The 144179-nt window shown below is 46.2% G+C and overlaps 1 protein-coding gene across 1 annotated transcript; it reads right to left on the reverse strand.

Annotated features, from left to right (window-relative positions):
- Positions 1 to 17516: 17516 nt before the first annotated feature.
- ATP2A3 (ATPase sarcoplasmic/endoplasmic reticulum Ca2+ transporting 3) lies at positions 17517 to 91901 on the reverse strand. Its single transcript, XM_056865641.1, has 19 exons — positions 91823 to 91901; positions 76614 to 76718; positions 74335 to 74473; positions 68481 to 68561; positions 67373 to 67458; positions 65750 to 66214; positions 49528 to 49616; positions 44590 to 44692; positions 43987 to 44118; positions 42207 to 42332; positions 35590 to 35808; positions 33961 to 34296; positions 32876 to 33096; positions 29401 to 29603; positions 28420 to 28505; positions 26861 to 26994; positions 26155 to 26272; positions 23618 to 23735; positions 17517 to 17838 (listed from the first exon to the last, which is right to left on the reverse strand). The coding sequence occupies exons 2-19, from the start codon at positions 76650 to 76652 to the stop codon at positions 17819 to 17821; spliced, it is 2715 nt and encodes a 904-aa protein (XP_056721619.1). The 5' UTR covers positions 76653 to 76718; positions 91823 to 91901; the 3' UTR covers positions 17517 to 17818.
- Between the last annotated feature and the right edge of the window lie 52278 nt (positions 91902 to 144179).

Consider the following 144179-nt stretch of genomic DNA (forward strand, 5'->3'; position numbering starts at 1 on the left):
AAAGTTCATGCTTGCAAGCGCTTTGGGATGATTGCTGAAGGCAACAAGGAGAGAGCTAGGTGGGTGACTGACAGCTGCTGGAGGAGAAAACTATATAAACTACATAAACTACCCATTAAAATTATTGACACACCCGTGTTCTCAGCAGTGTCTGACGGATTCTACAGGCCACTACACAAAACTTAGCCGTTCCTACTGTAACCTGTGGATTTTCGTCTATAAGCAACATTTTAGCATGCTCCTGACCTGAATGGCTGGGATGCCGACTAAGCCAGGGGGAGATAAACTTAGAACGAACCTCTTGAAATAATGGACAGGGCAGTAGAACGTGCTCTGTTGTTTCAACCCAAATTCAACAGGCTTTCAGAGGAACACATTTACCTGCCTGGGGTTATCGCTACAACCTCTGGCAGTGAATTCCACATTTTAATTACTCACTGAGTATAGAGGTTTTTCCAGTATGTCCATCCTGAATCTACTGCCCATCAGCTTCATTGGATGCCATCACGTTCTAGTATTTTGTGTCTGGGTTGCGCAGGAGAAGAAAACCCTGCTGCAAAACACTGCAACCAGTTCTCGCGACCTAACAAGGATCCATGTGTTTGCATAGACAAAATGATGCCCAGCGATCGCAATTTACTTTTCAGAGCGCACAATTTAAAAGGCTTTCATCTAAAAATATAAAGTGGGAATGAGCCCCTAGAGAGATGAAATGATTAATTTGCCTAGATGCCAAGAAGCAGAAGGCTCCCACACTTCCAACGGAAGAACGATTCCCTTTTTTCACTCTTCTTAGGTGTCATTTACATTTGATCGCCTTATGAATAGGGTTGCCAGGTCCCTCTTCACTACCGATGGGAGGTTTTTGGGGCGGAGCCTGAGGAGGGCAGGGTTTGGGGAGGGGAGGGACTTCAATGCCCTAGAGTCCAATTGCCAAAGCTGCCATTTTCTCCAGGGGAACTGATCTCTTATTGGCTGGAGATCAGTTGTAATCGCGAGAGATCTCCAGCTAGGAGCTGGAGGTTGGCAACCCTACTTATGAAGAAATGATAACAAGAGCTCAATCTACTGAGCATGTGCAGAAGGGACTTTCTAGCAGAGACAAGGTGTGTTCACTCTCTCATACACGTAGTGTTCTGCAACATGGAAATAATGCGCTCCATCAGTGACTTTATTCAGATAGGCAGGCATCTGATTCGGTGAGAGATGTTGGATTCAAAGGTGTGGGGGGGAGGGTGCTGAACTTATGAGATTGCTTCATACTGGGTCAGACGATCGGTTCCTCTAAGTCAGTATTTTTTATCTGTTCTAGCTGACAACGGATCTTCAGCAGAGAGTGGTCTCTTACAACTGCTCCGACAGGAGATGCCAGGAATTGAACCTGAGGCCTTTTATATGCAAAGCAGATGCTCTCCCGCTGAGCCACGGGCCCCTTCCCCAAAAACAGAACTGCGGCTGCTTGTTAAGCACTCAGCAGCACATTCAAACAATCCTAACCTGTCCAGCCAGAAGGGGACGGGAACATTGCGGTTTTTTCACCCTGGTTGGCAAGCGGTACCTTGCAAAATCCCTCTTCTCTGCAACTGGTAAAGGTGGTGGGAATCGGCCCCTTGCTCTCTATCTGGTCATCCAAGGCTCCAGATCCAAGACTGAAAGCTGCTTGATTGAGGTTTTACCTGAAGGTTCAGGGGTAAGGCAAAAGGTGTAACCCTGAGAGTGGGAGACCATACTGTTTTCAAGAGCTTGTTAGGGCATCCAGCACAAAGAAGAGTGGAGAGGTAGCCAATAAGGACATAGGAGGAGCCCTGTTGGATCAGACCCAAGGTCCATCTATTCCGGCATGCTATTTCCCAACCAGATGCCCCAGAAGAAGCAGGAGCACAGAGATCAAATCCTCCCCCTCTTGTTGCCCCCCCAGCCATTGGTATTGAGACCTCTGAACATGGACGTTCCCTTTGGCCATCATGGCTCATATCCACTGATGGACCATGAATGTGGATAATCCTCTTTTAAAGTCAATGGCCATCTCGTCTCGTGGCCATGAGTTCCACAAGTAAAATATGTCTTGCCTGAAAACGTACGCTCTCTTAGAAGAGAGCACCCCCTCCTGCCTAAGAGATACTTCCCATATTACATTTTTAACAGGGCTCCATTCCGTTACAGAAATCTTGGTTGATGGATCCAATGTTTTATTCGATGGCTTAAATGTGCACACGACCCAAACCAAAAGTAAAGACCATATTTTCTTTCTTCTTCGATGATGCAGGAGGTTTTGTCTTAGAAGAGGAATCCTCCCTCCTTTTCGTAGAATCATTCTACGGAAAGGAGGGAGGATTCCTCTTCTAAGACAAAACCCCCCTGCATCATCGAAGAAGAAAGAAAATATGGTCTTTGCTTTTGGTTTGGGTCGTATGCAAATTTAAGCCATCGAATAAAATGTTGGATCCATCAACCAAGATTTTTGTAAGAGTGGAGCCCTGTTAAATATGGAATATGGGGAGTATCTCTGACTGAGTCACTGAACAGCAATCTTGACTATGAAACTCTTTTGTACTCTACAGCGGTTCCTCCCCAGCTGTATCCTGTGAAAAAATAAATTAAAACAGTAACGGCCTTGTTTTTGTACCCTCTCTGGAAACAGGAAAAGGTTGGTTGCTCGGAAACCAATGTATAGCTCATCACTTTTTTCTTGACAGGATCATCCTAGGAGAGCTGGTGGTTGAGAACCAGTCGAGTGATAGCTAATTTCTGATTATTATTTTTAATGCAGCATCTCAGTGGAAAAAACAAATTGCAAAAACTGCACATGCCAGACACTGGTAAGTTATCATCCAGATGATGATGAAGAGTTGGTTTTTATACCTCACTTTTCTCTACCTTTTAGGAGTTTCAAAGCAGCTTACAATCGCCTTCCCTTCCCCTCCCCACAACAGGCCCCTTGTGAAGCATGTGGGGCTGAGAGAACTGTGACTGGCCCAAGGCCACCCAACAGGCTTCAGGTGGAGGAGTGGGGAATCAGAGCCGGTTCTCCAGATTGGAGTCTGCCGCTGTTAACTACTACACCACGCTGCCTCTCAGATCAGAGAGTGAGTGTGTGGAAAACCTGGCGTGCTGCGGAAATGGAGAAACCGACACACATCAGGGATGCCGGCGCAAAGGAAAAGCCACACGAGTTCACAAGACTTACAGAAAACCTAGTGAGACTTGGAAGTAGTTTGAATGGTGCTTATAGCTGAGCCCAAAGGTCTTTAGCCAATGGCTCTAGAGCCAAATATGGCTCTTTCAAAAAGAAAATGAAATCTTTGAGTCAACGTATGTTGGAGGGGCAGGTGGGATGCTAGAATAACCAGTATGTGAAGGCAGGCAGAGTTGTATAGGACTTCTTAGAGATGCTTTGCAGAATGGGGAAATAAGAAAGGTGAACAGTTGCTGGTAATCCATGTTCAGATTTATGCAGATGAAGAAGAAGAAGAGATGGTTTTTATTTGCCAACTTTCTCTACCACTTAAGGAAGAATCAAACCGGCTTACAATCACCTTCCCCTCCCCACAACAGACACCCTGTGAGGTAGGTGGGGCTGAGAGAGCTCCAAGAGAGCTGTGACTAGTCCAAGGTCACCCAGCTGGCTTCATGTGGAGGAGTGGGGAAACCAACCCAGTTCACCAGGCTGGAGTCTGCCGCTCATGTGGAGGAGTGGGGAACCAACCCCGGTTCTTCAGATTAGAGTCCACAGCTCCAAACCACTGCTCTTAACCACTACACCACATTGGCTCTCTGTAATTGTGTACCACACAGCATTCAAAACAAGCATGTTTCCGGATTAATGTCGTGTTTTCTGTTGCGAAACTTTACAAACTTTGCACACAACTTGATCTTCAGGCAATGCCAGGGCTGATCTAAGCTGCATCCACAGGGAAGATTTTCCATACATGGAAAGCAGGAAACCTCTGCATTAAAGAGGAGCATGCACATGACGTTGTGTACATTCCAAGCACGATATATGGCATTCCTGGGACTTTCCCCTTTAAGCAGAGAGGGGAAAAATACACCCATTTTAATCTGTCTCAAAGTGGCCGCAGGGAGCATTGTTTGGGCTTTACATAATACATAAAACTATCCCATGTAGTTCACAGCTCCCTGATCTGTAAAAGGTGATTAAAGAAAAGGTCCCCTGTGCAAGCACCGGGTCATTCTTGACCCATGGGGTGATGTCCCATCCCGACATTTTCTAGGCAGACTTTGTTTGCGGGGTGGTTTGCCAGTGCCTTCCCCAGTCATCTTCCCTTTACCCCAGCAAGCTGGGTACTCATTTGACCGACCTCGGAAGGATGGAAGGCTGAGTCGACCTTGAGCTGGCTACCTGAAACCAACTTCCGTCGGGATCGAACTCAGGTCGTGAGCAAAGCTTTAGGACTGCAGTACTGCAGCTTACCACTCTGCACCAACTCCTAAAAAGGGCTCCTAAAAAGGTGATTAGACAGGTTAATTAAGGAGATGGTGGTCGAATAGAACTTCCATGTTCAGGAGCAGTGTACCTCTGAATTCCACTTGTTAGGGAGGGTAACAGTTGGGGGAAGCTGTTACATTCAGGCATTGATCATGGGCTTGCTGGAGACATCTGATTGGCCACTCGGGAAACAGGATTGGGACTTTTCGTGTTCTTGTTAGTCATGATTATTATAAATACAGCCTCCATGTACAGAGATACTGGGGAAAGCAAATACCAACTGGGGAAGGCCTTTGTACCCTGCTGGCGAACTTCTTGGAAGCTTTCAGTCACTGCAGGAAAGAGGACGCTGGATCAGATGGCCCTTTGGCCTGATCCAACAAGGCCCTTGCTATATGTTAACTACGTTACCCCATCTGCTCAGCCAGTGGGTCAAAATAGGGTTGCCAGGTCTCTCTCACCAGCAAGAGGTTTTTGGGGCGGAGCCTGAGGGAGACGGGGTTTGGGGAGGGACTTCAGTGCCATAGAGCCCAATTACCAAAGCAGCCATTTTCGCCAGGTGAACTGATCTCTGTCGGCTGGAGATCAGTTGTAATAGAAGGAGATCTCCAGCGAGTACCTGGAAGTTGGCAACCCTAGGTCGAACAGCATTGCACACACCCCAATTCTCCCCCCTCTCAGCAAACACACATGAGAACAGTTTGAATTCGGCCATAGGTTCTACGTGACAGGCTGCATTTTTTACAAGCCACTTTGCTGTTAAATTTAGACGTCTTGGCTTCCTTCTTGTCACCGCATCTGTGCAGTAGGGAGCTCTGGCTTCCCTACAAGGCTTCCTTTCATAGCGGCTGTTACGAACCATTTCCTCTGGCCAAATCAGCTGGCTTTATAAGGCCTGCCTGCCGCAATCCAGATCCAGATCATAAAAATATTACCATCGGATTCTGAAGTCTGCATTGGGACGTCGGATCCGATGGTTATCGGCCGTCCCTTCAGTCACTCCGTTATCATCCCATTCTCTGCCTCTCCACTTTGCTCCAGAGGTTTGAAGCAAAGGTTCAGAGCCAATCGTTTCCAACAGTAACTCTCTCTCCTCCCCCATTTCCCCGACTTATCCCATAGTGGCGGTGGGTGAAAAAACCATATTCTAATCGATTCGTTCAGGCCTTTCACTCGGTTGTCATGTCCCTCGCGGGCTGAGCCCAGATGTAGGGCTGTTAACCATGCAAACAGCAGAAAAACAACTAGGTAAGGGCATCAGAAGAAGCCAGCTAGAGCAGACCAAACGTTCTGACCGGTCCAGCATCCTGTGTCCATAGTAACTAACCATTTGCCCCAGAAAACTTACAAGTGAGGACAGAGGCCCACCCCACAACCCAGTTGGTTCCTCCAAGCAACTGGAATTCAGAGATATACAGCCTCTGGTCTTGGAGGTTCTATTTGGCCAGGTTGGAGATAAACCCCTTCTTTACATAGGGTTGCCAGCCTCAAGATGGGGCCTGGAGAGCTCCCAGAATTACAACTGATCTCCAGACCACAGAGATCCATTCTCCTGAAGAAAATGGCTGCATTGGAGGATGGGTTTATGACATTATATTCTGCTGAGGTCCCTCCCTTCCCCAAACTTTGTACCCCCCCGACTCCCCCCCCCCAAATCTCCAGGAATTCCCCAATCCAAAGTTGGAACCCTATCTTCGAACAACACAGAGGCCTTTTATGCAGGGACATTTCCCCGCAGTCACTCCCGCCAACTGCTTCGGGGCTTCCTTTTGATTTCCACCGGTCAGAGGTCACCTCGCTCTACCCAAGCATTTTGCCCAAGTTTTCCAGATTCTGGCTAAAACAGCATATGGAAAACACAGGCAAAACGTGCGGGGAGAGCGAGGCGACCTCTGACGGGTGGGAAAGGCATGCATAATCCAAAGGACGCCCCGAAGCAGTCGGTGGGGTGACCGTGGGGAAACGTCCCTGCATGAAAGGCCAGAATTAATTTGCCTAAATCTCACTTCCACAGGATGCAGTGATGGCCTGTTTGTGTGTGTGTTTTTAATAGCTTATTTTGTTTTTTATATTGATGATAACTTATGATGATTTTAGGCTGGATGTTGGTTTTACTTGTAAGCTGACTCAAGCAGGAGTCTAGAGAGGCAGTATAAACATTTCCTAAATCAATCGACCTGTCTATTAGGGCCATGCCCTTAGATGGCCTGAAAAGGTGATTTGATAAATTCGTGGATGATAGGTCTACTAGTTTGGCTAACAAATTCATGGAGGAATACAGATGCCTGAATACCTGCTAGTTCGGCTCCTTTTTCGTTCACCAGGCAGCTGATTTTTCAAGGGTCAGTTTGGCGGACTGTGACCAGTTCAGTCCTGTTTGGCAGGTTGGGAGGAAGGTTTCAACACAACCAAAAAAGTTCACGCAAACGTTGAACAGCGCCCAGCCCTGACAGCAGCAACAAAATAACCGCAAGCAAGTAAGCTCAATTGCACAATTTAAGCCTGAATATATGCAAGAGCTGGCATTGAAAACGGATTTGGTTCTTCCTCTGAAATGCGTTCCCCCACCCCGGACAATTTCTCTACTTTTCTGAGCCTACAGAATCCTTTTGTTTCACCGCTACCTTCATTTAGTTTCCCCATGTTTGGCTGAATTATTGTTGTTAAATTACCTGGCCTCACTTAAGAGACAGAAGGGGTGTACAAGCAGGAACATCTGGCTACTCCGGATCACGGTTTGCCTGGAATACCCCATCCCTCCTCCTCCCAGTTCTGGGGACTGCTGCAGACGGCTTCTCCTTTCTACTCAGCAGCATTGTCGACAACTATCAGCCGGATAAGATTTTGGTTGCCCTGGTGACAAAACCCCACAACGCTGTTATAAATAAAGATCGATATAATCTAATACAAACAGCTGTTACATAAGTGCTTGGGTTTCGACAGCAGGTTGGCTAAATGAAAATAGTCAGCTAATTGCGAAGGTTGGTTTGTTAGCCACCTGGAATTAATCACAGCACATCCACAGGTGGGATCCAAGTTCAAATCCCCCTTCGCCATGAAGCTCACTGGGCCAGCCATTATCTCTCAATGTAATCTTGTTAGGGTTCTTGTGAATTTAATTAGGGTGGCAGAGGGAAGGAATAAGTATTCATTTACTTCATTTATACCCTGCCTTTCTCCCCAATGGGGAGACAAATTGGCTTCCATCATCCCCCCTCCATTTTATCCGCACAACAACCCTGTGAAGTAGGTTAAGCTGAAAGAGTGTGTCTGGCCCAAGGCCAACCAGCAAGCTTCTACAGCACAGTGATGATTCGAACCTAGGCCCCCCAGATCTTAGTCCAACACTAACCACTACACCACACTAGCAGAGATTTGAACCTGTGTGTCCCAGACCCTAGTCCAACACTCTAACCACAACACCATGGGCCCGCAGCAAACTTGATGGACTGTGCTAACTATCAGCATTAGGGTTGGGAAATACCTGGAGTTGGGACCAGGGTTGGGACCAGCTCCAGGTTGGGAAATACCTGGAGATTTTGGAAGCGGAGCCTGAGGAGGGTGGGTTTTGGGGATAGGAAGGACCTCATTGCCATAGAATCCAATTGCCAAAGTGGCCCTTTTCTCCAGGTGAACTGATCTCTATCGGCTGGAGATCAGTTGTAATAGCGGGAGATCTCCAGCCACCACCTGGAGGTTGGCAACCTTAATCAGCAATAGTAGTGATACAAGACTCCCACAGCTATGGCAGGGTTTTCTGCGTGCTCCAGGGATTCCCCCGACATGCAAAAAAAATGTGTTTCTAAATTAAAGAGAAGGCAGACCCCACCCCACCCAATCCAAAAACAACAACACCCCAGCTCCTATGAGAACTGAGCATACTGACAATGTTGAAGGTGGCAGAGCACCAATTTGGGCAATTTTGCTACAGCACTAGAGACTTTTGAGAGTTGGGCAAGCAAACAGCGATGCAGTCTCGCTCCAGACACTGGGACCAGAGAGATCCAGGTTCAAATCCCTGTCAAGCTGTGAAGCCCCCTAAAGGACCTTTGTGAAGATAAAAAAAGAGGGGAGATCTTCCTCCTATTAAATCATCAGACCCTGCCCTATCTCCCCCCCCCCCAATTCTCACACCCCTTCTCAATAGCGTATCTGGCTGCAGGTCTGTCGTACAAATCCACCTGTACAATCCAGACCATCATAGCATAAGAAAAGCCATGCTGGATCAGACCGAGACCCATCAAGTCCAGCAGTCTGTTCACACAGTGGCCAACCGGGTGCCTCCAGGAAGCCCACAAACAAGACGCCTGCAGCAGCATTGTCCTGCCTGTGTTCCACAGCACCTAATATAATAGGCATGCTCCTCTGATACCATAAATAGGTATGCATCATGACTGGTATTCATTTTGACTAGTAGCCATGGATAGCCCTATCCTCTATGAACATGGTCACTCCCATCTTGAAACCTTCCAAGTTGGCAGCCATCACCACATCCTGGGGCAGGGAGCTCCACTTTGTGTTGTGTGAAGAAATACTTCCTCCTGTCTGTTTTGAATCTCTCAGAACAGTGCGATGTGAGCAAAAGAAAGAGAAGGCGTTTCCCAAGCAAACAGGCTCTGTTGCAAATAATGTAAGCAATGCAATAAATCCGCAATACTCCCCACCACTCCCTAGTTACTAGCCAATCTGAGCTGCTGGGGAAAAAATTTCCCAACCCAAAGTGATTGCCATGGATTAATGTCAAGATACCTCATCAGAAGCTCTTGTTTGAAGCAAATAATCCATATCCAAAAGCATATTTACATTCCAAGAGGGTAAATGACAGGTGATTGTGCACAGAAGCAGCACCGAGAAGCTTGCGGCGAAAGCTGGCACGATGAAAATATTCAAGCTCTTGAGGGAAAGGAGCGAACGCCACAAACGGTACTAGGCATGCCTACGGTTTATCCAGTCTGCATGCCTGGGCAATCCAAGTGCAACTTGAGAAAACTGAGAGCAAGTCAGGATAAAATACATTAAAGATTCCCGTGAGCCTAGGGAATTTGTCCACAGAAGGGACTGCCTGTTCTACCTCTGTGTGAGTCACTGCTCCAGCCATACCTTGTCCCAATCAGTCGCTACTGGGAACAGGTAGCTGTGCTTTGTCACCGTGTGGCATGTTCAGATCATTCAATCATGCCCAGAACAGACACTCTAAAGAGGAGGCTGCCTGTTGCGTCTCTGGATGTCTGCTCTAGGCTAGTCCTGATCTAGTGAGTTAGGAGGGATTCACTGATCAATGAATCATGCAAGAACAGAGGGGTGATTCATTCTTCCACATACACACCTTTTTGGCTGTATGAATAAAATGCAACTCTGATTTTAATTCCTAGAAATGGGGGGGGGTACTCTTTTAAGTATCAGGGGTGACTCAATTTCTTGCAGGCAGGCATTACTTGGGAACCACCTGTTTCAGTTTCTAAAGCACCGATCAGTTGCCATCTCCCTCGCTTCTCAACTTTCAACGTAGTTTTCAGTCTTATCCCAGGCTTATGTTCTGTCACAAATGAGGCATTCATATATTTATACAAAAGGCATTCAAAAATAAAGCTTACCTTTCTCTCAGGGCTTGTTTCCTCGCAAGGGTGTCATCTCAGGTCATCCCACAACTGTCCATCATTAGTTTCAGCCTTCGTCATGGCAGCTGGCCAGGTAGCCACTGTTGGAGCCTGCTCATAATTTGCCGAGTTGCTTGGATTATATGCCCCAAGGGGTCATAGGGATTGGCTGTGCATCATTTAAAGTCAAGACGTTCTAAGGATAACCGCTGCATTTGTACCTGTGCCGTCAGCTGCCTTTATTCGTCAATGGTATTCACCATATTGATGCACACTCAGAATTTATGCGATGGAACTACAGTTCCCAGGGGGCAATGCAGCAAGTATTTGTGATCCAGTTGAGAATGCTCAAACATGAACACACCTGGCTTTGGGAGTAAGGAAGGCACAATGGCCAAGGTTGGAATACCAGAAGTATGAGCCACAGAATTTCTCTCCCCCACCCCCAAACCCAAAGGCTCAAGACAACTGAGGAAACCATACCTTCTGTATATTGACATCATTTTCTGTTGGACAGGTTGACAATAGAACAGGGGAATCAGGGACATCAACATGAAAACAGTGCAAAAATGCACAGGTGGAAAGCATTTGCAATACAATTGAGAACTATTTCAAGCAGTCAAAAAAAGCCAACCATGTTTTTAGTGTCCAAGATGCTGCTAATGATTTGCAATCAAACTCTGATTCAGAGGAGGATTTGCTGCATTGCTATTTGGTATTGATTGTGGTGTGCCCATCTTGCTCCATTTCATGAGAGAGGCAACAACTTTCTAGCAAATTGCTTTGCTGCAAAAAACATGAATTCGTCCACCGGGATCTAATTTTAAGGCATGATCCAGGGAATGTTAGCTGTGCTCACAGAGCATCAAAACACACTGGAACAAGTTGACTGAACGCTTAAAGGGGTGTGGAAGGAAACGGTGGAAGGGGAAGATCAGTTTGGACACCGCAAGAACTAGATGACCATTGCTGCCCAGCTGGGGCCAAGTTGGTCACCCCTTAACAAAAAGAGTTGGTTTTTATATGCCAATTTTCTCTACCTTTTAAGGAGAATCAAACCAGCTTACAATCTCCTTCCCTTCCCCTCCCCACAACACTTTGTAAGATAGGTGGGGCAGAGAGATTTTGGAGTGAAGTGTGACTAGCCCAAGGTCAGCCAGCTGGCTTCATGTGGAGCAGGGAAACAAATCCGATCCGCCACTCATGTGGAGGAGTGGGGAATCAAACCCGCAAGAACTAAATGACCATTGCTGCCCAGCTGGGAATAGGTTGGTCACCCCTTACTGGTCTTCTTCCCAGGAGGAAAGGGAACACACAACCTCCCAAACGGTTTGTGGAGCTCTGGCTGCAAGCACGGGTCACTGTGTCTTTCCCCACATAGCTGCGGTTCCTGGGCAACGAGAGCAAAGTTCTTAAGTGATGCTGACTTTGGGGTCTTTGGCAACTGGCCAGGCTTCTCCCCATTACCCAAGGGGTGAATTATATTAATGATCCATGTCTGATAACACTGAAGCCCCCCCGCCCAAAAAAGCCATATGGTTTCTTATAGACTTCTTTCAGGGGATTGTTCAGTTCCTTGCTTTTCCCACCTTCTCACAGAAGTAAGAATACCGATTGAGGCTCGTGCACTTTGAAAGATTTTCAACGGCTGTTTATGTTATTTATTTTTATTTATTTCTTTTTGTTAATGTAGGTGGTTTTCAGCTTGTTTGTTCAAGGTTGTGTGACAAAGGGGTGGGCCAAGGAACATGGATAAACGTCTTCATACTTACGGGTAAGTGCGAACCTCCGAGTGAAATTTTTGGCCTAATTTTTCATCTTGTGATGAGGACTCTTCCACACTCCTCTTAGACCAAATGGGGTATAAATAGTGTTTTAAGAAAAAGTATTTTCCCATACTTCCTGTAGAGTGGCCAGAAACAATAAACCACATAAGGGGAGGGATGGATCATGACACTGTGGGGTTGTTGTAGGGTTGCCAGCTCTGGATTGGGAAATACCTGGAGATTTGGGGGAGAGTGGGATTTGCGAGGGGAGGAACTTCAGTGGAGTATAATGCCATATAATCCCCCTTTCAAAGTGGCCATTCTCTCCAGGCGAACTGATCTCTCAGTTGTAATAGTAGGGGATGTTCAGCCATCACCGTGAGGTTGGCAACCTTAGGTTGTGGGCATGCAGTGACCATAACAATCCTCTAGTAGCTCTAAGTAAGAATGAAATATTGAAGATGTTAATTTGCAGGTGTAATCCCAGCACTCCGAAATTTAGGAAATGTTGATTTTGCTCACACATCTGAATGCTGCATTTCCAGTAATATGGATGTATAGGTTTTTTCACCCCTATTAAAGTTGCCAACCTCCCGGTGGTGGCTGGAGATCTCCAGGCATTAGAAATGATCAGTTCTCCCTCCAGTTGGAGAACTTCCAACTTAATCAGCTCTCCACAACAAAACAACACACAACACATGCCGAAAATGAAGAATAAGTTTTCTTTCTTTGTTTCTTAAAACAAATTCCCTGTAACCACACAGAATCTAGAAAGGTGTCCCCCCCTCCCCAAAAGCTCCATATTAAAACCCCTTGACTACATTTATATATTAAATACAGTAACAACATTTCATGCAAAGTATTCTGTACAGCTTAACCCAACTCAGTAGTATAATTCAAGTCTACACATTCCCAGACACCTGGAGATGCTCTCAAACCATTTTTTCCTTCTTTTTATACAATGCTGGTGATCAAGATAAAAAGGGTGGATTCATTGATTTTTTTTTATTTTTTTTTGGCACACAGTTTCTACAGAATGATTGTCTTAATGATATCTTTGAAGAAGTCCCAAGGCCAGTGTTTGTGATTTTTTTTTAAAGTAAAATAATTACACGCTTCTCTGGCAGATGAAATGCTGTCTTCCTAAAATCAGAGCGTAGCTGTCTCAACTTCTAGAGAGGTTGTGGCTTACTCAAGTTAAACCCAAGGGCGTGTTAGTGAAAATTAGAGGCTAAATATCAAATTCAAAGCATACTAGATCAACTTTCATGGCCTCCCACGAAGAATTCTAGTTTATTTTTGGAGGCGTGGCTCCAGACAGGGAGAGAAGAGGTTGCTACACCCCTCATGCTTCTCCTCCCTTTCTTTGTTTGCTGGTCAGGAGAACCTCAAAGTTCATCTCCAGCCACAGAGCTCTACATACCCCACTGCTTGCTAAGCACTCATCCTGCACCATGTTATTCCTCCAGGGGAGTTCCCAGGTTTGCATCTATGAGGACTCTGCTGCCAAAGTTATGGGGGGCGTCATCTTTGGTGGGGTTGCTGCTTCTTCCTTAAGCGGTAGAGAAAGTCGGCATATAAAAACCAACTCTTACTCCGCGGGGGCAGCAAAGAGCCCCTGCTGCTTGCCTTTGCTCCACCCACATCAACATTGCTATGGAAACATGCCAGGTGAGCAGAAATCTGGGGGCCACCCAGGCCAGACCCTGAACAGAAGGGTAGAAACTGGTGATTTAATATTTTATAATTTTTTACTTCATACTTCCCTCCCCCCAATTCATCTTCCGTCACATGCAGGAATTTTCTTCCCCGAGTGCTGTTTCTTTCTGCAGCTGATCCCTCCACATCCACAATGAGTGATCACACAGTAGAGAATAAAAGATCAAGTCACACAGCCAGTCAAATTTGACTACATGAATGTGACAGCCAGAACACATGCAAGTGAGGGCAACGGAAATCAATAAGCAAACATTTCCTCGAGGGCTGCTGGAAAGGCACCCTAAAGGAGAGCAATTTTTCAGGACTTCCATACACAAACAGTGGTTTCACATCACCTCTACCAAAAGAGCCGTTGCCCTATAACCCAGAGTTATTCCTGGAATTCTTTGGCTGGAAGCCATGATAGATTAAGTGAGGTTGAAAAACTAATGTTTAGATTGCATATAGCGAACTCTCAGAATGAGTTGAGATATACTTGAAGATAAGCTAGCTGAAACTAGGGGCGAAATCGCATGGTCGCTTTAGCCTCCTTTAGTCCCTGTTTCAGCCAGGATTCAGCCAGGATCGAACGCGTGCGTTTTCGCTGAATGTGCGTTTGATCCTAGCTGAATCCTGGCTGAAACAGGGAATAAAGGAGGCTAAAGCGACCGTGCGTTTTTGCCCTAGGAGTGAACAAAAGGATGGACACGCATACTGGGCTGCCATCTGTTTTTCTGGCAGGCCTCCTGCGCCTTTAATGGCTATATGACTGACAGGAATGGGGAGAGGGCCATGGTTCCATGGTAGAGCATCTGCTTTGCATGCAGAAGGCCCCTGGTTCAAGCCCAGGCATTTCCAATTGAAGAAAAGGATCGGGAAGTAGGTGATGAAAAAGATAATGGAAAAAGTAGGTGATGAAAAAGACCTTTGCTTGAGAGCCTGCAGCTGCCAGTCAGAGGAGACAAGTTAGTTACTGACCTTGATCTGGCCTAGTAGCAGGGAGCCTCATGTGTTCAAAACCTATGGACCATTTTTGCATGGTCAATTTTGATGCTCGCTCAAAGCTCTTTTTTTAAAGTGCAACTTTAAAATGCCTTTTCACGGTCCCGACGCAAAAGGAGAAGTTCCACTCCCCCCACTCGCCTGCTCCTTTGTTCCTGTTTGCATAGCTTTTAGCATATGCATAGCTAACGGGCCTCTGTTGTTTTGCACTGTTCCTTGACAGGGATTCTTCGAGGCAAACACCAAAGATCGCGTTAAATGGGCTCTTTAGTAATGCGAAGCAGGTCTGCGCCGGCTTCGCAGTCACTTCTGGAATGACGGTTCTGCGTGCAAAATTTAAAAAGATACGCAGGGCAATTCGGCCTGGAACGCGCTGCTAATTACCATGCAAAAATGGCCATGGTGTTTCTCCACATGATGGATTGATGGGAAAGCTGAATCTGCAAAGTCTTTTTTGCTGAATTCGTAGCTCAGCTGTTGTTCAAATCCCTCAGTTCCCCCCAGCAAATTCCATTTCCACAACCGCCACCATCCCATAAAGTCCTTGTTTACTTAACATTGCCAGTTCAAAAAAGAGGCAGCTCTTGGGGGATTCTGAAATGTGCCTCAATGGTCCTGGCAAAGGTTTAAGCTTTCTTAAGATTCTTTTAAGATTCTTTCCCTACCAATCCCCCTCCCCCAAATCTGGCAAAGCGATTAACCAAAAACCGCCCTTCTTGCATCAAATTCCACATGTGTATACATCTGCAGCAAACATCTGTGCCAGAAGAGCAGGGTACCCCCAAAGAATTGAGCAATGCCATATTTGCACACGGCAGAGAGCACTCACATTTACACTAGTGCAAGACCACTGATAATCACAACCCCCAAACTCTAATGTAACCAGACTAATGATAATTTTTCTCCATTTAAAGGAAGGGTGACTTAGGAAATTATAGTTGAATTTTATTTTCACAGATGGCAGAGCTGAGAGCAGATATCAGAAACTTCATCTGGCCTTCAATGCCACGTATATCCCTGCAAAAGTCTCATCTAGACATCAGTAGGACTGAATGTTTAACTAGCACAGGGTTCATAAAATTGGGTGAATAAGTATTGGGTGCATAAGTATAGAAAAGTTCTCATGGACACCGGATGTAGATGACAGGACAGGGACTCACCTCCCCACCCAATCTCCCATTCCCCTGTTCTCAGCTGGCTAACCTTGTTTTTCATTCCTATTGCAACTCACTGTTCTCTCTAGGGTTTTTGGACAAGGTTCCTGAGTATTATAAAAGAGGCCCCCAAAAAGTGACAGAAGCAGCTTTTCAGTAGTTAGGGTTAGGAATGTTCACACATGCAGATAGGGAGGGAGGGCAGAGGAAGATGACTGGCTCATTGGCTCCTGCTGCCACGGTCCTTTGCCCTGAGAAAGCTTTTCTTTTATGGATTTTTTTTTTGGGGGGGGGGAGAACATAAGAAAAGCCATGCTGGATCAGACCAAGGTCCATCAAGTCCAGCACTCTGTTCACACAGCGGTCAACCAGGTGCCTCTAGGAAGCCCACAAACAAGACTGACTGCAGCAGCATTCTCCTGCCTATGTTCTACAGCACCTAATATAACAGGCATGCTCCTCTGATCCTGGAGAGAATAGGTATGCCTCGTGACTAGTATCCATTTTTTACAAGTAGCCGTGAATAACCCTCTCCTTCATGAACACGTCCACTCCCCTCTTAAAGCCTTCCAGGTTGGCGGCCCCCACCACATCCTGGGGCAAGGAGTTCCACAAGGTGATGCAATTGGGAGGGGGCTCAACTTACCAGTGTAAAAGGTTAACCATTGGGCTTTTGTTCTCATTCCTCTCAGCTTTCCGGGGGCACTGCAGCTGCCTGAGCCAGCAATGCTTGGACACCCCTTCTTGCCCTGAAAATATCCTTCCTGTCATTGTATGTATGCTGGGCTCGATGACCCAGAGCACTCCTCTTTCTGAATGCCCTGGTCAGAGGAAACTTTAGGAGCCCTTCACTTGACTTCTAGGCATCACCTTGCCATTGCACATCTCTTACTCTTTCATATTGATCAATAAGAGCATCAATAATTTGCCTTACTCATTTGCTAAAACGTAGAGCACAAAATAAGGGCCAGACGAGAAATTAAGAAGAAGAAGAGTTGGTTTTTATATGCCGACTTTCTCTACCACTTAAGGGAGACTCAAACTGGCTTACAATCACCTTCCCCTCCCCACAACAGACACCCTGTGAGGTAGGTGGAGCTGAGAGAGTGTGACTAGCCCAAGGTCACCCAGCTGGCTTCGTGTGTAGGACTGGGGAAACAAATCCAGCTCACCAGATTAGCCTCCGCCGTTCATGTGGCGGAGTGGGGAATCAAACCCGGTTCTCCAGATCAGACTCTACCGCTCCAAACCACCGCTCATAACTACTACACCACACTAGCTCCCCACCACACAAGCATTTAACAGTGGTTAATAACAAGCAACCAGAACTATGCCTTCTTTTTCTTCCCTGGAACAATTTCTTCTGCAAGGCAGGCGCTGCATCAATCTCAGGAAAACCCAGAGCCATCAGGGCTCAAACCACTAGGAAGTCTTGAGCCTGGGACCCAAGAGAAACCAAGCCAGGGTTTACGCTGTGCTTCTCTGCTAAAGATCTGGCCAAAACAGGCCAGCCCAAAGGCCTCCTGAATAGCGACAGGCCACAGCAACTCATGTGGTTCTATCCTGAACACTATAAAAAGCCCTACACTTGCTGAGCAACCTGAGCCAAGCAGAGACTCTGGTGCCGCTGTTCTAGACAACAGTCAATGACTCTTCCTCGCCCTGAATCTTGTTTCCATCTCAATCCCTTCGTAGCAGGAGCTACATCTGAAAAGAGCTCAACTATCCCTCTCACTTCGAAACCATCACAAACTCTCAGCTTCTAGAAAAATGCAGTTAGGGCATTTAGGGAGGAACGAAGACAACCCCCCCCCCCAGAAAAAAAGGAATTAAATTTTCAGAAACTTATCCGTAAGGACCTCAGATACCCTGCCTCCATAACAGAGCAAATTCTACCCCTGACCCCATAATTTATCTGTCCAGTATTTGCACCATTATGTACAGAAAAAAAGCTACGTAACAAAAGTGAAAAACAACCCCCCCCCCAAAAATCAGTTTTTTGTTTCTTTCGATGATTCACCCGCATTAAGTTTGAGACTCAAAACACATGCATGTTGCTTGCTGGCTTCTGGCGATGTTCTAGCATGCAAAATTCTTCTTCAGTCCCAGTTGAGAGTGGAAGGATCCTTTGTTGAGAAACTGAGTTCACAGCGTTCATTTCTCAATCTCTTTGCCTGCCCGACAAAAAAAAGGGGGGGGGGAGGGAACAGATAGGAAATGTATCAAAAGGTACCATTTCAGAGACTGGATAGCAGATAAATAACAACCTAAAAACAACTTTAAAAGAGCTGGATCCTGTTTCATCCACCAAAAATGGGGCACGAAGGCAACAGAATCTGGCAGTCAGAGATACACAGCCGCTGAAGATGGAGGTTCCACGTCATCACTGTGGTCTTGTTAAGCCTCCTTCTCAGCCACTAATTCGTCTAATCCTGCCCCTCTTTTAAGCCGTCTAACACAGAGGCCATCAGTGCATCCTGTGTCAGTGAGTTGCACAGGTTAAGTATGTGCTGTCTAAAGGAGTGTTCACTTTGGTCTGTGTTCTGACTCTACCACCCATCACTTTCACTGTGTGTGTGTCTTAAGTGCCGTCAAGTCGCTTCCGACTCATGGCGACCCTATGAATCAATGTCCTCCAAAATGTCCTATCTTTGACAGCCTTGCTCAGATCTTGCAAATTGAGGGCTGTGGCTTCCTTTACTGAGTCAATCCATCTCTTGATGGGTCTTCCTCTTTTCCTGCCGCCCTCAACTTTTCCTAGCATGGCTGTCTTTTCCAGTGACTCTTGTCTTCTCATAATGTGACCAAAATATGACAGCCTCAGTTTAGTCATTTTAGCTTCTAGGGTCAGTTCAGGCCTGATTTGATCTATAACCCACTGATTTGTTTTTTTGGCAGTCCACGGTATCCGTAACCCTCTCCTCCAACACCACATTTCAAAGGAATCTACTTTCTTCCTAGCAGCTTTCTTCAATGTCCAGCTTTCACACCCATAAATAGTAATAGGGAATATGATAGCATGATCACTTTCACTACATATCCTGAATTAGTCACATAGCAGGGAGGGAAACAAACAAACAAAAAACACAAAAAAAACCCTCCCTACTTTTTTGACACTGCATAATTGTCTACACCTCCATCACGTCTGCCCTCTACACAGACAGTTGTTTTTCTGTGCAACTAGGAGATTCTTCTGCCTGCTTGTACAGGATTGAACAGGGAGGCATCAAGGGCTCAGAAAGACACAAGGCTCAGCATCGTGTAGTGGTTAAGAGTGGTGGAGTCTAATCTGGAGAACCGGGTTCGATCCCCCGCTCCTCCACATGCAGCCTGCTGGGTGACCTTGGGCTAGTCACAGTTCTCTCTGAATTCTCTCAGCCCCACCCACCTCACAAGGTGTCTGTTGTGGGGAGGGGAAGGGAAGGTGATTGTAAGCCGCTTTGAGACTCCTTAAGGTAGACCAAAGCGAGGTTTAAAAACCAACACTTCTTCTTCATCCCCAGGGCTGCCTTTCTACAAAACTCTCCAAGTGCATGAACGCTTCCCTGCTTTTGGGCTCCTTCGTTTTAAAATTGTAACACGCTGAAGATTTCTGGTCAGCTTGAAAGCTTGCAGAACATTTTGTGTTGTTTTGGTCGACCCTAATAAAGGGTAAGGCGTGGATTTTATTTCGCGTTCTGGTTCCTTTGAGGAGGGTCAAGTAGCAAACCATTTTCCCTCTGATATGAATTCCTTAAACCAAACAATGGGTTTGTGGCACCCTCGGAGAGCGGTTTCCCCCCACTTCCCACATGAGAATTTAGCTGTAAAGTAACAACAGAGGAAGAAAGGATTACCCTACAAGGGCACATTATGACAAGAGAACCGAGACGGGATTTTGCTTTGCCTTCCAAAGCTCAAGGCAGAATCCACAGCTGCTTTGGGCCCGTTGTTTACGAGCCACAATGGAGATGCCCTTATGCAGAGAATGGGCCTTCTATGGTCTCTAGCCAAACAGGACGCTCCCTTGTTTTCCCACACTTATGAAACTGTTGATATGGCCAATTTGGCCCTGAACCAATATCACACTGAGATAAAAATAAAGAAAAAGGAAAAGATCTAAATAGCCCATAAGAAAATTAGTATTTTTTAATCTTGATCGACTGGGGAAATTTTTTGACAATTGCCAATGTAGTATTCAAAACCACCCCTGCTAAAACTACCTCTTTCACTAACAATCGAAGGAAATTTTGGTGTCCTACCACTGGATCATAAGGTCCCCCCTCTTTCAAGAGGGAAATTTACCAGCTTGCTGGTCTACCCATTTGGAAGCTAGAGTTGCCGTTCTTCTAGAAACCCCCGATGCCTGGTACTAGTTAATGAACTGGAAAACAGGCAGAGTATAGAAAGGACCCCGGTAGCTCTGGCCAAACTATTAGAACTTTTAACACCGGCCTTTACCTGCACAGCATGAAGAACCAAGGATTTCTATAGCCCATGGCTCAATAAGGCTTGTTTTTCCTAAATGTCGCAATTGATTTAAGAGGATTTGTAGATTTCCTCCTGCACCTTGGAATCATATCATTAGATGGGTCCAAAGGGCTCCAATTCTGAATTTGTTAATTTACTTCAAGTATCTCAGAACACCTTTCACCTCAATCCATTTTCAAACCATGCCAACGGCTTTGCTAGATGGATATAACTCCCAAATACTGTGGGCCTCTATGCATCTCTGGAGCCACAGTTCCAGAGGACCTAATGCATTATACCTTATTTTGTCCTCTTTATACAGAGCCCAGATCTAAATTTCTAAATGACCTAAATCTCTTGACCGGGCGTTATTGCCGAATTCCAAAAGACCAGCGTTTTTGCATCTGTGGAACATCTGCTCCGGAGGACTTATTCCACTATTTATTTGAATGCCCCTCTATATGTGGAACCCAGGGCTAAATTTCTTGCCAGGTTGGTTTCTGGCCTAAACACTTGTCCTAGTGCTGAGAAACTAGTATTTTTGTTAAAAGACACAGATGGGTTTGTTTCTTATAGGACTTCCCTGTATGCTCTGGCGGCAAAGAAAATAAGGTCCAGTATGGTTGCTAAGGGAGCTGATCCTTCAAGTTGATTTTAATGCTTGCTAGGCCCCATTGGCCAATTGGAACACCACCACAATTTAGTTATTATTTGTTGTTGTATGCATCGATTTAGCATAGTTTTATTATGTATATTTATTATTAATCCAGAATTTTATTAATTCTGGATTTCCTTTTATTATGTATCTGTGGTATCCTTGACATGTTTGTAATGGCCTATGGCTAAATGCAAATAAAACCATTCAGTATACCTAAATCTCTTTTCAGATTCTGAGGTGTGCTCTTTCTCGTCTCAGACGCCGATCCAGTTGTCTCCTATAGAGCCTCACTCTTTGCCTTAGCAGCCAAGAAAATTCAAGCTAAAGCTGCATTTAATCAGCTTTTAATGCATTTAATGCATTTAATGACTAGCATTTTTTGGTCAGGCAGTTTTATTATTATTTATGACTAGGTTTTATATGTCAGTTTGTAATGGCCTTCAGCAGCAAACACTAAACTTTATCGTACCCTATCGTAATTTATTTCAAGCATTCATAACCGGCGCTCTTGGCCAGCTTTGTTCTCAAGGCAGCAGGGAAGAAGGAAGAAAAATACACAACAAACAGGAAAGATGCCAAAATAAAACCAACAAAACCTTAAAATTGTTACCATAAACAGGTTCAGGCCCTGGTGCTGTTGAACCAATAAACCACACCAAGGGAGTGAAAGGCGGGGGGAGTTTATTTCTGTGATCACACAAATAAGGTGGCCCCTCCAGCTCAAAGGCTGTGAAAAAGAGAAGCACCCTGTCACTCATAATCATATACAATATAAAGCCAGTGTGGTGTAGTGGTTAAGAGCGGTGGCTTGGAGTGGTGGAGTCTGATCTGGAGAACCGGGTTTGATTCCCCGCTCCTCCACATGAGTGGCGGAGGCTAATCTGGTGAACTGGATTTGTTTCCCCGCTCCTACACACGAAGCCAGCTGGGTGACCTTGGGCAAGTTACAGCTCTGTTAAGAGCTCTCTCAGCCCCACCTACCTCACAGGGGGTCTGTTGTGGGGAGGGGAAGGTGATTGTAAGCCAGTTTGAGTCTCCCTTAAGTGGTAGAGAAAGTCGGCATATAAAAACCAACTCTTCTCCTTCTCTCCTCAAGTATCAAAATCATTAAACCAACAGATCTAAAACCATCATCATCCGCCAGCAGGAAGCAAAAAACATTTTAAAACCAGTGAATCAAGTAGTATAGCAGATTCGATACTACACACCAAATAAAGCCCTTTCAATTTCAATGTACTTTGCGACTGGATCTCACTGTGTGAAATTGCAAAATCCGTTTGCAAAGGATCGCTCAAGTGCGTTGAAAGTGTATTATTCAGCGCGTGGGAAATAGCGTTCAGGAGAGCATTAACAAGAAAGGGAACTAGGTTCTTGTTTTAATGGTAGAAAATTTTAGGCAGTTTCGCTGCTTTGTTGATTGTATTTGTTGCATTGCTCATATTACGTATTATACTGTGGTACTGGTTGGTTTGTTTTTAATCATAATCCATCTTGAGTTCAAGTGAGAAAAGTGGACGATAAATGAAGGAAACATACAAATACAATACAGACATGAGACAGCAGATAGCAGAATGTACATACCAACAGAACAGACCGCATCACTTTGATAAAGTATTTGAGGAGGAGATACACAGTAGGAATGTCTCAGAATATTTTTTACTTCCCTTCGGTTTCAAACCATACCAACGGCTTGGACAGCTGGACGTTACTCCCGAACACCAGGGGCCTCTCGCCTATGTATCTGTGGGGCGGCTCCAGAGGACCTAACTCATTACACCTTATTCTGTCCTCTTTACACAGAGCCCAGATCTAAATTTCTCGGAGCATTCCTAAAGGGCCTAAATCATTTTCCAGATCCAAAGAAGCTGCTCTTTCTCCTATCAGGCACCAATCCTGATGTTTCCTACCAAGTGTCACTCTTTGCTTTAGCAGCTAAGAAAATCCAAGCTAAAGCTGTTTTTAATCAGGGAACTTAAACTTAATTACTAGCTTCTTGGGGGCCAGACTGTTTTAAAGTTATTTCAGTGTTATTTCAATGCTATTTTAATGATTTGTATGATAGATTGTGATGGCCTTTGGCCGCAAACAATAAACTTTATCACATCAGTAGGAATGTACCTCATTTTTCCGTCTATAAGTCGCCCCCATGTATAAGACGACCCCTATTTTTTTTAACCCAAAATTAAGAACAAAATAGGGGTTGTCTTCCGTGTATAAGATGACCCCCAATTTGGGGGCAATATTTTAAAGAAAAAAATGTAGTCTTATACATGGAAAAATACAGTATGTTGCGGGGGGGTGGAATCAATAAGCATTAATTACCTCTGACCATCATGTGTATTCCAATATTGGCAGCCACATGATAAAAAGGTAAGCACCAGATTTCCTAGGCAGACTATGTTTACGGGGTGGTTTGCCACTGCCTTCCCCAGTCGTCTACACTTGACCCCCAGCAAGCTGGGTACTCATTCGAAGGATGGAAGGCGGAGACAACCTGAACCTCCATCAGGGTTGAACTCAGGTCATGAGTTTACCACTCTGAGTCATGGGGCACTATGACAGCCGCTGGTGAACTTGCTCCATGGCCCCTATATTGGCACTGGGTGGACCAAGGCACATAAAAGACTACCCTTGTGCATATAAACCTGCCCAAGACTTGAGATCCACGGGGAGGATGCCCTGCTCCATGAGTTCAGGGCACACAGAGTGAGCCCAGCGGATACCCGAGATGGGCTTTTTCAGCCAGGGCCCCCAGGCTATTGACCTTTTTGCCCCCATGAAGCTTGCCTCAACTCATACAGTGAAGTGTCCCAAGGATGGTCAAGGAGATTGCAAGGTGTACTCACCCTCTAAATGGTTGCGGGAGAGGTACTTCAGGCCTTCATCCAGCAAGATAACCGGCAACGAGATTTTCATCACAACCACCCACTGCGGCCAGCTGAGAGGCGTTACCTGAAATATCAGCTGCACGACAAGGAAAGGATAGTTTTACATCAAATATTTTATATCTCTTGTTGTGGGGAGAGGAAGGGAAGGCGATTGTAAGCCGGCTTGAGACTCCTTAAAGGCTGAGAAAATCAGGGTAAAAAAACCAACTCTTCTTCCTCTAGTGCAATTTTTTAGACCCTGCTTTTTAGGCAGCCTGAATTGCCCAAACTAGTCCATATTTATCAGAGCTTGGAAGCTAAGCAGGGTCACCCATGGTTAGTACTTGGATGGGAGACCACCAAGGAAGATTATGCAGAGGCAGGCTATGGCAAACAACCTCTTGCCTTGAAAACCCCATGAGGGTTCGCCATAAGTTGACTTTAGGGGAGGGGCTGTGGCTCAGTGGTCGAGCATCTGCTTGGCATGCAGAAGGTCCCAGGTTCAAACCCCAGCATCTCCAGTTAAAGGTGTTCCTTAAACATCCCTGGTGTTCCTTGGAGGTCTCCCATCCAAATATTTGCCAGGGTAATTCAAAGCACTTACCGTGTTCATCTCTCAGATTTCCCATCCACCCAAAGGGCAAAATAAAGCAGTTAGTAGTGGCAGTAGAACCCACCTCCAGATCAGGGACTATGCTTCTTCTTATGCTGGGCCTGTGCATAACATTTTCACCCCCAGTTCTGGGTGGTGGAGGAACTGAACCTGGGACCTTATGCATGCAAAGCAAGTGCTTCACCACTGAGTTACAGACTCAACCCCTTTCCCCATTATCCAGTCCCCTCTCTTCCCCATTCCACAGGTAGCAGAATATTTGGGGGGGGCATCAAGTCACAGCTGACTTATGGCAACCCCATAGGGTTTTCAAGGCAAGAGACATTCAGAGGTGGTTTGCCATTGCCTGCCTCCACATCACGCCCCTGGTATTCCTTGGAGGTCTCCCTTCGAAAGACTAGCCAGGGACTAGCTGGATATTCTTTCAATGTACACAAGCACTGGGGCATAAGGATGTAACTAACTTCTCCCAAAGATTGGTTAATCTCTTTATTCCTTACCTGGCTTTATTTTTGCGACTGGGGTGAATAGAGATTATTCCCCCGCTTATCCTTTCCTGTCCTCCATTAAGGCAAAAATTTAGACTGTAAGCTCCTTGGGGCAGGGTCCTGTGGTTGAGCAACTTTGCAAAGCACTCCACACGTTGATTCTGCTACATGGATCCTACTTATCACCAGCTCTTTCTTCGAGAAGCTTGGAGAGGGTGACGTGGATAAGTTCTAATGGTTTCTCGTCCACACAGTGGTCAGGCATGCTCCTGCTTAGTCTCTGTCCCTTTCCAATGCCCGCAGGGGCACCGTGGCTGGTCACAGCAAAAATCTCAAGTTGCCAGCTGGGCATTGAGAGCCAGTGTTGTGTAATGGCTGGAGTGTCTGTCTAGGAGATCCAAGTTTAAACCGACCCCCCTTGGCCTCGACATTCACTGGATGACCTTTGCCCAGTCATCCTCACTTCGCCTAACCTTTCTCCCCGAAGGTGTATGTTACCCTAGAGCTCTCGGGAGAAAGGGAGACATATAAACGCAACAGATTTGGGATCAGAGTTATCCGTTGTCTTGGGAAAGAGGAGTCTATGGTAGGCAATTGGCTTTCAGGACCTTGGAGAGCTCACTGTGGGGTGGGGTGGTGAGCTGCAAGTGTTATTCCAGCAAGGGCCTGGATCCAAATGGGATCTGCAGGGAGGCGTTCCTCTCAAGCCCTACTTCACTGGGTGGGAAAACTGTCCCGAATTAAAGGGGCCGCTTTTGGATCCAGTGACATGGGATCTGGTGGGGATGGGAGCTAGCGTGATGTAGTTGTTAAGAGCAGTGGTTTGGAGCGGTGGACCCTTATCTGGAGAACTGGGTTTGATTCCCCACTCCTCCACATGAGCGGCGGCAGCTAATCTGGTGAACGGGATTTGTTTCCCCGCTCCTACACATGAAGCCAGATGGGTTACCTTGGGCGAGTCACACTCTCTCAGCCCCACCTACCTCACAGGGTGTCCGTTGTGGGGAGGGGAAGGGAAGGGAAGGTGATTGTAAGCTGGTTTGATTCTCCCTTAAGTGGCAGAGAAAGTTGGCATATAAAAACCAACTCTTCTTCTTCTTCCTCAGCCTCAGAAAGCAGCATGGTAGTGAAAGGGAGCTCTCTTAAGGAAGAGTCATTAGAAGAATGATCTATAAGTCCCCAAGGGGTCTTCTTTTGTGAGAGAACTCTGGAAATGGCTCCTGCACCCACACCGTCCCCTGAGCCCCTGCTTCAGTCTTCCAGTTCCCAAGACTGTTTCCCCGCCATCCTGAAAGAGATCACGCTTGGCCTCAGAACCCTATTAGCAGACCATCAGGCAGCTGGGAAGCTGGTGGTGATGTCTTCCGCTTGGAGACCAACGTTTTCTCACTCAAGGCACAGGTGCCAGTACTTACTGGGAATGGCTTCACAGAGAGAATCAGGAAATGCAGCGCCATGGAAATGACAATCGCCCCAAGGAGCCAGAGGTTGAGCCAGGGAGGCATCCTCAGCAGCGACTGGTTTTCAGACACACTGCGGAGAAGGGACAGATGTGACTCCATCATCTCATCTTCCCCACGCACCCCCAAGAACCCATCCATGTGTCCTTCAAGATTATCAAAATTCTGCATCAAAATCCATGACCGGCATGAACGAGCAAATATGCCTTAAACCCTCAGCCACTGATTCTGCTTCCCCTAAGTAGTAACATTTGAAAGACCTCTGCCTGAGACCCTGGAGAGCCGCTGCTGGTCTGAGCAGACAATACCGACTTTGATGGACCAAGGGTCTGATTCAGTAGAAAGCAACTTCACATGTGAATATTGAGGTCCTATCTGTTGATCGGTGACTTCTGCAATTTCAGCCGCCACTATCAAAATTATCTCCACAACCACACAAATTCCAAGCTTGACTTCTGTCATGTCCGGTTCTGCCCTCAGTATGATGCTCTTTCCCATTTCTGGATATCTAACCACCTCCTCAGGTGTCTCCCTTACATCCAGCCTCCGGGAGCTGAATCATTTCCTCTTCTTTCCATATCCAGAATTTTGTAATCCAGAATTACAAAAAGTAGGAGGAGGCAGGAGAGAAGAGAAGAAAGCCTGGTTGGAGGTGCCGTACCTGTTAAGGGCGTTGCACATCTCTATGGTCACCAGAACCGAGAGCGCCATCGTCGTTGGATAACGAGATTCAAAGATTTCACAGTCGACCCCTTCAAAGATGGGGTTGTCCTCAGTGCATCTCATGAAGTTCCTCTGTGAGGAAGGAGAATACAGCCATGAGTCCGGCATGGGAGGGCATTCCAAAATGAGGAGGTGCAACTCTTCTTCCTCCACCACCACCTTGGACATTCCATTAGCTGCCAAGAAATTACCCCGTCCCACCATGATAGGCTCAATGGTAGAGCCAGGTGATGTGAAAGACCTGTGCCTGAGACCCTGGAGAGCTGCTGCCAGTCTGAGTAGACAATACTGACTTTGATGGACCAAGGGTCTGATTCAGTAGAAGGCAGCTTCATGTGTTCAAGGGTCACAAAATGACCATCTTTGCAGCCATTATTAGTAGAGCCCTCTGCTATGACCCATCCTGTCTACAGGCCCAAAAGGGCCATATTTGGGGGGAGGAGCATCAAATGTGAAACATATCAGGCTCAACCTTTGGTTCTTTTCTAGCTCAACTGTATCGTCTTTGACTGGGAAGCTTCTCAACGGCCTTGGGTAGAAAACAGTCTTTCCCAACATCTGTTACCTTAGATCCTTTGAACTGGAGATGCCAGGGACTGCCCCTGGTGCTTTCTTCATGCACAGCATGTGCTCTGAGCTACACCACTTCCCTCTATTCCCCTTCTAGGATACTACAGCTCTGGGTCTCTGCCTCCCTCCCTATTTAACTGATGCTAATCTACCCTCAACATTCCACAGCTCCTCAAGGGCAATGAGCACGCTCCGTCCTTATTGGTCCATTTTGGGGGGTTTGCCCCTTCCCCTCTGCAGTTTTTTTAAAATATTTACAAGCAAATATTTTTCAGCATGCCTGGGGAGTCCTCACCCCTAAAGTACACAGAAACCTCTACATGGCCTGTAAGCAGCCCTGTTTTGCTGTCTTCACAATGGGCACTCATCCGCTTTGCTATCAGAGTAGTAATTGGGGTGATTTGCTTACTGTATTTTTTATTGTTTTAGGATGATGGTGTTAATTTTTGGCAGAAAATGTGGAGTACAAATATTTTACTTTCAATACAGGCACACCTCATTTTATTGCGCTTTGCTTTATTGCACTTCGCAGATATTGCATTTTTGAGAAAGTCTATTGGAGCCATTTTCCCCACAGCGTCTGCTCACTTCGTGTCTCTGTGTCACATTCTGGTAATTCTCACCATGTTTCAAACTTTTCCATTATTATTGCAGTACATTGTTTTTGTAGACATAATGCTATTCCACATTTAACAGACAGTATAGCATAAACATAACTTTTATATGCACTGAGAAACACACACACAAAAATCAGTGTGACTTGCTTTATTGCGATATTCACTTTATTGCGGTGATCTGGAACCGAACCCGCAATATCTCCGAGGTATGCTCGTAATTAAAAACCAACACAACAGGGGACGGAGCAGAACAGACATTTAAAATCAACAAATGAAATGCAATTGGCCCAAACCCCACCTAGCAACTTACCAGCTGGTAAAAGGTAACTTGAGGCCCTTGGGGATCATACAAAAACCACCAGGTAGCTGCACCGACTGTTGCCAGGCCAACATACACTGCAAGGGGCAAAGAGAGAAGCAAATTGATCACTTGGCCTATTAGTCTGTATGACGTTGTGCTATTCTGCTTGGCTAGCTGATGGAGGGTTGGGGGGGGTCCTATGCTTCCCATCTGCTAAAGCTTCCTCCACAGGGAGGGGCTGTGGCTCAGTGGTAGAGCCTCTGCTTGGCATGCAGAAGGTCCCAGGTTCAAACCCCGGCATCTCCAGTTTAAAGGACTAGGCAAGTAGATGATGTGAAAGACCTCAGCCTGAGACCCTGGAGAGCAGCTGCCGGTCTGAGTACTGATTTTGATGGACCAAAGATCTGATTCGGTATAAGGCAGCTTTATGTGTTCATGTGTTCAACCCTTTCTTTGCTGAAGGAAGTCTTTGCCTACAGACACAGGATGAGGAGAGCTGACACCTCAGTTGGGAGGTAAAATGGGCCACGTTTATTCAATTATTTATTATACATAGAACAAAGGGGATCTGCAACACCCGCAGGCCAAACTCTGTTCCAAATCCATCTGCAATGTGGGCGATTGGCGGGATGCAGAAGAGTCAGGTCTCCTTGCTTGCGCAATCCCTGAATTTATGGGTGAAGCCACCCCGGCTTGGGAGAATAAGACAGTCTCAGGCATCTAGATAGATAGGTTTTAATAACTTACTACAAAATTGTGATCGACCATGTTTTTTATCTCGCCCTTCCTCCAAGACATTCAGGGTGGCGCACATGGTTCTCCCCACCCCATTTCATCCTCACAACAGCCCAGTGAGGCAGGCTATCTAGTAACAAGCCTGCTCCAGTGGGTTTCATGGTTGAATGGGGATTAGAATCCCCATCATAACCGGACACTCTAAATTCTATGCCACGCTGACTTTCACACCAAAGAGAGACCCATGCCTCTCACCTCCGATGGCCAGGTAGCGGAAGAAAAGCCATCCGCTGATGAGAGGCTCTCGGGGATTTCGGGGTTGCTTATCCATGATGTCAAGGTCAGGGGGATTGAAGCCAAGAGCCGTGGCTGGCAGTCCATCTGTCACCAAGTTCACCCACAGAAGCTGGACGGGAATCAGCGCTTCAGGCAGCCCCAAGATAGCCGTCAGGAAGATACTGAAAGGGGAACGTGCAAGAATTTTAATTTACCTATTTAGAGACTTATACCCCATCCCCCCCCCAACGGAGACCCAAAACAGTTTATAACATCGTTCTCTCCTCCTCCGTTTTATACTTGCAACGACCCTGCATGGTAGATTGGGCTTAAAGAGACTGGTCACCCAGAAAGATTCCAATGCAGAGTGGGGATTTAAACGTGGATTCTGCCAGATCCGTAGGGTTGCCAACCTCCACGTTGGTGCAGTGGTTGATGTAGTAGAGAGCCAGCAGGGTGTAGTGGTTAAGAGCGGTGGTTTGGAGTGGTTAAGAGCGGTTGGCATATAAAAACCAACTCTTCTTCTTCTTCAGGTGGTGACTGGAAATCTCCCACTATTACAACTGATCTCTATGTGATAGAGATCAGTTCCCCTGGAGAGAATGGCCACTTTGGCAATTGGACTCTATGGCATTGAAGTCCCTCCCCTCTCCAAACCCCGCCCTCCTCAGACCCCTACCCCAAAATCTCCAGGTATTTCCCAACCCAGAGCTGGTAACCCTACAGAGAAGAAGAGTTGGTTTTTATATGCCGACTTTCTCTACCACTTAAGGGAGACTCAAACCAGCTTACAATCGCCTTCCCTTCCCCTCCCCACAACAGACACTCTGTGAGGTAGGTGAGGCTGAGAGAGTGTGACTTGCCCAAGGTCACCCAGCTGGCTTCGTGTGTAGGAGTGGGAAACAAATCCAGTTCACCAGATTAGCCTCTGCCGCTCATGTAGGAGTGGGGAATCCAACCCGACACTCTAACCACTACACCATGCTGTACTTATTCTCTTTAGCAGTGGCAGAGTTCATGGATGGGGGGGGAGAGGAATCCATGTTCAGTGGAGGCAGAGAGCACCCAAGAATCAGAGCATAGCACAATTGCAGACAAACCAGCCCTATTTGCAAATTGGTGTATTCAATGGCGACCCTGGCAAGGGGCTTTCGAGGCAGGCGAGAAGTAGAGGTGGTCTGCCGTCAGCTTCCTCTGCAGAGTCTTCCTCAGCCATCTCCTTTCCAAGTACTGACCCTGTTTAGTTTCCGAGATCTGAAGAGATCGGGCTACACCAAGCTGCCTTCCCTCCCGTTCCCAGATCACCACATCCCTAAATTGGTTGCCTCTGTATGGTCAAGGGTGGGAGAGAATGGACAAGTTTCCTTTATGGCATGGAGAGAGAGAGAGAGATCCATTTCAGACAGGACCAGAAATGGATGGGGGTGGGGAGAATATCCAAAGAAGTTCTCCAACCCCTCACCCCGTTCCCCCCATTTTGGAGTTCAGTGCTGAGTTAGCTGAATGGTTTTTAAAAAGTTTTCAATTCTGAATCAAAATAATGTAAAGTAAAAATTTTGTATGTACGAATTATGCAAATCTCTTTGTGTTTTGCATTATTCAGAATTTTCCTATTTGACATCTTTTTGCTTTTACTAGTCTAGAGGAGGAGCACAAAATGATACAGGGCACAGCCCTCGGCTGCTGGGAATCTTGTTCAGCCATCCTGCTAGTCTAGCTTAAGAGTTCACAAGCGCACCTTGACATCCATAAGGACTAGATGCCTTATGGTAAGTATACATGTGTATAACAGAGAGAGCTTATTCAAGGCAAGATGTTTGGGCCTCAGCTACAGGAAATCCTGCTCGTCTGTATCTTTACATCCCTCGACAATTTTATTGCAATGTTTATGGTACGCATTATAATGTTTTATGGCTGCATGATTAGTTTTGCAGGCCATACCGAGTCTCAAATAAAACGGTGGACTATAAAATGAAATAACTGAAGTAAATAAAATAAATAAAACGCTTAATCCTAAAGGACTAAAAACTTGGGTGCTCTCCTATTCTATATATAAGGGAGCAGGAACCCTCCAGAAGAATGGAGGAGCAAAGGTCACAGGTAGAAGAAGAAGAAGAAGAGTTGGTTTTTACACCCCGCTTTTCTCTACCTTTAAGGACTGTACCCTGTATGGTCAGTTTCTGTTTTATCTGGCATACTAGCCACAAATAAAATGTATTTATTTATTTTATTTACCTTTAAGGAGTGGCTTACAATCGCCTTCCCTTCCCCCCCCCACCAAACAGACACCTTATGAGGTAGGTGGGGCTGAGAGAGTTCAGAGAGAACTGTGACTAGCCCAAGGTCACCCAGCAGGCTTCATGTGGAGGCGTGGGGAATCAAACCTGGTTCTCCAGATTCTACAAAGAAATAGCAACACTTTGGCTCATTAACAACAGTCATCCGTAGGATAGACCTCATCCTGTTCTTAAGGCTAAACACACCCAATTACAAGTTCATTTTCTTAACAGAAATAGAAAGTTCTTAACAAACGTTACTATATATTTTTCAAATAATAAACCAATCCGTCGCTTGATAGAAGAGTCGCCAGTAGATATTTTACATTCCTTTCTTAATTTTAGAAGACAGCGCTGGGAGAAAACAGCCAAGCCGGTTCAATGTGATGTTTCCCAAAGAACCCAAATAGGGTTCGTGCTTCGTCAGCTCTCCACCAGCCACAGACAATTAACTAGTATTAACGGTATTATTATATTTGAAAAAATATATAGTAACTTTTGTTCAGACCTTTCTATTTCTGTAAAGAACATGAACTTGTAATTGGGTGTGTTCAACTTTAAGAACAGGATGAGCGCTACCCTACGGAAGGTTATTGTGTTGTTAATGTGGTGCTTGTTCTGAGGATGTACGTTGGCAAATAGAGCTAATTTTTTAAGAAGAAGAGTTGGTTTTTATAGGCCGACTTTCTCTACCACTTAAGGGAGACTCAAACCGGCTTACAATCACCTTCCCCTCCCCACAACAGACACCCTGTGAGGCAGGTGGGGCTGAGAGAGCTGTGACCAGCCCAAGGTCACCCAGCTGGCTTCATGTGGAGGAGTGGGGAAGCAAATTCAGTTCACCCGATTAGCCTCCGCTGCTCATGTGGAGGAGCGGGGAATCAAACCCAGTTCTCCAGACTCCACCACTCCAAACCACCGCTCTTAACCACTACACCACGCTGAGCCAAAGCATTCCTATCTCTTTGCAGCATTGTACAACGTGAAGGCATTTGTGTTTTTGTACATCTCTAGATTCTACTGCATCACGCCGGTAGGGTGAATTAGGACACAGGAGCAGAAAGGAAAGGAGAGAGGAAAGTCAAGGAGGGGCTGGAAGGTAAGAAAGGGGAATTTGTGTCCCTCGAGCTGTCATGCTATTCGGCACGGCGCCAAGGATCTCGGGAGGGCGCTCTTACCAGACAACCTCCCCAACGTTGGAAGAGATGAGGTAACGGATGAACTGCTTCATATTGTTGTAGATGGCCCTGCCCTCCTCCACAGCAGCGACGATGGTGGAGAAGTTGTCGTCGGACAAGACCATTTCCGCCGCTGACTTGGCCACAGCCGTGCCAGAACCCATCGCGATGCCGATTTCGGCTTTCTTCAGTGCCGGGGCATCGTTAACTCCGTCGCCAGTCTGGAGAAAAGCAAAGACAGGCTGTGAGAGGCAGTGTGCTTATCCATTCAGTTTGTGTGGAGATAGTGGAGAGACAAACAAAGAGAGAACTTTTTGCTTCGCCCTCCACAATATATGAACTCAAGGGTCACCCATAAAGTTGGCGGTCAGTAGATTTAGGACAGACGTGAGCAAGTGGGTTGAAATTAAATCAAAAGAGTTTCCGTCTAGACATCAGGAAGAATTTTCTAACAGTTACTACGGTTCCTCAGTGGAACAGGCTTCCTCGGGAGGTGGTAAGTGCTCCTTCCCTGGAGGTTTTAAGCAGAGGCTAGATGGCCATCTGTCAGCAATGATGATTCTATGACCTTAAGCAGATGATGAGAGGGAGGGCATCTTGGCCATCTTCTGGCCATTGAGTATGGGTCACTGGGTGTGTGTGGGGGAGGTAGTTGTGAATTTTCTGCATTGTGCAGGGGATTGGACTAGATGACCCTGGTGGTCCCTTCCAACTCTATGATTCTAAGCGGTTGGTCTTTCAACAAGGCATAATGAACTTATGGAACTCACTGTCACAAGAGGCTGTGCAGGCTGCTAACTTTCAGGCTTCAAAAGATACATTCAAAGAGGAGAGGGTCTGACTCTCATTTGGTTACCTGTCGAGTGTGGGGATGCGATGAGTCACCAGCTTTGAAACTTTCAGCTCTAGGAGATTTTGAGAATGAGGAGTGAGGAAAGAGTGAGCATGCCAAATTTTGCTCCCACAGCAAAATTTGGATTTTCTGAACAGGGAGTTGAACTAGATGACCTCTTAGGGCCCTTCTAGGACTTTTCTGACCATTCTTAATCCAAGAGAGGGATCCTAGCATCAAGCCCTAAGCTTACCATCGCTGTGATTTCATTGAAGGACTGTAGATATTCAACTATTTTGGACTTATGGGCAGGCTCCACCCGAGCAAAACATCGAGCGGAGCGGCAGGCTTCCCGCTGAACCTCCGGCATGAGGTCATCGAATTCTCTGCCCGTGTAAGCTTTGCCAGTCACGTCCTCGGTCTCCGAGAAGATCCCAATCCTCCGGCAGATCGCCACGGCCGTCCCTTTATTGTCGCCGGTGATCATCATGACTCGGATGCCTGCTTTCCTGCACATCTCGATGGATGATATCACTTCCTTCCGGGGAGGGTCCAACATCCCCACGCAGCCGACAAAGGTCAGGTTAGTCTGCATGCAAAGAAGTGGGAGGGGAGTGTTAATTCTCCCAAGGTTGGCACTGCCTCCATCTTTCAGACTTCTGTTTGCTATAGCTGAGCATGCCCAGTTTCTATCAGGGACAACTGGGACCAGAACCGGGGATCTCCCGCTCCACGACGTGCTGCCACTCAGGACTGTGGGGCAGAGATGAAAAAAGATGCATTCCCCTTGAGGTTCTGGTATGGAAGCAGCAAGGAAATCTCTGCCATATTGCACAGCCAACTGGGAGGAGCGCCTATGATCTAAACAATGAGAAATGGGAGATGGGCCCAGTGACTCCACCAAAACCTCTTGTGGGTTTGGGCTGGTGCCCGGTCATGCCAGCCTCCAATGCAAGCCCCATTCCATCAGGAATGTGGACTGGGCAAGCTGCTTTTCAGGGAAGCTCGTTGTAGTGGTTAAAGTGCCAGGCTAGGATCTGGGAATTCTGGGATTCAGGTTCGAATCCCCACTCTGCCTTGGGCCAGTCACACACTTTCAGCCTAACCTACCTCACAGACCTGTTGGGAGGATAAAATGGAGGAGAACGATGTAAGCCACTTTGGGTCCCCACTGGGGAGAAAGGCATGATATAAATAAAATAAATAAATATCGAGATGCCCCCTCATTGTATTCCCACTGAGATGCCCCCTGCATCCCCCAGAACACATGAACACATGAAGCTGCCTTATACTGAATCAGACCCTTGGTCCAGCAAAGTCAGTATTGTCTACTCAGACCGGCAGTGGCTCTCCATGGTCTCAGGCAGAGGTCTTTCACATCACCTACTTGCCTGGTCTGTTTAACTGGAGATCCTGGGGGTTGAACCTGGGACCTTCTGCATGCCAAGCAGATGCTCTACTACTGAGCATCTACCACAGCTTGGATGGGGTTGTTTGAAACAACAGCTCGCTGATTTTTTCCAAAGCAAAAAAGCCAAAAGGTACACCCAAGACCAAGAAACAAGAGACAACTGCACTTCATGGGATATTGGCTTAAAACGCCGACGAATGCACTTGGAAAGGTTTGCGGGACCACTTAACTGGCACTTAACAGCCACTTACTCCCAAGTAAATCTGCTACAGCTGGAAAACTATTGCCTTAAGGAGGGGTGGAATTTCCTGCACAGGGTTGGACTAGATGACCCTGGAGGTCCCTTCCAACTCTATGATTCTATGACCATTAGCGTCAGGGCCTAGGATGCTTATTTCCTATGCATTGTCCTTTTCACATCCATCTCCAAGCAAGATTCTTTTTTGATCCCTCTTCCTGAGCCGGGCTTACCTCATAGTTAATGAACTGGCTGGAGTCATCCAGGCGCATCTCCTCTTTCCGGTGGGGGTGATCCCTGGTGGCCAACGCGAGGCAGCGCAGTGTATCAATCCCGGTGCCCCACTCTCGGATTTTGGAGAGTATCTTCTCCTTAGTGGAGAAAGTCAAGGGGACCCGATTGCTCCCGACCCGGATGTAGTTACAGCGCTCAATGACACTTTCCGGAGCACCCTTGGGAAAGAAAAGGCGTTCGAGTCAGAGGGGTGTCCTCACTTAGCCAATCAACCTTTGATTTAAAAAAATCTTGCTGACAAATTAGATCTCTGGCAGCTAAAAGGGGGGCTTTTCTTGTGTTGGCCCCTCCCTGTCAGAACTGGCGACTTGAGTCAGTAAGGAAGGCTCCCACCGGGATAATTTTACAGAGGCAACAGAAGGCTGAATGATTCTCTGCATGCATTTTGCTGATGGGCTGTGGAGAAGAGGCCTTACAAGAATTCCAGGCTAGGTTGGTTAGCAGAATAGGCAGTGATGGCGAAATTGACAAATATTGTGAATAGAAGACTGACGGAAGAATTTGAAAAGAACTGGAAACTGTATTATGACTACGTGGCAAAATAATGTATGTGCTGAAAGTTTGCAAATGGTCAATTGAGAAAAAGGGGTATAGGCACGGGTATATACCATTTAGGAGCCCCGTGGCGCAGAGTGGTAAAGCTGCAGTACTGCAGTCAAAAGCTCTGCTCACGACCTGAGTTCGATCCCAAAGGAAGTTGGTTTCAGATAGCCGGCTCAAGGTTGACTCAGCCTCCCATCCTTCCGAGGTCGGTGAAATGAGTACCCAGCTTGCTGGGGGTAAAGGGAAGACGACTGGGGAAGGCACTGGCAAACCACCCCGTAAACAAAGTCTGCCTAGTAAACGTCGGGAAGTGATGTCACCCCATGGGGTCAGGAATGACCCGGTGCTTGCACAGGGGACCTTTACCTTTTTATATACTATTAGATTTAATAATAATTAATATCTAGGGTTATTCATATTTTAGTTATATTGATTGAGAGACTTTGTAAATGGAATTAGCATAATATAATACTAATTAAGTTTCGCAATGTGGCCAGCTTGTATGAAGGTTCAAATATAAATACAGATATCTTTGCTTGTCAAAAATTTACTTATTTTTAAGATTTAAAGATCAGTGTTAGATAGTACAGAAGAATTAAGATCTGCTCCAAGTGATATTTTATGAAGATATTGTCATATTGAGTATGTATTAGGAGTGTATGTTATATGTTGTATGTGCTGTTTTGAAAATAAAAAGTTAATAATAATTTTAAAAAGAATTCCAGGCTAGGTTTGATGCTGGTGGCTGAGTTACGCTGTTTTATTATGTTCACTGCTGGTGGTTTTATCGCATTTTAAGATAACGCCAGAACCGCACTGGCATTTTTTTGTTTAAAGAGGGTTTAAAACGTTGCAATCAAATATAAGAAATAAATCAGACAACCTGTCTCCACTGTCTGGCAGTGGGTCCCCAGAATCTCAGGCAGAGAAGGGTCTTTTCTGAATCCTTGTGCTTGACATCTTTTAACTGGAGGCTGTGTGCTGGTTTTTATAGCAGAGTAGTTACAGCTGTCTTGTTGGGGGGGGGGGAACAGACACGCTGATGCTATGCCAATGGAATAATTTTTTCCCGCTGCTTTGGAATAGGTCAGATTTCCATGGAGATGCTTCCGCTTTCCTGTCTTTGATGTAATAACAACTATGTGCCATCAAGTTGCAACTGACTCATGGCGACCCCAAGACCCTGGGGTTTTCAAGGCAAGAGATGAGCAGAGGTGGTTTGCCATTGCCTTCCTCTGCATAGCAACCCCAGTCTTCCTTGGTGGTCTCCCATCCAAATACTAATCATAGCTGACCATGCTTAGCATCCAAGTTCTGGCAAGATTGGGCTAGTGAGGGCTATTCAGGCTGCTATTTTTGATATACAGAGTCTATGGACTGCCCCAGATCTCTGAGAAAATGACATCTAGCACTCCTCCTATCGGACACAATAGTTAACCTATCTGCTAGCATGGCCAGATTTGCTTGGTTAGCAATGAAAATAAGGCAAAGATCGCTTAAGGCTATACAGTAGCCAAGCAAACTGGGAATATGTATTCTGCGTACTGTATTTATCTATATACTTAATGATGTGCTTTCTGATAGACTTATTTTACCAAGCTTCTGATATTATTATTAAGCATTCCAATTTTAATAATATACGGCTTTCATTCTACTTGATTAGCTACGTACCTCTGCACATTTCCCCATTTTTAAGTATCTAAATTTTAATTGTATTTTGTACTTGTTTTACATTATTCAATTTGATGGTTCTATGACTGCAAATAAAATGATGATGATGATATACCAGGTCCTTATTATCTGCGAGGTCGTGTTTTTTTCAAAAGTTTAATGAAAAGTATGCATCAAAGTTTTCATTGCAAGGTCTTCTACAACATGCTGAAGAAGACAGAGAAAACAGATCTCCTACCCCAAGGTCTCATCAGAATGTCAATTATCTTTAAATTCATATCTGGTATTTGTATATGTATTTGTATCTGATGGTGTTTGATGACATGCTAATTATCAGCATTGTAAAAACACCATTCTAAGGTCCTCTGGTGATTGGTTGGCTGGTTGTTATGGTGACTCCCTTTTTCTTGCTTCTGTAGCATTTCTGTCACATTCTCAACCTCTGCTTTTTAAATAGTTGTAACTTTACAAGCTCCAAAGTAGCTTAACTTTAGGGTCAAAGAGGATTTCGTAACCCACTATCCCATTTACTGTCTTAACCTGCTTATCTAAAAACACTCAATAAAAGCAGTTTCGCTATTCGTGCAATTGGGGGTGGGGGGAGGATGTATGTGTCTTTTTCAGAAGATAAACTATAAATATCAATCAATACTTGATAGTACAGTTTCCGCAAACCTGTAGAAAAGTGCCTTAAACAGAGGTTTATGGTAGATTGGTAACCTGCAGTACCGGTCAAAGCTCTGCTCACGAGCTGAGTTCGACACCACATAAACACATGAAAACGTGAAGCTGCCTTCTACTGAATCAGACCCTTGGTCCATCAAAGTCAGTATTGTCTACTCAGACCGGCAGCGGCTCTCCAGGGTCTCAGGCAGAGGTCTTTCACATCACCTACTTGCCTAGTCCCTTTAACTGGAGATGCCGGGGATTGAACCTGGGACCTTCTGCATGCCAAGCAGATGCTCTATCACTGAGCCACGGCCCCTCCATGCCCAAGGAAGTTGGTTTCGGGTAGCCAGTTCAAGGTTGACTCAGACTTCCATCCTTTGGAGGCTGGTAAAACGAGTACCCAGCTTGCTACGGGTAAAATGTAGGCGACTGGGGAATGCAACGGCAAACGGTAAACATAGTCTGCCTAGTAAGATGTGATGTCACCCCATGGGTTAGTAATGACCTGGTGCTTGCACAGGGGACTACCTCTACCTTAAGGTGTGCAAATGGGCAGGTGAAGCTTTCCATGGAGGAAGATAATGCCACCTGGTATATGACTTCCCATAAACCTTTATTAAAGGGACAAGGATGTTTCCCCCTAGATTGTTGGCAACCCAACTTGACACAGCCAGTAATGTAGCAAGTCCAAGAGGCAACTGCCTGAATTGACCTGCATGATTCCTCTAGGTGGCGCTGTTCTCCCAATTTTTAACCACATCAGCTGTTGTAGCACTATACATCATGGTCCAGGGGAAAAAGTTAATCGAGGACAGCAAACCCTATTTAGATCGTAACAGAGGATTTAAAAAAACCCAGGTTGACGGAGAATTTGGGGGCTAATGTGCACACACTCCCTGTGTGACTGCTAACAGGTGAGTCCAGGATGAAGATGAGGAAACCCTGAATTAACAAAGGAACCCTGTTCAGAGGTCCTACCAAGCCCCCGCCCCCCATACCCTTTTTCTTTAGTTATTGCCTATCCCAGCACAACTCCAGGGACCTGCAACTCTCATTTGAGAAGACGAAGAAGAGGAAGAGTTGGTTTTTCTATGCTGACTTTCTCTATCACTTAAGGAAGAATCAAACCGGCTTACAATCACCTTCCCGTCCCTTCCCCACAACAGACACCCTGTGAGGTAGGTGGGGCTGAGAGAGCTCTAAGACAGCTGTGACTAGCCCAAGGTCACCCAGCTGGCTTCATGTGGAGGAGTGGGGAAACAAATCTAGTTCAACAGATTAGCGTCCACTGCTTATGTGGAGGGTTGGGGAATCAAACCTGGTTCTCCAGATCAGAGTCTACTGCTCCAAACCACTGTTCTTAACCACTACTCCACGCTGGCTCCCTATATCTTCCTATATAGACCCACTTGGGCCAGCTATTGTTGTTACAGATACGCTGTTATCATAAGGTAAAAAGGTAAAGATAAAGGTCCCCTGTGCAAGCACTGGGTCATTCCTGACCCATAGGGTGATGTCACATCCCGACATTTACTAGGCAGACTTTGTTTACGGGGTGGTTTGCCAGTGCCTTCCCCAGTCGTCTTCCCTTTACCCCCAGCAAGCTGGGCACTCATTTTACCGACCTCAGAAGGATGGAAGGCTGAGTCAACCTTGAGCTGGCTACCTGAAACCAACTTCCATCGGGATCGAACTCAGGTCGTGAGCAGAGCTTGGACTGCAGTACTGCAGCTCACCACTCTGCATCACAGGGCTCCTTATCATAAGGTACATATGTAAGAGGAGACCGTCACAGAAACACTGTAGATTTTACATATCATAAGGTACATATGTAAAATCTACAGTGTTTCTGTGACGCTCTCCTCTCTGGAACGATTTACACTGTGCATACAAAATGTCCTCCCTGGTCAACTTTCGCGAATTCAGGAAAGTGGTTATTATTTCAGTTGGGGTTTTGCCAGCTGATTTGTAGATAGAGCTCCAGGAAGAATATCATATTGGGCATGGTTGTCATGAAGGTTATTTAGACGGTACGGGTCTTTTTTTCCTATATTATATTGCTTTTCGTTTTAATTTTCCACCTTGGGTTTGCTGCCAGGTAAAGAGAGGCAGTACAGAAGTGCTTCAATAACCAAATACATTTTCAAGTGATTTTAGATGTTGTAATTTCTGTGATGGATTGTAAGTAGGCATGCTGAGAATTTTGCAGCGAACGTATTTTGCTCAATTACACTCGAGGCAAGCTCCTGATCAGCATGCCCTGATGGTCCCTGGCAAAGTTCATCACAAGCAAAGTACTTCGCTGAGCAGCTTTTCACCTGCGTAATAGCCACTTAGGTGTTGCGACTTATGGTTGCCATTGACCGCTGCAGGAACTAAATAGTATAATTTACTGGAGAAGAAGCTGCACCCCCAGAGTCACGGTTGTTCAGGTCATTAGACTGATTGACGTGTATAAAGCGCAGAACAACCTGAAGTGCATCTCATCCCCACTTTGCACCTACGCAGTCGGATGCATTTGTTAAAGACCAATGGTGGAAAGAATGCCTCAGCTGCTTTTTGCACCAGCACAGTCAGGGGGTATCTACTTGAGAACCTGCTCACAAAATGAGCGAGGTTCATGGCTGGACTCCACAGTCTCACAGAGAGTATTAAGTCTCAACTCGAAAATCTCAAAACCAATTTTTCGTTTTGATTTACTATTTATCCCTTGGGGGCTTCACCAGAAGATAGGTGTCAGGAAGCAGCATTGGTGGCTCGAAAATCTCAGCATGTGAACAGATACATCCATATGCATTCAGTCACATCCGAGCAGCTTGCTGAATTTTCAGCTCGTGACAGCTGGCGGGTTTTTGAGCATAAATACTCGTCAGCTGCTTCGAAGGTACAGATAAACAGTGGGTTTTTTTCAGGTAAACTAATTCTCCTATCAAGGAACTCCTGGCAGCATGGATGGGGTTCCTGGGAGCTTTCCCATCCAGCCACTGGGTGATCATGGGCCAGTTACCTCTCTCATGCCTAATCCCTCTCCAGCTGAGAAATTCCTTCTCGTTGCCAACTGACACCAGCAAGGGCATTTTTTTTTTGGTCACAGCTGACTTATGGCAACCCTATCTGGAGAACCAGGTTTGATTCCTCCTCATGAGCGGCAGACTCTAATCTGGAGAACCAGGTTCAATTCCCTGTTCCTCCACATGAAGCCTGCTCGGTGATCTTGGGCTAGTCACAGTTCTCTCCGAACTCTCTCAGCCCCACCTACCTCACAAGGCGTCTTTGTGGGGAGAGGAAGGGAAGGTGATTGTAAGCCGGTTTGAGACTCCTTAAAGGTAGAGAAAATCGGGATATAAAAACCAACTCTTCTTCTTCTTCTAGGTGGGGCACATGATTTTCATACAATAAGAATTCACTCTCCTTCTATCCCCATGCCCACCTGCCAGTGTGATGTGTTGTCCCCAGCCAACCCTTCCTCACATGGATTATCCATTTGCAACTTTCCAATTTGCTCGTCAAGGCAACAGAATGTCTGTAAACCTATCTATGTCCTCCTCGTATAAAGTGTGTTTTTTTCTCTCATGGTGGAGCCCAGGTTCTTTGATAAGAATGGTTGGTGGGACATAAGACAGAAAAGGTTGAGAAGCGCTGAGCTAGACAATGTTACATGCAGATGCCTCACCTTGACGAAGAGTTTGCTGCCAGAGGAGTTGTGGTTAGAGGCTACTGGGGTGCAGTAAACCGACATGGACTTGCGATCACGGGAGAACTCAAGCGTGAACTCCTTCTTCATCAGCTTTTTGATCACCTGCAGGGAGAGAGGCAAAAGGGAATCAGAGTTGCAGTCAGGTGAATTTCACCGAACAGATAAAGAGAAGTTCGTTGGGGCTAGGTCCTGACTGCTATTTATCAGGGGAAACCACAGATTACGGGAGACACAGAGCTGCCATCAAAATTGGCAACCCTGCATCTCCTGACAGCAGCCTTTCTCTGGATCATTATTAAGAACTGGCCGTGGTCACCCAGAAGATACTGGGCTGTCATCAAAAATGGAATTCCTGTGTCTCATTCTTCCCCTTCTGCAAAGTGTAGGGTCACTTACACAATCACGAATTTCACTACCCACGTATAACATTGATTAGCTGCTCCTGGTGGGTTGGTGAAGTGGATATCTGAAGGTGTCTTCAACTGAGTCAGAGTCCATGTAGTTTAGCTCAATCTACTGTATCTGGTGGTAGAACAAAATTTGAGTGCAGCAGCACCTTGAAAACCAACAAAATGTTCTAGGGTATAAGCTTTGTGAGTCAAATCTCACTTTGTCAGATCTGACAAAGCTTTGACGCACTAAGCATTACATACCCTGGAAAATTTTGCTGGTCTTTAAGTTGCTAGGGAACTTGCATTTTGTTCAACTACTTCAGATTAATACAACAACCTACCTGAAATTGTATCTTGTGGTGGATCTCCAGGCATCTCAAGCCAGAGAAAGGTCTTTTCCAACTCCTGCTAAGACCGAACTTGGAAACTTCTGCATGTCAATCATGTGATTTGTCCCTAAGCCAGGTCCCCTTCTAGAAATGCACACAACTCTGTGGTTGAGTGCTTGTTTTGCACATGGAAGACCCCAGATACACTTCCGGGAATCTATAGTTTAAATGGTCTGAAAAATATCTACACCTGAGATTCTGGAAAACCAACCAGTGGAGACAGCTCTGGGCTAGACAGACCAATATTTGACTTAGTATGTGCTCACTGTGATGTCATGACACATGATAGGAAATCCTGCATGTTCTGGGAGAGACTGTAAACTTTCTACAAAATGCATCCCCATTTATACTTTTTTGAATGAAGTTCGCTGCTTACCTGCAGCTCCTCCCTCTCCTTTTAATCTACAATTTTAGTACCATTTAAAACAAAAACAAAACAAGGGCTTCTTCTGGAGATCACCCAATCAGGGAGCACACAGCCGACGTGATGATGCACTGTCAGCATGAAGCCAAATCAGAGTGAGCATAGGCACAACTGACCTCACTCTGAATAGACTTTCTGCTGGTGTTATGTGGCCAACTAGATCTGGCTGTGTGATGGCACCTTGAAGCCAAATCAGAGTGAGGGCACTGATTCCTGCCCTCACCGTGGATCATGAAGGCAGTACCCTAAGTGTAACAGCATAACAGGTAAGTGAAAGCAACAGCTCAGTGACAATTTTTTTAATGTTCAAAAATGCCACTTGCAATTGGCAAGCTAATTACGATTTGAGCTACGTGGAGTTCTGTCATCATGACCAAATATTCCCATAAATTCTCAAAATCTGTGAATGTTGAACTACTCCAAACTGTTAACTCCTTTATCTGCATCCTCCAACCACATTACCTCCCTTCCCATTTCACCTGTCATCTTGCTGAACGGGAATAAGACTGAACTGGAATAAGACAAACGTGCTGACTTTTTCTCCTACTCACTGAGTTGCAGGCATTGGCACGCTCCACCTTGGAGAGTTTGTCAACATCTGTGTTGAAAACGTTCATCTTTTCCACCAAGCACGTCAAGGCCGTTTCGGTTGCTTCTCCCACTTTCTCATAGACTTTCTTGGACTGATAACAGGAAAGGAAAGGGGGGAAATTCCATCAATGAAAAGGAAAAGACAGAAGCTTTGCAATATAATTCTCAAATCGGCAAGATAACTAGCAGACATATTTTTTTTCACATGAGCCGGTTCAGCACATGCAACGGGTTCAAGTCACAAAAGCGGAGGAGTCATAAAACCTTCAATCAGAAACAGAATCTACATAACAAACAAAAAAAAAACCACTTCAAGAAATAAAAAGTTTCACACTTTCCCAGAAGGCCGTGGAGTGCTGGAGACCTCCTGGGGAAAGGAACGCCAGTTTGGGGGCTATCGCTAAAAAGGCCCTGTTTCATACATTTTGCCAGTCCCAATGCAAGCTTAGAAAACAAGGCACCGGCACCTCAAATCATGGGCAGGGTAGAGGGTTAAAGCAGTTGACATTGCCTGGTAATGATCAGCCCAAGACAAATAAGCGCCTCTTTTCCTTCCAACCCACCTCATTATAATCCAGGGAGGAATCATTGCAGAGGGCGCAGATCGTGGCCAGCTCCACCAAGCCGTCGTATCGCCCACACTGAACAGGCTCGTTGTTCTTCAGCCTTGTCGTTAAAAGGAAAGAAACAAAACAAGAACAAGAACAATTTAATCTGCCGGAGGGGAAAATATTTGACTGAGATGACGTGCTGAACAACCTGATAGATGTATGCATTTTTGCTCTCGTTTTAATTGTTTTAATGATGTGTTGGAAGTTGGTTGGTTTTAAAGGTTTTTAAATGTGATTTTTTTATCATGTACATTTTAATTTGTTAGCCACCTTGGTGGCCCTTGTGAGAGCAGAAAGAAGAACAAGAGTTGTTTTTTATATGCCAACTTTCTCTACCACTTAAGGGAGAATCAAACCGGCTGACCAGCACCTTCCCTTCCCCTCCCCACAACAGACACCCTGTGAGGTAGGTGGGGCTGAGAAAACTCTAACAGAGCTGTGACTAGCCCAAGGTCACCCAGCTGGCTTCATGTGTAGGAGTGGGGAAACCAACCTGGTTCACCAGTTTAGCCTCCGCCACTCATGCAGAGGAGAGGGGAATCAAACCCGGTTGTCCAGATTAGAGTCCACCGATCTTAACCACTACACCACCTCCCTCCATAGCCATGGTTGCCAGGTCCATCTTTGCCACTGGCAGGAGGTTTTTGGGGTAGAGCCTGAGGAGGGTGGGGTTTGGGGAGGGGAGGGACTTCAATGCCATACAGTCCAATTGCCAAAGGGCCATTTTCTCCAGGGGAACTGATTTCTATTGGCTCGAGATCAGTTGTAATAGCAGGAGATCTCCAGCTAGTACCTGAAGGATGGCAACCCTATTCATAGCTACTCTTTACACAGTAAAAAGATATGATATCTATCTAGTATATGTCTATCCCACCCTTCCTTCAAGAAGTTCAGGGCAGCATCATAGCGGTTCTTCATTTTATTCACACAACAACCCTGTGGTCCCTCAATGGCTCCTTGTCAGGGGTTAGATGGCAAGTGTGTGGCTGGCCCAAGGTCACCCAGAGAGCTTCATGGCTGAAGGAGGATCTAAGAGGGTCAAGTCTCCCAGCTCTTAGTCCAACACTTCTTTCACCACTATACCTTGCAGGCTTTCAGATTTCTATCTTTTCTAATCTAGTTCTAAGCAAAAAACAAAACCCAATGCACATTCTCAGGATCACTCTTTACAGCGGCTTTCCATTTCCCAAGCAGAGGCCTGGCACTTAAAAGGGGAAAAAAATTCCAGGATTCAGAGCCTTATTTTAAATCTGAGCTCAGCGAAGCCATTTCGGGACAGGTCAAAGGAAGGCTGAAACATCTCCATCAATTAGCTGTTTCTAAGCGAGTGATAAATTGTACCCTTTCGTGAGACATGAACAAATGTCTCTTGGACTGAGCACAGCTGTGATGGAATAGTTCCTTGCCAATTAACGGAGCTCCAGTCTGTGTGTGTGTGTGTGGGAAGTTTATACAATCCAACAGAGAGAACAGACTACCCATTTCTGTGCTCCAACAGTCCTATACTTGAGGTGGTGATCAGATCTGTATGCGCGACAAAATTCTGCAGGAGTGCATAAAAGCGCAGAACGCGGTAGGTACTGAGCAACGTAATCCAGTTCCCCGAGAAAAGTGATATACGCCCACACGTTTCTAGCCCTCATGAAGATCTGCTTGGAAGTGTGAGTGAAGTCAGACCACAGGGTAGATGAAAAAAAGTTTTCTAGGCTGTTACAGTGCTTGGCTCTCCTCCAAGGCTTAAAAACAAGAGTCAACTACCCAGAATAGTGGGGTTTGCAGAATTGTGCATAACCAAAGGGCCCAAATATGTATAATATCTACAAGCTACATAATGCAGGCTTTCATGGAACTGAATTTGGATTGCCTTGAAGCAGAATTTTATTTTTATAGTCTAGAGTAAAATACATAAGGTTACTGTGTGTGTGTGTGTGTGTGTGTGTGTGTGTGTGTGTGTGTGTGTGTGTGTGTGTGAAGTGCCGTCAAGTCGCTTCCGACTCATGGCGACCCTATGAACTGATATCCTCCAAAGTGCCCTAACCTTAACAGCCTTGCTCAGGTCTTGCAAACTGACAGCTGTGGCTTCCTTGATTGTGACAATCCATTTCATGTTGGGTCTTCCTCTTTTCCTGCTGCCTTCAACTTTTCCTAGCATTATTGTCTTTTCCACTGACTCTTTGTCTTCTCATTTTGCTCCAATGCAAAAATGTTTTTCCTCATAGGGTTACTACCTTTGAGTAAAAACATCTTTGCACTGTAGCAAGATCTAATGGGCCAGCAATCTGCACCCCATTCTTCAAGAGACATTCTTCACCCTTCACATCTCAAGCACAATTTTCCTTTTGAGCCATTCCCCAAACACAGTTGGGTGTCTGCAAGCCACATTTTTTGAAGTGGTTCCAGTTTGTGCATTGCTTCTGTGTTCTTTTGTGAAATGTGGATTCCCAATTAGTGATGCTTCTGAAATTCTCCTCACTAGAATATCTGCCCAGATTTTGGAGTTCCAAATTACTTGGTTTGGTTCTCAAAGTGGATTTAGTGTATTCAAAATCCTGTATTGTTGTTTTTTTTTAATTTCACATTTTGAATAGCTGTGCATGCTCCATTGGCTCAAACTTTTCTTTCTTTCTGTTTGTTAGCAATATTCCACCCTTGTGTTTCCATTGTGGACCTTCATGTGTGTGTGTGTGTGTGTTAAGTGCCGTCAAGTCGCTTCCGACTCATGGCGACCCTATGAATCAATGTCCTCCAAAATGTCCTATCTCTAACAGCCTTGTTCAGATCTTGCAAATTGAGGGCTGTGGCTTTCTTTATTGAGTCAATCCATCTCTTGTTGGGTCTTCCTCTTTTCCTGCTGCCCTCAACTTTTCCTAGCATGACTCTTTCCTAGTGACTCTTCTCATAATGTGACCAAAATACGATAGCTTCAGTTAGTCATTTTAACTTCTAGGGCCAATTCAGGCCTGATTTGATCTATAACCCACTGATTTGTTTTTTTGGCAGTCCACGGTATCCGTAACACTCTCTTCCAACACCACATTTCAAAGGAAACCATTTTCTTCCTATCAGCTTTCTTCAATGTCCAGCTTTCACACCCATATATAGTAATAGGGAATACGATGGCACGAATTAACTTAATCTTGGTGGCCAGTGACACATCCTTACACTTCAGAATCTTTTCTAGCTCCTTCATGGCTGCCCTTCCCAGTCTCAATGTCCTTCTGATTTCTTGGCTGCAGTCTCCCTTTTGGTTGAGGATGGAGCCAAGAAATAGAAAGTCTTCAACCATTTCAATTTCCTCATTGTCAACCTTAAAGTTGTGTAAGTCTCCTGTAGTCATTACTTGTCTTCTTGATGTTCAGCGGCAGTCCTGCTTTGGCACTTTCTCTTGTAACTTTCAGCAGTAGTCGTTTCAAGTCTTCGCTATTTTCTGCTAGTAATGTAGTCTACCTTCATGGAACACCGCAAAAAAGCCATCTTGAGGTGACTGTAAATCTGGTTTGTCAAGATTTTCTTTGTGTGGCAGTTTCCGACGTGCAGGAATGCACATGCGCCTCATTCAAACGTCACAAAAATATTGATGCAACCATATGTGATCACTGTTTGGCGTTGTACCAAGCATGTAAATCACAAACACAAGGGTAGAAAGCAGCTAATGATAAGGGAACTGAATGCTGTGACCAACTGTGAACACTTCGAATCCAGAATTAATTTTAGAAATTATTCTCTTTAAAACAGGAAATCGGGAAGAACTGAGCACAAGACAGAGCAAAATTATGGAACAGCAAAAGAAACAGAAGGGCGGGATCCTCTCATTTTGTGTTCCCACAGATCTAGAGAAGTGGAGAGAGCCATGTTTTTTCTCCCCTCTGCTACAAATGACTCCATCGACTATTCTTGGGCTGGGAAAACAATCACACATTCCTCAGAGCAGATTTATTCTGTCAGTTGTTTCCCATGGAATTAAAAAAAATATATCAAGAGTGGGAACAGGACAAAAGTTAAAAAAACAAAAAAAAGACACAGACCAAAATATTCTGTATTCGTAGAACGGATGGACGACAGATCACTTCAATGAAGCTTCATTGTAGACAAGCAGAAATACCTCAGGGAGTGCCTGAAGTCAGGTATGAAGCTACCTGCATGGTATGGAATGATAACATCGGCCACAGAGGTGTGCCAGCTGAAGCATAAAGGGTGGATAAGTGAGACAGCTCTGTGCCCCAAATTAAATTGTTACGAGGGCTGGATATGATGACATACCGTAAATGCCACTTGATCGGGCCGGGCCATGCCTTGCCTTGCCAGCCCAGATTGAGAATGGGGGTGGGGGGTGGCTGCCTCAGTTGGCTCGCAGGCTGGATCTCTCAAGGGGCCGGATCCGGTCTGTGGGCCGTATGTTTGACACCCCTGCGATAGGGTTGTCAAGGCAAGAGGCCTTTGGAGATGGTTTGCCATTTCCTGCCTCCACATCACAGCCCTGGTGTTCCTTGGAGGACTCCCATCCAAATGCTAACCGGGGCTGACCCTACTTAGCTTCTGAGTTCTGACAAGATGAGGCTAGCCTGGGACTGTCCAGGTCAGGGCACTTACATGACAGAATACCTCTTCTAATTCTGCCCCAGAAGAAGTATTACCCCCCTCCCCCTTGTGTTGGTAGGAATGCCTCTTCTAAGGTGCTGTTTGCAATTTGCAGGGGGCTTTTTTAAGTATCTAAAGTTAAAATGTCTTTGTTCTGTTTTGAATTCCACAATCTGCTGACAGTTTAATTGGGAAGCGCCTTTTCAGTTCACCCAAACGACGTTAAATGGACGGCAGCCTTAGCAACCTTTCTAAAACACACATTCAAAGCAACGTAAAACCAAGGCAAGGCAAAAACGGATCAGTACTCACACTTGCCCCTCAGGGGCATACGTGGATCCGGTGATGGTGAGTTCGTGAAGGCTGCAATTAATTCCTTCTATCTTGTCGACGATGAACATCTGCAATAAGGAGAGAGGGGGGAGCCGCAGAATTAGAAGATTACACTCTGCTGGAAAACCTTGCTGCACCACGCAAAGGGGCTCTCCTTCCCAAGAAAAGAATGAAAAGGATATTGTTTGTAAGCTGCAGTTTTTCATCAAGAATTATCTTCCATATGACTTTTCTCATGCTCGCTGCGTGGTTTTTTTTTATACCTTTGTTGATGTTGTGGTTTGTTTGTTTTTTTTTAGCTCTACTCTACTGAATTTTGTGGTTTTTATGGACCATAAACTACTGGGAAGGGCAGCCATGAAGGAGCTGGAAAACTTTCTGAAGTGTAAGGATGTGTCACTGGCCACCAAGTTTAAGTTAATTAATGCCATTGTATTCCCTATTACTAGGTATGGGTGTGAAAGCTGGACATTGAAGAAAGCTGATAGGAAGAAAATAGATTCCTTTGAAATGTGGTGTTGGAGAAGAGTGTTACGGATACCGTGGACTGCCAAAAAAACAAATTAGTGGGTTATAGATCAAGTCAAGCCTGAACTGACCCTAGAAGCTAAAATGACCAAACTGAAGCTATCGTATTTTGGTCACATTATGAGCAGACAAGAGTCACTAGAAAAGACAGTCATGCTAGGAAAAGTTGAGGGCGGCAGGAAAAGAGGAAGACCCAACAAGAGATGGGTTGACTCAATAAAGGAAGCCACAGCCCTCAGTTTGCAAGATCTGAGAAGGCTGTCAAAGACGGGGCATTTTGGAGGACACTGATTCATAGGGTCGCAGTGAGTCGGAAGCGACTTGACTGCACTTAACACATACACAAACTACTTCAAGCAGAATGCTTTTCATCCTGGGGAAGCAACAGAGAAATGGCTTGGACAGGTTGCCAGCTCCGGGTTGGGAAATAGGTGGAGATTTTTGGGATGGAGCCTGAGGCAGGCAGGGTTTGGGGAGGGGAGGGACGTCAGCGGGGTAAAATGCTATGGAGTCCACCTTCCAAAGCAGCCTTTTTCGCCAGGGGAACTGATCTGAGTTGTCTGGGGATCAGTTGTAATCCCAACCGATCTCCAGCCACTACCTGGCGGCTATTTAACAAACAGCTTATGCTGTAAGCATGCAAAATGTATGGAAAGCATGGCAACTATGACCAAATGTATAAACAAAGTGACAATTCAAAATGCAAACATTGTCAAAGTGTTTATGTAATAAAAAATAATAATACACCTGGTTTATAGTAATAAATCTTTACATGTCTAACCTCACATGCAGCATATAAACGTAAAAAGAGTCCAAGAAAAGAATAATGAAGCTTGTGTTCTAATGATGACTCAAAAAAACCATCACAAGATTTTTTAGTGTTGGAGTCATCATCATTAGTACACAAGCTTCAGTGTTCTTTTCTTGGACTCTTATTAGGGTTGCCAATCTCCAGGTACTAGCTGGAGATCTCCTGCTATTACTACTGATCTCCAGCCGATACAGATCAGTTCCACTGAAAAAAATGGCCGCTCTGGCAATTGGACTCTATGGCATTGAAGTCCCTCCCCTCCCCAAACCTGCCCTCCTCAAGCTCCGCCCCAAAAACCTCCCGCAGGTGATGGAGAGGGACCTGGCAACCCTAACTCTTATTTATGTTTATATGATGCATGTGAGGTTATGCATGTAAATATTTATTACTATAAACCAGGTGTATTACTATTTTTTATGACATACACACTTTGACGATGTTTGCCTTTTGAATTACCACCTGGAGGTTAGCAACCCTACAGACCACACAGTATGCTGTTCTCTCCTCCATCAGCAGCCAGGGCAAGAAGCCTGCTCTCTGGGCCAGATGACCTGTGGTACAGTTTGCTACATTCGCACAGCAAAAGCCTCGCTTTCAGTGAGCCCCGCTTTGGCCAGCCATATTTCATCCTGCTTCCCAATATGGGCATTAAAGTCCCCTGCCATCAAAAATTTTGCCCTTGGATGGAGGTTAATTGATCTATCTAATAAATTCTCTCTCTGTGTGTGTTAAGTGCCGTCAAGTCGCTTCCGACTCATGGCGACCCTATGAACGAAAGTCCTCCAAAATGTCCTGTCTTTGACAGCTTTGGTCAGATCTTGCAAATTGAAGGCTGTGGCTTCCTTTATTGAGTCAATCCATCTCTTGTTGGGTCTTCCTCTTTTCCTGCTGCCCTCAACTTTTCCTAGCATGACTGTCTTTTCCAGTGACTCTTGTCGTCTCATGACTTGACCAAAATACGATAGCCTCAGTTTAGTCATTTTAGCTTCTAGAGCCAGTTCAGGCTTGATTTGATCTATAACCCACTGATTTGTTTTTTTGGCAGTCCACAGAATCCGTAACACTCTCTTCCAACACCACATTTCAAAGGAATCTCTTTTCTTCCTATCAGCTTTAATAAATCCTCTAGCTGGGACCAAACCTGGTTTAAGAGTTTTTTACTCAAATTAGGTGGACTATAAACTGTCACGAGAATAAGGGAGCATGCTTTAAACTCCAGGTAAACAGATAGCGTGGAAGGAGAAGATTCAAGGAGCTCTACTCTGTCATATTGTAGACTATTTGAGATCAAACATGATAGACCAGCTTTAAGGTGACCTCCGTTATCCCCTCTTTGTGCTCTCTCCGTGAAGGATGTATACCGTGAAGGATGTATACCGTGGCACAGAGTGGTAAGCCGCAGTACTGCAGTCCAAGCTCTGCTCACAACCTGAGTTCAATCCCGAAGGAAGTTGGTATCAGGTAGCCGGCTCAAGGCTGACTCAGCCTTCCGAGGTCGGTAAAATGAGAACCCAGCGTGCTGGGGGTAAAGTGTAGATGACTGGGGAAGGTAAAGGCAAACCACCCCGTAAACACAGACTGCCTAGTAAACGTGATGTGACGTCACCCCATGGGTTAGTATTGACCCAGGGCTTGCACAGGGGACTACCTTTACCTTAAGGTGTGAAAATGAGTAGGTGATGCTTTTTACACCACCCAGTATACGACTTCCCATAAACCTTTATTAAAGGGACAAGGGTATTTCCCCCTAGGTTGTTGGCAAACAAAGTCTGCCTAGTAAATGTCGGGGATGCAACATCACTCCATGGGTCAGGAATGGCCCGGTGCTTGCACAGGGGACCTTTACCTTTTTACCTTTATCCCCTCTTAGTGCTCTCCCCGTGAAGGATGTATACCCTGAGAGATACACATCCTCTAGTGCCTAAGTCTCTTGTAGTAGTATTATTGAAAACTGGTTTAGAAACTCAACCATACCTGGCGACCCAATCTTGGAAGTCCAGCCCGCCACATTCCAGGAAAGGATTTTAACGGAAGTGGGTTCACGGCAAAAGCATACGATAGCTAGAAGTGTAGAGAGCACTGCTAGATGAACAGTGCAGTCAAAAGTTGTGCATTTTGTGCCCAGAATAAATTAGATACAAATTGTGGTTAAAAGTGGAGTTGGCAGTTCTGGGTTGGGAAATACCTGGAGATTTTGGGGGTGGAGCCTGAGGAGGTCAAGGTTTGGGGAGGGAAGGGACTTCAGTGGGGAATAATGGGGAATAATGCCACAGAGTCTACTGTCTAAAACGGCCATTTTCTCCAGGTGAACTGATCTCTGTCGCCTGGAGTTCAGTTGTTATCCCAGGAGATCTCTAGCCACCTCTTGGAGGTTGGAAAGCCTAGTTCAAAGTTATATATTGGAGCAAGAATGAGATTAAAAATGTCTGCTGCAAAACTAACAGTAGGACCACGTAAGACATCATTTTAGCAATTTTGGGGAGGTGAGGCAAGCATATAGCCACGTTAGATGTGCAAAATGCAGGTTTTTTAATAAAGCCAACAAAGGTTATACCATTAAAAAGTTATGAGGTTCCTGTCTAGAATCACTCACAGCTGGAGAGGCAAGCATCAAGGGTTTGCCACCTGCCGTTAACAACACAGCCCTCCAGAAGTCAAGCGGGAACCATGCCAGCTGTGCATGGATTTCAAAAGAAAGCGCTTAAAAGAAATCCCGTTCTATTCCAATTGTATCCAATTGCATTTCTAAAATTAGGCAATCAGGAACAAACAGCAAGTCAAGCCAGTATTCTATCTTCCCTGGGCAACTAGATGAAAGCTTGTTAAAAACAGATGGTGTTTTTCCCCCCCAAAAAACCCCCATCTATGTTAAGATGCGTTGTAGCAAATATATTCTGAGCCGTATGTAGGGTGGAAGCAGGGTGGAAGAAACAAAGCTATAGCACGTGGCTTTGAGCACAAAATCAAACTTCCTGAGACTTTCAACTTTTAAGGAAAGACACATCTCTAGTCCTCAGGCCTATGCTGGTATCATTAAGCAAAACCTTATGAAACCTCAGAAGCCAGAGACTAAAAGAACTAAGTGTCAAATGAGCAGAAAAATGGCTCAAGGGAAAAGCAAAAGGCTAATCTGCATCATGTATACATAGGGTTACTAGCTCTGGGTCGGGAAATACCTGGAGATTTGGGGGGGGTGGAGCCTGGGGAGGATTTGGGGAGGGGAGAGACCTCAGTAGGGCACAGTGCCATAGAGTCCACCCTCCAAAGCAGCCATTTTCTCCAGGGGAACTGATCTCTGCCATCTGAGGATCAGTTGTAATTCCAGGAGATCTCCAGGCACCGCCTGGAGATTGGTAGCCCTAATGGGAGGCCTTTATCTGGTGGCGTCACCAAAAGCCCTTGATTTCTCCTACGCAGGGGCCTCTGGCTGACTCTTCTGAGACAGCGGTCCCCTTGTCCACGGCTTGGATGACAAGGGTGTCTCCCCATATTAATTGGATTGGCCTGCACCCAGCTTATTAGATGTCTCTATATAGTAGCAGTAGTAGTAGAATTTATGGACTGTTATGATTTACGCTGTGTAATATGCTTTGACTCTCAGTGAGAAAGGCGGACTATAAATACAGTAAATATTTAAATTATAAATAATAATACTACATAATAAATCAATTAAGGATTCCCTGAAGAAGGGCTTGGACAGAAGATGCCTCAGGGCCTTCTTTGTGGCAGCATTTCAATTTTGTGGTGCTTTTCATTTACCAGGCCAAAACCTTTCTCGGTCATCCATGTTTGGGATATATTTATATCCTGCTTTCCCCCCCAATGTGGACCAAAAGCATTTTACAACATTGTTCTCCCCCTCTTCTGTTTTATCCTCACAACAACCCAGTGAGGTAGGTTAGACTGAGAGTGAGTGACTGGTCCAAGTCCATCCAGCAAGCGTCCATGGCAGAGTGGGGATTTGAACCTGGGTCTCCCAGATTCCAGTCCGACACTCCAAGCACTACCCCAAGGACTGTTTCGGGTTGCCTTTTGCTGTATGCTGGTTTTAGTAATCACCCTGTTTCCACCACTGCCTCTTCCTGTTTTCATTACTTGTTATTTACTGAATTATTTAAACTGCTGATTTCATGTAGAAGCTGCTTCGAACTGTTTATAGAGAACAAGCCAGCGTGGCTTAGTGGTTAAGAGCGGTGGTTTGGAGCGGTGGACTTTAATCTGGAGAACCGGGTTTGATTCCCCACTCTTCCCACGTGAAGCCAGCTGGGTGACCTTGGGCTAGTCACAGCTCTCTTCGAGCTCTCTCAGCCCCACCTACCTCACAGGGTGCCTGTTGTGGGGAGGGGAAGGGAAGGTGATTGTAAGCCGGTTTGATTCTCCCTTAAGTGGTAGAGAAAGTCGGCATATAAAAAACCTCCTCCTCCTCCTCCTCCTTCTAACCCAGGATCATTCCCCGCTCAGATAACACATTGCAATAAATGAGCCATTATTTTTACACGGTCTAATAAACTCAAGGTTGTGTACGCCTGGGGTACATTCAGGGTGCAAATAACTTCCGAGTCTCCAAGTCCATCTCTTGGGACTACAAACCCATTCTGCCGAGCCACGCTGGTCCCCTAGCCTTCATGACCAATCCACAGGCTTCATACGGTCTGCCAACCACAGGAGCCGATTTGCACATCGGCATTCCATTTCGGGCCTGAAGGGGGCACCAAGGAGGCCGTGAAACGGAGACTCCTCCTCGTCGCCTTTATTAGGCATTTACCGCACCGTAGATATAAAACATGAAGAAAGCTGATAGGAAGAAAATAGATTCCTCTGAAATGTGGTGTTGGAGGAGAGTATTACGGATACCCTGGACTGCCAAAAAAAACACATCAGTGGGTTCTAGATCAAATCAAGCCTGAACTGACCCTAGAAGCTAAAATGACTAAACTGAGGCTGTCGTATTTTGGTCACGTCATGAGACGACAAGAGTCACTGGAAAAGACAGTCATGCTAGGAAAAGTGGAGGGCAGCAGGAAAAGAGGAAGACCCAACAGGAGATGGATTGACTCAATAAAGGAAGCCACAGCCTTCAGTTTGCAAGATCTGAGCAAGGCTGTCAAAGATAGGACATTTTGGAGGACTTTCATTCATAGGGTCGCCATGAGTCGGAAGCGACTTGACGGCACTTAACACACACACAGAGTTATAAAACAAGATTACGAAAACAAAATAGTCTATAAAAGCATTAAAGTAACATTGTTCGCAACATTATCTAGGGGCGCGTACAAGCAGTTCGCGTATTGTTGATACAGCTAGCAGGTTATCTGGCTACTTGTTGAGTGATTTTATCAGAATTTTATCAGATTTTATCGGAATTCCACCAACTGCTGGTCTGAGAAACGCTGAACACTCGACAACAAACGTCTGATATAAACGTTCCTCGGCCTCAAGTAAAACTTACACTGCAGTAACACATGAATTAAGTGTTCAGGTACCCCAACCATGCACGGACAACACCTAGGCTTGCCAACCTCCAGGTAATAGTCAAAACCGGCTACAAGTGCTACTCAGGAGTTGCGAATTCAAAGTGAAAGCACAAGCAAAAGTAAACCCACAATAAGGTTGCTACAATACAATATTGCTGTTTAGAAAAATATATTGAGAATAAAAATCTCACAAACACAACCTCAGTTGAGCAAACAGGAAATTTGCAGTTGGTCTAACATAGACCCAATATAACGACGCAAAAAGCGTTACAAAATGGTAAATATAGGCGAAAATGCTCAATTCGTTTCAAGTCCATACATATAAATTGCAACAATCAGGCAACGGAGACAAGACGTTGTGCAATGGAAATCCGGTATAATTCCATTTCATGTGAAACTTTTTCAAGTTCTTAGTCCTTCCATGCACAATTCATTCAATATCCGAAGGAGTGTGCCTTCCTTGTATGCATGGACGGCAAAGTAAGACGTCTAAACAGCAATATTGTATTGTAGCAACCTTATTGTGGGTTTACTTTTGCTTGTGCTTTCACTTTGAATTCGAACCTACAGGTAATAGCTGGAGATCTCCTGCTATTACAACTGATCTCCAGCCGACAGAGATCAGTTCCCCTGGAGAAAATGGCTGCTTGGGCAATTGGACTCTATGGCATTGAAGTCCCTCCCCTCCCCAAACTCCGCCCTCCTCAGGCTCTGCCCCAAAAACCTCCCGCCGGTGGCGAAGAGGGACCTGGTAACCCTAACAACACCTGTCACAGAGAGGAATTCTCTTATGTCTACCATATAAAATGGCTGATGGAAGGATATTAGACCTGGCAAGCATAAATGCTCTTCAGACATCAGGTGATTCCAAATGAGATAAGTAAGCAGCTGCAGTTCCATAATCCGGAACAACACCATGAAACATGGGAGAACAACGTCTGTTTGCTAAGGAAAATAAAGTTTGCATTTCGACATCTACCAAGCGCCAAGAAACTGAAACTCTTCCAAAATCAGCAGCCAGATTTTAAGGACACAGATTGTACCCTTCTCTAGTTTAGTTAAAGTTTATTTTAATCCCCCTATACTTTCCCCAGCTTTTGAACTCTTAACTACTAATTCAGGCATTTCTAAATGTTTCAAAGTTCAGGATTCGGCCTGCAGGCAACATAGGGTTGCCAGGTCCCTCTTCGCAACCGTCGGGAGGTTTCTGGGGCGGGGTTTGGGGAGGGGAGGGACTTCAATGCCATAGATTTGCCATAGATTTGCATAGATTTGCCATAGATTTTCAATGCCATAGATTTGCACTTCAATTGCCAAAGCGGCCATTTTTCTCCAGGTGAACTGATCTCCATCAACAGGAGATCAGTTGTAATAGCAGGAGACCTCCAGCTACTACCTGGAGGTTGGCAACCCTAAGGCAACAGAGAGACAACACCCTGCATCCCGTGGCAACCAAGCAAAATGTGCTTGGTTTACAAAATGTGCAGTGACTGAATAATGCATCATGAGCCGGGTCTGGAAGTTGAACATCAAGAGAGTCGACAGGTATTCTACTGTACACATAGAAATACATGGTGTGTGCCCCCCCCCCCCCACAGCATCTTTCCAGCCTGAATGGAAAGACATGTTTACAATCAGGTGTAAACAGTGGAGCGGAAATAGCACATGGCTAATCCCCCAGCAGGATAGGAGAGGCAAGGAGTTGATCCTCCACAAACCCATTTTAAAGGGAGTGTTCTGTGAGAACCGGCTGCGGGCAGCCAGCAGGACAGAGCTCAGGTATAAACACAGGATATGGTCAACCTTAAAAGGCTTTTGGGTGCAGGCTAACACCTGTGTGGAAGCTAGAAAAAGTCAGTATGTCCCAGACTACTCAATTCCCACTATACATTGTTGAAAGCCAAGCTCCATTCTGGTGTACTTACAAGAACCTGCTCAGCATTGTTTCAAAAATAGGGATGAGAGAATGTTCCCCATGATGTCTCTTTTTATAATAGTTTTATTTTATCGCTCACTGTTCAGCTCTCACATTTCTTTCTTTCTTTCTTTCTTTCTTTCTTTCTTTCTTTCTTTCTTTCTTTCTTTCTTTCTTTCTTTCTTTCTTTCTTTCTTTCTTTCTTTCTTTCTCTTTCTTTCTTTCTTTCTTTCCTTCCTTCCTTCTTTCTTTCTTTCTTTCCTTCCTTCTTTCTTTCTTTCCTTCGTCAGCTCCACTCCTGGGAATGCCCTCGGATGCCAGCGTGACGTTTTATGCTGGACAACACTGCTGGGAGTGGCGCCTGAGGACCGTGCCACTGCGTCATCCCCGGGGGCCAACGCAAGTTGCCCTGCGCTGGCATGGCATGGACGCTGGTGTAGGGGTCACATCAGCTACTATGCAGCTCTGCCCCCGCCCCAGGATTGCATGGCAAAGTCTGAATCCGTATAAAGGCAGCTTTGTATGTTTGTGTGCATAATTGTACCTTGTATCCTACTTTGAACTATCCAGCTTCTAAAATGCAATCAATTACTATATTACATACCATAAAGACACTGGTCTTTATGGTATGTCCAAATACCAGAGCGTCTCCCATGGCGTCAGCACCGTGATGACATCATCGCGTCATCACCGTCACCGTCAAGGCCTAGGTCTCATTTTATGACTGTTAAGACCCCCACCAGTTAGCTGGACGGCGCCAACGGGAAGAGCGCAAAGAGGGGGATCCCCTGCCCCCAGCAGGGACCTGGCAACCATAGCCCAACCTTCCTCTAGGCAGGAAGTGATATACTGATCTAAGCTTGTGGGAGAGGCGAGCCTTCAAATCTGCAGGCCCCAGGTCATTTGTGCAGCGTAGTATACAAATGGCTAGTGTTGTGTAGTGGTTAAGAGTGGGAGATTCTAATTGGAAGAACTGGGTTTGATTCCCCGCATGAAACCTACTGGGTGATCTTTAAAAAAAAAAAAATAATATTTTTTTATTTTTTCTTCATTTAATGTATCCATAAAAACAATATAATAATAATAATAATAAAGAGAAAAACAAATAATATTTCTAATTTAACAATCAAATGACTTCCCCCTCTCCCTCTCCCGTCTGAAATTAAATTGTATAATCTTTTGCTAACAGAACTAATCCCAAATTATTTTAATTAATCTGTTTTTGTCCTATCCAACATTATCAAATCAATGCCTAATATAAAAATTAATACAAAGTATGGATAAGGGATTAAATCAATGAGTATCCTTTAAATGGTCCCGATAAAAAATAATTTTCACAGTACATTCTCCAAGCCTCCCATTCCCCCAAAACTTGTTCATTGTCATTCTGATTTATCAAAGCTGTAAGTTTCACCATCTCCGTCAATTCCAGCATCTTTTTTATCCAGTCTTTTTTATCTGGTATCTCAACTGTCTTCCATTTAGCTGCATATATCAATCTAGCAGCCGTGGTGGCTAAACCTACTGGGTGATCTTGAGCCGGTCACAGTTCTCTCAGAGCTCTCTCGGTTCTACCTACCTCGCAAGGTGCCTGTTGTGGGGAGAGGAAGGCAACACTGTTGTTAGCTGTTTTGAGTCTCCTTAAAAGTAGGAAAATGGGGGTATAAAAGCCTTCTCTTCTCTTCTCCTGATTTTCATATATACAACATTTACGCACATATCATTTATTCATACGATACCAATTTGTTTGGCACAAACGTAAGGTTGAAAAACACATATTTAGAAGTGGAATTTGGTGAGAGGAACCAGAACAAGGCAGGAAAACAACAATTTTGATCCCACTCTTTTTCCGAGGAGCCCCCGGCTGTTGTACATAAACCACCCCCACAAACCCCCCCCCCCCAAATAGACCCATGAGTTTGATTAGCTGAAGAGAGAAGCATGATGGAAATGGTGTTGATATCTGAATGAAACAGCAGGGAGAAGAAATTTGAGCCCACTTGACGTTTCGAAGATAAGAAAGGGCTTACCCTTTGAGCTGAAGATATGCTAGAAAAACATAACAGTCGTACCATCTGTTATCAGCAGTTCAAAATGAGCCTCGCCAACGTGTGATGAGGCGGGGTATGCACAGGATGGGTGCCTTAATGTGCATTTGTGTGGGTTTACAGGGACGTGCACTAGAGAAAAAGTGTGTCCTCCACCCACTGGGAGATTGAACCTCTAGACCAGGGGTTCCCAACATGGTGCCGGCGGCCGCAATGGTGCCCGACAACCCTTTTCTGGCACCTGCCAAGTGTTTTTAGCAAGCGGGCGGGGCCGGGCAGGGCTTTTTTGGAGATTTGATTGGCTGTGCAGATTTTTAAAAATGTTGCTTTGGCAGCAGCTGCCACCACAGCATGGGGATCGCCGCTGTGTGGCGGAAGGAAAGCTGTGGCAACAATTTTGTGGCTGGCTTTGCCTCCCTTTGCAGCTATTTTGTGACTGTGCCCACCACACTATGTCGGAATTCCAAAGGTGCCAGGAGGCTCAAAAAGGTTGGAGATCACCACTCCAGACAACCTAGGGAGGAAGCCAAACCCTCAAGAATGACGACTCTTGCATCTCACACTTAAAGAGACACAACAAAGATTCCCAAAAAGCAAAAATGGTTACCAGAAAACTGATGCTTCACCTAAAATCAGGGAGGATGATTGTTCTTTCGGTCAAAGATGCGCTACAGAATGGGGGGTGGGAACCTCTGTAATGATCCCTTAGCCAAAGAACGGTACACTCATTCCATCTGAGATGGGAGGGACGCACATGGAGCGGTGAGGGAGGTCGGGACACCCGCCTAGCCAGCCAGATCAGCCGAATCAACCCTGGTGATCAATGGGGTGATGGATGCCGCAGCCAGATCGCCCTGTAATGATCCTAAAATCGGTGCCAAACAAAGTGAAGATGACAGGCGAAAGAAATGGCAAACCACCTCATAAACATAGTCTGCCTAGTAAACGCTGGGATGTGCCATCACCCCATGGGTCAGTAATGACCCAGTGCTTGCACAGGGGACTTTACCTTTACTGAAGAGTGTAAGACAGCTATGCATGAGCTGTAGCGTTCATGCTCATGTGCATTCTTGGGAATGCCAAAAGACAGCCAAGACTCATCCTCTGAAACTTTAGGACGGGTCCAGGGACGGGGCTGAACCCTAAAGAATGAAAACTCTAGGAACTCTCATTAAAAAAGAAGACATTGTCCAAAGGCAAAGATGGGGACAGTAATTTACCATGAACAAGTACCAGAAAATGGGTACGTAACCCTCTACGAGCCAACTTATAGGATATTCTCACCAGAGTAGCACCCTGCAGATGTCGTAATCTCAAAGTGCAATTATTTTTTAACACTTGTACTGTGCTGCAATCACAAACGAGGATCACACAATCATCACAAACATCTGCAATCTCAGGTGACCTTCACACGTCATAACAAACACCTGTCTGACAGGCATAAAGCACAGCTTGTTCGCAATGCCCCTCCCTCGTGGTCCTACACACGGCTGCTTAATCATCTCCTCTCCTAAGCACTCTGAACGCACGGGGCTTAAAAGCAGACAATTAAATACCTTGCTGGGGAGGTGGGAACACAAACACAGCCAGCGGAGCTATTTGCTCGCTCAAAATGACCCAGCAGCCGCCCTGCCAAGACGTAGACCCAAACAGTCCTCCTTTCGAGGAAAACAAAATTAAACGATTCAAAGACGGAGGGGGCTACCTTTAACACAGGAGCAATGAGCAGAACCTTGAAATATCAGCCAAGACTGGTACATGTTGTGCGCAGACAGGTGAAGGCTCATGTTGCTTCATTGCCTTTCAGCATCTCTCCCCCCCCCCACCTCCTGTTGGTTCTGCTTCTCAGCTACCAATTCCACCTTTTCCTCTGCCTTCACTGTTTTGCCCTCACTTGCCCATGCTGATATGTATATGTGCAGAATGTGTAACAATGATCCCGATGTGTTCATATCTACTTTGGTGAATAAGCCGCAGGGGCACAATGGCAAAAATAGAGACCAGTGTCACACATCTCTGCTCCTTGCCACAGAAAGCCCTGTCCACACATTTCCTCTGCATAGAATCATACAGTTGGAAGGGACTTCCATGATCATCTAGTTTAACCGCTTGCACAATGTAGGAAATTCACAACTATCTCCCCCCCCCCCACACCCCGATGACCCCTACTCCTTGCCTAGAAGATGGCAAAAAAATAAAATAAACCCCTCCAGGATCCCTGGCCAATCTGGCCTGGAGGGAAATTGCTTCCTGACCCCAAAGTGGTGATCGGCATTTCCCTGGGCATGTAAGAAAGGGCCACGAGAGCCAAGCACTGACGCAACCATGCCCTCCTTCTCACGATCTGCCCAGCATTGCTGTCAGATGGCCATCTAGCATGTTCAGTCAATGCACGTAGAGACCAGTCAATGCCGGTCTTGCCTTCTGCCAAAACATGACTGCCAGCTTTTGAGCACATTGCCTGCATGCAAAGGAAGTGTACGCACATACGCTCCCACCCCTGAGATCAGCAACTCTGCTTTCTTCCCATTTCTGATCACGGAGAGCCGAGCATACACCTACACACTTCCTCCGTGCAGAGGCACCGTGCTCATGAGCCAGCAGACATGCAGTGACAGGATGTGGGACCAGTGTGTTTATAGATGCTCCCCCTCTATGCACTAACGGATCAAGCTGAAGGGTAGAGAGAAACCTGGTTCCCACAAAAGTGCTGCTTCTTAGCTGCAATGGGATTGAGCCAAATATTTATCCAGGATCTTCAATCAGTTTTGCATACAATGGTAAGGGCAGGATAGGAGTTAACCCTATTTAACAACAAACATCCCCTCCCCAGAAGCACAGGGGAGTTTTTAGCAGCCAGCAGGACCACGTTGGGCAAATATTTAACTTTTTAAGCAAGGTGGCAAACCTGTGAACAATATCCTTATTCCTACCATTAAGCCTTCCTCTTGTTTGACCAGGGATCTCCTGATGGTTAAACATTAACTAAACTTTTATTTCTGCCCCAGAGCTGCTTGGTGTATGGAATACTAAATATTGATTCAAGGGTTTCCACTGAATTAAAAATACATAAATAAATAAAAGACAGGGAAGAAGGCAGAGGGAAGAGGCAAAATTTGCAAGCCACCTTTTTCTTAGCTTTTTATTTTTTTAAATATAGCAAACCTGCTAAACGTTGGCTTGGATTCCAATCACAGTGCCCAGATTCTGTTCCATTAGCAATAACCTTGGCCGATTATCCAAAGGTCTGTAGCCCTGTACTCACACCCCCTCTGCGCACTGAATGAATGCATGAAGAGAGAGAGAGAGCAAGCATGAGTGCGCTGGCTCTAAGCCCCCCCCCCATCTCTGCATGATCACCAACTCGTGATCACAACACCTTCACACGTAGGTAGAGTCCATGCATTTGCTCCCTTCTCTGTGATTGGCAACATTTGAAAAGCAGTGTCCCTGATACGCATGGAGCATACGCACTGAACTGTTTCCACACATAGGCGCCATGTTCACAAGATGGCAGCCAGGTGGAAGCAGAGGGTGGGGCCAATGTGCTCATGCCTTCTCTCCCTCTACACCTGTTCAGTCAACTTGTATGCTTCTATGATCCGTGCTCTTCCTGGCTACGTAAATCTTCTGGGGGTGGGGGGGGCGGCTGACTGGATCTGAGAGGTAGATATGCTTCCTTGATAAGAGAGAAAGTGATTACCCCACAGGCTATGGTGTGTCAGAAGCCTACCCTGGAGTCAGTAACTATCAGCCAGATACAAATATTCCATCCTTCTGCCAGGCGACTGAACAGGTAGTAGAACAGCCTGCCTTTCTTTTAAAACCAAGTTTCTAGGCCCTGTGATCTATGCACCAAACCTGGAATTCAAATGCTCTGTGGAGCCTGATGGAATCCCAGGGGGAGACTGCACAAGACTTCCACAATCCAGGGTGGAGCAGCAATGCTTTAAATACTTCCATCTCCTTCCCCCCAGAGATATCATGTATGGGTTTCCTTTTTTAATCTGTGTATTAGAATTTGGCTTATCTTGAAGTAGAAGAAGAAGAGTTGGTTTTTATACCCTGATTCTCTCTACCTTTAAAGAAAGGTCCCCTGTGCAAGCACCGGGTCATTTCTGACCCATGGGGTGACGTTGCATCCCGACATTTACTAGGCAGACTTTGTTTACGGGGTGGTTTGCCAGTGCCTTCCCCAGTCATCTTCCCTTTACCCCCAGCAAGCTGGGTATTCATTTTACCGACCTCGGAAGGATGGAAGGCGGAGTCAACCTTGAGCCGGCTACCTGAAACCAACTTCCGTCAGGATCAAACTCAGGTCGTGAGCAGAGCTTGGACTGTAGTACTGCAGCTTACCACTCTGTGCCACAGGGCTCCTACCTTTAAGGAGCCTCAAAATGGCTTATAATCACCTTCCCTTCCTCCCCCTCAACAGACATTTTGTGAGGTAGGTGGGGCTGAGAGAGTTTGGAGAGAACTATGACCAGCCCAAGATCACCCAGAAGGCTTCATGTGGAGGACTGGAGAAATCAACCCGGTTCACCAGTTTAGAGTCCTCCATTCATGTGGAGGAGGAAAGACTCAAACCCTGTTCTCCAGATTAGACTCCATTGCTCCTAACCACTACACCATGTTGGCTCAGTCCTTCAGTTAACAATGTTTCGGGAAGGAAAAGGCAGGAAGCAGCCTGAACCAAGACCTTACTGAAAATCTCCTGCTGGAACACTTTCTTATACAAAAATCGCAGCCACTATGACCAAAAATTCTTATATGATTCCGTTTCTCAATACGTCTTATATAATACATATAACAACACCAGGCTCCAAATTATATTCAATCACTCCAATATATATTCAATGCATATAATATGTTATAAGAGACTCTTATCGGAAGAGTTGGACTCTCTAACTGTATGGCGAAATTGACACATTGTGGTTATGTTGTATGTTTCTTAGACTAGTTAAATGTTAGGACAAACACTAATATATGCATTGAATATATATTGAATATATATGCATTTAATATATATGTGAATATAATTTGGAACCTGGTGTTGTTATATGTATTATATAAGACGTATTGAGAAACGGAATCATATAAGAATTTTTGGGCATAGTGGCTACGATTTTTGTATAGGAACACTTTCTTATGCAATTATACTTAATATCTGACTGAACATTTATGATCTACACGTTGTGCAAGGATCTTACCTAAAGCTGTTTTGGGAATCCCAATTTGGCTGAAAAGTGGGTTAAAAATACTATTCATCAATTTGCAGCAAGCATCGTATTTGCTGAATTCAGGGCCATTCTCCCTCTGGGGTAAGCTGGAGGCATCCCATGTCGCTCCAGAGCAACCAAGCCACAAACAGGAGGGGGGAAAAAACAGCCAATAAGAGTTTGGCAGCGCCAACTCCAAAACTCACCCTGCAGACCGACATCTGATTGGTTGTTAGGGTGCCGGTCTTGTCGGAGCAAATGATCGAAGTGCAGCCGAGGGTTTCCACTGAAGGCAGACTCCGCACAATTGCGTTCTTCTTGGCCATCCGGCGGGTGCCCAACGCCAGGCAAGTGGTAATGACAGCCGGAAGTCCCTCGGGGATGGCAGCTACTGCCAAGGCCACGGCAATTTTGAAGTAGTAGATAGCCCCACGGAACCAAGAGCCACCGTGCACGGGGTCGCTGAAGTGGCTGATATTGATGACCCAAACGGCGATGCAGACCAGGGAAATGACCTTGGAGAGCTGCTGGCTGAACTCGTCCAGTTTCTGCTGTAAGGGGGTCTTCTCGGGCTCAGTCGCAACCATCTGGTTCCGGATCTTCCCGATTTCTGTGTAGACTCCAGTGGCGATAACAACGCCAACGGCCTTGCCAGCAGCGATGTTGGTACCCTAGAGGGAGGAAAAGGGAATACGTTCACAGGCTATGCATTCAGTCATCACTGGTAATATTCAATGGCTCAATTGGGTTTGAAAGAGAATGTATCCAGGTCTGATCTTGCTTAGTCCTTGTAAATGTGGGATTTTGGCTTGATCTACACAGACAATAGAATAAGATGGGAACAACAGTCCTGATTAGTGAAATCGACAATCCTCACATTGAACTTCACATTTGAAATCCTCACACTGAATTGAACTTTTGAACACCCTTATCTAGGACTGTTGAAAAAACAAAAGTCTGAGTCAAATGCTGGTCATTTATTGATTAAGCACCTGAACTGTATTTTTTAGTATTAGAAAGTAAGCTAGTTTTTTAAAAAACAAAAAACCCTGAACTTTCTTTTGCATTTGTTTTCATTTTCTTTCAGTCAGAGTATCCCATACTCAGGTACGCAGTGGGGCTGGGGCTCAGTGGCTGAGCATCTTCTTGGCATGCAAAAGATCCCAAGTAGAAAACGAACACTGCAGGTAATAAGTTGGCCAAGTACAGAGGTCCCCAACCTTTTTGATCATGCAGGCACCTTTGGAATTTTGATGCAGCATAGTAGGTGCAGGCCACACAATGGCTGCCATAAAATGGCTGCCAAAGGAGGCGGAGCCAGCCACAATGTGCCTGCTGCAGCTTACCTTCAGTCACAAAGTGGAGATCCTTGTGTTGTGGTGGCAGCTGCTGCCGAAGCAACTTTATTTAAAAACCTCTGCACAGCTAATCATATCTCCAAAGGTAAATCAGAAACCTTGCTGGCAAAAGCTCCACCTGGCCATGCCCACTTTCTAAAAGCACTTGTTGGGCACCAGGCCATGCTGGGGACCCCTGGCCTATTACCTTTCATCCAATGTGCTACTTTTTAACATGGAGGAAACCACTGAAACATGACAAACCCATCTGCAGCTCGAAGCGTTACAGTCCAGTCCACCATTTCAGGATTCCCCCGCACATGTAGACACACCCCACTCCCAGGGGTCAAATTCCAATTGTGCTCAACACTCATCTTAGTTGCATGATCCCATGAACTCGCACATGGTGAAAGTTGGAATGGCTTGATCTACATAACTGTTTCCGAGGCAGCCCCACCGCTAAGAAAAAAGGGCAGGCATGAGAATACTTACAGAAAACAGCATGTTCTTTTTATCCTGGTTGACGGCTCGGGGGTCCGGAATGGGGTCTGTGTGCTTAACAATCGACACAGATTCACCTACAAAAATTGGGAGGAGAGATGTTACTTCTTACTCCAGTTGTACAGAGAACAAGAAAGAGAAGTTTGTGAAATTTGAACTGAGGACTTCTCAGCTAGATAACTGGTAACCAGTTACTATGCCCAACAATGTCTTCCTTAACCCAAGTAACTCCCTTCTACAGATACTGGCAGAATCCTACTGATGTCCAGGCCTCAAATGGAATAGACCAGAGTCTGTTACGAGTCAATTATAATATATTAGGGGCCTGGAACAACTTTCCTATGAGGAAAAGCTGAAGAGTCTGAGACTTTTCAGTTTAGAAAAGAGACGACTAAGGGGGAACATGATAGAGGTTTATAAAATTATACATGGGGTAGAGAGAGTAGATAGATATAACTTTTTTCTCCCTCTCCCAAAATGCTAGAACTTGAAGGCTTTCAATTAAGCTGATGGGCAGTAGATTCAGGATGGACAAAAGGAAATACATCTTTACCAAACGACTACTAGCCATCATGACTAAAGGGAATCTCCACGTTCAGAGGTAGTACACATCTGAGTCCCAGTGCCAGGAGGCAACAGCAGGGAAAGGCCTCCACCTCTATGCTCTGTTTATTAGCCCTCCAGAGCAACTGGTTGGCCACTGTGTGATACAGGATGCTGGACTAGATGGAACAATAAGCTGATTCAGTGGGGTCTTCTTATGTTCTATATATCTCTATCTATCTATCCAGAAGGGAGGGGAGAGGGGAGAGAGAGAGAGAAAGAGAGAGAGAACACACACACACACACACACACACACACACATATATATATATGTACACACACACACATAATTTTAAGGTGCCAATAGGCTGATCCAGTGGGGTCTTCTTATGTTCTATCCATCTATCCATCCATCGAGAGAGAGAGAGAGAGAGAGAGAATGAGAGATAATTTTAAGGTGCCACAAGGCTCTGCCCCTTTAATGGCAACAAAATAGGCCACCCTTCTGAACCTGACCCCACCGATGTTCCTCTTGCGCTTTCTAGACCACACTTACCAGTAAGAATGGACTGGTCAACCCGCAGCGTCGTAGATTTGATCTCGATGATCCTGATGTCAGCGGGCACTTTGTCGCCAACTGCAACAGAGAAAAAGGGACACGTGTCAGAAGCGTCCACATCTGAAATCCACCAGGAGTGGAAGGCAAGCCGATTCCACGCTGCTGAAGAACATGCTCGCAGGGAAAGGTTTTGCAGCCCTGTGGTTGAAATGTGGATGATGATGCATATGCTCCCGAAGTGGGGCTGGCAGAGAGGTCATTGTAAACAATGAAAAGGTAACTGCAATCGGAAGAAAGATCCCATCTGATCCTACCAAGTGGCTGATGCCAGCTAAAATCACAGTAGGGTACAGAAGTGAACCAAGCAAACTTCAGTTATAAAAACAGCAAAAGCAGCAAAAGCAGCGTCAACAGTAACTTATACTTTATATTACCCAACACCCCCAAAATTTCTCAGAAACAAATCGTTCTCCCATGCCTCTTAAACACCAGTGGTGAAGAAGCAGGTTGGGCTTCCCAAGGACAGGAGTTCCATAATCTCAAAGCTGCCACCAAGAATGTTTCACCTTCTCTGCATCTCAGACAGCCAGGGTCACATGCCACAGAATTTGTGAAGAGCAGAAGCACCTGAATGACCCAAGCATTCAGGTAGATTTACATGGGAGGACATGATCCTTGAGGTACCTTAGTCCCAGGCGGTTCTGTGCTACCAACACCATGACTAATCTGTGAGCTTTCCTGAGATATTAGACCAGACACTTGCTGAGACCAGGCTTCAATGTGGGTGTACAACATTGGCCACTGCAACTGGCAAGTGATACCAATGGCATGACATCACTTCCAGGGGGGACGGACCCTGTAAGTAACATGGGTCATCTAGGAATCTCCTGAAACTCTGTGGTTTTACCTTACTATAGAGTTTCTGGCGATTCTTACAGAGATGTGACATCACTTCCGGGTTGTCGTCCCCAGAAGAGATGTCACACCATCAACAATGGCAGCCCCCTCATGCCCCCCACCCCCCAGTCTCCCAGATTTGAGTTTTAGAAGTTGTGTTAATACCATCCATTTTGGGTGGGTATTCGGACCAGATTGAAAAAAGGGCCCCCATTTTGTGTACTGTTCTTTCAAAGTTTTATCTTGTTTTGATATACTGGATATGAAAAATGGTGGTTTTGTTTGGTGTTGGTCTTCATCTGCAACTGTTTTTATCACACACATCATCAGTAGGGTAAAACTAACCTGTCTCACGACGGTCTAATCCCAGCTCACGGTCCCTATTCAGGTCGTCTACGAATGGTTTAGCACCGGGTTAACTGTTTTTATCTTTTTAAAAATATATTTTATTTAATTTTTCAGGGTACAGAAAGGAAAAGTAATAGGGAAAGAGGGGCGAGATTATATTTCTGTATGCAAGTTTAATCAGTACACTGTAAACATACATCTGAAATCAATTTAACTTGAAGTACACCCTGTAATTTCTGAGACTGTCTATTAATGCCCCGTGTTAGTTCTCTTTTTTACAATAAGATATGTTATATTTCATTTTTATAGACATTTCACAAGTACAAACTAATAATTTCCCTAATAATAATACAGATATCCTCTGTTAAAAACCAAAGCTAAATGTATCATCTTCGTAATTTATGTATCTAGTTAATACTCTAAAAACAATTGACAGAATTCAATGATGAAGCATTTGGTGTACTGTTCTTTCAAAGTGTTATCTTGTTTTGATATACTGGATATGAAAAATGGCGGTTTTGTTTGGTGTTGGTCTTCATCTGCAACTGTTTTTATCTTCTTCTTCACACGTCCTTATTTGTTCTCTGGCTTTATCAGGCCAGGGGAGGGGGATGTTCTTAAATGTTGGCTATAAATAGTTGTTTTAGGATTTTATTGTAAGCCACTTCAAAAGTATTCCAGAAAGGCTGAATATAATTGTTGTTGTTGTTTTTATATAAAAAGAGATGCTTGGCCCTTATCGGCTAGTCAATGAAGCAGAACCTTCTGTCAGACTAACTTCTGGCTTCACCTTTTTCCAGCTCAAGAGACTGAATTGATTATCAGTTGACAGTAAGCAACTATGCTGCCTTATTATCTAAAAATCGTTATGTTGAAAACAGACTATCAAATCAATGCAACGCTTCTGCAATTTGGCAGCAGGGCTGCTAAGAGCCACCCCACGCTCACAGATAAAGATCCCCTCTGTCTTCCCACTCCTTCTAGGCTCAATCCAATCATTGCATAAAAACAAGATTTCTCTTGGCAAACCCCAGTGCTGCAAAACTGCTGTAAAAGTGTTGTCAACTGCATTGCTGGAAAATGCAATCCAGCAGCAGCACCAGTGGCAAATGACCCTCAGTGTCCTGTACAGCAGCAGGTCTAAAAGCCAGAGGCGTGAGGCATGGTCAGGAGCGGTCCAAGTCAAATGCCGGGTTGTCTCTAGGTTCAGGTCCCAAGCAGCAGTACCAAAAGCGTAATCCAAGTGAGGGGCCAGGGTCTAGTCCAGGGTCAGAGTCACATGGTCTCAGAAACAGCGAGTTCACAGTCACCATGCAGCGGTAACAAGTTGTTCCCACAATGAGTCAGCCATGGTGGCCTGCTTAAATAGCCCTGAAGTGGATCAGCTGCTGTGCTTTACCATGACTCAGCATTCTCTGCCTGGTAAAGCCCGTTAGCCTCATTACAGTCGCCTGTGAGTGTCCCTCACCGAGCTTGTAGTCCGGCACTTCTTCTCTGATCATGTAGCCCTGAGTCTTGTGCGTCTCTGCCCCAGTGGCTCTGGAGGACTTTCTGGCAGCACCGCCTGAGGCTGAGCTTCTGACACAGGTAAGTCCCCTGCACTGGGCGGCTGTAGACACAGGGAGGCCCCTTCTGCCTGTGGTTGTTCAGCCTGCTGCGGCTGCTTTGTTCCACTGCCTTCCTCTGCTTCGAGGTCCTCTTTGTCCGAGGAAGCCTCAGCAGGTTGACTTATGACACTCAGACACAATGACAACCTAATGTCAAGCTTGACCTCCCATTTAACCACCAGAGGTAGGGAATCATCTGCCTCCAGCCTCTATTTTCTGCCCCCTGGAAGAATTGGGTAGTAGGAGAAAAAATGGCATCCACAAAGTGAAGCTCTAGGAATCCTCCCAGACAAAACCCACAGATACTAGTTGAGGCAGCCTAGAGAGTCATCCCGAAGTAGGGTGGCACCCAGTGGGAGATTGGGAGGGCAGAAACATTGGGGACGCTGTTGTGTCAACAGCATCACATCAATTCTGGGGCAAACTTGGATGTGATGTCATGTTGCTCTAAGATTCTGTGGAAACTCTATAGTTTTACCACAGAGTTTCTGCTAGAGCTTCCACTGGATTCTAGAGTGTCATGACATCATTTCTGGGTTCGAACTGGAAATGACGTCATGCCATCAATGTAATGGTGATTTTTGTTTTATTCCCCCCCCTGTTTTATTTCCCCCCCCCCCCCGGTGGAGGAAGCCCGGCGGTGACCCTCTACCGGGGATGGCGCGGAGGGAGGAAACGAACAATGAGAGCCGTCATGGGAATCAGCGGGCTTGGAGGGAAGGGAGCCAATGGGTTTAGACTGGAGGCCCTCCCTGCAGGGTCATTTTGGAGATGGAGAAGGCTGCGAACATTTCGCGGGGTTGGTTGGGTGTGGGGCCTGACCTGGCCGGATCCGGGTTGGCCGGATCTCAGAAGCTAAGCAGGGTCGGCCCTGGTTCGGACTTGGCTAGGAGGCCACCAAAGAAGTCCAGGGTCACAGAGGCAGGCAATGGCAAACAACCTCTGCACGTCGCTTGCCTTGAAAACCCAAGGGGTCGCCACAGGTTGCCTATGACGTTTGCATGCCTATTACGTTAGGTGCTGTGGAACACAGGCAGGGTGGTGCTGCTGCTGCAGTCGTCTTGCTTGTGGGCTTCCTAGAGGCACCTGGTTGGCCACTGTGTGAACAGACTGCTGGACTGGATGGGCCTGGGTTTGATCCAGCGGGGCCTTTCTTATGATCTAAAATGAATACTAGTCCTGACGCATCCCTATTGTCTCTACTGTCAGAGGAGCATACCTATTATACTAGGTGCAGTGGAACACAGAGGAAGGACAATGCTGCTGCAGTCAGTCTTGTTTGGGGGCTTCCTAGAGGCACCTGGTTGGCCACTGTGTGAACAGACTGCTGGACTTGATGGGCCTTGGTCTGATCCAGCAGGGCTTTTCTTATGTTCTTATGTTCTCCCTCGCCGCAGCCGGGCTGGCACTTAACACACACGCACACACACACAAAGATGCACATTTCCCCCCATCCAAATTCTCAAAACTCTGCAGGGGGGCTTAATTTTGAGTTTGGAGGACGCGCATGGGGGAAGATGTGCATCTACGGAGCAGCAAAGCCAAGGCAAAACCTCCCGTGCACTCAGTGAATTATTTTTGGGGCTGAAACTTGTCAAAGTGTTGCGGGGTGTGGGAACGGAAATGATCCATCAACTCATAAAGGTGCCTTCTACTGAATCGGAAGTCAGTATTGTCTACTCAGACTGGCAGGATCTCAGGCTGAGGTCTTTTGCATCACCTACTTGCCTAATCCCTTTAACGGGGGAAGCCGGGGATTGAACCTGGGACCTTCTGCATGCCAAGCAGTTGCTCTACTGCTGAGCCACGGCCCCTCCCCTAAAAGGTCAGTGTTCAATGTTGAACATATAAACAGTGTACCTACCTATATAGTTTAAGTTTAAGAAATTTGGTTCTCAAAAGAAATCTCAATCATTGTACTGTTGATATTTGACTCTGTTGACTAATGAGTTTGCCGACCACTGGACTAGGTTGATCCTTCGATTTAGACTTGGAATTGTTTTAATTGTCAATTGTTTTATTCAAAGCTGCTCTGGGAACTGATACAGCTGAAAGGTGGTGTATAAATATTCCAAGATGGTAAATAAATAAATCCTTACGCCTTTCAATGCTATTTTACATCCGTCTTGTTCATCAGCTTTGCTCAGCCAATTATTTTTGGCACGCCGTTTTCTCTGTTGTACTCATTTCACCCGTGACGGCTAGCATCTGTTTGTGATGCTTTGATTTGCCTTTTAGTTTTAAAGTTGGGATTTTTAATTTCCTCCTGCCCCAAAGGCCCTATTTGGTCAATCAAGGGTATATGAGTTTAAAACAGTAAAAAGAAAGAATCCGATCATGACAGGTCTCTGTGGAAGATGCTTGACTGCGGACACGCAAAGGTATTGCGGACGCACCAGTGGTGTGGTTCTTCACACTTCTGCTCAGACTATTATTATGACAGCAGCATCAATAAGTACAGCATTACTTTCTTTAATGAATCTGCTCAAATGACCAATAGGTCGTAAGCAGGACCACGCTAAAGCACAAAGGCCAAAATATTTAATATATTCCCCTTATCCTTCAAAATAGGCAGCCAATATATATATACATTTTGCGATCTTCATAATCTCTGATTTGTTTGTTATTTTAAAAAATGCAGGAAGGGGGAGTGCCTTCTTTCCATTATCAAATGACTCAACCAGTCTCTGTCTATCAACCTCAAATGATGGACAACGAAAAAACAAATGACTTACTGTACCCATACCACATTTTCCAGAGTATCAAACAATAGGTCCCCAGTCCTAGGATTTCACAATCAAAAACAGAGTCCAAAAGAGAGAGGAAAACTAGAGAGGAAGCTAGCAAACCTTTGGTAACACTGAAGGACAGAGACACTGTCCTTCAGTGTTACTACTCTGAAGATGCCTGCCACAGTTGCTGGCGAAACGTCAGGAAAGAAAATTCCAAGACCACGGTTACACAGCCCGGATAACCTACAAGAACCTTTGGTATCATACCTGCCACTTCCACAATGTCACCCGGGACAATGTCTCGAGCTCGGATCCTTTGGACGCCGTTCCTATCGGCCCTGATCACTTTCCCCATCTCCGGTTCATACTCTTTCAAGGCTTCAATGGCACTCTCGGCGTTTCTTTCCTGCAAACAGTGCAAAGAGAAGCCAGCTTTTTTAAAGTGTTGGCAGGGTGCATACGCAGTGACTTCCTCCTCTTTTTTTAATCTTTGCAATGATCCTGTGAAGTAGGTAGAGTGGCAGGCCCATGATCACACTTGGAGATACTTGTGATGGCTACCAACCTGGAAGGCTTTAAGAGGGGAGTGGACATATTCATGGAGGAGAGGGCTAACCATGGCTACTAGTCAAAAGGAATACTAGTCATGATGCATACCCATTCTCTCCAGGATCAGAGGGGCATGCCTATTCTGTTAGGTGCTGTGGAACACAGGCAGGATGGTGCTACTGCAGGCATCTTGTTTGTGGGCTTCCTAGAGGCACCTGGTTGGCCACTGTGTGAACAGACTGCTGGACTCGATGGGTCTGGGTCTGATCCAGCAGGGCTTTTCTTATGTTCTTATGTTGATTTTCTTATGTCTGAGTTGGGACTTGAACCTGAGTGACCCTGGCCCAAGTCCAGCCTAATCACTACTCCACAAAGGAAAATGTGGGGGGTTATATTTTTCCCTGTTCCAAACGGAAAGGAGTTTCCCCCCCCACCATTGATTCCTGCAGCGGAATAAAATGAAGGCTTGCACGCTCAGTGTTTATTGGAAATGAGTTTCTCCTTCCATCTCAGTCCTATTTGAGAGAGAGAGAAAAATAGTCCACCCAAGGTTTCCTTTTTCGCATGAATACATGACGCTGCCTTCTACTCAGTCAGACCCTTGGTCTGTCAAGGTCAGTATTGTCTACTCTGACTGGCAGAGGCTTTGCAGGGTTTCAGCTGGAAGCCTTTCACATCATCAGCTCCCTAAGACTTTAACTGGAGATTCAGGGGACTGGTACATCTTTGTCTAAGTGAATTCTCAAGCATACGGAAGAATTTGAACCTTGACAAAGCCGTTCATGAAATGGGAAATGTACCGGAAGCCCATTGCATTTTAAATGCTCCGTTGCTTTTTTGACATGTTAAACGCTTCGCATTCCATGTTAATTGTATGAGCTTATATGTATATCTTGTTTCATGTAAACTGTGGTTGCATGGTTGTCTTTTGACAATACAGATCATCAGCCTTATCCCAAGTGTGGAGTTTATGTGCCAGATATTTGGCCTTTGTGCTTGTGCTAATTTTGCTTGAGTTCTACCTCCCTGTTGAGCATTTGTAGCCTCTTCTGATTACTAACCTCCAGGTACTAGCTGAAGATCTCCCGCTATTACAATTGATCTCCAGCCAATAGAGATCAGTTCACCTGGAGGAAATGACTGTTTTGGCAATTGGACTCTATGGCACTGAAATCCCTCCTTTGCTGGTGGTGAAGAGGGACCTGGCAACCCTAACCACTGAGCTCTGATCCACACTGTCAGCAGCTTTTTGCCGTTAAGTCACAGCCGACTTATGGCACCTCCATAGGGTTCTCAAGGCAACAGACGTTCAGAGGTAGCTTGCTATTGCCAGCCTCTGCATTGCGACCCTGGTAATCCTTGGTGGTTTCCCATCCAAATACTATCCAGAGCTGACTCTGCTTAGCCTCCAACATCTGACAAGATCAGGCTAACCTGGGCTATCCAGGTCAAGTCTTCCAGGATAGTGGCCCACCAGAAAAAAACTTGGGTGGGGGGGTGGGAACCCAGGAGAGCAAGGACCTAAAATGATACAATCTGTAAGGAGCGGGGGTAGAAAATGATGCCGTTCAACTTTAAGTAAGGTAAAGGTCCCCTGTGCAAGCACCGGTAATTCCTGACCCATGAGGTGACGTCACATCCCGATGTTTACTAGGCAGACTTTGTTTACGGGGTGGTTTGCCAGCGCCTTCCCCAGTCATCTTCCCTTTACAGCGAGATGGGTACTCATTTTACCGACCTCGGAAGGATGGAAGGCTGAGTAAACCTTGAGCATGCTACCTGAAACCGACTTCTGCCGGGATTGAACTCAAGTCGTGAGCAGAGCTTGGACTGCAGTACTGCAGCTTTACCACTCTGCGCCACGGGGCTCCTCCATTCAACTTTAGCTGCATCAAAAACCCAGTGTAGAAAAGCCTGAGAATATCCTCTGACCGCCAATCAGTAGTGAAGGAATCAAGGTCAGCCCCACAGGAAGGGAACATAGGGTCACACTGTACCTGCCAAACTCCAACCACAGCATTGGCAATGAGGATCATGATGATGACAACGGGTTCCACAAAAGCCGTTGTGGTTTCTTCGCCTTCCTCAAACCACGCCAAGACCTGCAGAAGCAAGAAAGAGAGTAAAGAAAGCAACTCTGTTCCCCTTATCCAACAGAAAAATGGGCAACTAGCACAACATCGTAAACACAACATCCATTTCATTATATCGTAGAAGGTGCTGTCGAGTCACAACCAACTCAGGGTGACCCCTTCCACTGGGCCAGTCCACCCCTGTGTGGTGTAGTGGTTAGAGTATCGGACTAGGATTTGGAAGGCCTAAGTTTGAATTCCCACTCTGCCATGAAAGCTCACTGGGTGATCTTTGGCCAGTTGCGTACTCTCAGCCTAGCCTACCTCACAGGGTTGTTGTGAGGATAAAATGGAGGAAAGGCGAAGGATGTAAGCCACTTTGGTTCCCTACAGTGGAGAAAGGTGGGGTATAAATGAAGCAAGTTAATAAATACTAAAACTCCATCTTCTCGCCTGTGGAACAGATTATCGGCAGGGCTTGAGAAAGTCCACACAGCAGAGGAAGATTAAAAGGAGATCTTTCCCCAAAATTAGTTGGAGAAACTCTAGCCCACACATCAATAACTCCAGAAGTGGTATTACTCACTAGTTCGACATTGACATCTGCCTATTTTAATTGCTGCCCCTTAGTTTGCAAAGGCCACTGGTGCTGAAGGCATCCTATTGAGGTGATTTCAATGCCAGCTGGCGATCGACCCACACCCGTTGACCCAACCTGGCCACGCTGTTCGCATGTGCCAAGCTGCCAGCGATCATGCCAAAGGGAGAGGAACGCCAAGCAGCCCTCCAGGCACTGGCCTACCGACCCAATCTGATTCCCCTCCCATGTTGACTTTAGGGAGGGGCTGGGCGATTTCATTCCCTTCGGTGGAAAAAGACAGCCCAGCCCTCTGTCCAAGCAATTTACAGCAATTAAAACCAAGCCCTGGTTTTAATTGCAAGGTGTTCTGGCGTAGCGGGATCCGGTGAACACGTCGGATGCAAGTCCAGGTGGATGGTTCACCTGTGTCTTTTAGAAGGTCATCATATTGGCTCTCGGGGTTGGACATTCAAAAGAACAGCGTTAGGTCTTTTATGCATGGCTGTTTCACTCGCCGACACCCCTCCGACGACTCCGGGTCTTTGTGTTGATTATGCACGCCATTTCCGACCTTTTCAGGGACCTGTTTTATCTTGAATTTGAAAACGAGGGCTAAATGTGGGGAAAGGTGGGGGAGAGCGAGGCGACCTCCGACGGTCGGAAGCAGCATGCATAATCAGCGCAAAGACCCGAAATCATTGGATTGGTGACGGCGAGTGAAACAGCCCTGCATGGAAGACCTTAGAGCGTTACGGATGACCGTGGACTGCCATTCCCCTCCCCCTCCCATATAAGTGGGTTCTAGATAAAATCAAGCCTGAACTCTCCCTAGAAGCTAGAATGACTAAACTGAGGCTGTCGCACTTTGGTCATATTATGTGAAGACAAGAGTCACTGGAAAAGACGATCATGCTAGGAAAAGTTGAAGGCAGCAGGAAAAGAAGAAAGCCCAACATGAGATGGATTGACTCCATAAAGGAAGGCACGGCCTTCAGTTTGTAAGACCTAAGCGAGGCTGTTAACAACAGGATGTTCTGGAGGGCACTGATTCATAGGATCGCCGTGAGTCGGAAACGACTTGATGGCACTTACACACACACAGGCACAGAATGCTGGATCAAGACAAGCGAGACCCAGGCTCCGCTCCCCACCCTGCCATGAAAGGTTGCTGGATGACCTTGGGCCAGTCCCACATTCTCAGCCTAGCCTACCTTACAGGGTGGTTGTGAGGATGAAATAGCGAGCACGACGCTGTAAAGCTGCTTCCGGTCTCCAAAGAAGAGAAAAGCAGGGCATGAAGATCCAAAATAAAACATTTTAGCCCCTTCCTTCAAGAATCAAAGGGGTGGGCTATTTTACTGCTTCGCTTGGCAGCTACCGCTACTTTGCATACACACACCTTATTGCCTTTGTTATATTTTTATCTTGCTTTAAAAAACAACAACTAGGCTCACAGGAATTTTTAAAAATAAATGCAAATGCCAGTTAAATTTCAATCTATTTCTGGGGGAGGGGGTTCTCAGCTGAAGCTGGACCTCAGAATAACCGAATAACACGACTGGAGATCAGTCGTAATAGTAGATCTCTAGCTACCACCAGTTTACTATAGTTTGAACTGTTCAATCTTGATTGGAACCACAATCCACTTTATATTTATATGTATGTGGATCTGTACCATAAGCTATATTCTGTACCACAAGCTGTATTCCCAATTACTATGTATGGGTGTGAAAGCTGGAGAGTGAAGAAAGCTGATAGGAAGAAAATAGATTCCTTTGAAATGTGGTGTTGGAGGAGAGGGTTACGGATACCCATGGACTGCCAAAAAAACAAATCAGTGGGTTATAGATCAAATCAAGCCTGAACTGACCCTAGAAGCTAAAATGACTAAAGTGAGGCTGTCGTATTTTGGTCACATCATGAGACGACAAGAGTCACTGGAAAAGACAGTCATGCTAGGAAAAGTTGAGGGCAGCAGGAAAAGAGGAAGACCCAACAAAAGATGGATTGACTCAATAAAGGAAGCCACAGCCTTCAATTTGCAAGATCTGAGCAAGGCTGTCAAAGTTAGGACATTTTGGAGGACTTTCATTCATAGGGTCGCCATTAGTCGGAAGCGACTTGACGGCACTTAACACACACACACACACACACACACACACACACACACACACCATAAGCTGCCATCTGTACATATAAATTTGAGTGACTATGTTAAATACAATTCAGTGAATGTAAACTGAGTGACTGTGTAAAATACAACTCAATGAATGTAATAACCAAAATACAACTCAGTGAGTTTAATAACCAATCAAAGCTGTGATTTATACTATTTTTAGGAGATGGGAGTTTAGCCATAGTGGCTGCAATATTCTTTACCAATGCCACATTGGCAGCTCAAGTGTATAATTGTTTTTTTTAAAAAATAAATTTTATTTATTTTTCAAAATATAAATTCTTCATCATTTTGACAACAGTTTAAAAGTAATGTCAAGAGCACTATTTTGTTAATTGTTGTCTACATTATAAGTGAACATAACAAATAAATTGACTTCCCCACCACCTCCGTCTGCCTCTTAATAAAGTGTTACAATCCTTCGTTTATATATTCTGATCCTAATATCAATCTCATTTCAAAACTTCATTTCATATAAAATATTACAAATATTACATTCTGGATCAGAGTAAAGAGTAACCTTCAATTTTTCCCAAACCAAGTTCATATTCACAGTAATTCATTGTATAATTGTTTTGACCACCAGGAGGTTGGCAACCCTAGCCGGGTATAATGCCATAGAGCAGTGCTTCTTAACCTTTTTCCACTCACGACTCCTTTTCGCCCGATAAATGTTTACGCAACCCCTGATATATAGGTATATAAAATAGGTATACAAATCAAACATTAACTGACAATAAATCATAAATAAATTTATTTTACAACAATTCTTTAGTATACATTTAATTTTACCATTTATTAAAGATGAAAAGAAATTTGCATACTGTTGCCAAATGTTTTGCGACCCCCACATTCGGTTACACGACCCCATAAGAGGGTCGCAACCCACAGTTTAAGAAGCTTTGCCGTAGAGTATAATGTCATCCTCCAAAGCCGCCATTTTCTCTAGGGCAACTGAGAGCCAGCATGGTGTAGTGGTTAAGAGCGGTGGTTTGGAGCGGTGGACTCTGATCTGGAGAACCAGGTTCAATTCCCCATTCCTCCACATGAGCGGCGATGGCTAATCTGGTGAACTGGATTTGTTTCCCCACTCCTACACACAAAGCCAGCTGGGCGTCCTTGGGCAAGTCACCCTCTCTCAACCCCACCTACCTCACAGGGTGTATGTTGTGGGGAGGGAGGTGATTGTAAGCCGGTTTGAGTCTCCCTTAAGTGGTAGAGAAAGTCGGCATATAAAAACCAACTCTTCTTCTTTTTCTGATCATTGTAGTCTGGAGATCAGTTGTAATTCCAGGAGATCTCCACCCCCCACCCCCAAAGGTTGGCAACCCTGCCTGTGTGGCACCGTGGCTGTAGGGGAAGGCGGTCTGTGCAAAGGCTTCTGAGCTGCTCACACATCTGAATTAGGCCACTAAGGTACCCCCTCGCAGCAGAGGCTGAGTGCCGCAGCACACGACTTTACATGGCGCAACTCCAGCCGCGCACCAGGCACACATCTCGTCACTGCTGCTGCCCATCGGTTGCGCGCTAAAGCTTTGAAAAGGTAATTTGAAAATTGAGGATTAAAAATTGGCTCACATAAATAAGTGGGAGGCGGTGGAAGGCAGGCCAAACTCCGTCGCCCAAGTACTTTCCCCAGGCGGATGTACAATTACCCCGAGCTTCCCCAAAACCCAGCCCTCAGCCTCATGTTTGCTAGCGAGACGGAGACCTGAAAATAATTGTCACCAAATTATTGTTTCTTCGTTATTTCTCTCTCTGTCTCTCTTTCTTTATTTTGTTCTCGGGCCAAATTCTGCCTGGGGATCTTCTGTGGACAGCCGCAAAAGCTTAATTCTTGTTGTGCTGGTAGAAAGCCAACTCCACAGCCAAAAGGAACTGGTCCCTGTTGTTTTAATGGCACGTTTAGAAAAGGAACAGACCAATTTGTACAGGTGCTATTTAATGCAGAGGGAGCCATTCAGCTCTCTTTGTTTTCATGTTATCAGATTAAGTAATTGACTTTAACAAGAAAACAATGGGAGGGGGGCGGAGGAAAGGAAACCCACCAAGAGTAATGCCTCTTTTATTCAAAGGTTAAGCTCCTGCAGTGAAAAAACCCACAACTGACTATTATTCTATGTAAGATTCAGTTTATTGGGAGAAACTGTCAAAAGTCTCAGCTTTGATTGTCAATCTCTGAATACATATTTTGGCTGGTTTATCCACGTCTCTTGGAGGACCAGAAATGGCAAGCATGTATAAAGCACACTCTTCACAAGAGATGAAACACATAAACATGGCTCTGTATAGTGTTTTCATTTGAGATTTTGGATACTGTAGGAAATCCATACTTCCTTGTTCAGATTAATATGACCCTAAAAGTCAACTGAGGGAACAAGCGTTCTCTATTCTCAGAAACACAACCCCTTACAAAAGGCAAATGACAAGAGCCAGCATGGTGTAGTGGTTAGGAGGAGCGGACTCTAATCTGGAGAACAGGGTTTGATTCCTCGCTCCTCCACATGAGTGGCGGACTCTAATCTGGAGAACCGGGTTTGATTCCCCAGTCATCCACATGAGCAGCAGACTCTAATCTGGAGAACCGGGTTGGTTTCCCCACTCCTATACATGAAGCTGCCCTGACCTGGATGGCCCAGGCTAGCCTGATCTCGTCAGATCTCAGAAGCTAAGCAGGGTCAGCCCTGGTTAGTATTTGGATGGGTAACCACCAAGGAATACCAGGGTTGCTGTGCAGAGGAAGGCACTGGCAAACCACCTCTGTTAGTCTCTTGCCATGAAAACCCCAAAAAAGGGGTCGCCATAAGTCGGCTGCGACTTGACGGCACTTTACACACACATACATGAAGCCAGCTGGGTGACCTTAGGCTAGTCACAGTTCTCTTAGAGCTCTCTCAGCCCCACCTACCTCCCAGGGAGTCTGTTGTGGGGAGGGGAAGGGAAGGAGATTGTAAGCCGGGTTGAGTCTCCTTAAAGGGTAGAGAAAGTCGGCATATAAAAACCTCTTCTTCTTCTTCTTCAAATCGAAAAATCTAGAACAGGCATACGCAGCTAGAGATTGAGAAACCAGCGCTGGATCCCAAAGCTCAGAAGTAAAGCATATGTTTTGCATGTAGAGTGATCAGATTCCCGGGGACTTCGATCTTTGATGCACAAGGGGAAACATAAACGGAGTTAGTATAGTTCCGTTTGTGCATGATCGTGTGCAACATCTAGTGCTTTCCTCCCTATATATTATTGTGGCAACGGCCCCGTTGACCCACAAAAGGCGCACCATTCAGCCCTCCAAGGCACCAGCGGTCACCCAAATCTCCAACTGACAAAACACCACTCACCTAGCCCACTGACCCATGGAGGGTTTTTCTCTCACTCTTTCATTACCACTGCCACTAACTGACCATTTTAGGAATTAGAAGAAGAGTTGGTTTTTATATGCCAACCTTCTCTACCACTTAAGGAAGAATCAAACCGGCTGACAATCACCTTCCCTTCCTCTCTCCACAACAGACAACTTGCGAGGCAGGTGGCGCTGAGAGAGTTCTGAGAAAACTGTGACTGGCCCAAGGTTCCCCAGCAGGCTTCATGTGGAGGAATGGGGAATCGAACCTGGTTTTCCAGATTAGAGTCCACCGCTCATGTGGAAAAGTGGGGAATCAAAGCCAGTTCTCCAGATTAGAGTCATGCTCCAAACCACCACTCTTAACCACCACACATCAAATAGGCCCGGGCTCCCAGCTTGCCTTCCCATGTTACATGGTCCCACGAAGCTGCCATATACTGAATCAGACCAGTGGTTCGTCAAGGTCAACACCGTCAACCCAAACTGGCAGCGGCTCTCCAGGGTCTCAGACAGAGGTCTTTCACATCACCTCCTACCTCATCCTTTCAACTGGAGGTGCTGGGGACTGAACCTGGGACCTTCTGCATGTCAAGCAGATGCTCTACCACTGAGCCACAGCTCCTCTCATTGCTGTTCTAAGGTTCTGCCTAGTGCCGTCATCTCCTGCAACCCAGAGACTGATTACCACAGGGACAGATTAGCACACTTGCACACTCCTGGGGAAATTGGCAATCTCCTTCCCTTCCCCAGCGCATGTTCGGAAAAGCTGACAATTTCTCTGGCCAGGTTGGCCATTAGCATTTCCAAACATGGTTGGTAATTGGCAAAGCTTGGAAGCAATTGACTTCCTCCTTCCATCCTGTCTTCAGCTAGGAGAAAGAAAAACGTTTAAAATCAATGTGGAGGTTTAATCAAGCCCAAACTCCCAAATAAAATGCAATCCTCCACAACTATAATCCCGAGAAACTGGTTGCATAAAGATCTCACACAAGCAGTAATGCAAGTGGGGATACTATAAGCATGACTTGGGGCAAGAGGTTAGCGTGGTCTTTTGCTAGCACTTCCGCTTGCGCAAGTGCTCTGGCACAAGAAGAAATTTTGCTCTGGATCCGACTCAGTGCCTGCGGTTCTAGGAGTTTCGGGAAAGCCTTCTCCGCAACTAAGACCCTGATTTCATCAAAGGCATTCAGTAACAGAACAATGGTCTGACTGCAGTATAAGACTCATCTGGAGGGGCCAACCCTCCCGTTGTGAAACAATGTCAACTGTGCTACCCTCACTAGAAAGAATGGTGCAGTCTAATCAGCAGTGGCCATCACATCCTCAATAGCAAGCATGCATTCAATTGAGCATAAAACGCATCAACCCTAATGTGATATCCTAGTCAGTGAGACAGAACCACAGAGATGAAGGTAATGTGTGTGCAAAGTGACGTCAAGTTGCAGTCGACTCACGGTGACCCCAGCAAGGGGCTTTCAAAGGAAGTGATTAAGCAGAGGCGATTTGCCATTGCCTCCCTCTGCAGAGTCTTCCTTGGAGGTCTCCCTTCCAAGTTTTGACCCTGCTTAGCTTCTGGGATCGGATGAGATTGGGCTGTTCCATCCCGACGAAGGTAGTATATTGTTGCTTTCCCTCCCGATGAAGGTAGTATATTGCCGTAAATAAACCAAAAGGCTGAGTAGAAAACAACAACAACAACAGTGTCGTCTCAGCAATGTGCTTCCTAGGAGGGCTAGTGGCAGCTTTTTGGAAGAAGCAGCGGCGCCATTTGGTACCCTGCGTTCCAAGAGCGGTGGAGTTATTGTTCGCTTGTGTGCGTGTAAAGTGCTGCCAAGTTGCAGGAGATTGTAGGCAACCCCCTAGGGCAGGGGTGGGGAACATCAGGCCCGGGGCCATATAAGGCCTGTGAAATCATTTGGTCCGGCCCTTTGTGGGTCCTGGCAGATCTCTAGCTAAGAAGGATCTAAGACTGGTGATCCGCCCCCTCCCGCGGACAGGAATAGCCTCTATTCAAGGCGGATGTGAGTTTGTTTTGCTGAGAAAAGGAACTTTCTTTCCCCTTGCAGAAGAGTCATTAGCTATGGAGCTGCTAGGACCGCCCAAGAAACTGTGTTAACCCTTTCCCACCCGGGCCGTGGAGAAACGTATTCCCTCTGTACTAAAAGAGGGATGGGGGTGGAAGTGGCGACAATGGAGGGGTTAAAGGGGGCAGGGCCAGAATGCGCAGGGACGAGTTCTTAGCCAGTGTGTCCTCATTTCATCCCTGCAGGCGGAGGTAAGCAGAAGCTGGCTGTACAATCCGGCCCCGACCATGTGGCAGACACTCGGAGTCATCTCCAGTCGTGCCTCTTGGCTAAACGTTTGACCAAATATAGCAGGCTAATTTTTAAGTTGATAATTTTGTATGGCCCGTGAATGATGTTATAAATATCCAAATGGCCCTTGGTGGAAAAAAGGTTCCCCACCCCTGCCCTAGGGTTTTCAAGGCAAGAGACATTCAGAGGTGGTTTTGCCATGGCCTGCCTCTGCGTAGCGACCCTGGACGTCCTTGGTGGTCTCCCATCCAAGTATTAACCATGGCCGACCCTGCTTAGCTCCTGACAGCTGACGGGATTGGGCAAGCCTGGCCTACTCAGGACAAGGCATTCTTCACTTAGTCGCAATAAATAGCTTTGTTAATGTTTGTCCTTTGGACAGACTCCCTCAAAAGCCAGATCACAGAGGGAGAGACCGCCAGGCAACGCAGTTCCCTCGAGTGTGAGATGCATGCACAGGCATGGCTAAGGTTCCGTTTTTAAGGACATAAGACATAAGGACATAAGAAAAGCCATCCTGGATCAGACCCAGGCCCATCAACAGCCTGTTCACACAATGGCCAACCAGGTGCCTTGGAAGCCCACGAACAAGACAGCTGCAGCAGCATTATCCTGCCTGTGTTCCACAGCACCTAATATAATGGGCATGCTCCTCTGATCCTGGAGAGAACAGGTCTGCATCATGACTAATATCCATTTTGACTAGCAGCCATGAATAGCCCTCTCCTCCATGAACATGTCCGTCCACTCCCCTCTCAAAGCCTTCCAAGTTGGCAGCCATCACCACATCCTGGGGCAAGGAGTTAAACAATTTAACTATGCGTTATCAGTTTTGAAAAAGTTTTTGCATGCCTTTTGCCTCCATTTCAGAAGGCACTTTGCATCGTCGAGCCCCGTTTGCAAATTAAGCAAATCCAACCAGTGTATCCTACCCCTGCAAAGGCAAATGACCGGCATGTCGCTTTCCAATTTCCTTCTGAAAAACCTCGGCTGAAAATGAACACACAGAGCAATGACCACTGGGCCAGGGGGTTGTCTATTTTGACCAGCAGAAGTTCGCTAAGGGCACAAAAAGATCCTCTTGCCACACCAACTCCAGCACCTGCTGCCTCCTTGGAACGGAGGTGCCAGAAATTTATTTATTTATTTAGACTTGTATCCCACCCTCAACCCCCAGCCAAGGCGGGGCTCAGGGCAGGTAACAGCAAATCAACAACAATAAGTACAATACAATAAGTAGTGGTTAAGAGCGGTGGTTTGGAGCGGTGGACTCCAGTAGGGATGCCAGTCTCCAAGTTGGACCTGGGGATCCCCCCGGAATTACAGCTCATCTCCAAGTACAGAGATCAATTCCCCTGGAGAAAATGGATGCTTTGGAGGGTGGCCTCCATGACATTGTACCCCACTGAGGTACCTGTCCGCCACAGGCTCCATCCCCAAATCTCCAGGAGTTTCCCAGCCTGGATCTGGCAACCCTACACCCCCATCCCACACTGGTGGCCAGGGGGACCTGGCAACCGTAGCCAGGAGGCAACATCAGGGGAAGGCCTCAACCTCTATGACCTGTTGTTGGCTCTACAGAGTAACTGAAGTCCCTTCCCTCCCCAAACCTTGACCTCCTCAGGCTCCAGCCCCAAAATCTACAGGAATTTCCCAACCTGGAGCTGCCAACTACACTAGCTGGCTTCATGTGTAGGAGTAGGCAAACAAATCCAATTCACCAGATCAGCCTCCGCCGCTCATGTGGAGGAGTGGGGAATCAAACCCGGTTCTCCAGATCAAGAGTCCACCGCTCCAAACCACCGTTGGTGTAGTGGATAAGAGTGGTGGTTTGGAGCAGTGGACTCTGATCTGGAGAACCGGGTTTGATTCCCCACTCCTCCACATGAGCGGAGGAGGCTGATCTGGTGAATTGGATTTGTTTCCCCACTCCTACACATGAAGACAGCTGGGTGACCTTGGGCCAGTCACAGCTCTCTTAGAGCCCTCTCAGCCCCACCTACCTCACAGGGTGTCTGTTGTGGGGAGGGGAAGGGAAGGGGATTGTAAGCCGGTTTGAGTCTCCCTTAAGTGGTAGAGAAAGTTGGCATACAAAAACCGACTCTTCTTCTACTACTGGTTGGCTACAGGATGAGGCAGGATGCTGGACTAGATGGACCACCAATCTGATCCAGCAGGGCCCTTATGTTCCTATATTTATTACGATACGCAACTCTTTTTTACATATATAGAGTACATATTATATTTAAATGTGTGTGTGTGTATATATCTATATCTATCAAATACTGACAAATTGACCCACCAAAGGTTTAGGTATGTCTGAGAGTACGGTTCCAGCTGGTGCAGATAAGCCAGATCTGCTTGGTGCAACGCTTTCCAAATGTCGCTTATTTTCTATTTATAGATCACTGACAATTTGGTAATATTTTTTGAGGTCTATTTGGCAGGTTACAGCTCTTTCCATTTCCGTCTGTATAAAAACATTTCTGAATTGTGACTGGATTCATCTGTTTGGCGAATTACGACTTGGGAATTAATTAAAAATAATAGGGAAAGGGAGAAACATTACCAATTGTTATTATTGTCTCATGGTGGGTAAAGACTGTGCTTTGCAGAGATCTGATGTCTTAAAAACTATGCTAAATAAAGGATGGGGGGACAGATGGTCCCACAAAACTCTCAAATATTTCTTATATGGCATCTTTCCTTCGACGCTTCGGCACCACCAGTGCAGAGAATTATATTTGTTCCTATGAGCAAGATAAAATATTTTCATATCCATCCTGAATTTAGGCATCCATCTAGAAATCCTACCCCAAAAAAATGTTTTGCCTCTAAATACAAATGCAGCTATTTACCAGTCTTTGCAAACCTCTCATCCAGAAAAGCAGATGGCATTAATTCAAAGTAGAAAGGCAACTGCATGATAGACTTCTCTCTCCACCCATATAAATACCACATCTCTGCATGTAGAAAACTACTACACCAAGAAAGGATTCTAGCCAAGTCCCCTCCCTGACATGCCCCCAATGCATAAATTAAAAACATGTTTTTATTGTTCTATATGTAAAAATTTGTGCTGGCCAATGGCTGTAACAATAAATGGTAAATATGTAAAAATTTGTTTTAATGTTTTGGCTGTTCACCATCTTGAGGACCCTAAACCGGCTGGAAATGTGGCATAAAAATCTTAAAAATAAAAACGCAAAAATTCCTGCATGTAGAAATGTAGTATATCAAGGAAAAGAGAGCAAGGTTAGCTCCTCTCTGAAATGCTGATTCCCCTTCAGTTATCAGGCATCTTAAAGGGAGACAGCCTGCATCACCGATGCTGCCTCATATGCTTAAACATCCCTGCAGGTAGAAAACAAGGAGATCAAGGAAAGGATTTTAGCCTGTAATGCTGGTTTTCTACAGCTGTCAGGCGTCTTTAAAGTGAGTCAGGCCCATTTGGCAAGTTGGGGACAGAACGGCAGCTTGGTGAGAATTATTAGCCTACGAGGACATATATATATATGCCTTTACTGCCGAGGGAAATATTCAGATGGATGATTCACCAAGGCCCACGACACTCCATTTACTCATGCCTCTTGTTTTGCAAAGGAGTTGGTTAGCACATGGGCAGTGCATCCTTGAGGAACAGTTCTTTAAAGCAAAGCAAGCTGGTGGGAAGAGATGAGCCACGAGGCGTCAGATAGCGAAAGGTCTGTGGCAAAGTGAACACAGAAGGGAAGGAAGATGGGAGCCAACTTTGAGAAGGAAACAAAAAGTGAAAAAATATTAACACTTGAAGACCTTTTAGGAGCATGGTGGGCCCTTCCTGGAACACCACCTTTGAGGAAGAGGGTACGATCCTGCAACAGCAGCAAAGAAGAAGAAGAGGAGGAAGAGGAGGAGGAAGAGGAAGAAGAAGAGGAAGAGGAGGAAGAAGAAGGAGGAGGAGGAGGAGGAGGAGATCATAGTTGGAAGGGACCTCCAGGGTCATCTAATCCAACACACAATGAACAAGAAGAGAAGAAGAGGAGGAGGAGGAGGAGGATAAGTTTTTATACTCTGCTTTTCTCTACTTTTAAGGAGTCACTACCTTTAAGGAGTTTGTTAGGGGACAAACAAAAGGAAAGCACTCTGTCCATCGCTTTGCCTGTTCACACCTTATTAGCCATGACAGCTGGGAATGGAACTCCATGTTCAGGGTCAGTCTATCCTAAAAGCACATGGCTGGCCAGCAGGACTCTTCTTATTAGTCATGACAGCTGGGGATGGAACCTCCCTGTTCAGAGACTGTCTCTGAGTTGATGGAGACAGAGAAGGGGTGTTCTCTTCATGCCCAGCTTGTGGACGGCCTGGGGGATGCGTGGTTGGCAAAACGCTGGAGCAGAAGGTCCTTTGGTCTGATCCAGCAGAACAAAATTCTTATGGGTCATCAGACCAGACTTCAATAGATTCAGTGGCCCCTAACAGAGGGCCTATGCTAGATTCATGTGTGTGACTGTCTTCTCCCCCGCCCCTCTGCTTTTCCCAAATCAGATGGGGGTGACGAGACAGATGGCTGATGGGGAGGGGTGGTTCCCACCCTGATTTCTTCCCCGCAGGAGGTCTCACAGAAGTCCTGTTGAAATTCTAACCCCAGCGTTGCATCCTCCCAACCGCGTGCAGGCAGCTCAACGTCACATGCCACGGAACGGATCGCCGGCGCGGAGCTCCAAAAGCCCGAGAAACACAGATGAAGCTCAGCACAGTCGACTGACTCATCCCAGGAGGCCGACCAGATGGGTGGCTTAAAATAGAATCCGTGGACATGCAGAACTAACGTCTGGGAAGAATCTCGAGACGTTTGGGATTGGGATTGGCGCAGAACGCAGGAGGATGATCCATCTCGCTTAGCCTCGTCTCCTCGCCCTGGCAGAGAAATGTCTCCAGGGCCGCCAGCAGAAAAATGTCACCTGTGGCCTGAAATCCTTCCGCTGGAGATCCCAATGGAGTTCCTCCTGCTTGCAAAGCACCAGACGTACCAGTGATCGAGGAACCCTCCCCTGCAGGTTTCCTTTCAACCCCACCAGCCTTCAGTCTTCTGTCAACCCCACAAAGCTGCAAGACTAGCTTGGTATTGTCTGTCCCCAATGGGCAGAGGCTCCGGCAGAGAAAGGTCTCTCCCCAGCACCTGCGACGCAAGACGCCAGGGATTTGATCTAGGATATCTGCAGGAGCTCACAACAATGCAACATTCAATTGCCTTAAGAGTCCATTCCTGAGAGCTGCAGTTAGGGTTGCCAGGTCCCTCTTCACCACCAGTGGGAGGTTACTGGGGGGGAGACTGAGGAGGGCAGGGTTTGTGGAGGGGAGGGACTTCAATGCCATAGAGTCCAATTGCCAAAGCAGCCATTTTCTCCAGGGGAACTGATCTCTATCAGCTGGAGATCAGTTGTAATAGCAGGAGATCTCCAGCTAGTACCTGGAGGTTATGAAAACTGACACCTCTGTGTACCCAGTAGAAATTACAATACATTAACACAGAGACCGGCAAAATGCTGCCGTGCAAATGTATATTGAAAACACACAAACCAAATTAGAAAAAGCTGGTCAGAGTATGCAAAACAAAAAGTCGACGATGCCTTTTCTCGAGAAATCCTCGTTTCGAAAATACAGTATTCTTCCTCGGTTCCTCTTGTGGAAACTCTCCCATATGCAACCAGTAGCACGGTGATACTAACCTAGTACACTAATCAGTAAAATAAAATAAAAATACCCTAAGTAAAATAAAATAAAAATACCCTATCTCACCAGCGTAATCGTTTCACAAATCACACACACAGCGTTTTACAGACCTCTTGCCTAGTTCCCCCACGGGATAAAGAATTGCAAAGGTGAATATCCCATCCAGTTCTCCCCCATTTAACATAAAAATAAGTTACAGGTGTGGAGACAGTCACAAAGGTACACGCTGAAATTATCCAAGAGTGGAAATTAACAAAGAGTGGCAAAGTACCCAGCAAAGGGAGAAATACATCAAAGGAGACAGGGCAGATCATCAGTCAGATTCAAGCCGTTCGGAAGTTGGCAACCCTACCAGCTCATGTGACTGAATGTTCCTCGATACAAAAAATTCCCCTTTACACATATAGTAGCACATACAGAAGTCAAGTATAGAATCCCTCTCCCTGACATGCTTGTTTTCTGCAGGAAGGGATTTCTTTTAAATAAAGAGGGGCATTCAGTTATGTAAGCCTTCACCTGCAAGCTGAAATAGTACCCCCCAGACACTGTGTATACCCCCTCGACAATAACAAGGCATTAACCATAACAGAACAATTAACTTCATTTCTCCCATGAACTGGAATAAAACCAGTTGCAGAAGCGATCTCAATTAGCTGCCAAATCTTTACTGACTTGGACCAGTCCTTCATCCACAGCTGAACCCAGCCTGGAATTTAAAACAAGAACATCCAGAACATGGTTTGAGCCCCTAGCCATCATCAACAGAACAATCACACTTTTATTCTGCCCTTCCTTCAGCGTGGAAAATACGAGCTTTGCCCCTTCCTCCATTCTGTCCTCACGATAACCCCGTGAGGTGGGCTGGGTTAGGAGAAGCACTGGGCCAAGGTCACCCCATGAGTTTCGTGGACGAGAAGGGATTCAAACCCAGCTCTCACGGATTCCGACGCTGCAACCGCTACAACGCACTGGCTCGATCCGAACCCAAAGGTCCGCACGGGTACTTACGAACGAAACGAAGGCCGCCAAGAGGAGGATGCGGACGAGGAGGTCTTCGAACTGTTCCACCACCAGCTCGAAGAGAGACTTGCCTGGCAGGAAAGAAAGCCAGGCGTCATCCCAATGCTTCGGCAAGACCAGAGTTCAACTGTGCCCCACTTCCCAATAAAAAAAGGCTTAAGGCTGTGATCACATTTCTCAATGCAAGTATGGGAATGATTGCATTAAGACTGGGTATGTTTAGCCTGAAGAGGAGAAGACTGAGAAGGGGTATGCTAACCATCAAGTACTTGAAGGGGTGTCATATAGAGGATGGGGCCGAGTTGTTTTCTGTTGCCCCAGAAAGTCGGACCAGAACCAACGGGTTGAAATTAAATCCAAAAGTTTCCGTCTAGACATTAGGAAGAATTTTCTAACAGTTAGAGCGGTTCCTCAGTGGAACAGGCTTCCTCGGGAGGTGGTGGGCTCTCCTTCCCTGGAGGTTTTTAAGAAGAGGCTAGATGGCCATCTGTCAGCAATGCTGATTCTATGACCTTAGGCAGATCATGAGAGGGAGGGCGCCTTGGCCATCTTCTGGGCATAGAGTATGGGTCACTGGGAGTGTGGGGTGGGTAGTTTGGAATTCCCTGCATTGTGCAGGGGGTTGGACTAGATGCACCTGGTGGTCCCTTCCAACTGTATGATTCTATGACTCTTTTTGTGTAGTGTTTTACAAATGTACACATGCACACTAGGGAAAGAGTGCACCAACAGAATCTCAGTACCATCATACATATAATCGCTTCAAGATTGCTCCCCAATCTGGAGGCTGTGGCTCAGTGGTGGAGCATCTGCTTGGCGTGCGGAAGGTCCCAGGTTCAATCCCCAGCATCTCCAGTTAAAGGACTAGGCAAGTAAGTGATGTGAAACCCCCCTGCCTGTGGCCCTGGAGATCTGCTGCTGGTCTGAGTAGACAATACTGACTTTGATGGACCAAGGGTCTGATTCAGTAGAAGGCAGCTTCATGTGTTCAAGTGTTCATCCTTCCCCGTGTACATACTCAAATCGGTAACACAGAGTGAAAAGAAGTGGCAAACTACACGTGCTCTGTATGAATTTTGGAAACAAATAACAGATGGCAGGAAGATTCCTGACACAAGAATTCCTCTTTGGATACACGGCCAGGTAGAAATTCGAAATGTGAGAAGTTTGGAAGCACCTTGGGATGGCTCTGTATGATAAAACCAGGCAAAAGTATGAACCTACCTTCTTCCGCTGGGAGTTCTGTCAGTTTCCAATTGGACCCGAAACATCAGCCATGGAAAGAGAAGAAGGGAGAGGGGGAAAGATGAGTTACTGACTTGTGCACAACACACACCACCCAATGTCTCACAACGACGGCTTCTTCTGGAACTCAAAGAAGCTGACTTACCCCAGGAACGACTGTCAAGCAAGTCCTGTCTAGCTCAACACTGTGCTCTCTGACCACCGTGTCTCCCTAGCACAGGGGTGTCGAACTCAACTGTTACAAGGGCATAAATGCCATTTGGACAGGACGGGCCATGCCTCGCCAGCCCAGATTGGGGGGGGGGGTGCTCAGCTGGCTTGTGAGCCGGATAAGAGCTCTCAAGGGGCCGGATCCGGCCCACGAGCCTTATGTTTGACACCCCTGCTCTTGCACCTCAAGCAGAGAAAGATCTCTTTTGGCCCAGCTACCAAAGACCCCTTTCGTTGGGAGCTGAACGCAGGGCCTTAAGCATGCAAAGCAGGTGCCTCGCCCTCTCAGAAGGGCATAAAAAGAGCTCAGCTGGATCAGGTCGAAGAGCTGTCTAGTCCAAAATGCTGAGCCCGACCGTGGTCAACCACATGCACCTAGAAGGCCTACAAGCTTGGCACAGAAGCCAATGCCTCTACCTCTTGCTGGATCCCAGAAACTGGCACACATCCTCTTAAAATGGAGGTTTCTTTTAGTCACCAAGTCTGTTGGTAAACCTCATAAACTTATGCCATCTTCTTTCAAGGTCACCTGAGTTTATTTATGGGCATAAAACTAGATGAGACTCCTTTTATGCCATGTGATGCTCTCACTGGATTTTTAATGCTGTTTTTTTGGCTAGTTGGCTTTTTTTTTTTTAATTATGCTTTAGTTTGTAAGCCACCTCAAGCGGGTTCTCTGGAGAAGCAGCATGGTAATTTCCTAAATAAATAAATATCCTGTGGCGGTGAGTTCCACATATTAATTATCTATTGAAGTGAAGAAGGATTTCCTTTTGTCTGGCCCAAAACTAGTGTCCATCAATTTTACTGTGTGTCCTCAAATTCCAGTGGTTTGGGAACGGGAGAAAGTTCTCTGATCCCTTTTTCTGAATGACTTTGTGGTTGTAAATCAGGGAATTTGGACACCGTTTGGCCTTTTGTAATTGATTGTCAAAGGTATGATCTCGCCAGAGACAAATGGATCACACTTTACATCCAGAGGTGGGGACCTGCCCTAAATCAAGAGATAGTTGCAAAGCTGTTGCAAAGATAGTTGCAAAGCTGTTGGCTCTCCATGTAACCCTAACCCTCACAATGTAACCCTCACCATGGCAAAAATTTTATCTAACTGTATATGTTCCACTTTAAATTTTAGATTTTGCATTTCTGTATGCTTGGTTATTTTGTATTACTGAACTTATTGAATTTGTTTTGCTCATGATCTGTTGGTCCCCAAGCATAAAGAACAGAAATAAAGAAATAAGTTCTCTCTAGCCGTTTTCTCTGCTCTGTTCCCAATTTTATAAACCTCTATCACGTCCCTTCTTAGATGTCTGGGTTTTTTTTAAATTAGAAAGCCCCAAATGATTAGCCTTTTCTTACAGTAAAAATGCTCCACCCCCTTGCTCACTGGGTACGATGGCTCCATCCCAGAGGTAACTTAAAAAACAGAAACAAACAGCAAGTCCTGAAAATTATTATTACAACCATTAAGCCCTTTGGCCTTGCTGGTAGGACAAACAAAAGGCCTCCAAGGAGAAGAACAAGACTAATTTAATCATTGCAGGTAGAGCTGGAATAACTAACAAGCATGCCGGCAACCCTCCTGTTTCCAACTGGATTCTCTCAAGCGTAATTTTTCCATGCTGACGCTTGCAAGTGCCAAAGTGGAATTTAAAAATAGATTGCAGGATGTTTCCATCCAGGAGGACTTGGCTTTCTCGGCAGATCGGAGACTGACACCTCCGTATCGTACGATCCAATCTGACGGTCCGTTACGAAAGCTCACTTTCATATCTGGGGGGTTCCTGAGCATTTATCTGCCAACAAGGAGGGCTGTTTCCTGATTAAGGTTTCACCAACACCCGCTGCTCTCTTCCGGATGGCAGTGCCTGGAATATTCCATACTTTGCAAGATATTGCACCTACCAGGCAAACAGCATTATGGGAATTCCTCAATTTATCACTATGATCCTGCTATGAAGGAAACAAAGGTATATCCCCACACACACACACACACACACCAACTTCAGGGGTGGCATTCAAAATGAAGAAGAAAGTAGGTTTCCCATAGATTCTGGGAGTGGAGCCTGGGGAAGGTGAGGTTTAGGGAGGGGAGGGGCTTCAGTGAGGTATAGTACAGAGATCAGCTGTAATCCCAGGAGATCTCCAGCCACCACCTGGAGGTGGCAACCCTATCATCCAGGTAAGTAAAAATGTGCCACAAACATAGGGTTGCCAACCTCCAGCTAATAGCTGGAGATCTCCTGCTATTACAACGGATCTCTAGCTGATAGAGATCAGTTCATCTGGAGAAAATGGCAGCTTTGGCCATTGGACTCGATGGCATTGAAGCCCCTCCCGTCCCCAAACCTCACCCTACGACAAACACTACAGTGGCAAGATTTATAATTCAGAGATGTTCCCTTACATTAAGCAGGAATGGGTAAATTGAGGACTTGCCCTAAGATCATGTGCCCTTAGTTCTAGAGCAAAGCTTAGAGAAAGCTAATTCAAGATGTTTAACTTGTGCTTCATGTTACAGTTAGTTTAAGCCATTCCTCATTCTTGTTGTCTTTATCTGGGGACCCAGAAAGTATACAAATACAAAACAACAACTGGAAACATGTAAAGCCAACTGAATGGTGTATAGCCTATTTAATGCTGCACATATTATAGATTTAATAGTATGGTGCCCTGTGAAGATCAAAAAGTCTGCAAGAAGCATTCACGGGGGTGGGGGGGCGTACATAAAATCCAAAAAGAAAACTAAATTCAGTTTCTTAAATATTGCTTGTATTTCCTGCAAGGCTAGTACAAGTACAAAGTTAAAGGAGACATGACGAGGTAAGCTTTAAAATAACTAAGTAGGCTGTAGAAAAGAGCAAGAATCCAGTAGCACCTTAAAGACTAACAAAATTCCTGGTAGGGTGTGAGCTTTTGTGAGTCACAGCTCACTTCTTCAGACACAACCTGAAGTCGCAACCAATTTATGGCAATCTCTCGTGGGGTTTTCAAGGCAAGGGACATTCAGAAGTGGTTTGCCATTGCCTGCCTCTGCGTAGCGATCCTGGAGTTCCTTGATAGATAGGGTTGCCAACTGTCAGGCAGTAGCAGGAGATCTGCTAATTCAACTGATCTCCAGCCGATAAAGAGCAGATCTCCTGGAGAAAAATGGCCACTTTGGCATTGAAGCCCCTCCCCTCCCCAAACCCTGCCCTCTTCAGGCTCCCCCCAAAATCTCCCGCCAGTTGAGAAGAGGGACCTGGCAACCCTACTGATAGACTCTCATCCAAGTACTAACCAGAGCAACCCTGCTTACCTTCTAAGATTCAATTATTTTAGGATAGCTGGGGCCATCCAGGTCAAGGCAATGAGGAATGACCCGAGGAATGGCCACCTAGCAATTCATCCTCATAAAATTTTAGCAAGGCATTCCTAAAAGGCACAGATGGGGACTGTGATTTATCAGGGAGAGAGAGCACAAGATAAGAACCATTCCTTGGTTTCTATGAACAGACAGAACATATGAGCACCTTTGTTTGCCTGTGATGTCTACACCATGCCTTACTGAGCAAGCGGCTTCTTTTACTTTTGAAGACAGGAGGAGGCAGGGTTTGCCTTGTTTTTTGGTTTTTTAAACGTTTGGCAATTTAAATTACTTGTGTGCTGTTTACAGAGCAGTTCTTTTCTCTTTCTCACCAACGGTCAAGACAATGAACTGTTCATTCAGCTGGATTAAGAGAACGGCTGTACATTATTAAATTAATCCCTGTGGTTCACTTCCAGGAGCAGCTTTCTAATCAGAACTGGTTTTGTCCTTCACTATAGTTAAACTGCCTGGATTTACATTTTTTTTGTCTGAAATATTAACCCTGTATTGTGGGTTTTCGGCAGGAAGGCGGCAATGTACAGCCCAATCTTGTCAGATCTCGGAAGCTAAGGAGGGTCGGTACTTGGGTGGGAGACACCAAGGAAGAGTATCCAGAGGACGGCACTGGCAAACCCCCTCGTCTTCTCACTTGCCTTTGAAAGCCCCTTGCTGGGGTCACCATGTTGGCTGTGACTGGACGGCACGTCGGTACGTATTGTGGATTTTCAATACTGACTTTGGTTTAAACCAGTGGTTCCCAAACTTTTCGGGCCACCGCCCCCTTGGTTCCACAAACTCAACCTCAGTGCCCCCTACCCTATTCAACAACACAGTTGAAGGGGCCCACCTCTAGCGCCCCCCTACTGCCCCCTTGCCTCTTAGTGCCCCCTTAGGTAATCCCACCGCCCCCCAGGGGGTGGTACTGATAAGTGGCCTTGTTGTCACTCCCCATAGACACACACACACCCTACACATAGGCTTGCCAACCTCCAGGTACTGAAAACTATCCACTAATGCGATAAAGTTGGTTATCAAGAAAAAATCAGAACTTGGCTCATATCTAAACACATATATTGTACTATGAAGAAGATTCCTTCCTTGTTTTCGAGGGCTTGCCTTTACAAGGACTTTTCAGTCATATGAAGTGTCTTTTGGACTCTGAGGGAAACCTGGACATAGATTTCTTGTACATATTTCTTGTACAGTTGTTAGGTATTTGTTTCCTGTTTAAATGACGGTTCCCTTGTAGATATTTGCACTGCCTTGTTGTTATTTGTGTCTCTCCTCACAATATATGTGTGTAGATATGAGCCAAGTGCTGATTTTTTCTTGATAACCTCCAGGTACTAGCTGGAGATCACCTGCTATTACAACTGATCTCCAGCTGATACAGACCAGTTCCCCTGGAGAAAATGGCCGCTCTGGCAATTGGACTCTATGGCATTGAAGTACCTGGAGGTTGGCAACCCTCCGAGTATCCCAGACAAAAAATTGCTGCTCTGCTAGCATGCAGTTCTGGCACCCTCGGACAACTGCTGATGAAGCAAGAGGCAGCAAGCCTCTCTGAGAACTGCAATTAATATTTCATGCATGCACCTGAATCCAAGGTTTTTTTTTCTTTCCAAAACTTCTTTTTTGCTTTGACATCTACCAAGTTTTACATTATTAAAAAAAATCTTGATTAACATTCAGTGAATGAATCCTTGCTTCCCGGCAGCTCCCCCCACCCCATCCCACCCCGCAGTGACTCACAACCACAGACAAGACTAGAAGAAGATAGATGCATCCCTTCCAAAAAAGGTGTGCAAAGGAGATAAGCTGCCACCATTTTGCTTTTTGCAGAGGAACAGGGTTGCCAGCTCCAGGTTGGGAAATACCTGGAGATTTTTGGGGGAAGCCTGAGGAGGGCGGGGCTTGGGGCAGGGAGGGACTTCAATGCCATAGAGTCCAACTGCCAAAGTGGCCATTTTCTTCAGGTGAACTGATCTCTATCGGCTGGAGATCAGTTGTAAGAGCAGGAGATCTCCAGCCAGTACCTGGAGGTTGGAAAAACTCAGCAGTAATGATACAAAGCCTATACGGAAAATAACATATAAATAACCATCAAAATGCAAATTTATGTGTAAACAATATATGTACAAACATACAAAACATATCCAAAATCAGTGAGTAACAAGACAAGTTGTGCTCCACAAACTGGTTTCTTTCTTACATAAACAATGTTCTTTAGAGTCCTTCATTTCTACAAATCCTACGACTTCAGTCACTCATGTGTTGCTTGTCTTGGAGTAATACCAAGTATTACTCCAACTTGTCTTGTTACTCACTGATCTTGGATATGTTTTGTATGTTTGTACATATATTGTTTACACATAAATTTGCACTTTGATGGTTATTTATATCTTACTTTCCGTATATTCTTTGTATCATTACTGCTGAGTTTTTTTCCAACACATAATGCAGTAAGCTAACGTTATTTTGCACACTGTACCTGGAGGTTGGCAACCCTAAGTCTTAGCAATCACACAAAACATTCATCTTAAAAAAATGGTGAAGGGTTCCCAAATGAAATAAACATCATACGAGAATAGGGTTGCCAACCTCCCGGTTCTAGCTGGAGATCTCCTGCTATTACAACTGATCTCCAGCTGATACAGATCAGTTCACCCGGAGACAATGGCCGCTTTGGCAATTGGACTCTATGGCATTGAAGGCCCTAACCCCGCCCCTCCTCAGGCTCCGCCCCAGAAACCTCCCAAAGGCGGCAAAGAGGGACCTGGCAACCCTACACAAAAAGGAAGCTGTCCATCGTTCCACCCTGAATGCAATTTTTTTTTCTTTCTCTCTATCCCCTGCCATTCATGTGCCTCGACATTACTGGGCCAGGCAACTTTGACATTTGTAGAAGCACAGGAACCCGACCATGGGCGAGCATAGGGTTAAATCGGCCCAACGTTGATCTGGAAGGGGGGAGGAAGTCACCGGGAGAACTGGAACTCCAAGTCCAGCTGGTGTTTGGCTAGCGCTGACATTTCGGCCGCTGCCAACTCAAACAAACATCCTTTCGCAAAGGGAAGCCCTCACCCGGGCTGTCTGGCAGGCCTCGTAAGAAAAGCACAGCAAACAGGTGATGGAAAAATGGATAAATACGGGCATGGCTGTTTGCATTCTGTGAGGGTTTTTTTTCCTTAAGGAAAAAAAAGAAAAGAAAAAGAATATTACCCCACAGTAATCCAGACTCTGAACCAGGGGAAGCAAGACTCCACAACCTTTTATGCATTACGCAAATTAAGCATCCTTGCATATATGCAACCTGTCTAGGTCAATTCATCCCACTGAAGCTAGTTGGGGGGAGATGAACACAACCTTACTGAGCTGCCGTCCCCCCTCCTCCAGTTTTCAGATAGCCCTGGGTATTGCTTGCATACTTCCAACTCAGGAGGAGGAGGAGGAGGAGGAGGAGGAGGAGGAGGAGGAGAAGGAGAAGGAGAAGGAGAAGGAGAAGAAGAAGAAGAAGAAGAAGAAGAAGAAGAAGAAGAAGAAGAAGAAGAAGAAGAAGAAGAAGAAGAAGAAGAAGAAGAAGAAGAAGAAGAAGAAGAAGAAGAAGAGTGGGAAAATGTAGGACATTATTCCAAAAATGAACAGACTACTGATTTTCTCACCACCTATGCTCTATTGTTATGCTGAGCAGCATCATATCACATATTAAACCATCAAACACTCATTGGAATACTATTTTCCTTTTTCCAGAACATTGCTTCCTTCCTTCCCTTGAACGGTAGAGATCAAAAGACTCTCAAACATGACCCTAGGGAATCATCCAGTTTTTTCCTTACATGTTGTTCCCAACCATCTCTATGGATGGTCTACAAAGATGAGGCCATCACACTGTTTTCCTCACAACAACCCTGCAGAGTAGAATGACTGGCCCAACGTCATTCATTTATCTTCATGATCCAAGGAGGGATTCCACCCAGTCTAAAGCCAAAATTTCTAACCACTCCCACGTGGTGCTTCTTTTGGGATTTTGGGGGGTTTCAAAGTAATTACCATGTTCACCTCTCAGGTTTCTCATCCACCCAAGGGGAAAAAATTGAGCAGTGAGTAGTGGCAGTTCACCCCCAAATCAGGGACTGATTGAGACTGATCCTATGACCTTAAGTAGATGGTGAGAGGGAGGGCATCTTGGCCATCTTCTGGGCATGGAGTAGGGGTCACTGGGGATGTGAGGGGGAGGTGAACACATGAAGCTGCCTTATACTGAATCAGACCCTTGGTCCATCAAAGTCAGTATTGTCTACTCAGACCGGCAGCAGCTCTCCAGGGTCTCAGGCAGGGGTCTTTCACATCACCTACCTGCCCAGTCCCTTTAACTGGAGATGCTGGGGATTGAACCTGGGACCTTCTGCATGCCAAGCAGATGCTCTACCACTGAGCCACAATGAACTTCCTGCATTGTGCAGGGGGTTGGACTAGATGACCCTGGTGGTCCCTTCCAACTCTATGATTCTATGACTGTGCTTCTTATTCTGAGCCTGTGCATAAAATTTTCGCACACACACACACAGTTCTGAGTGGTGGAGGTACTGAACCTGGGACCTTCTGCATGCAAAGCAAGTGCTTCACCAGTGAGCTACAGACTCAACCTCTTTCCCCGTTATCCAGTCCCCTCTCTTTCCCATTCCACAGGTATCATCAAGTCACAGCTAACCTACAGCAACCCTGTAGGGTTTTCAAGGCAAGAGACGTTCAGAGGTGGTTTGCCACTGCCACTGCCTGCCTCTGTGTCACGCCCCTGGTATTCCTTGGAGGTCTCCCAACCCAGTACTTGCCAGGGTCAAGACTGAGTGTGTGTGACTGGCCCAAGGTCACCCAGCAAGTTTCCATGGAAGAGCGGGAATTCGAACCTGGGTTTCCCAGATCCTAGTCCAACACCTTAACCACTACACCACGCTGGCTCTCAACAGAATATACATGGACTGAAATCTCCATGTTTGGCTTCCTACAGTTAGTGTGTAGGTGTTGGGGTATGGGAGAGTCTACATCAGTCCCACAGTACTGACTTAGGATGTTCTGGACCTCCCCACCACCAGAGGTCTTGCCTGACCACTTCTGTTCTTTGCTACAGTTCTCCGTTGGACACATGAAAAGCAGGAAGGGGCTGTGGCTCAGTGGTAGAGCATCTGCTTGGCATGCAGAAGGTCCCAGGTTCAATCCCTGGCATCTCCCGTTAAAGGGACTAGGCAGATAGGTGACGTGAAAGACCTCTGCCTGAGACCCTGGAGAGCCGCTGCCGGTCTGAGTCTACAACACTGTTTTTGATGGACCAAGGGTCTGATTCAGTAGAAGGCAGCTTCGTGCGTTGTGGTGGAAATCCTGGAGCTCGCAAAAGAGGGCAAGCCCTTTGACTGAGCCATACGTTTCTGCAATTGCTAATGGAGAACGTTTAATTTTCAAAGCTCGTTCAAGTTATCCTTCCTCCCAAATGGAACAATGTGTGCCACAACTCCTAAGAACCATGCGCTTCTCCAAACAAGCTGAAAGTAAAATGTCACTCTAGAGTTGTGAGGAACAGTATGAATCCACCCCTGCTGCAGGAAAGGGAGGGGTTACCGCCTCTCCTTCCAAGACATCCCCCACTTCTTTCTAAATCCAAACCCACAATAAAGCAGGAAGATAAATTGTCAAGTATGAGAAAGACAAAGAACAGCGATCCCCAGCCGATACCGTCTTAGGGAGACTGCTTTTAGTCAAGGTGCGCGGTAGAATAAATTGTTATTTTAACTAACTACGTTTCCAACCCACTCAATGATGTGAGAAACCACAATCACTCAAAAAAGAGACAGATCTCTGTCTTGTCTCATCAAGTTGACAGCTTACACATTGCCAAATTCTGCCTGAGATTCTTCCTGCGCAAATAAGTTTAAAAGGGGAGGGGAGTCGCCCCCAATGGAAAGCTGAAGACTTCATAGTTCATGAGTGATGCTCCGACATTGCTTGCTTGGTGGGCTTGGCTCCTGCAGTAAGCAACTCTCTGTCAACAGCCTATGTGGGGGGGGGGGGAGTGGAGTCAGACAGGGTCTCTCCAGCCACCAAGCTCTTGCTATGAGTCCACAGAGACAAGGGATATTTTGAAATCTTCAGGCAGGGCCTTCTTCTTCTTAGAGCACTCCCAACCAACCAGAGAACACATAGCAAATGTGATACTGTCACAGCAATACATAGCCAATCCAGCCACCACAAAGCCAGTGTGGTGTAGTGGTTAAGAGCGGTGGGGTCGGATCTGGAGAGCCGGGTTTGATTCCCCACTCCTCCAGATGAGCGGCGGAGGCTAATCTGGTGAACTGGATTTGTTTCCCCGCTCCTCCACTTGAAGCCAGCTGGGTGACCTTGGGCAAGTCACAGTTCTATTAAGAGCTGTCTCAGCGGGTGTCTGTTGTGGGGAGGGGAAGGTGATTGTAAGCTGGTTTGATTCTTCTTAAGTGGTAGAGAAAGTCGGCTTATAAAAACCAACTCTTCTTCTTCTTCACCTGGAGAAAACTCCTCCTCCTTCTCCCTTCCAATTAGTTGCAAACCATGGCTAGCGTGGTGTAGTGGTTAAGAGCGGCAGCCTCTAATCTGGTGAACCGGGTTGGCTTCCCCACTCCTACACACGAAGCCAGCTGGGTGACCTTGGGCTAGTCACAGCTCTCTCAGCCCCACCTACCTCACAGGGTGTCTGTTGTGGGGAGGGAAGGGAAGGTGATTGTAAGCCGGTTTGAGTCTCCCTTAAGTGGTAGAGAAAGTCGGCATATAAAAAACTAAGTCTTCTTCTACTATATCAATACCAGTGAGAGCGAGCAATGCCAATTTAGAGGTGAAGGCCATCCTTTTGAGCGAGTCACATGAGGGATCCTAGCCAATCAGGAATGCAAGAGCTAAGGCAACCTATCACAGACGATACCACCAGCACTGCTAATTCACTCTTCGCCATTGGAGCTTGAACGCATCGCACAACCATTACTGCTGTAATAGAATAAGGGGAGGAATCTTCAGAGCTCCCCCCCTCACAGCTTCTTTCACTAGGACTGAGGTTTTATGCGATGGGTGGATGGATGGATGGACGGACGGATGGATAGACGGATAGATAGACGACGGATGGATAGACAGATAGACAGACGGATAGACAGACGGACGGACAGACGGATAGATGGATGGATAGATAGATAGACAGACAGACAGACAGACAGACAGACAGAAGGACGGACAGACAGACAGACAGACAGACAGACAGACAGACAGACAGATAATTTATTTACAGCCCTTAGCCAGATAAAACAAGATAAAACAGGAAACATGGGCTAATAAATTCTTACAAACAAAGAATTACAGTCCGAGTCTTATAACACTGAAAAGAAAATTACAGCTGGGACACATCTGTCAATTGGGCTAAGAGGCTGTTCTATGGCGTCGAATTTTCATTGCTGCCGTGCAAAATTTCGCAACCTGAAGAGTGATTGAAGGATTATCCTCTCGTAGGAGCATCTCAATCCTTTCTCCTGCCCTGTCAGGTCCCATTCTCGATAAGAGGGGCTCAATAAACTTCGAACGGGGATAATGTATAAAAATTTGCAGTTCAGGAGGGCATGCTCAACAGTTTCTAAGTCCCCTGATTTGCAAGGGCAGAATCCTCCCAGGTGTCTTCTTAAATTTCCCCTCTAGCATAGCAGAAGGTAAGGCTGCACATCTGGCCAGGGTAAAGGCCTTCTATAATTATTTGTCTCTAAATAGTGGAGATAGGCTGTTATTGCATTTCAGTTCACATCCTGAACAGTTTCCCACTTTTGTGAGGTGGTGCTAATTATCCCCACCTGCATCTTTGAAAGCTTTGTGTCCTGCACCTGGTTTCCAGGGCTTCCTCCTCTTCACGGCACTGTGCTTTGCATGCTTGTGGGGAGGTTATTTTAATTCCAAATGCGCGCATAGAGGGATATGTGCCATTTCGTACCCGCCTTGGTTTGATAGGATATGCAAAATCAAAGGGGAGGGAGATTTCCCTGAAACAAGATCTTTGTGAGGGACAGAAAAGCCGACAGCCAAAACCCAGGAAAGGAAAAGCAGGAAGAGAAAACAATAATTTAAGAGGACTGTGGAATAAGTTGGAGAGAGCCAGCGTGGTGTGGTGGTTAAGTGCGGCGGGCTCTAATCTGGTGAACTGGGTTGGTTTCCCCTCTCCTATACATGAAGCCAGCTGGGTGACCTTGGGCTAGTCACAGTTCTCTCCGAACTGGGGACCTTCTGAGTGCCAAGCAGATGCTCTACCACTTAGCCAGCCCCCCTCCTGCAGCCCCCCTAGGGTTGCCAACCACCAGGTACTAGCTGGAGATCTCCTGCTATTACAACTGATCTCCAGGCGATAAAGATCAGTTCAACTGGAGAAAATGGCTGCTTTGGCCATTGGACTCTGGCATTGAAATCCCTCCCCTCCCCAAACCCCGCCCTCCTCAGGCTCCACCCCAAAAACCTTCCTCCGGTGGCAAAGAGGAACCTGGAATCCCTAAGCCCACCCCATCCACTAGATTCCCAGAGCTGAATCTATTGTCACCATGTGAGCAAGAAGAATGTGGCAGGCTAGTTTAAAACATGCAATGCACCCTTCATTAAAAGCCCTTCTGTAGCTAGCAGTAAGGTGAAGGTCCCCTGTGCAAGCACTTGGTCATTCCTTACCCATGGGGGTGACGTCACATCCCGAAGTTTACTAGGCAGACTTTGTTTGAGGGGTGGTTTGCCAGTGCCTTCCCCAGTCATCTTCCCTTGACCCCCAGCAAGCTGGGTACTCATTTGACCGACCTCGGAAGGATGGAAGGCTGAGTCAACCTTGATCCAGCTCCCTGAAACCGACTTCCGTTGGAATCGAACTCAGGTCGTGAGCAGAGCTTGGGCTGCAGTACTGCAGCTTACCTCTCTGCAGCATGGGGCTCCTTCTGTAGCTAGTAAACACTGGTAATCACAGTATTGTTTGGAACGGAAACAAGAGGAGGGGCAGAGGAAATACACACAGGGGACTGAGAGGTCTTCTCGCCCCAGGGCGCAGCTTCTCCTGAAAGGAAGGGGAAACCATCTCACATGCAAAACACGGGAGCTTTTCTTGTGTGCAACTGTGCACACCATAAGCATCGCACACAGAGAGGCAGTGTCTGCTTGCAGCCGAGAAACCCCTTCTGTAAAAACCACAAAGGAAACGATAACGCGTAAAAATCGACATACCAAAGAGAAACGTTTTTGAGCACAAGATGGCAAAAACTCCGTGTGCACAGAGAGGAGGGGCAACAGAGGACAGGCAGAACCAGCAGTTGGGAGGAAGCCAAAGAGACAGTGAAGTGAAGTAGCTAGAGGGCCAGATGAAGATCTGGGAGGGTGCAAATACAAATCCTCACCATGCAATGGAAAGCCAACAGAATAAAACCCCAGATAACCTCCTTCCCCCCTCCCCCCAGGCTAGCTTGATCTCGTCATATCTCAGAAGCTAAGCAGGATCAGCCCTGGTTAATGCTTGGATGGGAGACCACCAAGGAATATCAGGGTGGCTATGCAGAGGAAGGCAACGGAAACCCCCTCTGTTTGTCTCTTGCCTCGCAGGGTAGTTGTGAGGATATAATGGAGATGGGGAGAACATTGCAAGCCACTCTGGGTCCCCATTCGGGACAAACGAAGAAGAAAAGCTGGTTTTTATATGACGACTTTCTCTACCACTTAGAATCAACTTCCCTTCCTCTCCCCACAACAGACACCCTGTGAGGGTAGGTGGGGCTGAGAGAGCTCTAACAGAGCTGTGACCAGCCCAAGGTCACCCAGATGGCTTCTTGTGTAAGAGTGGGGATCCAAATCCAGTTCACCAGATTAGCCTCCGCCACTCATGTGGAGGAGCTGGGAATCAAACCCGGTTCTTCAGATCTGAGTCCACCGCTCCAAACCACCGCTCTTAACCACTACACCACACTGGGGTATGAATGAATTAAATAATAAATAAGTAAAAATAAGGTTGGTTTGAAGGAGGAATTTGAAGGAAGACAAAAGCTGCTTCATTGCCCGTCTCCAGTTATATCTGTTTATTGAAATCAGATTGACCTAACACAGCAGAGGGAGAATCCTGTGTGGAAGGGAGATGCTATGCACAGAACAGCTCAAAGGGAAAGGTGGCTAAAACATGGCAGTCTTCCAAGTCACTGCATCTCATACTTCTGATTTTTTTAATTCACAACTAGAAGCATCTTTCCCTTTTCCAAATTCTCAAGGATGCGATGTGTCAGCATCATTCTTCTCTGCCCACAACGGAGTCCACCCCTGGTGCTTCTCCCAGAGTTACTGCTCTGATTGAAAAGTGGCAAGACTTGAGTGGTAGAGTGGTGACTCATTCAGAGACCCAACAGGCCTCCTCCAAGACAGGCAGCTCACTATCAGCATCCAGAACTACTGAACGCCAGAGCCACCTCCGACAGAAAGGGGGCATTATTTCCTGCCATCAAGGGAGAACATCCGGAAAGAGGACAGGGACTCGTGCTGAGTTGCATCAGAGAGCCATCTTGGTGGAGACTTTAGACCTTAAATTAATTTCTGATGATACAGCAGTTGACTGCAACAGTGGTCTCATGAGGAACATCACACCTCTGGGAAAGCATGACAAAACTCAGACTCCTACCTAGCATCTTGGTTAGCTGCCACTCTGCTACAAATTGAGGTTCCAGGAAGTCCCGGCTGTATTGCATGCATGGGATTGAATCCAACAATCGTTTTTTTCACGACTCCCAGTCCCATCCTCCCTATGTTTCTCTTTGTTAAGCAGCGAAGCATAACAAACTTGCTTCCTTAGAGAATACACTATAAGGTGACGCCATGCCAGCTAACTGCCTGCTTGTATCTTTCAGAATGTAAACACCATGACCTGAAAAAATCTGCTTACATAAGAACATAAGAAAAGCCCTGCTGGATCAGACCAAGGCCCATCGAGCCCTGCAGTCTGTTCACACAGTGGCCAACCAGGAGCCTCTAGGAAGCCCCCAAACAAGACAACTGCAGCAGCACCATCCTATCTGTGTTCCACAGCACCTAAGATAATAGGCATGGTCCTCTGATCCTGGAGAGAATAGGTATCCACCACTAGTATCTATTTTAACTAGTAGCCTTGAATACCCCTCTCCTCCATGAACATGTTCACTCCCCTCTTAAAGCCTTCCAAGTTGACAGCCATCACCACATCCTGTGTTAAGAAATACTTCCTTTTATCGGTTTTGAATCTCTCACCCTCCAGCTTCAGCAGATGACCCCGCGTTCTAGCATTACCAGAGACCGAGAAAAGCTTCTCCCTGCCCACTCTCTCCATACCATGCATAATTTTATAGACCTCTATCATGTCCTCCCCTTAACCTCCTTCTTTCCAAGCTAAACAGCCCTGAGCGTTTCAACCCCTCCTCATAGGACAGTTGCTCTATTCATTCCCCTGATCATTTCGGTTGCTCTTTTCTGTGCCTTCTTGTCTCCCATTATCTCTAAAGCATCATCCACACTGATGACAGGTTCTGGTGAGCTCGGAGGCTGGCGCGGCGGTTGTGTGTCAATTTGGCTGGTCTTGATAAAAGGCATTACACGGATTTCATTCTTGTTTTTAAAACTTGCAGAGACCAGAATCAAGCAGACATTTAAAAAAAAAAAAAAAAAAAAAAACCCCTCCCTACCTAGCTGGGAAATGAGACCTGGAAAAGCCAGGATTCCCCTTTGGTGCCTCATCAAGGGAATTCCCTTTGTAGTCAGACGCTGCTGACAACCAGGCCTGCCCAATCACATTCCAGCAGGGAACAGATGCTGTGTCCCCCCCCCCCAATTCTGTCTCCGGCTTACATAATACACAGGAAAGCCAACATCGACAGAGGAGGGGGGGGCTCGGTTGCCAGCCACAAAGACTGCTCCAGGTTCAATTGATATTCTTCCGTTCCCAGGCCGAGCAAGGCAAGATCCCGCCTTCCTTTTCAAAGGCAACCAGGCAGGAGTCAAACCTGCAAATGTTCCGGCTTTCTGCCGTAACCCCAGCAACAGGTTCATTGAGAAATCTTTATTCAGTTTTTGTCGAAGGGTTTTTTCAGTCATCTCCCTGTCAAAGCAAAATGGAAAGAATTTCCAGCTACATCCCCTAGGTGGAAATAGTGCTAGAGACAGACATTTGCATTTTAAAAAGTGGGGGATTGTGACGGGTTTTGGAAAGAGTCATAGGTGCGTGCGCGCACACACACAAATGGTTGCTTGCTGACAGGTCCCTTTAAACAGAAAGGACAACTCGGGAAAGCAGCATGGTACAGCCCGATCTCATCAGATCTCGGAAGCTAAGCAGGGTCAGCCCTGGTTAGGATTTGGATGGGAGACCACCAAGGAATACCAGGGCTGCTATGCAGAGGAAACCAATGGCAAACCACCTCTGAATGTGTCTTGACTTGAAAACCCTATAAGGTTGCCATAAGTTGGTTGCGACTTGACGGCACTTTACACACACACACACAAAGGACTTCACTCCATATTAGGATCTCCCTCTGCGCACCCTTGCCCTCTGAATTTCTGGCTAGAGTAAGAAGAAGAGTTGGTTTTAAAATGCTGACTTTCTCTGCCACTTAAGGGAGAATCAAACCGGCTTACAATCACCTTCCCTTCCCCTCCCCACAACAGACACCCTGTGAGGTAGGTGGGGCTGAGCGAGTGTGACTCGCCCAAGGTCATCCAGCTGGCTTTGTGTGTAGGAGTGGGGAAACAAATCTAGTTCACCAGGTTAGCCTCTGCCACTCATGTGGAGGAGTGGGGAATCAAACCCGGTTCTCCAGATCAGAGTCCACCGCTCCAAACCACCGCTTTTAACCACTACACCACTGGGCCTTCTGTCTCTGCATGCTCACCAAAATCGTTTGAATTCCCAGACCAGGGAACGTCGCATCACTGCTGCCCTGCCTGGGGTCAGTGTACGGTTGCCAACTCCAGATTGGGACATTCCTGGAGATTTGGGGGTGGATCCGGGGGACGGTGGAGTTTGGGGAGGGGAGGGGTCTCAGCAGGGTACAATGCCCACGGCTATTTTTTCAAGGCTAACTGATCTGTCGTCTGTAGGGTTGCCAGCTCCATGTTGGGAAATACCTGGAGGTTTGGGGGGGGTAGAGCCAGAGGAGGGACGGGTTAAGAGAGGGCAGGGACTCCAATGGGGTATAATGCCATAGAGTCCACCTTCCAAAGCAGTCGTTTTCTCCAGGTGAACTAATCTCTGTTGCCTGGAAATCAGTGGTAATAGCGGGAGCTCTCCAGACCCCACCTGGAGGTTGGCAACCCCAGGTCAGGGGCCTAGCTAAGGTCCTTGGAGTTTCAGGACATCGAAAACAACTCAGCACACCGCAGCTGTTCCTCTTAGCTTTATTTTATTTAGTTTGTTTTTGCTGTTCGAGAGATTTGCTTCCATTTGCATCACCGGTCTCTCCGATCACAGGAGAGTCACCCTGGAGTTTTGTGAACAACAGTGCCAAAAAAAAGGTACATACGCGTTTTAATCAAATGAGCAGACAAGAGTCTTATTTCACCCAGTGGCTCTCAACGGAAAATGTGAATCCAAAATAAGAACAAAAGGCTTTCAGAATAATTTGCCCTCTTTAAAACACTGCAAAGCGAAAAGAAACCCCATCAGTTTCTCATAGGGTACCCAATACTGCCTAGGCAAATGCCAACATTTTTTGCAGGTGATGCTTGGGGAGGGTGGAGTTTGGGGAGGATGTGATGTCATGTTCAGGTGACCCTCTAGGACAGGGGTGTCGAACTCCACTGTTACGAGGGCCCGATGTGACATAAGCGTCACTTGGTCGGGCCGGGTCTCGCCAGCCCAGGAGGGGGGTGGCTTCCTCGGCTGGGTCGCGGGCCGGATAAGAGCACTCAAGGGGCCAGATCCGGCCCCCGGGCCTTATGTTTGACACCCCTGCTCTAGGAATTTCCCCTAATCTCGATGGTAATGACCATATACACATGGGGAAATTCCTAGAGCATCATTGTGGAGGCCATATTCCTCCGTCTCCTCAATTTCTTGAACTCAGGAGATCGGGGCTAGGGCCAGGGAATTCCCTATTGGGCCTCAGCAACTGGGAAACCCAGGAGGCCATCTCTTGGTTTTTAAATGCATTATGAATAAGACAATGGTATCTGAAGAACTGAGCTGTGGCTGACGAAAGCTCGTATCCTGCCAGAAATTTTGTTAGTCTTTAAGGTGCTACTGGACTCTTGCTCTTTTCTACTGCTACAGACAGACCAGCATGGCTGCTTATCGTGATCTATGAATAAGACAGGTGGAGTACGTCATTTTCTCCTTTATTTTATCCTCAAAACAACCCTGTGAGGTAGGTTAGGCTGAGAGAGAGAGAGAGTAGTGGCCCAGGGTCCTATTGCTCTTGTAACACCTACTTTGGCTAGGCTTTCCAATCTACAGGTAGTAGCTGGAGATCTCCTGCTATTACAACTGATCCTCAGCTGATAGAGATCAGGTCATCTGTAGAAAATGGCTGCTTTGGCCATTGGATTCTATGGCATTGAAGTCCCTCTCCTCCCCAAACTCCGCCCTCCCCAGGCTCCACCACAAAAACTTCCCGTCAGTGGCAAAGAGGGACCCGGCAACCCTATATAATACCCTCAGCAAACAATGTAATAAAACTGGACTGGAAAATTAGATAACAAGGAATTGTGAAGGATCTCATTCCCCCCTCCCCATAGGTTTGCCAACCTCCAGGTACTAGCTGGAGATCTCCTGCTATTACAACTGATCTCCAGCTGATAGAGACCAGTTCCCCTGGAGAAAACGGCCGCTTTGGCAATTGGACTCTATGGCATTGAAGTCCCTCCCCCTCCCCAAACCCCGCCCTCCCCTGGCACCTCCCAAAAAACCTCCCGCCGGTGGTGAAGAGGGACCTGGCAACCCTAATCAGCTGGAGATCAGTTCTAATAGCAGGAGATCGCCAGCTAGTACCTGGAGCTTGGCAAGCTTACAAGGGAGCCACCCAGTCAGCATTCTGCACAACCACCAAGGAACAGCCAGTTGTTCTTGGGATAGACTGAAGTTTGCAAGCCTGTCCCCAGAAATGGGCAAATGTGGACCACAGGAAGCTCACAGCTCAACTAAGCTCTTAAAGGGGCAGCCCCAGCCCCGACCAAACAGCAGCACGTCGGGGCTGCCATGTCAGACGTTTCCACGTCCCTGACAGCAAACCACAAGACTTCCCCGGCCATCAGACCGCCACCTTTTAGAGATGTCTCCCTTAAAAGGTATTTCCCTCTTTCCCTCATCCTTGCCTTCACATAATGGACTTTTGTTTGATATCTGGCAGGCGAAAGCAAAGGTGCCAGAGGGAGGTGCCAGAGGGAGGTGCCCACAGAAGCACCAAAAGTATGCTTTGCTTTCCCTCCCCCCACCCCCACCTGTGCTGAACACATCGAGATCTTATCTAGCCCTAGCAACCCATACACATAGCCGCTTGCTTCGCAAAAGGATGCAGCGAAAGCTTTTCAAACCCTGCCAAAAAACCTGAACTCCTTCCTTCCCAGAACAGAAGTCATCTCTTTGGAGGTTTGGAGCGCGTGCATTTAAAAAAAAGCAAAATGTTAAGCCAGACAAACCAAACCGATGGTGCAACTTCATAGACAAAAAGTGTTCTCCGGACAAAAAACTCCACTATATCCAGTATTAAAGTAGGTGGCTCACACCAGTTGTGAAAGCTGTGCAAACAGGCCTGGACACCCCTAAAAATGTGTGTGTGTAAAGTGCAGTCAAGTCACAGCTGACTTATGGCAACCCCGTAGGGTTTTCAAGGCAAGAGACGTTGGTTCAGAGGCTCTTGTGCCATTGTTTTGCTTGGGAATTCCTTGGTGGTCTCCCATTCAAATACCAACCAGGGCCAACCCTGCATAGCTCCCAAGATCCGATGAGATCAGGCTAGCCTGGGCCACCCAGGTCAGGGAGGGGGGAAGGATCTCGGAAATTGCTGGTGGAAAGTACTGTCCAGTCGCAACGGACTTACGGCGACCCTGCAGAGTATTCAAGGCAAGAGACATTCAGAGGTGGTTTGCCATTGCCTGCTTCTGCAAAGCAATCGTGGACTTTCCTGGAGTTCTCCCATCCAAGTACTAACTAGGGCCGACCCTGCTTCATTTCTGAGATCTGGCCAGCCTAGGCTATCCAGGTCAGGACTCTTGGAAATTAATCCCCCCCCCCCAAATGACTGGATGAGTAGAGCATTGAATGCAATGTCATTCAAACGTGTACCAGGACACCACAGAGGACCGCACCATAGAGAAGCTACCAATGAAAGCCTTGGTTCATGCACGTAAGCAAGGCACCAGTGTAAGGGTTTGCTTGAACATGGTCCCATCAAAGCATGCACAAAATGGGAAGGAAAAACCCATCTTTGCAGAGGGCTCAGGGAACAGGAAGGAGCCCTGTTCTTTGATAAGCGCTTATAACTTGTCTAGCCAACTTCACAAGCCTCCCCCGGCCCCCACCCTGTCCATAATCATTTTCCATTTTGCAACCGTCCAAGATCAACAAAGGGACTAAAAATAAGGAAAATGCGGTGAGCAAGTGGAAAAAAGAAAACCAGTCGTAGCATCTCTTACAGGAAGCCTGCAGAACCCTTATAAAGTTGGAAATATCAACATTAAACACACAAGGTAGGCTCCACCCCCTAGGAAACACAAACCACTGCTGGGGAGCAATAGAACTAGGTGAAACCAGGGAATCAAGGGGGGCGCAGAATCACCCTCTTCTATAGCCCTCCATTCCACTTGTTTAGGAACCAGTCCGAGCAGTAGGACAGGCAGCTGTCAAATAAGTATCTATTTACTTACAAAAGGCAAAGAAAGGAGGAGGAGGAAGAGGAGGGGAAAGTATTCATCTGTCCAAGGGCATAGGTAGGATAGCACACCTCTTTGCCTCTGGAGACCAGAGCCAACCATCAGTCCCCAGAACCTCTTTTGCTATTGCACCAATGTTCCCAAGGATGATGCATGTTCCGCGATCTATTTGCATTAAAATGTACCTGGAGACAGCCATGCAAAACACTCAAGTACTCGTTCTCCCAGTGGACCATCACTGGTCTTTTTCCAAGAAAGAAAGAAGGGGTAGCAACAGTGCAAAAGGGGAGAGAAATCTCTTTAATCCCTTTCCCCCCCCCTCCCCTAGCAACCGAAAGCTAACCCCTCTATGGTTATGCAGGGCAGGATTTTGAATATAGCACACCCAGACAGGACCTGTCCTTGCTCTTCTGGCTCTATGGATTCATTAGCTCATGCCCTCTTGGAATGCCGCTTTCGATCACATTATATCTCTCCCCCTTTTAACATATAAATCTAATGCCTCTGTGACTGACATCATGCCTTTTTTATTAAGTGACAGGGATCCCAAGGCTACATTGTCAGTGGCAAGATTTATCTCAGTCCTTATGTCCCTCAAACACTAGATTTACGCTGCTCAAGATCAATGGATCAAGGAGCTTCTAAGAGGGAAAGGAAAGGAAAGGAAAGGAAAGGAAAGGAAAGGAAAGGAAAGGAAAGGAAAGGAAAGGAAAGGAAAGGAAAGGAAAGGAAAGGAAAGGAAAGGAAAGCTGCAAGAAATAAACTGAGACATTACACAAAGAGGTGAGCGGCCTCGTGGGGGCTGGTGATTACAGAGAAACTCTGTGCACTTTCATTGACAGGCTCTGTAGAATCGGCATCACGCTGGCGCATGCCATGCAGGTGCAAATGCCAAGGGGAGGGCAGCACCTGTAGGAATGCAACTGCCACTGCTGTCTAGCGGATAGGGTTGCCAGGTCCCTCTTCGCCACTGGCAGGCGGTTTCTGGGGCGGAGCCTGAGGAGGGCGGGGTTTGGGGAAGGGAGGGACTTCAATTCCATAGAGTGCAATTGCCATTTTCTCCAGGGGAACTGATCTCTATTGGCTGGAGATCAGTTGGAATAGCAGGAAATCTCCAACTACTACCTGGAGGGTGGCAACCCTATGGAGAGGGGGGAATGATATCCTTCCCCACAAGTTCTCATTATCTACCGGTAATTTTGCAATCTGGTTTTACTGCATTGTTTGTCAAGGGTATTATTTAGGGTTGCCAGGTCCCTCTTGGCAACCGGCGGGAGGTTTTGGGACGGAGCCTGGGGGGGGGGCGGGGTTTGGGGAGGGACTTCAATGCCAAAGAGTCGAATTGCCAAAGCAGCCATTTTCTCCAGGTTAACTGAACTTTATTGGCTGGAGATCAGTTGTAATAACGGGAGATCTCCAGCTAGTACCTGGAGGTTGGCAACCCTAATATAATACCAGTCTTTATTGCACTGCTTTCAAATTCTGCAATCTGCCTTGAGTCTCGTTGAGAAAGGCAGACAATGAATGAGGTAAAAATAAAATAAAATTAAGGGTTCTCTCTCACACTCATTCACAAACGGAAACACACACACACAGCCTCTGTCTGCAAACGGCTGCACGAGATAGACATTGCATTTCTTGGCAAGGAAACAGAGCCACCGGCACAAATCAACAGGTGCAGTTTCCGGCCTTGTAGCTGCTCAAGGCAACCCCGGCGGTCAAGTGACAGGGGAGAGCGCCGGAAGCCTCTGGGGCAGGATTCTAACAGACCAAGAGCCGCACCCCATTTCTCTCGCCGACAGAGTGAAGAGGAGAAAAAGATGAGTCACACCCAAGCTTGCCACTCTTTACGCTCTCCAGACAAAGTGTTCTGTGCCATTTCTCTCATGCAACGGGGCAATCTTTATTTCTAGGGTTGCCAACCTCCAGGTACTAGCTGGAGATCTCCTGCCATTACAACTGATTTCCAGACTTTTGGCTGCAGGAAGGCAGCCGCAGCATGATTTACACCTTGGTTTGACTTTTGGCTGCAAGAAGACAGCCACAGCATGATTTATACCTTGGTTTGTTTTTTGAATTTCATTTGGACTCTCTAGCAGCTTACACTTGAGTAACTGATTCTGAAATTGAATGGTGTGACTGAACACTTTGTATTATCTTGTTTAAATGTTTATTTTGATTTCAATGTATATAGTGTTACTTAAATAAGGGAAACTTGCAACTGGCAATTGGTGAATATAATCTTATGTTTAAAAGCAGAGCCCTCGTGCTGAGTTTTTGGTATAACTGTGGTTAATACAGCATAGATCCATTGTTTAAATTAAAACCTCCAGGTACTAGCTGGGGATCTCCTGCCATTCCAACTGATTTCCAGCTAGGGTTGCCAGGTCCCTCTTCGCAACCGGTGGGAGGTTTTTTGGGGTGAAGCCCGAGGAAGGCGGGGTTTGGGGAGGGGAGGGACCTCAATGCCATAGAGTCTAATTGCCAGAGCGGCCATATTCTCCAGGTGAACTGATCTCTATCGGGTGGAGATCAGTTGTAGTAGCGGGAGATCTCCAGCTAGTACCTGGAGGTTAAAACAGGAGAACAAACAGCAAAAAGCTCAAAATCAAATGACTATTTGAACTACAAATTTACATCATATGCCAATTAAGGTAATTGTATTGTAAAAAATAAAAAAAAGAACTACAAATTTAAAGGACAGTCTTATGAATCTATCCACAAAAAACACCAAGTGTAACAATTGCAAGCACGAAATACAAAGTGAGTATACAATATAACACAAATAAACATGAAAAGTACAAGGATATATACAATATGAAACAAACAGACAACTAGAAGTCCAAAAATAAAGCTGTGAATCCAATAGCTTGGTAACCAGCAATTTCTGTAGCCTGGGCAAGGGCTGCGTTGAATCATGTCGTCTTCCCCAACAAGGCTTCTTCCCTCACCCAGGCTACAGCCCCTTGAGAGCTCTTATCCGTAGGATTGCCGACCTCCAGGTACTAGCTGGAGATCTCCTGCTATTACAACTGATCTCCAGCCAATAGAGATCAGTTCACCTGGAGAAAATGGCCGCTTTGGCAATTGGACTCTATGGCATTGAAGTCCCTCCGCTCCCCAAACCCCACCCTCCTCAGGCTCCGCCCTAAAAACCTCCCGCCGGTTCACATCATTCGCCTGTCTGCCATTTGATCTTCACAACAACAACCCTGTGAAGTAGGTTAGGCTGAGTGTGTGTGACTGGCCCAAAGATGCATCCATGGATAGGGTTGCCAACCTCCAGGTGGTGAAGGAGAAAAAAAGACACCTCTGTACTATTATCAGGAGGATGAGAAAACCAGTACAGGAGCAATGCTGATAACAATGCCAATATATTATAGCTACATATACACTTTACAGTATGTGGTAATGAAACCACCAACAACACATACATTCAGTACAACAGAGGATGTACAAAATTCCACAATTAATTTGAAATATAAATCCTATCAGGTAAGTATCAAATAAGTCCTTTGAAATAACTATCTTGGTCTTTTCTCAAAACAAATGCTGCAAGATGAACAGTCAAGGAGAATACGATCGTTTCGGAGCACAAAGCTCAGTTCTTCTTCAGTCCTTCCTGTACAATATAATAAATAATATGAAAGTACGTGGGTGTGAGACTGCATAGCCAAGAAAGACTGGGGACACTGGCTTCATTCCTGCCCCGGCCCCAACACTCTGAGTTTCTCTGGCCAGATTATTTCACCTACATATACTAAATTAATGCAGAATTCCAAAATGCACAGCTCTTTCTCTCCCACCCCCCTCTCCCCCACAACAGAATCCTGAACCAACACTGCAGCATCTGCTGGCTACGGTTGCCATATCTAAGCTGAGAAATAGGTGAGATAGGTGAGGCTGAGAGTTCAGAGAACTGTGACTAGCCCAAGGTCACCCAGCAGGCTTCATGTGGAGGAGTGGGGAAACCAACCCGGTTCACCAGATTGGAGTCTGCCACTCATGTGGAGGAGTGGGGAATCAAACCTGGTTCTCCAGATTAGAGTCCACTACTCTTAACCACTACACCATGCAGGGTAGGTAGATAAGGTTCACTCCAAGGTTGGTCTGTGAAACAGTACCACATAAACGCTGAAGCAGGATTCCCTTTGGACCATATTCACATCACATCCTTTCCTACAAGGGCCGCCTATCTGGCATTTCGCCTATTTTTATCCTCCCAACGTCCCTGCGAGGTAGGCTAGGCTAGAGAGAAGAACTCGGCTCCAGTTGCCTGGTGGAATTCATAACCAGTTGGGATCTGAACCTAGATCCTCTTGGTCTGTCCACGACACCATCTAGCCCTTTGGGGGTGGAGGAATAGGGAACCCGGTCTACTTGACAGGGTTCTGGTAAAGATTACCTACAGCAAACACTCAAACAGTTAAACACCCAGCAAGCTTCATTATTATATACTATCCCCAAGCAAGACTCCAGCTATCAGGAAGAGTCAAATGTACCTCCTGTTACCTTTTGCCATCTCCCTGGCAACCTGGCTTATCTTGCTATGCACCTCTTTTGACCCATGGGCGGATCACCCTCCATTGCAGACAGACCATCGCTTGGAAGGCTGACTACTGCTCACAGCCCAGGATGTTTAGCTGGCGCTATGTCCTCAGACGACATACTGCCTCTCGACAGCCAAGGTCCCAGTGTTTGCAAGGAAAACCCACCTGAGTTTGGGGAAGAAGATGACCGCCACCCATCTATCAGAGGGAAGTCCACCGGGTTAAGGGGGGTGGTTTGGAGCGGTGGATAATCTGGAGAACCAGGTTTGATTCCCCACTCCTCCATATGAGCGGTGAACGCTAATCTGATGAACTGGGTTGGTTTCCCCACTCCTACGCATGAAGCCAGCTGGGCTAGTCACAGTTCTCTTAGAGCTCTCTCAGCCCCACCTACCTCACAGGGTGTCTGTTGTGGGGAGGGGAAAGTGATGGTAAACTGGTTTGATTCTTCTTTAAGTGGTAGAGAAAGTCGGCATATAAAAACCAACTCTTCTTCTTCTCCTTCAAGGCGGCCTCGGCCTCTGTGACCTGTTGCTGGACCTCCGGAGGAACTGGTTGGTCACCGTGTGAGATGAGATGTTGGACTAGAGGGACCACTGGTCTGATTCACCGTGTGAGATGAGATGTTGAACTAGAGGGACCCCTGGTCTGATTCAGATCTCTTGCGACTGGAGATCAGTGGTAATTCTGGGGAAACTCCTAGACCCCGCCTGCAGGCTGGCAACCCTAACTTGCACCCAAATGAAGCCAGAGCTGTAGTTCTAAACAGTTATGTGGGTGTAAGCTCCATCAGATTTCTTTCTGGGTTCAGGTGCTTTGTACTGCTTGGGTGTGACCACAGGCACAAGCCTTGGGGTACAAGCTGAGAGGCTGTGGCTCAGTGGCAGAGCAACTGCTTGACATGCAGAAGGTCCCAGGTTCAATCCCCGGCATCTCCAGTTAAAGGGACTAGGCAAGTAGGTGATGTGAAAGACCTCTGCCTGAGACCCTGGAGAGCCGCTGCCAGTCTGAGTAGTAGACAATACTGACTTTGATGGACCAAGGGTCTGATTCAGTATAAGGCAGCTTTGTGTGTTCGTGTGCTCAAAGGGCTCTTGGCCCTGTGGGTACAGTTGCCAACCTCCAGGTGGGGCTTGGAGATCTCCCAGAATTACAATTAATCTCCAGCCCAAAGAAATCAGCTCCCCTGGAGAAAATGACTGCTTTGGAGGGTAGACTTTAGAAGAAGAAGAGTTGGTTTCTATATGCAGACTTTCTCTGCCATTTAAGGGAGACTCAAACCGGCTTACAATCACCTTCCCTTCCCCTCCCCACAACAGACACCCTGTGAGGTAGGTGGGGCTGAGAGAGTGTGACTAGCCCAAGGTCACCCAGCTGGTTTCGTGTGGGAGTGGGGAAACAAATCCAATTCACCAGATTAGCCTCCGCTGCTTATGTGGAGGAGTGGGGAATCAACCCCGGTTCTCCAGATCAGACTCCTCCGCTCCAAACCACCGTTCTTAACCACCATATCACGCTGGCATTATAGCCTGTTGAGGTCCCTCCCCAGCTTCTACCCCGAATCTCCAGGAAATTCCCCTACCAGGAGCTGGCAACCCTACCAGCAGCTGATAGCCTGAGTCAGCCAGTGAATCCAGGACCAGCCCAACACGTATGCCAGCCAATATGTACATGCCAGTTTTCATTTGTGTACTAACTAGTTTATTTATAGTGATTTTTCCTTATTGTGCACTGCTTTGGATTCCTTTCAGAAGAAAAGTGAGTGGAGTACCAGGACTTTTAACACAGGCGCAAAGAATGCATCTCAGCAGCAAGAAACTTCCCTTGCCCCCCAAATTCCCTCCTCTAAGAGAACCTCTTAACAGGGTTGCCAACCTCCAGATGGGGCCTGGAGATCTCCTGGAAATACAACAGATACAACAGTACAGAGATTAGCTCCCCTGGAGGAAACGGCTGCTCTGGAGGGTGGGCTTCATGGCATTATACCCCGCTGAAGTCACCTCCCTAAACCCCACTCTTCCCAAGCCCCGGCCCCAAATCTCCAGGAATTACCCAGCCCAGAGTTGGCAACCTTACCTCTTAAAGGTGCAAGAGGCCTATTCTTTGCATCTATTTCCACAGCTACCCCCTCCCTGGGTACTGGCTGCTTGCTAGTTTGCACAACCTGACTCTTACCAAGAGATGCTTAAATCGGTGCAATTATCTCAGGCAAGCATCAATGAGATTCTCCTCCTGGCTGGAGACACCCACAACCAGCACTTAAAGGTTTCCAGTTATAGCCACAAGCACTTCTTTTTTTCCCCTTCTTCCCCCACCACCCTTTTCTCAAGGCAGAGTCTACTCAAAAGGTGAGCTCTGAGCCAAGGAAAGTCACACGGGGCATCATGGGAAGCTGAAATTATATGAAGTTGCCTTGGGATGACTCAGATGGTGGGCGAAGCTGCCCAAACACGGTCTCCTCAGAGAGGCAGGAGCTCGCCAAAGCCGGTCCATTGGCAAAATCCCTTCGGGTGCTCTCCCCAGGGGCATCCGCTCACACTGCTGCCGCCCTCAATCACTGGCTGTCTCTGGGCCACCCTTCCTCCTCAAGGTTGCCCACTGGACAATTTTCCACCAGCGTTACCAACCTTTCCCCCTTTTCTGGCCAGCTGCCAGACAAGGCTTTTTCTTTCTTTCTTTTTTTTAAAGTAAAAGAAAATAGTAGGGAGATTAAAAAAAACTGTTTGGTGCCTTTTATGGCAAAGGAATTTGCTGTGTACTGCACACCGTTAAGGTCTTGGCAGCTCTGGGTGTGCAGCCAATTTTAAGGTGCTTTTTCAGCCCAGGCTTTTCGATGCCTGAAAAGCAGCTTCTTTAAACACTGTAGCTGTCTTTGGCGCATTTTTTTCCCCTCACAATACCTCCTGTGAGGCAGAAAAACACACACGTGTGCAATGCACACCTTAGATGAACTGATATTTTCTTCGGTTGTGCTCTCTGGCCCCTGCCAAACCCTCAACTCAGTTCCTGAGCACATGGGCTTCGCCTCCAGTCCTCACTGAGCTCCACCTATCACCAGACTCACGTCTTCTAAGAGCTGGCACCCCACCTCTCCATCTATTTCCCCTTTTCTCATAGGGTCGCCAACCTCCAGGTGGGATCTGGAGATCTCCTAGAATTTGAAGTGCTCTCCAGACTATAGATCATGGGTTCTCAACAAGGGGGGAATTCCCCTCCAGGGGAAAGTTTAGGGTTCCAGTGGGGAATTGGGACCACTATTCAGCAAAGTGTGATGTCCTGTGGATTATGTACAATCTGTAAAATTGTAGTTTGTTTTTAATTTAATCTGCGACACTCAATAAAGTTTATGACTCTCTTGGGAAGGGGGGAATTATGTTCTGAACAATGGTGAAAGGGGGGAATGGAGCAAAAAAAGGTTGAGAACCACTGCTCTATACATTCCCCTGGAGAAAACGGCTGCTTTGGAAGGTAGATTCTATTGCATTATACCCCGCTGAGGTCCCTCCCTAAACCCCACTGTCTTCAGGCTCTACCCTCCGATCCCCAGGAATGTCCCAACCCAGAGTTGGCACGCTCAATCCTCAAACAGCTGCAGGAGCAATCACAGCCACCCCTCAGAGAAAAAGACCAAAAAGCAAGGGACGATGGTTGCTCCTAGCCAAGGCCACCCATTTGGAAGGCACACCACTCTGAGCTTCTTGGAGGGAAGGGGAGGATAAAAATATATTTTCTGGAGAACTGAATCTCTCCAAATGCTCTCTAAGCAGGTCAAATTTTTTGCTGTGGCCTGGATGGAGAGTTCAGGAACATCCAGCGGCGTCCACGGTTGGGGCAAATTGTTGGCCTTCTGAAGGCACTCGGCCCTTGGCAACTGCCAGGAGATGCCAGCCTGCAATACCCGGTCCACTCCAAAGGTCTCAGGCAGAGGTTTGCTCCAGCTCCAAACTCCTTTTAACTAGTGATGCCAGGGAGTTTTGTTTTTAAAATGCAGAGGGGTTTTTCTGCGCTCCTCCAGGAATGTGGCATACTCCTACCCTACTCCTCAATAATTGTGGGGGTTTGGGGTGGGGACGAATAGGGGATTTCGCCTTCTTGAATATCCCAGTGCCTCAAACACCAGAACAGCTACCCTACCAAAACAGCTGTTTGTTCCTTCATACTTCTTTCCATTCCCTTCTCGCCTCTTGCGATTGTGTTAAAAATACCCAGGCAAAGCCTTTGAAATGCCAGGAAACAGCCGACTCTAAAATACAAGCGAGTTAACGTCAAGGACAGGCATCAAGAGACTTCGACTGGAAAGCAAGAGGGCCCAAGAGGGCAAGAGAACCGGATTTCCTCTTCCCCAAGTCACTCCTCCGCCGCCGCCAACTGAACAACAGTTGAAAGACAATGCCTCCCGCCCAGGCAAGCATTTTCATGCGCAGGGCAGGTTAACGTTGGGCTGCATGCAACCCAATTTAAACAAACGCACACAGGTGAAAGAGAGAGGAATAATTTAGTGTCCTTTTTTCAGGCATTTATTCTGACAGCCAGCAGTTGCAGAACAACATACTGTGCAAGTCACAGCGGTTGAGAACCTGCTTTGCACACAGAAGGTCCCAGGTTCAATCCTCAGTATCTCCACTTAAAAGATCTCAAGTTCCAAGCGTTGGGAAAGACAACTGCTTTCCCCCAACTGCTGCCAGGTACGGTTAATGATACTGAACTACGTGGATGGTACCTTTTTTCATACTGTGTCCTGTAGAAATTTTGGGGCAGGAGTGCACCAGGAAATCAAAAAAATACTGAAAATGACTTTCAAAAAGGAGAAGAAAAGTTGGTTTTTAAAGCTGACTTTCTCTACCTCTTAAGGGAGACTCAAACCAGCTTACAATCACCTTCCCTTCCCCTCCCCACAACAGACACCCTGTGAGGTAGGTGGGGCTGAGAGAGCTCTAACAGAGCTGTAACTTGCCCAAGGTCACCCAGCTGGCTACGTGTGTAGGAGTGGGGAAACAAATCCAGTTCACCGGATTAGCCTCCGCCACTCATGTGGAGGAGCGGGGAATCAAGCCCAGTTCTCCAGATCAGAGTCCACCGCTCCAAACCACTGCTCTTAGCCACTACACCATGCTGGGCTTTTTTTTTTTGGATCCTAAAACAATGCTATTAGGAATCCTACCACCAGTAATAGGTAAAAGGGGGAAGACTTTGCAGATATATGATAACCGCTGCAAGAGTGGCAATTGCCCCTAAATGGAAACAAGAAGAAACACCAGGAATAGAAGACTGGCAAGACAAACTAGCAGAGGTTGCAGCGATGCCAAGCTGATGAACTTTGTAAACAAAAGACCGATGGAAGAGTTCAAGAAAAACTGGAAATTGTACTACGATTATGTGTCGTAAACTAGCACAATATGTTTGAAGAGTTTTTAACTGAGTAGTTGCTGATGTCAAACAGAGTGGTTACTGAATAATACAGAACAGTCAGTATAGTTGTAATAACATTAAAAGTAAGTTTTGCGAGCAAATTGAATAAGATTGCTTAAAAGATATACTTTATACATCATACAGCTCTTATTCTGAGCGACATGTCAGAAGATAACAAGAGCTATTATAGATATGTTTGTTGGAAAAGTACATCTTATTTGCATTATATACTATATATTTATTGCATATTTTACATAGTAACAGGCAAACAGATAGAAAAACAGTTTGAACCGATAGAATAATGGTTGAGTTCCTTTTTCCTTAAGCTCCTTCGTTTGCTGGTATAGACAACAATCTTGAGAACGATAGAAGGCATAAAAAATGATATAGATATACCCATACAATTGTTAGTTACATGTTAGCGTAGGAGTTTATTGTTTTGTCTTGTTGATGCATGTTCGTTTGTAATGTTTGTCGCGAGTAGCGTGTATTGCTTGTACTGTGAATTGGTGTCTTGTATGATACTTTGAAAATAAAAACTTAAATAAAAAATAAGTAAATAAATAAAAATACTGAACTAGGGAGACCAACAGACTCTATATCACATGTTCCATAATTTTAAAAACTGCAGAGTCCTAGGTACTATTGGCAACTTGAATCAAGTCTGGCCACAAATCAGTCCCTGGCACGGAACATGCCGAATGCATGAACTAGGGTGGCCAGTTCTGGTTTGGGAAATACGTGGCAATTTTGGGAAGGGGAGGGACCTAAGCAGGGAATAATGCCACACCTTCCACCTTCCAAAGCTGCCATTTTCTCCAGGCGAACTGATCTCTGCTGGTTGGAGACCAGTTATAATTGCAGGAGATCTCCAATCTCCACCTGGGGAGCCCTAAAGACCTAGTTGGAAGTGAGCAGATGTATTCCACAACACTTACAGTTTCCAAGAGCCAACGGAGTATTGGACAGGTTAAAAAAAAATTTAATATGTAGTTGAAGTTTGATTATGCATGGTCGCTTTAACCTCCTTTATTACCTGCTTCAGCGAGGATCCAATTTTTCATTATGCACGCTATCTCATTCCTTGGAAGTTCAACACTATTTCGACACAAAAAGAACCCGGCTTTTCCCATTCCTCTTTTGGCCCGAATTAAACTGTTCATCCTGGCTCATTCCGGAGTCACAGAGCATGCAAACTCCATTCTCGGGTTGAGCTTCCCCAAATTTAATATATGCAGGGAGACTTTTTTTCCTTTCAATACAAATGCCGAAAACTAGCAAAAAGAAAGGCAAGCTCTTGAAAGCGACAGAACAACCATGAAAGAAAACATCTAAACCCCACAATGCTGATAGTGTCCTGACCTTGTTTCTTAAAGCCATTTTGCACTTGCGATCACAAAAGTGAAACAAAAAAGTAATCCCACAGGAAGCAGGAAGCCTAAAATAGCTTTTCATGTTTATAGGGTAAAGGGTGAACCAGAATTACAATTTACCAAGAGATTATGTATACACACAGGTAAAGAACTTCAGAAGGTGATCTCAACAAACAGGCAGATTCGGATGGAAGAATCCAGATTTCTGCTGTCTTCATGGGGCCTAACACAGATCCTTCAGTTTGCAACAGATAAATTTGCATTTGCCATAATTTGGATCAGGACCTTGAACTGGGGGGAGGTGTTTAAGAACATAAGAAAGGCCCTGCTGGATCAGACCAAGGCCCATCAAGTCCAGCAGCCTGTTTACACAGTGGCCAACCAGGTGCCTCTAGGAAGCCCACAAACAAGACCACTGCAGCAGCACCATCCTGCCTGACTTCCACAGCACCTAGTATATTCGGCATCCTCCTCTGATCCTGGAGAGAATAGGTATGCATCATTAGTATCCCTTTTTACTAGTAGCCATGAATACCCCTCTCCTCCATGAACATGTCCACTCCCCTCTTAAAGCCTCCCAAGTTGGAAGCCATCACCACATCCTGGGGCAGGGAGTTCCTCAGTTCAACTATGGTTTGTGTGAAGAAATACTTCCTTTTATCTGTTTTGAATATCTCACCCTCCAGTTTCAGCAGATGACCCCGCGTTCTAGTATTATGGGAGAGGGAGAAAAACTGTTTAAGGGATTTAGCCCTTCAAACCCCACCTGGTTTTGCTAATCAAAACTGAGCTCCCTGTCAGGAGGAGGAGACAGGCCCCACATCCCCTCCCATGCACCATTTAACACATGAGCAACTGTGTGGAGCCTGGCTTCATTAGCAAACTGACTGGGGGCTAAAGGGTTAAGTTGCAATTTAGTTTTACAGGTGGATCGAGCTCCATTATCTTCCCTGCACCAACTTTTAATATTACTTTTTTTAAAAAAATTCAAACTAAACAGACATACAAATTATTACATTATATTAGAACTTTATAGCTACAGTTCAATTACTACATTCCTTAACTAACCGTCTTCTATATTCTGCTTATATTTTCATACTTTATACCTCTGTTATCAAAATTCTTAATTTCTTTCATTAATTATTGGCTGTTTAGTTAAAGAATACATTCCATTTTTCATAGAACGCAGAGATTGAGCTATTATGTACTAAGCACGTCAATTCAGCCATATTCACATACTCTGTTAATTTATTGCTATTGTTATCAGCTTCATTTATTCCCCACCTTTCTAATGGGACTCCAGAGCACCTTGTACCATTCTCCTCTCCGCCATTCGATCCTCACAGCAACCCTGAGAGGTAGGTAAGACGGAGAGTGTGCCACTTGTCTAAGGTTACCCAGCAAGCTTCCACTGGTTTGGGGCACAAGATGATGAGGTGAGAGTTCAAATCCCCACCCAGGCCAGAAGATCCCTGGAAGGAGCTTGGACTTCTCTAGTCTCCTTACTCTCAGGACTGCTGTTAGGGCTGCCTGGTCCTCCCTCTCCATCGGAGGGAGGTTTTATGAGGCGGGGCTGGGGCGGCCGCATGAGGGCACGGCTGCACATGCACAATGATGTCACTTCCAAGTTTACTTCCAGAAGTGCCATATCGCCGTGGCTGATTTAGCACTCAAACCCTTTGGGGGTTTGAGTGCTAAAGCAGCCTCGGCGGTGCGGCACTTCCAGGGGTAAAACCAGAAGTGACATCATTGCAAGCATGCGCATGAGGCCGCAGCTTCAGAGCGGCTGGGAGGATTGGCGGGCAATTGCCCCCCAAAACCACCCATCCAGTCCTTCCCCTCCCCAAGCCCTGCCTTCCGCTGGCTCCATCCCCAAATCTCTAAGAATTTCCCAACCAGAGCTGGCAATAGGGTTGCCAATAGGTAGGGTTTCCAACCTCCAGGTACTAGCTGGAGATCTTTTGCTATTACAACTGATCTCCAGCCAATAGAGATCAGTTCACCTGGAGAAAGTGGCTGTTTGGACTCTATGACATTGAAGTCCCTTCCCTCCCCAAACCCCGCCCTCCTCAGGCTCCACCCCCAAAACCTCCTACCGGTGGCGAAGAGGGACCTGACAACCCTACCAACAGGGTTGCCAACCTCCAGGTAGTAGCTGGAGACCTGCTATTACAACTGATCTCCAGCTGACAGAGATCAGTTCACCTAGAAAAAATGGCCACTTTGGCAATTGGACTCTATAGCATTGAAATCAACTCTCCTCCCCAAACCCCACCCTCCTCAGGCTCCGCCCCAAAGATCTCCAGGTATTTCCCAACCTGGAGCTGGCAACTCTAGTTGCCAACCTCCAGGTGGTGGCCAGAGACCTCCTGGAATCAGAACTGATATCCCAGTGACAGAGATCATCTTCCATGGAAAAAATGGCCACTTTGTAAGGTGGACTCTATGGCATTATACCTCACTGAAATCCCCCCTACCCCAAACTCTGCCCTTCTCAGGCTCCGCCCCCAAAATCTCCAGGTATTTCCCAACCCGGAGTGGGTAACCCTAGTTGGCAACCCTAGTTGGGAATATGGACACTTTGTGGGATCCTGCCCACTACAACACAATTAATTTTTAAATCTTAGGATCTTAAAAAAAAAACTGTGCCAAATGACAATTTTCACAATGCAAGGAAGATACTAGTCATACATTTTATACGTACTTTCAAACAAAAAAAAATATTTTGGTGAGCAGACACAACAGGAAGCAATAAAAACTTAATGGGGTGTTATTTCCAAAACTATTAAGGCAAACTAAATTCAGTCTTCCTTTTTCCCAAATCACAGGGATTATTGCTAACAAACGAAAATTGAGAAGATCTGGCAATCCCTTCCCCTCAGTGGGAGGGGGAGGGAGATCTGGCATTCTCTGACAGTCTCTCAAAAACAGTTTAAGTTGTGTAGGCATTAATTCTACGGAAGAACGAATCTCACACGCGCATCAAGTGCGTCATGAATATACGCAAAACGCCACTGTGCTCTGCATCTCCAAATCGGCTCGCCACAATGCTGGGAGCCACTAAGCTCATACCTCAGGTGTGGTTCAAAAAGGTTTCCCTTGTGGCCTTCGAACTTAAATGCCTGAAATCATTATATGCTATGGGAAATGTATTCTTTGATTTGAAATATATTCTTTGTAATCAATAAAGTATAATCTGCACTTATGAATATGCCATACTCAGTGTATAAGAGTTGGCATCTATGATTAAAGTCACACCAAGCACATTTATGTTAAAGGCCTTGAGGCCCAGCTTTACTAGTTAGAAGCTAATTAGACAATCCATAGAAGGCCGCAGTATGCTTTCCTAAACTGGCTCCCCATCTCATAAGGGCCAGCTAGGGAAACTCCCTTAGTTAGCCTTGGGAGCTGCCAGGATTCAAGATAAGAGGAACTGCAGAAACTTAGGATCAAACACAGAAGCACCTGACACTGGTGGGTCTTCTCTGCTCATTAGAGAGCATTAGATCACCACTTTCTCTGCAACGCCTTCAATTCTGTGATAGGTTATGCTAATGTGGGGGTCCCGAGTATTGGGCAATTGGGTCTTACGTGTGTATTACGCCTCTGTAACCAACCATCTATATTCGTGCTTGCAATCCTTTGATGGGTGTGTGAATTATCCTGCGCTTCGGGCAATTTTCACCAGGCGTTTTGTGTATTGACCAATAAAACAAACTGCTTTGACTCTTCAACCTCCTACTGTTTTATTGTTCTTGGGTATTGGTACAATAAGACAGGCTTATCACATGACTTCTTAGAGCCGGGGTCCCTAACCTCTTTGATCCTGTAGGCTGAGTCAACTCTGAGCCGGCTACCTGAAACCGACTTCTGTCGGGATCGAACTCAGGTCGCGAGCAGAGCTTGGACTGCAGTACTGCAGTTTACCACTCTGCCCCACGGGGCTCTTACCAGAGTGCTTTTAGCCGCAGCAAATGTTTTATGCTTTTTATGCTCTGCTGGTTTTCAATGCCAGATTTTCCTTAACAGCTTTTAATGTTTTGTTTTTTTAATTTTATTAGAAAAAAAACCAATGACAATAACAACAACTTAAAAAAAGCAGAATTACTGACAGTCTTCGTAATTTAAAATAATGTATATACACATAATAAAATAAGATCAAGTCTCCCATGCTACAGCTTATTTCTACGTCTTCATATTCATCATTACGTCCTGACTGAGTGCAACGCATTCCTCTTTCCCGCGCTTATTTAAGAAATTCTCTATTTTACTTATTGTATGTGACCATACCGCATCCAGTCTTATTGTATCTGTTTTTCTGATATGCTGTTAGCTTAATTAAAACATATATTTCTTTAACTTTAACCAGCCATTCCTCTATCTTTGGAGTTGATTTTTGTTTCCAGTGACTGGCAAAAGTTGTTCTAGCTACAGTTATCATAATGGTTTATGCTTTTAATCGGGTTTTCATTTGCAAGCCACCTCGGGCAGGTTCCCTGGAGAGGTGGTACAGAAATTTTCCAAATAAATAAAATTTCTAAATCAATACCATTACTCTGACTTGGGGGGTTTTCATCTCACCCACTCCTGGTTTTATTCGTCCCTGTGTATTATGATATGCTTTTAGACTTTGCTGGCATTTGTCAGTAATAATGAAGTCTACTTGGGAGACAATTCCTTGCCAGACCCCCAGAGGGAAGCGGAAACATTATCTACTCCCAGATAAAATTGGGGAAGGGGTACCCCTCAGTAGAGGTGTTTTTTTCCTTGCTCACTTTGAACCATGTAGCCAAAATCCATGCTCAGATTCACAAGCATCCAAGGCGTTCAAAAGCGTCAGAATTTCTCCTGGGAAGGAGGGAGGGAAGGAATTGAATGTTCATGAATCAGACGGTTTTAAATGTGTACATTGAGGGCTGGAAGGTGGGCGATACAGAGAAGAAGGGAGATGAGTCAGGAAGTGGAAAAAAAGCGGTGCTTTTCCTCCTGTTCCTGGCAGCTGAAGCAAGCTAAATACTTCAGGGAAAGTGACAGTTTTTTAAATTACTATTACTGTAAGGTTTTTTGCTTGAATTATAGCTAGCTGACGTTTGGAGGGGGGGATCAGTCTCACCGCAGAAAAGCTGTATGCAGATAACACATGTGTGTACAGACACACCGCAGAAGCTTGGTTCGCACATAATGTAACACCATGGTCCGTTGATAGTAGCTTGTACGGTGAGGAGTCTTCCATTCAAACTACCAGCCTTCTGAGAGCCAGCACGGTGCAATGGTTAAGAGTGGTGGACTCTAATCTGGAGAACCGGGTTTGATTCCCCCCTCCTCCACATGAGCGGCAGACTCTAATCTGGAGAACCGGGTTGGTTTCCCCACTCCTACACACGAAGCCTGCTGGGTGACCCTGGGCTAGTCACAGTTCTCTCAGACCTCTCTCAGCCCCACCTATCTCACAGGGTGTCTGTTGTGGGGAGGGGAAGGGAAGGGGATTGTAAGCCGGTTTGATTCTCCTTAAAAGGTAGAGAAAGTGGGCATATAAAAAACCAACTCTTCTTCTTTTTGTTTTAAGTTTGGGGAGTCGGGAGACTGTTTTGTCCGCCTTACAGTCTCACAACCCGTGCAGGCCAATATTTTTCATCCTCAGAGAAGAATGTGGAGAAGAATGGTTGGAAGCTCCTCTGTTTAGCTTTGTTCTGCCCCCTTCCAAGACACTCCACAAGATCGAACCGTTCCATAGTTTTAAGCTGGCTGTTGAACAGCAAGCGCTGTAGCGGAAAGAATGGTCATGCAATGTACACGCTATTTCTTCCTGGCAAGCATTTATTGCTTTTTTTAAAAAGTGGGGGGGGGGGATAAGAAAGCTTATCAAATTGCCGGTTTCCGGCCAACGCATTGAGGCCTGTAAAGCAAAGCTGTCAACCCTGGACTGTGAATCAGGGAACGAAGCTTTTGAAGAGCCACTCACCTGGTTCCTTCTGGAGACTCCCCATCTCTTCCAGGGGATTTTTGTTGTTGTTGTTAGTATTTTGGGCCTCCAACTAACTAGCCAGAGTTAAAAAAAAAAAAAAGATTGGTGCACTAGTAGTTTTGGTGGACTTATTTGCAAGGGTGGATTTATTGATAGTAGTAGCCCAGGGATCCGCAACACATGAACACATGAAGCTGCCTTATACTGAATAGGACCCTTGGTCCATCAAAGTCAGTATTGTCTACTCAGATTGTCAGCGGCTCTCTAGGGTCTCAGGCAGGGGTCTTTCACATCACCTACTTGCCTAGTCCCTTTAACTGGAGATGCCGGGGATTGAACTTGGGATCCTCTGCATGCCGAGCAGATGCTCTACCCCTGAGCAACCCCTACGTTGCTGTGATATCCCAGCTGGCTAAAAAAGCTAGAGGATTATTAGAGTTACCATCCTCCAACCAGGTGGTGTCACAGGAGATAAATTAGGGCAAACTCCCAAAACACGTTAACAGATACCCAGGAGAAGCCCTGTTCTGAAGATAACAGAAGCACTAACCTGTCAAGTTTCAACAATGGAAATCCAGGCAGTATCAGGAGAATTTTGACAGACATATCCTAAAAGACAGGACCAGTATGCAAAAGTCTATCACAATGAATCCTCCTCCCCTGGATATTGTAGGCAACCCTGGATTCCTGAACAGAAACGCATAGACCTTCCTCCCAAACAGGATTGTTTTTTAGTTTATTTCAACTGATCTCCAGACTACAGAGAGCAGTTCCCTGGGAGAAAGTAGCCCTCCAACAATACATCATTAAAAATAACATTTAAGAGACCACTCCTACAGCACTAAAGGATTACAGCTGATAGTTGCTTCAGCATCATGCTCTCAAAAGCACCTGCTGTATTGGTAAAGGAGCTTGGTGTCACAGGCCCTTAAAGATAAGGTAGAGTTGGCCCAAATGAATCCTTATGAGGGTACAGCAGAGATTTATAAAGTTACGAACAGCAGTACTCTTTGGAATGAATCAGCAAACACACTCTAAGGATCGGCCTCCAAGTCCTTTCTAATCATAAAAAGGGGGGATTTATCATCAAATCTGTATACGTTAATCTCTTTAAGGCAGTATCTTTTAACAGCCATCCTGAGAGGTAGGTTGGACTGGAAAAAGAGCCTTGTGCAGCCAATGAACCTTTCGGGATTTCTGCAATCCGAGTCTAAAAAGTGTACCTACTATACTTCAAATCATCGCTTGGCCTCAACGCTGGTTTCTGGAGGCCGAAGGACAGTTCCAGGATCCGGTTCATGTCTGGATGTGAGCAGTCTCCACAAACCGGACTCAACTCTTACAATTTCAGCACAAAGAACCCTTTGTGCATGAATACTCCCAAACAAACGTCAGGATCCCAATTATTCCCTTTTGGCTCGACTCTACTAGCTTGTTAGAAGCTTTCCACAGCATGGCAAACTGCAGCCTTCTTTTAATTATCAAATTACAGATAAACACCATTATGTCTTCAAGACATTTATACAGGAGAACTCCACTTTAGACACAAAATCACCCAAACAAAAAGCAACCCGGATCTCACTTGCACAGTTAAGATTCCAGAACAGTCTTTTTTTTAGGTGTTTCCTGTATGCGTGATGAACCCATTGTAACTGTACATGATTATAAGCATGCATATCAAGAAAATCAGACAACCAGTCATTCATGCATCCAGTTAACTTAGAGTTGCCAGGTCCCCTCTGGCCACCGGGGAGGGATGGGAGGTAGGGTTGCGGCTCCAGGTTGGGAAACTCCTTGAGATTTGGGGGTGGAGCCTGGGGAGGACAGGGACCTCAGTGGGGTACAATGCCATACAGTCCACCCCCGCCCCAAAGCATCCACTTTCTCTAGGGGAACTGATCTCCATAGTCTGAAGGCGAGCAGTGATTCAAGGGGATCCCCAGGTCCTGCCTGGAGGCTGGCATCCCTGAATTAACTGGTGTTGCTTGCGATCCCATGTTCATGACTGCCACAGTCTCACAGGGTTCTTTTATGAGGATAAAACGGAGGAGAGGAAAACCATGTAAGATCAGCAGGTCAGCCTCTCCGCCTATGCCCTGCCATGACAACTCCACTCATCTGAACAGGGCCTTCTAGGAGTGCCGCCCTGCAACTGGGCAATATCTAGGGTTGCCAACCTCCAGGTACTAGCTGGAGATCTCCTGTTAAGTAAGTAAGTAAGTTTATTGATACGGTCTGTTTGACCAGCCAAACGTTATGCACAAAATTAATGGACTTAATAAAACTGCAAAATTAATACAAATTACAAAATTAGATAAAAGTCTAATGTTATTTAAAATGTAAGATTTTAACACAAATCACAAGAATTAACTTAGCATCTTAATATTTCTAAAAAATATAGCAAAGGTACGTAATTTTTTCCATTCTATTTTTGCAAGTTTTGATTGTGATGGCACAAAATTTGGCGGTTGGGAGCAAAAAGTGTGGAGTATCACCCGTCAGGAGCCTCTTAGTCAGGAATTCTACTGGCTTATCGGGGAATTCGCTGATCAGGGGAGCAATGAATTTGATATGGGCCTCATGACAGAATCAGTTGTAATAACAGGAGACCTCCTGCTATTAAAACTGATCTCCAGCCGATAGAGATCAGTTCACCTGAAGAAAATGGGCACTTTGGCAATTGGACTCTACGGCATTGAAGTCCCTCCCATCCCCAAACTGCACCCTCCCCAGGCTCCCAAAACCTCCCGCCAGTGGCGAAGAGGGATCTGGCAACCCTAGCAATATCGTCAACTGCCCGTACGCGGGCATTTTTTTTAGTGACCCCTCACCCCATGGAAGGTCCGCCCCTACACTTCTGGCGTTCCACAAACTATGTAAAACAGAACTATTCAAATATGGGGCTGCATTTATAACAGAACGTTTCAGGAAGATGTTTCAATAGAAAGAAAGGGACTGTGGACTATACTACCAACATGTATTATCTGTTGATGTATGTTTTAATCTTGTTATCACTGCATTATATTTCTATTTACATAACACCATTTCTTGCATTGGTTAATACTTATGCATTGTTCCAGATTTCTGAAATCCTAGTCCTGTTAAATTGTTTATTATATGTCTCCCCATCCTCTTGATTGAACAGACTTACAGGATGTAATCTACCTTGAGTCTCGGCAAGAAAAGCGGAGCTATAAATAACATAATAACATCAAATAAACATAAATGAAGTAAATAAATAAATCATTGTAAGCGGCCACACCGTGACCTATATAGCGTTTCTCAAGGCTGAGCCCACTGCTTTCAATTTGCTTAAACTGGATTAACTCTGCATAGGGTCGCACAGCCAATTCAGAATTGGCGTCCTAGCATGCTCTTCTACGGACCTGTACCAACGACATCCATTGGCACTGTGTTTGCTAAAGTAAACAGCCCTAGAAAGTCACATTTGCAGAAACGGATACCAAAACTGGTCATGTCACCCTGCTCTGTTTTTGCCAAAGAAACACAATGAAAAGGTGCCTTGGCACCAGTATAAATGGAGCAGCGTTACCATGGGATTTAGTTCCCTGTTCGGGCATACGCTTCGTAGGGTTGCCAGCTCCAGGTTGGGAAATATCTGGAGACGTTGGGGGTGGAGTCTGGGAAAAGTGGGGGGAAGGGAGGGACTTCAATGGGCTATAATGCCATAGAGTCCGCCTTCTAAAGCCGTCATTTTCTCCAGGTGTACTGAAGGTTGGACCAGAACCAACGGGTTGAAATTAGATCAAAAGAGTTTCCATCTAGACATTAGGAAGAATTTTCTAACAGTCAGAGCAGTTCCTCAGTGGAACAAACTCCCTCGGGAGGTGGTAAGCTCTCCTTCCCTGGCGGTTTTTAAGCAGAGGCTAGATGGCCATCTGTCAGCAATGCTGATGCTATGACCTTAGACAGATCACAAGAGGGAGGGCACCTTGGCCATCTTCTGGGCACGGAGTAGGGGTCACTGGGGTGTGTGTGGGGGAGGTAGTTGTGAATTTCCTGCATTGTGCAGGGGGTTGGACTAGATGACCCTGGTGGTCCCTTCCAACTCTATGATTCTATGACCCACCTGGGGAATGGAGCAAGCCCCGCTTCCAGGAGCCAAAAGAAAAAAGTGTTACAACAATGTGAGCAGGGCCAGCCATGACTGGCTGTACATGCTGTAAATTTGGTAAAGCAAGAGACTTTCTGTGCACTGTGGGACGTACGGATTGGCCCCTTAACTTACAGGGAAAGTTCTTGGTTGTCGCTGGTGACCAGGAGAAAAGAAAGGCAAGTCCCTGTAGCTTTGCCGACACCACCAGACCACTGAGCTCAGCCAATCAGCAGCCATAGAGGAGGAAGTGAGGGGTGAGCAGAGACCGATTGTTGGCCAGATCGGAGCCCAGGATCCCCCATAGTGCTGGCTGGAAGCGCCTCAGGGAGCACTCAGCTTGGCTTGCTTGGGGGTCAGAAGAAGAAGAGGCGGAGGAGAAGGATTTGGTTTTTATACACTGCTTTTCTCTACCAGCAAGGTGTAGTGGTTAAGAGCGGGGAACTCTAATCTGGAGAACAGGGTTTGATTCCCCACTCCGCCACATGGGCGGCAGACACTAATCTGGGGAACCAGGTTGGGTTTCCCCATTCCAGCACTTGAAGCCAGCTGGGTGACCTTGGGCTAGTCACAGTTCTCTTAAGAGCTCTCTCAGCCCCACCTACCTCACAGGGTGTCTGTTGCAGGGAGAGGAAGGGAAGGCGATTGTAAGCCACTTTGATACTCCTTAATGGTAGAAGAACAAGATGAAGAGTTGGTTTTTATATGCCGACTTTCTCTACCACTTAAGGGAGAATCAAACCGGCTTACAATCGCCTTCTCTTCCCCTCCCCACAACAGACACCCTGTGAGGTAGGTGGGGCTGAGAGAGCTCTTAAGAGAACTGTGACCGTTTTGAATGAAACTAATAATTTGATTAAGGCAACACTTAAGAGAGACCCCGCCTTTTGCTTATTGGGTATTTCAAATAAAGATTTAGATAAAGGTGACAGAGTCATATGTCAATATAGTTTTGCTGCAGCAAGACTTATAATTGCAAAAAAATGGAAGCAAGCAAATAAACCTTCAATTAAAGAATGGAGAGAAAAACTATGGTTGTATATGCGGTTGGCCAAAATTACAGCTTCTTTACATGGTAAAGACATGGAGGAATTTAAATGTACTTGGTCAAAGGCTACCGCATATTGGGATAAAGTGGCAAAAACGGATTTTAAAAGTATAGTTAACGAACTATAGTATAATATGATTTTAAATATTATAATTATAAATATTTTATTTGGTAAGGTCATAACACTCCATCGGAAGTCCATTGGTGAAGGGCACTGTGGTGGGTGGTTGGGATTTGGAATCAGGGCACAATGGAACCTAATGTACTATATATTGTATTAGTGGATAAGTTGTGCGCTGAAAATGTATTTCTTTTTTTTTTCTTTTATGAATGTATTGTTAATTTTTTTTGTTTATGTTTTATTATAAAAACAATAAAAAAATTAAAAAAAAAAAAGAGAGAACTGTGACTAGCCCAAGGTTTGATTCTCCCTTAAGAGACAGAGAAAGTCGGCATATAAAAACCAACTCTTCATCTTCGTCTTCTACCATTAAGGAGTCTCAAAGTGGCTTACAATCCCTTCCTCTCCCAACAGACACCTTAGAGTCCACCGCTCGTAACCACTACACCACGCTGGCTATCTGCCCCACTCTTCCTTATCTGCCCCACGAGAGGCTGTGGCATGCTCAGAAGACACCAACTCAGCTACAGAGGCCCAGAAAATAAGCTTCAAGCTCTGAGGATTGTTTTAATACTTATGCCACAAAAAGCTTAGAAGGAGGAATTCTGCCAGGTACAGAAATAAATTCAGTTCCACCAACAATAAATAGCATGTGTTGGGTTTTTTTTTTCCTAAGGGGAAGAAAGGGGCGCTTAAAAAAGGATGAGCACAGATTATCACAATTTGCTTCTCAACCCTAATCTGGTTATGAGTTGAGACACCCCGGCCACATCCATCTGCCTCTCTTCCAGCGTGCTCCTTTGCGCGTCAGTTTCATCCAGCCCATTTGCATATGCAAATATTGGTTGGGCTGAAAGGACCTTCACCAGCCAACTTCTTAAAATCAGACAAATATTGACCCAGGGTGGGGTCACACCCACTCACTGGAGCGCACCACCCTTGTTTGCACCAGGAGGACCAAATTCAAACAGACCTCTATGCAAAATGCCTTAACCAAAGGGGTACGGGGAGAAAGTTTCTGGCTCAGACCTGCCACCCGGGGTTGCCAACTCTGTGTTGGGAAATTCCTGGAGATTTGGGGGTGGAGTCTGGGCACAGCAAGGTTTGGGGAGGGATCTCAGTGGGATATATTGCCACCAAGGCCATCCTCCAAAGCAGCCATTACCTCCAGGGGAACTGATCACTGTCGTCTGGAGATCAGTTGTAATTCCAGGAGATCTCTAGCCCCCACTGACACCCAGCACCGATTCATCATCATGAAATCTCACTCGGGAGGACAATGTCCAAATCGGAGAGAAAAAGGTGGGAAAGTATCCAAATAAATGAAGAGTTGGTTTTTTACATGCCGACTTCCTCTACCTCTTAAGGGAGAATCAAACCCGTTTGCAATCACAATCCCTTCATTCCCCCACAACAGACACCTTGTCTGTAGGGCTGAGAGAGTTCGGAGAGAACTGTGACTAGCCCAGGGTCACCCAGCAGGCTTCATGTGGCGGAGTGGGGAAACCAACCCAGTTCACCAGATTAGATAGAGTCTGCCGCTCATGTGGAGGAGCGGGGACGGGGAATCGAACCCGGTTCTCCAGATTAACCCCTACACCACGCTGGCTGAATGTTCTACTCCCCGAAGACTACCAAAACGGAATTATGCAAAATAAGCTTTCAATCGGCTTTCCAGCTTTCTTGGCTCTGAACGAAAATTCTTTATTTCCCTAAATAAAGCACTGTGTATACCAATCCCTGACTGTAGCCCCCGACAACCGACATGAAAGAAAGAATGCAAGGTTTGAATCTTCTCCGCTTAAAACTGGAAAACAGTCCAGATACCCCCAAACTGGCTTTCACTCATGCCTTCACCCATGAAAGGATGCCCCTCCTTTCCCACGCTGTGCTCCTAGATGGATCCCCAAGTACAAAAAGGTTCCTCAGCAGCAGTTATATTTTCAGCCAAATATGAAGAGGTAGAACTCTTTCCCAGTAGCAAATTTCACCCCTCCCAGGGATGCCAACCTCCAGGTACTAACTGGAGATCGCCTGCTAGTTCAACGGATCTCCAGCCAATAGAGATCAGTTCAACTGGAGAAAATGGCCGCTTTGGCAATTGGAATCTATGGCGTTGGAAGCCCTTCCCCAAACCCTGCTCTCCTCAGGCACCGCCCCAAAAACCTCCTGCCGGTGGTGAAGAGGGACCTGGCAAAAAAAAAAAAAAAAAACCCATGCAGTGACTTGAATTCTCATTCGCCACTGTCATCTAGGAGCATAGCTTTGGCATTTGCAAATACTTTACCAACAGAAGGATCTTGGTTTAATCCTCAGCACTTCCAGAGAAAGATCTTCCTTCTATCCCCACACCTGTTCCCTTTCTATGCTTGAGCCACTATAGATTTGCTCACGATGGGAAGCCGTGTTTAGTCTGTCTGTAGCAGTAGAAAAGAGCGAGAGTCCGATAGCACCTTAAAGACTAACCAAATTTCTGGCAGAATAGGAGCTTTCGTGAGTCACAGCTCACTTCTTCAGATACAGTCGCTGTCCGTCAAAGGAAACAACAGACCGACCCGTGATCTGAGCTAGCCGGACCAACAATGTGGTGGAAAGTGCTGTCAAGTCACAGCTGACTTCCAGGAACCCCGTAGGGTTTTCAAGGCAAGAGACGTTCAGAGGTGGTTGACCACTGCCTGCCTCTGCGTCACCACACTGGTACTCCTTGGTGGGCTCCCATCCAAATACTAGCCAGGGCCGACCCTGCTTAGCTTCTGAGATCTGACGAGATTGGGCTAGCCTGGGCCATCCAGGTCAGGGGGCCAACAATACAACTCCATAAAAGGCTGCTCCGGTGTGCTATAGCAGCTAGTGTCTTGGACAAACACCTGGGAGACCCAGTTTCAAAACTTCACACTGCCTTGAAGGTCACTGGGTGACTTCAGGCCAGCCCTTTCCCTTCAGCCTAGCCTCCCTCACAGGGTTGTTGTGAGGACAAGGCTAGGAAAGGAAAACCACAGATGCCCCCCTGAGGGCCACAGAGGAAGGGTGGGATAAAAATGTACTTACTAGATAGTGTCCTTTGTTCATATTAATTTTTGTTTATTATAGTGTCCATGAACACATGGATACATGAAGCTGCCTTATGCTGAATCAGATCCTTTGGCCATCAAAGTAAGTATTGTCCACTCCGACAGGCAGAGGCTCTCCAGGGTCTCAGGCAGAGGTCTTCACATCGCCTTCTTGCCTAGTCCCTTTAACTGGAGATGCCAGGGATTGAACCTGGGACCTTCTGCATGCCAAGCAGAGGCTCTACCACTGAACCACAGCCAGGGTCTCAGACAGAGGTCTTCCACATCACCTACTTGCCTAATCCCTTTAACTGGAGATGCTGGGGATTGAACCTGCGACCTTCTGCATGCCAAGCACAGGTTCTACCACTGAGCCACGGCCCCTCCCGTGATATATTACAAACACAGAGAAGGTCCCAGGTTCAATCTCCAGTTAAAGGACTTTGGGCTGCAGGTACTGCTAACGACATGAGCATCGTTTAAGACCTGGGAAAGTTACTGCCAGTCAGAGCAGACGGCCCTGAGGTCTGACTCCATTTTTGCATCCACAGTATCAATACTTAGTTACAAGAGGTGAAAACTAAAGCTGTCCTAAAAGGCTTATCCCCCCCAACTTCATATTATAAATTCTGAATCCCCTAAACTCAGCCTAGTAAGAAAACCCACAAAAGTGACCAGTCCACATAAAATGCTAACTCTAACTCGCCTACTTGCCTGCCCACCAATCCCTCTAAGCAATGTGTATCAAGTGGCGTCAAGTCACAACCGACTTATGGCAACCCAATAGGGTTTTCAAGGCAAGAGACGTTCGGAGGTGGTTTGCCATTGCCTGCCTCCACGTGGGCTGGGAGAGTTCTGAGAAAACCGTGACTGGCCCAAGGTCACCCAGCGGACTTCATGTGGAGGAGTTGGGAATCGAACCCGGTTCTCCAGATTAGAGACCGCCGCTCTTAACCACTACCCTTCGCTGGCTCTAAGCCAATACTGATGGCCAAAAAGAACCAGATACTTCTCACGGTTTACAGAAGGTCCCCTGCCTTTCCCATTCACCGGAAGACCTCTCTGCTCACCTAGATGCTTCAGGGGAAGAAGAATGATTTAGAAACCTGTTAAAAGAATCAGATCAGTATCCAAGAGAGCAATCGATCACTCGTAAACTATAAAACACAGCTGTTGCAGCGGCCAGCTCTTTGCTCACTTGCTACTCTCCGGGGGTGGGGGGGAGGTTGATGTTTCCTCCATGGGAGCAAAAGACCAGGACCGTTTTCTTGAACGGGCAATCTCTTGACAAGGCGCCGCCCAAGACCAATGCTTTACAAGGTGCAAGAGCCAACAAGGGGAGAATAATCATGAATGAATTGAGCTGCCATATGCTGAGCCAAGACCTTCACTTCACTAGGCCAGTGTTATCTAATTGGCAAAGGCTTAAGTCTTGGGTAGAAAAGGTCTTCCTTAATCACTATGACTGGCGTCCCTTTGAGATGCCAGGGAATGATCCATTGTTCTTCTGCATGCAAAGCAGAGAAACTGTCACTGCGAGGCAAGGCAGCCCCAGTTTGGATCTGGTCCAGAGTGAGTTTCTGTATGGACAATATCATCCTCCCTCTTCTCCTGTGAGCAGCATGGGAGGGATTTATCTTAATTTACTTCATGTATATCCCGCCTTTCTCATTTATATCCCGCCGTTCTCTTTTGCCTGTCCTCCATTTTATCCTCACGACGACCCTGAGAGGTAGGTTGGGCTGAAAGCGTGTGACTGGCCCAAGGTTGCCAAGCAGGCCTCCATGACAGAGCGGGGATTCCAACCAGGGTTTCCTAGATCCTAGGTCAACGTTTTAAGCACCAGACCGCACTATCGTGCCAATTTATCAATAAATCATGAAGTTGAGGTTTCTGTAGGATGTGGAATGGTGTAGTATAGCTCAGCAGGGTCGGTACTTGGATGGGAGACCACCAAAGAGGAAGGCAATAGCAATCAACCTCTGCTTAACCACTCGCCTTGAAAACCCTACGGGGTTGCCTTAAGTTGGCTGCGACTTGACAGCACTTTACACACGCACATGCACGCACAGGTTTCTGCAGCACCGTCTCGCTACAACCACGTGGATCATTCCTAACCTCCTTGAGTGATCATGACCAAATCACTAAATGCCATGAAAACCACTAGATCCCGTTTAGATCCATACCCTTCCTGCTTGATAAAATCTTGTAAGGAGACGACAAGGACTTAAATGTTAAAGACTGCAAATGCCTCCCTCACTGAGAGCAGTCTTTCCTAAACCACTAAAAGAAGGTGTGGTTAGGCCTTTGTTGAAGACAAATGTGCTGGAAAAGCAGGTGTTAGCCAGCTATAGAAAGTAACAACAATAATATTGAGCAGGTGGTAACAGAGCAACTCCAAGGATACCTGGATGATATATCTACTCTCAACCCTTGTCAAGGAGCCCCGTGGCGCAGAGTGATAAGCTGCAGTACTGCAGTCCAAGCTCTGCTCACGACCTGAGTTCGATCCCAACGGAAGTTGGTTTCAGGTAGCCGGCTCAAGGTTGACTCAGCCTTCCATCCTTCCGAGGTCGGTAAAATGAGTACCCAGCTTGCTGGGGGTCAAGGGAAGATGACTGGGGAAGGCACTGGTAAACCACCCTGTAAACAAAGTCTGCCTAGGAAACGTAGGGATGTGACATCACCCCATGGGTCAGGAATGATCTGGTGCTTGCACGGGAGACCTTTACCTTATACTGAATCAGACCCTTGGTCCATCAAAGTCCATACTGTCTACTCAGACCGGCAGCGGCTCTCCAAGGTCTCAGGCTGAGGTCTTTCACATCACCTACTTGCCTGATTCCTTTAACTGGAGATGCCGGAGTCTGAACCTGGGACCTTCCGCATCCCAAGCAGATGCTCTACCACTGAGCCACAGCCCCTCCCAGAGGTAGGTAGGACTTGGAAGTATTGAGATTATTAGAGGCCTTTCCACCATATCAAGCTCCAGAGGTGGGCTGCAGATAATATGGAGTCTTGGATAGGCATGCCTAATACCTACATGAGACCCCTTAGTAAGATCGCCCATAGTTCTGGAGTTGAGCATCATCAGTACACTGATGAAATCTAACTGCACATTGGGTTAAATAAGTCTGCAGCTAAGGGCCAAGCTAGATGTGATGGCATCCTGTTTACCACCACCACCATTTTAAAGTGATTTTTTAAAATGCCACAAGGGCCCGATCCTGACTGGGCCCACAGAGCAGTAGAGTGAGTTGTTCTTTTTCCCCTCCCCATGTCTCAAGTGCCAAAACAGCTCCCCCCCCCCCAAAAAAAAAAAAATGTTTCAGCACAGTAATCTAAACGCTCTGTTATTGTAACATGCTATGCGTGTGATTGCCCTTGAAGACTGTTCAGAAATGTGCAAAATGCAGCAACCCACCTAGTAACGGGCGCTAACCATATGGTGTGAATTACATCCATTCTGAAACGTCTCTTCACCGGCTGCCAGTTTGTTTCCAGGTCCAATCCAAGTGCTAGTGCTCACCTTTAAAGCCCTTTACGAATGACCTGGGGCCCACCTACCATAAGGACCACCTCTCTCTATATGCACCCAAGCATCAACTTCGTTGTTCTAATTGATTATTTTGGAAGAAGCGATGATTTGGGTCTATAATGCACGTTGGCTTTAATGCGTGTAAGCTCTTCTCAAACGTTATGCCCTCGTATGGCAGAAGCGGCTGGTGGACACAGAAGGATGGTGCAAGGTTGCCCCCTCCCCAGCCACACAAAAGAAGGACAATGTCAGCTAAGCCAGGCCAGACAGAAAAAGTGAGCCAAGAGTCGGCTAAAACAGAAGCATCCTTGGACTGCGATGTTTCCTCCTTGATGCAGGACAAGGGGTTTTACTGCCTGCTTCAGAATTTTACTTGCTTCCGCTGTACCCTGCTTGCAATATCCATATTATTTATAAACATACAAGGATTGTGTGGGTGTGTGCATGTAAAATGCCATCAAGTCACAGCCGACTTACGCAACCCCGTTGGGTTTTCAAGGCAAGAGGCTAACAGAGGTGATGGAAAGGACGTTGGCTGCCCCAGTTAAGTTGGTATTGGCAGCTCCCTGAAGGTGAGAGATATCTGGGAGGTGGATTGATGGGCGGAAAAGGCTGTCAAGTTGCAGCCAATTTATGGCGACCCTGTCATGTTTCCAAGGCAAGAGACGAACTGAGATGGTTTGCCATTGCCCACCTCTACGTTGCAACCCTGGACTTCCTTGGTGGTCTCCCATCCAAGTATTAACAAAGGCTGACCCTGCTTAGCTTCTGAGATCTGACAAGGTCAGGCTAGCCTGGGCCATTCAGGTCAGGCCACAAGGATAGTGTAAGTCGCCAGAATGGTCTCTCTCTGTCAAAGAACACTCAACAGGTAAGTGCTGTTCTTCAGTTGAAATATATGAAGTTGCCTTGTGCGGAGTCATATCATCCGTTCTTCTAGCTCATCAGAGTCCACTCTCATTAGCACCAGTTGTCCAGGATCTCAGACAGAAAGTATACACTACTCCTGCTTTCTTTAAGTGGAGAGGCCAGGATTTTAACCTGGAATCTTTGGCATGCAAAGCAGGTGCCTTTCCACTGAACCAAAGGTACCTGATTGTGGTTCTTCAATGCCTCAGGCAGAGATCCCCGCAACACAAGATCCTTTAAGCAGATAGGATCCTCTGCATGCAAAGTATGTGTTTTATGACTTACCTATGGCTTCTCACCCTCTGCCCAGGGAACCAGTAATCAATACAACCCTTTCCCCATCAAGCCCTCTGTTCCCAGACACCCCCTTGTGCCGGCCATTCAAATCTACCCTGTGCTGTTGCTATCCCTGCCTTGTAATCCTCTCTTTAGGAAGAGCATTACTCAGATCCTCAATACCCCTGTGCTATCATCGCCTTTATATAGGGAATCAATCCATCAGTGCTATATGGAAACGAACACGCAGCCTAGCGGTCTTGATAAACATCAGAGCAGAAGGCCATTTCTATAA

Source organism: Euleptes europaea, chromosome 19, assembly GCF_029931775.1.
Source record: "Euleptes europaea isolate rEulEur1 chromosome 19, rEulEur1.hap1, whole genome shotgun sequence".
Taxonomy (NCBI): domain Eukaryota; kingdom Metazoa; phylum Chordata; class Lepidosauria; order Squamata; family Sphaerodactylidae; genus Euleptes; species Euleptes europaea.

Coding starts and splice junctions, on each gene's coding strand:
- ATP2A3 (XM_056865641.1), bottom strand. CDS start 76,652: ATGATCCTCATTGCCAATGCTGTGGTTGGAGTTTGGCAG. Junction 44,693..49,527: donor TATGCCCCTGAGGGGCAAGT/GTGAGTACTGAT, acceptor TTTAACGACAAG/GCTGAAGAACAACGAGCCTG. Junction 29,604..32,875: donor AACGTTGGGGAGGTTGTCTG/GTAAGAGCGCCC, acceptor TTCCCCTTTCAG/TATCTTCCTGACGGCTATCT.